The sequence below is a fragment of the Thamnophis sirtalis genome, unplaced genomic scaffold, assembly GCF_051295495.1.
Source record: "Thamnophis sirtalis isolate CommonGarterSnake01/CBP01778 unplaced genomic scaffold, rThaSir2_p1.2 scaffold_1, whole genome shotgun sequence".
Lineage (NCBI taxonomy): Eukaryota > Metazoa > Chordata > Lepidosauria > Squamata > Natricidae > Thamnophis > Thamnophis sirtalis.
In genome coordinates, this window is record NW_028261381.1 from 169272981 (window position 1) to 169416452 (window position 143472).

The window sequence follows — 143472 nt, forward strand, 5'->3', positions numbered from 1 at the left end:
GAAGCATGCGCATGCTGGAGAACTGCCCTTCTGGTTTCCAGTACTCCTGCATCTGTGCACCGGGAAGCTGCTCTTCCGGCTTATGGCACTACCCCCCCTCCCCCCCACAAATGCTCCCGTTTCAGCACTCGGTGCCAAAAAGCTTCGCCAACATTGGTTTATACTATTACTGTAAATTTCAGCCGCAGCAAAGAAACATGGCTATTCTTCAAGGTCATCTCTGTGTTCCTAAACCTAAACTTCAACAATTTACCCACACATAATTCACACGTTAGCCTGGATCCCCAAGAAAAACAGTGACATTATAATGAATAATAATAATACACATTGCCCCCCCCCAAAGAATCAGAGCACAAAATATAAGCCGGGTGGACACAATCTTGTAGACAACCCTCACTCTGTCAAGGACCTTGGAGTACTCATATCTAATGATCTAAGTGCCAGAGCCCACTGTAATAACATTTCCAAAAAGGCATTAAGAGTTGTTAACCTAATAGCAATAGCAATAGCAGTTAGACTTATATACCGCTTCATAGGGCTTTCAGCCCTCTCTAAGCGGTTTACAGAGTCAGCATATCGCCCCCAACAACAATCCGGGTCCTCATTTTACCCACCTCGGAAGGATGGAAGGCTGAGTCAACCCTGAGCCGGTGAGATTTGAACAGCCGAACTGCAGAACTGCAGTCAGCTGAAGTAGCCTGCAGTGCTGCACTCTAACCACTGCGCCACCTCGGCTCTAATCTTGTGTAGCTTCTTCTCTGATATTATAGTACTGCAAACCAGAGCATACAAAACATTTACTAGACCAATTCTCGAATACAGCTCGTCTGTCTGGAACCCACACGGCATATCGGACATTAATACAATTGAACGAGTCCAGAGATATTTCACGAGAAGAGTCCTCCACTCCTCTGCTCACAGGAGAATACCTTATGCCACCAGGTTTGAAATTTTGGTCTAAGACACCTTAGAGCCGCACCACCTTCGGTCTGACCTAAGCATAGTACATGAAATTATCCACGACAATGTTCTACCTGTCATGTATTGTTCTGCCGCAACAATACATGACCTCACAATAGATAGAAACGTAAGGTAAACCGCTCCAAACTTGATTGCAGAAAATACAACTTCAGCAACAAAGTGGTCAATGCCTGGAATCACCCAGCCCTCTTCCAGAAAAATGAAATATCCTAAGAAATATTGAAAGGGCAGAATATTTCTCTGGATGTGAAAAGAAAGAAGCATGTTTTAAAAGACAGAATAGCTGCCTGCAGCTTCCTGCCCATCCCCACTTTGTCAATGAGCCATTAAAGCCTGAGCTAGTCCACTTTACATAATAAAGAGTTCTCCCCTTCAGCTCCAGGGGGATGGGATTAAGGTATGATAATATTGGCCCTTTACCCAACTCCCCATATGGCACCTGAGAACTCAACCAAACCTGGATTCAAAACGCAGCCTAGAGAGTTGCCCCTGCATGGGCCCATGGGAGTCTGACAACCAATCAGAATACAAGCTCCAGATCAAAGGCCAGAGAGGGCATAAAACCAGGGACTCAGCATCTCAGTCCTTCCCTTCTCTTTTTCTCCACCAACATTGAAGCATGTGGTCTCCCTTTTCTGTTCGGGATTCAAGCCATGTGGTCCTGTCCACCATTAAAACCACCTTTCCAAGCAGCCTCCATGTCTCCAGTGTCTTTTTCCCCACTGGAGCCTAACCCAGAAGGACATTTCTTCCAACACTGACTCTGTGATTTCATCCCCAAACCCCCAAAATGTTAACTTTAAACTGTCTAGTGTGGACCTCACCCCTTTCCTAAGAGGTCTGTAAGGGGCGTGCATAAGCGCACCAATGTGCCTACCATCCCTGTCCTACTGTCCCCACTTATTCATATCCATTTCCTGCATTCATAATCATGTTTATACTTACATGTGTTATCTTATACATGCTTGACAAAATGAATTGAATTAAAAATTAAATTAAAATCAAAGTTGTTCCACTGATTAATTGTTCTAACTGTCCAGTCCCCTTGGGTACCATCACAAAACAACTGGAGCATCATTTGGACATCATCGGCGTTGACAAATTCTCCGTGGGTCAATTTCAAAAGGCAGCTTGACTTGGAACAGATGACACTCTGCAACGATGCCTGAATATTATTAAACAACAATGTCCGGTCCTACCATCCCTGTCCTAATATTCCCTTGTATTCGTATCCATTTCATGTATCCAAAATCATGTTTATAGCGTGGCACGACAAAACCGCGGTCCACTAAAGCACGCCCGATTAAAGCGCGTACCTGACGTCATCAGCAGCGCGACAAATACGACCGCGGAGAAAAAAGGGCGCTTTAAAAAGTGCTTTTAAAGCAAGCCGATTCACGTTAAGGTAAGGGTTAGGTTTAGGGTTAGGGTTAGGGTTAGCGTTAGGTTTAGCGTTAGGTTTAGGGTTAGGTTTAGGGTTAAGTTAAGGGTTAGGTTTAGGGTTAGGGTTAGGTTTAGGGTTAGGTTTCGGGGGGTTAGGTTTAGGTTTCAGGGGGTTAGGTTTAGGTTTACGCGTTAATTTTAGCTTTACAGCTCACAGCGTGCTTTTTTCATCGCGCTGTGATGACGTCAGGTACGCGGTTTCGTCGAGCGCGCTTTAGTCGAGCGCAGTTTTGTGGTGGAACCGTTTATAGTACATATATGTGTTGCCTAATACATGCTTGATGAAATAAAATAAATAAAAATAAATAAAATAATAAAATAAAACCCAGTGAAAGGCTCAAGGAGCTGGAGGGAAGCTGTCACGAAGGAGGCTGCTTCTGAATAAATCTTCATTTTGATGGTTTCGGCTTTTTGGTGGAAGAGGAGGAAGTGTTTCTGCTTTAATTTTTTTTTCCCCCAAGGAGGGTGTGACTGAGCCCTCCAGTTATTTCTCCAAGGTCTGCAAAACTAAAGGAATTTCCTCCTGGCAAGTCCCTACTTCAAGTTAAGATTTCTTTGATCCTTTCCTGGAAGGTTGGCATTGACGATGACGGGATCCTTCAACGGCTTCTCACCCAGAAACGGGAGAATGGTTGTTTTTACAAAGCGAATCGCCTGACCTTCCTTCTCTCTGACTCACTGCTCTGACTTAAGCAACTTCCCACCCCAGCTCACCCAGGGATTTCACTCTTTGTCCTGCCACTGGGCCAGCTGTCATCTGATCCCCGATCCCGAACCCCCTCGCCCCCCCTTCCTGAAACCTCCAGCACCATTTCCCGTTCTTTAGCCCTCCCTGAGAACTCCCCTCCTAAGCTGGTTTGGTATCATGGTTAAGCCAGCAGGAGATAGTGAGTTCTGGTCCTGCCTTAGGCATGAAGATAACTTTTCTTACCATAAGAATATAATGTAAGTATAGGGTATGGTGTATGGTATAGGGTTTCCTGCCTAGGCAGGGGGTTGGACTAGAAGACCTCCAAGGTCCCTTCCAACTCTGCTATTGTATTATTCTATTATAATATGATATGATATGATATATGATACGATATGATATGATACGATGCGAGAGGAGAGGAGAAAAGAAAAATAGCATAGCATAGCATAGTATAGCATAGAATAGAATAGAATAGAATAGAATAGAATAGAATAGACCTTGGAGGTCTTCTAGTCCAACCCCCTGCTTAGGCAGGAAACCCTATACCGTTTCAGACAAATGGATATCCAAAATCTTAAAAACTTCCAGTGTTGGAGCAATCGCAACTTCTGGAGGCAAGTTGTTCCACTGATTAATTGTTCTGTCAGAAATTTCTCCTTAGTTCTAAGTTGCTTCTCTCCTTGATTAGTTTCCACCCATTGCTTCTTGTTCTACCCTCAGGTGCCTTGGAGAATAGCTTGACTCCCTCTTCTATGTGGCAACCCCTGAGATATTGGAAGACTGCTATCATGTCTCCCCTAGTCCTTCTTTTCATTAAACTAGACATACCCAGTTCCTGCAACCGTTCTTCATATGTTTTAGTCTCTAGTTCCCTAATCATCTTTCTTGCTCTTCTCTGCACTCTTTCTAGAGTCTCCACATCTTTTTTACATCGTGGTGACCAAAACTGAATGCCGTATTCCAAGTGTGGCCTTACCAAGGCCTTACAAAGTGGTATGATTTTGATTCTATCCCTGTGTTTATGCAGCCTAGAACTGCATAAATAGAGGGATTGAACCAGCCTTCTCTCTCTCAGCCTAGGAAGAAGAGAAGGGAAAATCACTTCTGACAAATTTGCCAACAGAATTGCAGAGATCTGTCCACCAGGCAGTCACCAGATCTGCTTGAAGGAACAACAAAAGAAAAAAAAAAACTATCCATGCACAGCTGAATCCAAACATACAGATAGGTCTTGACTTTTGGTCATAATTGAGCCCCAAATTTCCATTGCTTAAGCAAGGCAGTTGTTAAGTGAGTTTTGCCCCGTTTTATTACCTTTCTTTGCCACAGTTGTTGAGCAAATTGTGTGGCCCTACCAAGGCATTATAAAATGGTATTAACATTTCACATCATGTTGATTCTATCTCTCTGTTTAGCAACCTAGGACTGTGTTGGCTAAGCACCTGGATTTTGATCATGTGACTGTACAGATGCTGGGATGGTTAAGTGCAAGGACCAGTCGGAATCAACTGTTTTCAGTGCTGTCGTAACTTCAGTCACTAAAGGAATAGTTGTAAATCAAAGACGACCTGTAGAAAGACGGTTCAAAAGAATGCAAGCGGAATCGGATCATTGATACAACAAGCATTATCAACATAGCCAGTTAGATGCCTTTAAAAAGTTTGGAAACCAAACAATTTCCCTTCCTGTTTATTGGTCTTGGGAAACCCAGAAGAATGTGTGCCAGACCAGTTACATTCTTTTGGGAAACAGTGACATAGTATTACACATAATAAAACCACAAAAGGTATCTCTGAGGTCATCCAGACCATTCTTATGCAGTACCATACATTGCAAAGACATCGTCATCATTCTCTCACCATGTTCACAGTACACATTGGAGACCCATGTTTGTTAAAAACAAACAAAGGCTGCATTTATCCAATCTGTGAAGTCTGATTCATGTTAAACTTCACTAGTCTGCCCCCCACCTAGTGTCTTGCAACAGAGGGATAGAATCAAGACCATGTGAAGTGTTAATACCACTTTATAATGCCCTGGTAAGACCATACTTGGAATATTGCATTCAGTTTTGGTCGCCATGATGTAAAAAAGATGTGAAGACTATAAAAAGTGCAGAGAAGAGCAGCAAAGATGATTTGGGGATTGGAGGCTAAAACATATAAAGAATGGTTGCTGGGATTGGGTATATCTAGTCTGATGAAAAGAAGGACTAGGGGCGACATGACAGAAGTCTTCCAATATCTCAGGGGTTGCCACAAAGAAGAGGGAGTCAAACTATTTCTCCAAAGCACCTGAAGGCAGGACAAGAAGCAATGGGTGGAAACTAATCGAGAAGAGAAGCAACTTAGAACTAAGGAGAAATTTCCCGACTGTTAAAACAATCAATCCGTGGAACAACTTGCCTCCAGAAGTTGTGTTTGCTGGAACTTTTAAAGAAGAGATTGGACAGTGGGTTGGACTAGAAGACCTCCAAGGTTCCTTCCAACTCTGCTATTCTGTTACTCAATGAGGAAGAATTATGGCTTCCTTCACAATGAATCCTGAAAAAGGATTTATTATTCATTTTTCCCAATGCGTGTCCAGCCTCATTGGCTAATATATAATTTGGTGTAATGCGCAAAGCCAGAAAATGACAATTTGAAATATTCCATTATGACTCAGGAGAGATTACTTTCTGAAGCCTAGATGAATCTTTCGTATATAATCTACTTTCCAATGCAGGAAATCCTGAATTTTGCTCCCTGTACATCAGAGGTGGGTTCCTGCCAGTTCTAACCTCTTCTATAAAAGAGGTTCCACAAATCTACAGTGCCATTTAGAACTGGTTCCAGCTCCCTCCCCCCGTCCGTCCGCACATCATCAAGATGAAGAGTGAGAGGAGGAATTCTGGGAGTTGAAGTCCACAAATCTTAAAGCTGTCAAGTTTGAACACCCCTGGGGTTTTTTTTCTAAAGGGTTAGGGTTGCAAGGGTCTTGTAACTTGACAGCTTTAAGACTTGCACGCTTCAATGCCAGAGTCCCTGAGCCAACATGACTGGAGGAGGAATTCTGGGAGTTGAAGTCCACAAGTCTTAAAGCTGTCAAGTTTGAACACCCCTGAGTTTTTTCTCTAAAAGGTTAGGGGTGCGAGGGTCTTGTAACTTGACAGCTTTAAGACTTGTGTGCTTCAAATGCCAGAATTTCTGAGCCAACATTTTGGTTGCTAAGTAAGAGCGTTGTTAAGCGAGTTTTACCACATTTTACAAGTTGGCCATGCCCACCCAGTCACATGGCCAGAAAGCCACTCCCACAAAGCCGGCCACACCTACAGAAGAGGTTCTAAAAATTTTTGAAACCCACCACTGCTGTACATGTAATCCTTTTGTGTAAGGCGGAGCTGAGATTCTATTTGTTTTTTCCTAGAGAGGTGTGTTTGTGTGTACGTATGAGGAGGGGGTAGTGTAATTGTTCCATAGCTAGCAGAAATTTTCTTTTTCTCCCTAAATGATGGCATCCTTTCAAAAATCCTCTTTTCTGATTTTCTCAGCCAGCAAGAGCCTTTACTTTCCCTCTTAGGAATGGAATGGAGAGAGTAGCGTGGGATCAACAGACAATTAAATTTTGCTTCGAAAAACTGCTTGATGTTAGTTTGAAAAATGCACAATCTGGAGAACTCAATGAATTCCCTGATCTGAATTAGCATTGTTAAAAAAAGGGGGGGGGAGGAAAAGGAAACTGTTCAGAACACTCATAAAGTCTTATACTATACTGTGCATCCAATCAATAATATTTCTTGATAGTTATACTTATTTTCTTTATTGGTATTACTTATTATATTTATTTGCAACCCATCTTGCCACAAGGGGACTCTTGCCGATTTTTCTCCCCTTAGGAAATATCTTTTAGGAAGCTGTGGTTTCCTTATAATAAAGCCATTTAAAAATATTTCTAAGAAGGGATGGGCAATAATGATTGTTACTGGATGAAAGACCACGTGGAAATCCCAAAGCTCTAGACTACCCTGCGCGGTTGAAAATCATTCCAGAAAGAAAACCACTGACTGAAACCACCTAGAAACTAAGGAGAAAGTTCCTGAAAGGGAGAAGAATTAATCAGTGGAACAGCTTTCCTCTAGAAATTGTGGGTGCTTCAATGTTGGATGTTTTTAAGAAGAGATCGGACAATCATTTGTTTGAAATGGTAGGGGGTTGGACTAGAAGACCTCCAAGGTCCCTTCCAACTCTGTTATTCTGACTGCTATATACCTGCGAAACTCCTGACCACGGCAGCTGCCTGCAGAAGCTATGAGTTCAGGAAAAGCCCCAAGTTGCAGTCACATAACGAAGTGTTTCTGACAAACTAACTGTTATCTTGCTAAGATTCAGACTATGCTCTCCCTGCCTATCCCTGGTTTGGTCTAGGTGGCACAGTGCAATTAAATAGATTACTTTCATTTAAGTCAAGCAGGAAACATTCATTTCCTTATTGTTTTGTCAAAGGTGGACCTACCTATATTCATACCAGTATTTCTATTCTACAGATCAGCTACTACTGTAAAAGATGAAAAGTTTAAAGGACGTTGAAAGTGAGAATGAATGAATGAATGAATGAATGAATGAAGGAAGGAAGGAAGGAAGGAAGGAAGGAAGGAAGGAAGGAAGGAAGGAAGATGAATACTATAGAATAACAAGAGTTGGAAGGGACCTTGAAGGTCTTCTAGTCCAATCCTCTGCCTAGGCAGGAAACCTTACCCCACTTCAGACAAATGGTTATCCAACATCTTCTTAAAAAGGTCCAGTGTTGTTCACAATTTCTGGAGGCCAGTTGTTCCATTGATTAATTGTTCTCACTGTCAGGAAATGTCTCCTCAGTTTTAAGTTGCTCCTCTCCTTGATTAATTCCCACCCATTGCTTCTTCTCCTACCCTTGGAGAATAGCTTGACTCCCTCTTCTTTGAGGGAGGGAAGGAGGAAGGAAGGGAGGAAGGAAGGAAGGAAGGGGAGAGGGAGGGAGAGAGGGAAGGAAGGGGCTGGGAGGAAGGAATGAAGAAAGGTAGAACGGGAGGGAGGGAAGGGAGGGAGAGGGGAAGGAGGAGGAAAAAGAAAGGAGGGAGGGAGAAAGGAAGGAAGGAGGGAAAGAAGCAAGAGAGAAAGGAAGGGTAGGGAAAGGAAGGGAAGGAAAAGGGAAGGAAAGAAAAAGACTTTTTATTTACACAGAACTCTTAGGCACTCTTGGCTGTGGCCTCCTGTGTTACCTCAAGCTGGCACCGCTGAATATGCCCGCCAAAGAGTTTACACTTCGCCTGGGGCAACAACATCGCGACCATAAAGTACCTTTGAACTTAAATTAGCTGGGGGAAGCCAGCCGCTCAGATGTCCTGGAACGGGACGGGGCTGGGGCTGGCAGTGGGAGGAGGCGGCGAGACCATTGCGTGACTGGAAGGTCCTTTTCTTTATTGTACCCGCCGTCTTTGTGCCGGGGGAACAGACACGTGTGTGTGTGTGTGTGTGTGTGTTGGGGGGGGATGAAGACCACTTTTTTTGGGGGGGAGGGCAGGCTGAAGAGGAGCATCAGCGGTCCAAACTGCGCAGAGAGAGAGAGGGAGGGCAGGGAGGTGGGGAGGGGCAGGAAAACCCCCGCACCCACGGAAGAAATCGCCCTCCGAGCCAACCGGCGGGGTAAAGGATTCCTTCCACTGACTCAGAAGCGCTCTTTGCAGCTGCCGGTTGAGTAAGAGGCAAAAGGAGGTCAAACCAAAGGGGGGGGGAAGGGGGGGAGAGAATGAGTTGGAAGTTGGTCATTGTTTTGTGCTTGGGGGGTGTGTGTTGGTTCTGGATCCCCGATTCTGGATCTCCCTCCCGCGCCTCTCCTCTTGCAAATCAGAAAAGAGAAAAAAAGGGGGGGGGAGAAGCAGGCTGGTTCTCTATATAGCACGGAATTGGGATGGGGGGGTTTGGTTGGTTTGGTTTTTTTGGGGGGGGAGGCGACGGGGAGGGGCAGGAGATCTTATTTAGCAAAGGGCTTGTTCATTCCAAGTTCATTTCTCTCCTCTCCCCCCCCCCCATAAACTCCACCAAAAGCCCACGGGGCGGGGAAGGGCGGGGTGGGGCGGGGAGTGCAAAAGGCATATTAGAGGACTTGTCAAGTTTGAACTGCTCAGACGAGCTTCGGATAAGCCCTGGTTTGCCTCTCTATAGAGGGCTGGGGGGAAAGGGAGGGACGGACGAGAGGAGAAAGGATAGAAGGAGAAAAAAGAAAAGAAAAAGATTGGGGTAGAAGTTTTTTTAAAAACTGCCCCCCCATTTGGCAAACTTTAAAGAAAACTTTGAAGAGCCTAAAAAACCCTTGGAAAAAAGTGGGGGGGGGGCGGACACTTCCCCCCAAGATATATAGATATATATTTATTTTAAAAACAGAGTTACGGTCCCCAGCCCCGTTTTTTGCGCAAGGATGAAACTTTTCCTCTTCTGCTGCTTCCTCGTCCTGCGAGCGGATTCCCGCAGCTGTAAGTAAGGCGCTCGGCGGGTGCAGCTCGCTCTCTCGGACGGATCTCTGAGTCGAAGCCGTCGCTTTTCGGGAGAGGGGGCGGAGGGGGGATGGGCAGAGGGTGGCGGTAGGTGGGATGGGTGGGAGAAAGAAAGAAAGAAAGAGAAAGAAAGAAAGAACGAAAGAAAGAAAAAGAAAGGAAGAGAAAGAAAGAAAGAAAGAAAGAAAGAAAGAAAGAAAGAAAGAAAGAAAGAAAGAAAGAAAGAAAGAAAGAAAAGGCTTAAAATCGGGGAGGGGGCTTGGAAGAAACAGGCGCGTGGAGGGCCGTGGGGATGGAAGCGGGTCCCATGGGGAGATGCCAAGCCGGGGTGGAGATGGGGGGGGTTTCCCTAGTTTTCATAAATATCTAATAAGCTGAAAATGAAATGCAAATATTTGACTTAATATTGGAATCGATTCCTTTTGCGTGTCTAATCACACTTGGCCCAACTCAAGAATTCTGTTCTGCTCCTTTCTTTCTAAGGCTGCTTTAATTCAGGCTCCAACATTGGCACATGCCATTATAAAGTAATAACCATAATCATCATCATCATCATCATAACACCAGCAGTAACCACTGTAATAATCATATTGGTGAATCTTTTTTTTTTCTTTTTTAAAAAGGAACTGCCGAGGAACCCGTAGATGTTCCATTTTAAAAGCAGAAAAGAAACAAATCCTTTTGCCCGCCATCGAGTTTTCTTTCGTGGGTTTCCCCCCTTTTTCCCCCTCTCAATTATTCTGGCTTCCATTGCTAATTCCTTGGTTATCTTTTTTTTTAAATGCCTCCGGGGATTAATTTAATCCTTCCGCACCCTTCCTCTAGATCCGAGTTCTCCCTTCTCCCCCCACCCCGCCAAATTATAAAATTCCCTCTGTGTGTGTGTGTGTGTGTGTGTGTGCGCGCGCGTGTGTGTGTGTTTTGGGTATATGTTGCAATTGCAAGGGAGGTGTTAAAAATTTGGAAAGCCCCCATAGTTCGTGTGGGTATTTAAAGAAGAGGGTTTTTTTTAGAGAGAGGTAGAAAGAAATAAAACTGTCTAATCAAACACACAAACACACACACACACACACACACACACACACACACACACACACACGAGATTTGTCTGTCCGCTTCGGATTAAGAAAGAGGGGGAGATGAACATTTTAATTTTAGATCTGAAAGTAGTGTGGGGTTTTGTTTTGTTTTATTTTTGTTTAAGGGAAGGTATTCAAATTCTAGACATTCTCTTTTATTTTTCAAGCCAACAACGTTCTGCTAAGTTAGTGAGTCCTAATTGATATATACCTCCATCATCAAGTTTTCTGTAGGAAAAAAAAAATTCTTATTCTGCTGCACTTCTAGAGCAGAACTGGACACGTCTTATAGTTTTGGCTGACAGGTATATTTGGAAAAAAATGGGCATCCAGCAAAACTCAAAATATGTGGGGGTAGGGAGAGGCTTACACACATCTTCTTTTTTAGAAAGTTTGCTCTGAGCTGATAGTGAAAAAACACAGTGTTCTTCTCTGGAATTATTGTTGGTGATATGTGTGTGCCAGGCCAGGAAGGCGGGTGAGAATTGTGAGTATTTAAAAAGCAACTTATTTAAAGAGGTAGGAATGTTTGAAGGCTATCCACCCAAATTATATTTTAGACCATAGGATTTGTGGAATGTGGAAATTGGAGGGAAAATATTCCTATTCCTCCTTTTCAAACTGAGGTTCTGCATTTATTAAATTATAGTAAAAATCTGGGTGCATTGCATTAACTAGAGAGAAATGTTTCAAGCTTCCTTGGGACACTGAATCTTAAACCCCTTCTATTGCATTAAATCCAGGATTTTTGCATAGTTGTTTTAGTTTTAGCTATTAGAATTTTTTCTATCCTTGGTTTTAAGCAACTTTTTTCACTCCAAGTCACTCTTCACTCCAAGTCGATTAGAATAATTAGTTTTCCTTCTTCATCTTTCTCCAGTCTCGAATGTTTATGCCTTGCAATGCTGGTCAACCTTAACCCATGGCAAAAAGGTTGAGCCAGGATTAGGTTAGAGGCTTAACCAAGTCAACCATAAAACCTTGGCTAATTCTTTTAGCATTATGTATGAGACTATCTTGAATTGGGGAACGGGTTGAAGTTAGACACAAAAATGTATCAAAAATAGTCAAACATCAAAACAGAGAGACAATGGTAAATAAATGATGTTTGCCCCCCACACACACACCCCAGAACTGCCCCAAATTGAATGCAAGAAATGTTCTGTAACATGGGTATTTATGTCCAATGCTATGTTTTCTCTCCAAGAAGGGGGAAAATGATCATTTTGGAAAGGAACTGCAGATCTGTTACTCTAAAAAGAGCACTGGTAAAGCTCACCCATCCAATTCCTAGTATTTTAAATCCCACTGCACAGACCTTGTATGTTACCTCTCAAATAATTATCAGGGCCCATTATGGAATAAAAGCTTCAAGTTATGTTTTCCTCTGCCTTAGTGTAGTATCCCCTATTATTTTAAAAAAAGAGTCATATACCCATTTCTGTACTGTAGAGCATTTCATGCAAAACTTGAGTAGAATATTCTTATTCTTTTTCCTCCTCTCTTTTTAAAAATATAAACAGTCCACCACATTATTTTAATTAAAGAAAGTTTATGGACTAACAAAGGGGCATGTACAATTGCTAATTTTCATCTGCCCTGACCAGAAAATTAATGGCACGGGATGATGGGAGATGCAGTCCACAAATATCAGGCAGTGATGTACTTTTGCATAGTTAATAGAGAAATCATCTCTTCTGCTTCTAAGGGAATTTAAGGAATTTATATCTTACTCTGCACAATGGCTTTGCCAGCCTAGAAATTGTCTGGAAACCACACCACGGATGGCATCTTGCAGAGCACACAATTTATACAATTCTCCTCCGTTGCACAGGGATAGGATGACTTCCCCGCCCTTCTGGCTCTCCCTTTTCCCCGATGTGGTGCCTTCCAAACTTTTTTTTCCAGCTTTTGTTATTCCCTGCCTGTAACTGATTTGGAGATGGGGGCTGCAGCCAGGCCTTTGAACGGCCCCCCGGAGGCTGTACTGAAGGGAACAGGAATTTGATTAAACGTCCTGTCACTTAACAAGCAATTAATTAAATGCAGTTAGTGTGTGGTGTTCCCACATTTTAATGCAGGCTGGGCGATGGTTTTTTGCATACATTGCCCGCACAAAATTCTTGGTTACACTGGATGTACGAAAGCAGCACCGGTCTGCAATTCTTTAAAGCCACTGCATCTTTTTCCCAGCATCACGTGGCAGCTGCAGAGGTGTTCTCCGGCACCTTTTCTGAATTATTTCCAAACTGTTGCACAGCTGTAACGGAATTATTTCCTCTCCAGATCCAATACTATGCATAGTGTGTTGGAATCATTTGGAAGGGCTCCGGGAGCTGCACACCCCAAACCAGGAAGCCCATAAAAACACTCAGTTTTGCACCATTTGCCCTGGCATATCAGACTAGAAAAAGTGGCCGTAAATAATCCCGGAGATGATGGGTCGTAAACGTAGACTTAAATCAGTCGAGAGCTTGATTCCCTTTTATTGCACTTAGCTGCCCCTCACTTCCCCACCCATCTATTTATATGGAGTCATCCATTTATAAAGGGGATTTTGATAGGAGTGGAAAGTCTGGAGGAATCTCAGCCCTAAGGAAGGTTGAGCCCACATTTTGCTGTGACTGAAAGTGTGTGTGTGTGTGTGTGTGTGTGTGTGTGTGTGTGTGTGTGAGAGTGAGAGAGAGAGAGACAGACAGACAAGACAGACAGACAGACAGAAAGAGAGAGAGACTGAGAAAGAGGGAGATAAAGGAAAAGCAAGAGAGAGAAAAGAAGTTGAGGGATAGAGAGAGAGAGAGGGGGAGGGAAAGAAAACAAAGAAAGAAAAAAAGAAGGAAGGAAAGAAAGAAAGAAAGAATTGAAATTGTAGCATAATTGCAGACAAAAAAATAACAAATCTTCTCTAGGCTAAGCTAAAATAGAGTTGGGGGGTTGTTTTTATTTGCTGGAGCTGGAGGCAAGAGAAAAATTAATCTCCCCCCCCCCACCTTGCCAGTATTCCTCAGTTGGGACACGTTTTTGTTTGTTTGAGGGATCAGTCAAAAGAGAAGCATGAAACAACAATGCACGGTGATTTTTTTTTAAAAAAAACAAACCCTGAACACATCTGGCATTTCAAAATTTTATGAGAAGGCAATCCTCAAATCTTTCGTAGATGTCCTTGCTTGCAAGTAACCAACCAGAGCAAGTGAATTCCCACCAATTCTTCCCCATTGGCTCCGTAGTTGTTGTTTTTGTTTTACAAATGCAATATTAGGCATTTGTTTCTGGAGCAAATGTTATCGATTCCCTTAGACGGGAGGGAGGGATGCTTGGGGAAGAAAAGGTAGACACACACTCAGACACAAACACACCCCACTGTTTATGTGTGGGACAGGAAGTTTATATTTCCACTTAAAGATGAGAAATTGGTCCAAGAAGTGATATTTTTAGAGAGCACGCTGTGTGCACGACAAAATTCTGGCTATGGTTAGGGCGAATGGATACCCTCAGGCTTAAACGTTTCTCAGTAAAAGATTTCTTTTCCACTTAAGGAATGAAACTTACCGTAATGCCCGAATAGGATAGGCTCAAGAAGAAGAAGAAGAAAATAATCTACTTGTAAGCTAGGTTTTTCACTGTGGGTTTGGGCCCCCATGGTGGGGAATCACAGCTGAAGCCCACCCCCTAAACCTCTGCCTCCTGCGCTCCAATATTTTTCATTTTTATGCTGAGGATTTTGTTCTCTTGAGAGTCGAGGTGGCGCAGTGGTTAAATGCAGCATTGCAAGCTACTTCAGCTGACTGCAGTTCTGCAGTTCGGCTGTTCAAATCTCACCGGCTCAGGGTTGACTCAGCCTTCCATCCTTCCGAGGTGGGTGAAATGAGGACCTGGATTGTTGGGGGCGATATGCTGACCCTGTAAACCGCTTAGAGAGGGCTGAAAGCCCTATGAAGCGGTATATAAGTCTAACTGCTATTGCTATTGCTATTCATCGGCAAGAAAGATAGGAAACTAGTTAAATATTTACCTGGGAATGAATGGCCCTGCCTGAAGTGGTTAGAGTTGCAATCAGACGATGCTTCTCACTTCTCGCAAACTATATTCTGATGGTACCCAAAGCTGAGAAGGGGAAGGATTTATTTTTAGACCTTGGATTCATTTTCAACTATTTTCCAAGTTCTGAAAGGGTCAGTTTTGCACCTTGTTTCATCTTAAATTGGGAATGTCCAACCTTGGCAGCTTTAAGACGTGTGGACTTTAGCTCCCAGAATTCCCCAGCCAGTTGAAATTCCCTACCCCAGGGGAATTCTCCACCCAGGGGAATTCTGGGAATGGGAATCCACAAGTTTTAAAAGTTGCCAAGGTTGGATGCCCTTGGTTGAAATAATATTCTTTAAAGGTGCTTTTTTCAAGAGGCAACCGGCCTGTCTTGTTTTTCCTTGGAAGACTTTTCGCTTCTCATCCGCTACTCAGGTGACCCCGAGGATACAGACAAAGCTCCAGGTAGCCTCAATGGCTCTCTAAAAAGGATGCAAATGACCAGCTGTCTGCAAGGAGTATAAATCCTGGTTCCACCACAAAACCGCGTTCAACTAAAGCGCGATCGACGAAACTGCGTAGCTGACGTCATCACAGGGCGACAACAGCGCGGAGACAGAAGCACACTGTAAACGCTAAACCTAAAATTAACCCCTAAACCTAAACCTAACCCCCCTAAACCTACTCCTAAACCTAACCCTAAACCTAACCCTTAACCTAACCCTAAACCTAACCCTAAACCTAACCCTTAACCTAACCCTAAACCTAATCCTAACCCTTAACCTAACCCTAAACCTAACCCTAACCCTTAACCTAACCCTAACCCTAAACCTAACCCTAACCCTAACCCTAACCCTAAACCTAACCCTAAATCTAACCCTTACCTTAACTTGAATCGGCTTGCTTTCAAAGCGCTATTTAAAGCGCCCTTCTTTCTCCGCGCTCACTGTTGTCGCCCTGTTGATGACATCAGCGATGCACTTTAATCGGGCGCGCTTTAGTCGAGCGCGGTTTTGTCGTGCCACGATAAATCCTTCCATTCCCCACCGTCCAGTCAGAGCTGAAGAAGCTTCTTGGATGAGAAGCGAAAGGCCTTCAAAAGAAAAAACAAGAAAGTCCAGTTGTCTCTTGAAAAAAGCACCTTTGAGACAACCACGACCTGGATGACTGAGAATCTCCATAGATAAATATTCTTTAAAGGTTTATGGAGCTGAGAATAACTGTCCAATGTCAGGTTATATGTTCAAAATGCCACCAAAAATGTCACTTGGGCTTGCGATAGTGAGACAGAGTATAGATAGCCCTCGATTTACAACTATTCATTTAATGACTATTTGAAATTACAAAGGCACTGAAAAAAGTGACGTATGACTGGTCCTCACACCTACAACCATTGCAGCATCCTTGTGGTTGCATGATCAGAATTTGTGCTTGGCAACCGGTGTGTATTTATGACAATTGCATGTGATTTTGCGATCTTCCCAGCCAGCTTCTGACAAGCAAAGTCAATGGGGGAACCTGGTTAATGTCCATGTCATTCACTTAACAACTGCAGTGATTCGTTTTAACAGCCATGGCAAAAAAAAGGTTGTAAAACCAGTCATGACTCTTTTAACAACCATCTGAAGAGCCGAGGTGGCGCAGTGGTTAGGGTGCAGTACTGAAGGCCACTACAGCTGACTGTTATCTGCATTCCAAGTTCTAATCTCACCGGCTCAAGGTTGACTCAGCCTTCCATCCTTCCGAGGTGGGTAAAATGAGGACCCAGATTGTTGTTGGGGGCGATATGCTGACTCTGTAAACCGCTTAGAGAGGGCTGAAAGCCCTATGAAGCGGTATATAAGTCTAACTGCTATTGCTATTGCTATCTGGCTTAGTGCTTAGCCCCCCTCGCAGTCAGAAGTTGAGAACTACCTGTAAGCAGCCTTTCTGAGGTAAAAGCCTAGGAAGAGTTCTCTTTAAATGAGGCCTGCAGGACAAAATGACTAAGTTAAACCAACATTGAAGAAATTTTACTACTCATAGATAGTTTTTTGCCAGATATCTAATTGAACCCTTCCCCTCCTTTTTTCTCTCATTAAAACATGCAAATGCTGTTAACATTAAAACATGTTAAGCTGATCTGGAGCGACAATTTTCTAGATTCAGAATAGCAGCAGGGATATTTTGCTCCAGTGCTCCTGCTTGATTGCCAGAAAAAGCTTCATTCTTGCCCAGACGGAATAGAATAGAATAGTTTAGGAATAGGAATAGGAATGGGATAGAAAATAGAATAGAATAGAATATAGAGTAGAATAGAATATAGAATAGAATAGAATAGCATAGAATAGTTTAGGAATAGGAATGGGATAGAAACTAATATAGAATAGAATAGTTTAGGAATAGGAATGGGAATGGGATAGAAACTAATATAGAATAGAATAGAATATTATAGGAATGGGATAGAAAATAGAATAGAATGCAATTGAATGGAATAGAATATAGAATAGAATAGAATATTATAGGAATAGGAATGGGATAGAAAATAGAATAGAATGCAATGGAATAGAATAGAATATAGAATAGAATAGAATATTATAGGAATAGGAATGGGATAGAAAATGGAATGGAATAGAATAGAATAGAATATAGAATAGAATAGTTTAGTTTAGGAATAGGAATGGGATAGAAAATAATATAGAATAGAGTAGAATAGAATAGTTTAGGAATAGGAATGGGATAGAAAGTAATATAGAATAGAATAGTTTAGGAACAGCAACACGAATGGGATAGAAAATAATGCAGAATAGAATAGAATAAAATAAGGAATGGAACAGAACACAATAGAATAACTTCATTGTAATTTTCCTGTATACACAATGACAAACATTAAAATGAAAAATATTCTAGCACACTGAGAACAAGGGAGATTGAGGGAGATTAATCTGAAAGCTTCTGCGAATACAGGCAGTCCTCAATTTACAACTATTTGTTTATGACCATACAATGCTACTAAAAAAAAAGGGACTGATAAATGTTTTATGCACTTACATCCATTGCAGCGTCCCAGTGGTCTCCCCGGGAATCATATTTTATTCATCGATTTGATTTTTCTCCTGCTGTTGTTGGCATTCAAATATCCATGCCACCACCAGAGGGAGACAAAGAGGAGGGATTTTTGTTTCTATTTCTTTGCTGCAATCTAGTGGTCCCATACAGAATTGCAATCCAGATTGGTTACTTGATTTTTGTGGGCCTGTTCAATTCTCTCTGGCCCTATTGCTAAAAACGGGTTCACTATTTTATGGCAAGCATTGGAAAATTATTGTGGGTAACTTCCACTTCAATTTCCACTGAGCACACTCCAGATCAGAGCAAGTACGCGTACTCCATTCAGATGAGCTAGCAAAAAGTATAGCTTGGGGCTTATTTATCAAATAGCAGCCAACTTCAAAAGTAATTAACTGGCAAAACGAGGATAAAAGGCAAGTAGGGAAGCTGAGAGACATGAACAACAGGCAAGAATTTAAATTATCTGTATAACACCAGGCTTTTCAGCACCACTGTAATAATACTAAGAATAATTAGCGTGGAGTACCTCAAAGGGAGTGGCCTTAATTATTCCAGCCTTAACCTTTTTATGTGCATAACTGCAGTGGAGTAAAAATGGAAAGGCGGACACTAGGTGATCCCTTTTCTAAACCCGGAAGGAAACAACTTGGTGGATGGGGTTATCCAGGAAAAATCTGGAATATGTCCTAAAACAGGTTTAGCTTAACCAAACAAAGAAAAAGCAAATCTCAACCAGTAAAGGCAGGAAAATGTGCTTGGTATTTTCCTGTGCACAATATACCATATCTACTTTTCTGTATTAAGTTTTCTGTGTTCCCAGGGACAGAACCATAAAAGGAGAGTTCCCCTAAAGTAGGGGTGTCAGACTCAAGGCCCGCAGTGTTGTGCCCTGCCAGCGGCCAACAGAGCTGGCAAACAGATTCGGACAGTGAGGAAGTTGGGGAGGAACCTGGGCCAGTCCTGGAGTCTGGGGAAGGCTCTGATGAGGGCTCTGTGTCGGAGGCAGAGAGGGGGCCAGGGCTGTCTAACAGTTATCAGCTGCCTTCAGAATCAGACATCAGTGAGGCAGATGAACAGCTGGAGCCTTTTCCCAGTGTGCGCATGCGCAGGGTTGCCAGATGAAAGGAACAGCTAAGGAACAAGGGTCGACTTGGGAGTAAGGCCACAGGTGGACAGTGAATGGCCCCTCCCATAGGGAATAAAAGAGGAATGAAAGGGGAGGGGTGTTTGCAGGAGACAATTAGCCCATTCCTACATTCTTGCCAAGTATTGCAGCATCTGAAAGATACTGTATTTTCCGGACTATAAGACGCACCGGAGTATAAGATGCACCATGATTTTGAAAAGGTAAATTTTAAAAAAAGCTTTTACACTCTGCAGGCTTCCCAAACCCTCCGCAGACCTCGTTTCTTGCAAAAAAAAAAGCGGGGGGATTGTTTGCAGAGCTTTGGGAGGCTTGTAGATTGCTGGGTGGGGGGGCAAAAACAAGCAAAAAAGGCCTGTTTTTTGCTCGTTTTTGCCATCCCCAGCCCCCAGGAGCACTTTGCAAGCCTCCCAAACCCTCTGCACATCCATTTTGCAAAGGGGGCGGGGTTTCGGGCATGACCTGTCAAAAGCGCGAACGTCATAAGCGCGCCGACAACACCGCGGCGCTAAAACCACGATTTCAAAAGCGCGCCGACAACAGTGCGCCGACAACAGCGCGCTGACAGAAGCGCGATTTCATTTAAGGTAAGATTTACAGTTAGGTTTAGGGTTAGGTTTAGGGTTAGGTTTAGGGTTAGGTTGAGGGTTAGGTTGAGGGTTACGTTACAGCGCGCTTCTGTCGGCGCGCTTTTGTCGGCGCGCTTTAGGGCTAATTAGTCGCTCATTTGTCGTGTGGTTTTGTCACCGCGCTTTAGACACCGCGGTTTAGTCAGGCGCGCTTTTGTTGTGCGCGCATTTGTGGTGGAACCGTTTCGGGAGGCCAAAAATGCTGTATTCAGTGTGTAAGACGCATCCAGGTTTTCACTATCTTTTTTTGGGGGGGGGAAGGTGCGTCTTATACTCCGAAAAATACGGTAGGTCAGAACACACGGGTCAAATCCGGCCTGCGGGGTACTTAGATCTGGTCTGCAGGGCCTCCCTGGAAACAGTGAAGGAACGGCCCGTGGTGCCTCTGCCAGCGAAAATGGAACTTGGGAAGGGCTGCAAGAGGCTGTCGTGGCCATAAATGGAGCTTGTGGGGCTGCACGTGGACCTCTTGAGCTCCATTTTCTCTGACAGAGGATTGCTTAATTGTGGTCGTAAGTCGAGGGCTACCTATAAATGTGGGTTTCTACCAAAACTGTGGTCAATCACAGTCACACGCCTGCCGGGCGTTGCAAACAATTGTAAATCCAGGTTGTGCAAACTTGGAAACAGGGATGTCAGTAGCTTTTAGGAAGGTTCATCATACCTTCAAATGGTTGCTAAGCAACTAGGACTACCTGCATGCTGGACCATCACTGGGATGTCCGCATCAAAAAAGTCACGTTGTGACGACTTGTTTAAGGTTTATTAAAATTTGTATGCCGCACACTCCCATCGGGACTCTGGGCGGCTCACCGCAAGACAGAAAGAGTTTAAATAGAAAAATAGAAAAATACAATATTAAAAATTCACATCATTCGTTACATCTAAGCGGGGGCTGGATATCCATCAACAGCCCCAGGCCTGCCGGAACAACCAGGTCTTAACGGCTTTACGGAAGGCCGGGAGAGTGGAAAGGGTCCGGATCTCTGCGGGTAAATCGTTCCACAGGGCCGGCGCAGCAACAGGGAAGGCCCTCCCTCAACACACTGAAAAACACACCTTGGCCGCCATTTTGACTTTTGTTGCCCTCTTTCCCTTCTTCCATGGAGCGAAGGACCTTGAGAGCACGGCTTGATTTCTCCCACCCAGTCAATGCATCTTTGGGCTCTTTCTGTTTCCCAAAGTTGACTCCTCTTTTATTCTCTTTATTGTGTGAGGGTTTTGAAGCCGGTGAGCAGGAGAGTTGGTGGTTGAAGTTCTGTTTGTGTGGGTTGAATTGTTTGGTGTGATTTTATTCTTCGGGTTTTATTTTTTTGTTTTACACGGTTCAGTCTCAGCCACCGTTTTTGCATTGTTGTAGCAAAGCACTTGCAAACCCAGCAGGGAGCTAGAATAATTATTTTAAAATTTAAATATAAGCTACGCTGGTCACCTGGTACACATTTACAAATAAACCATTCCCAGAATGGATTCTGTTTAATGTGGAATATAACACCAGAATATCATTATAGCCGCTGTCTTTTTTTTATTACGGGGCAGAGGAAACCAGGGGGAAAAGGAATAATAGCTGCAGTTTTTGCTTGAATTCTTGTTGGTGTTTTGCATCGCTACATTTTCCTTTTCCGTGAACAGGTAGTCCTCAACTTAAAGCAAAGTTCATTTAGTGACCGTTCAAAGATAAAACGGCACTGAAAAAAGTGACTTACGACCATTTTTCACGCAACTTTTGCAGCATTCACATAATCCAAATTTGGATGCTTGGCAACTTGGCACATACTTGTAACAGTTGCATGTCCCCGGGTCACGTGATCCTTGTTGCATGTCCCCCGGGTCACGTGATCCTTGTTGCACGTCCCCCGGGTCACGTGATCCTTTTTTGCAACCTTCTCGAAAAGCAAAATCAATGGGATCCACTTAACAACCGTGTTACTGGCTTAACAATTGCAGTGATTCAATTAACAGCTGTACCAAGAAAGGTCGTAAAATGGGGCAAAATTCCCTTCACAAGTGTTTTCACCAAGCAACATAAATTCTGGGGTCAATTGTGGTCGTAAGTCGAGGTCTGCCTGCATTGATTTAAGTTTATGAACTTGAGCCAAAGAATAATAATTCTTTATTTCTGTTTGCCACCAAAAGAATCTTAGGTGGATGGGTGACTATAGAAGTTTGTGAAAAGAAGGAAGGAAGGAAGAAAAGAAAGAAAGAGGGGGAAAGAAATGACTTTCCTATTTATTTTCCTTTCTTTTGTACACAGTTAAGATGCTGTGACAACCAGAAAGTGTACAAATGGTTGGGATGGACACCTTGATTGGCACTGTAAAATAAACCTTAAATGGTATAAAATCAAGGGACAGATAGTCCTTGATTTACAACTGGTTGCTTAGTGACCTTTCAAAGTTATGGCAAACTTCCCCGAGGCTACTTACGTTAGGGTTCGAAGTTTGAACAGCTTCCCTCCTGTGTTCATGTGATTGCATTTTGAATGCTGGGCAGCTTGCATTTTCAGCTGTTTGCAGCAGGGGTGGGTTTCTCGGCCCGTTCCAACCGGTTCGGTTGGAACGGGGCCAGCGGCGTCCTCGTGCACGCGTGCAGTGCACGCATGCGTACTAGCGTCTGTGCGATGCTCCAGCTGCTCCTGGAGGATCGCGCAGGCGCTGTATGCGTCCTGCGCATGCGTGGAAGCGCAGAACTCATCAAAACCGGGTAAGAAACGCGGGCGGGCGGGTGGACCCTTCGGCGTTCCCGGAAGTTACTTACTTCCGGGTTCGCCGACCAACCGGTTCGCGGGGACCGCCGCGAACCGCCTGAAACCCACCCCTGGTTTGCAGCATCCTATGGCCACATTATGAATCAGAATCAGAATAGAGCTGGAAGGGATCTTGGAGGTCTTCTAGTCCAGCCCCCTGCTCAAGCGGGAAACCCTAAATTCAAATTCAAATTTAATAAATTTATATGCCGCCCAATCCCAAAGGACTCCGGGCGGCTTACAGAAATACATCCCTAAAAGGATAAAAAAAATTTAAAAAGAGAAAAGAAAAACAGATTAAAAAAATCACTTCATGCACTCAAATCTAGGCGGGGCTGGACCTCATTCATGAGGTCAACAGCCCCAGGCCTGCCGGAGTAGCCAGGTTTTAGTAGCCTTTCGGAAGGCCGAGAGAGTGGGAAGGGTCCGGATCTCTGGGGGTAGATCGTTCCATAGGGTCGCAGCAGCTACAGAGAAGGCCCTCCCCCGAGGAGTCGCCAGACGACATTGTCTGGTCGACGGCACCTGGAGAAGGCCCATCCTGTGTGATCTTATCAGCCGTTGGGAGGTATGTGGCAGAAGACGGTCTCTCAGATATCTGGGTCCTAGGCCATGTAGGGCTTTAAAGGTAATAACCAGCACCTTGAAGCGCGTTCGGAGACCGATAGGAAGCCAGTGCAGCTCGCGGAGAATAGGTGTAACATGGGTGTATCTCGGTACACCCAATATCGCTTGCGCGGCTGCATTCTGGAGCAATTGTAGTCTCCGAACACTTTTCACGGGCAGCCCCATGTAGAGCGTGTTACAATAGTCGAGTCTCGAGGTGACGAGGGTGTGAGCTTCAAAAATTTCAGCAATGGGTTCTCTGCCCACTTGCTGGGTGGATGTGGCTATGGTTGGTGCGGCCTAGTAGGCCTCCTACACCACGCGGGGGAGGCCGTTTTCATCTTTCCCAGCCTCCGGGATGGTGAAAACTGCCTCCCCTGGGCTCTGGAGGCCTTCCCGTGAGGCCCATTTTTTCCCCTCCCCAAGCCTCTATGCGGCCCCTGCACTTTCCTTGCATCCAAAATGGGCCGCATGGAAACCCTTGGGAGGGGCAGGATGGGGTGGGCAGGGCCAGCCAGGGGCGGGATTTGAAGGTTCTCCGAACCGTCCACAATGTTAGCTATGGATTCTCCTGAATCTGGGCGAACCTCTAGCAGCCCATCCCTGCAAGCGACTGTTCAGTCTATTATGAAATAGGCAGACTCCATCGTGACCCGTCAAAAGCACGAACGTCATAAGTGCGCCGACAACACCGCGGCGCTAAAACCACGATTTCAAAAGCGTGCCGACAACAGCGCGCCGACCGAAGGGCGATTTCATTTAAGGTAAGATTTACAGTTAGGGTTAGGTTGAGGGTTAGGTTGAGGGTTACGTTACAGCGCGCTTCTGTCGGCGCGCTTTTGTCGGCGCGCTTTAGGGCTAATTAGTCGCTAATTCATCGCACGGTTTTGTCACCGCGCTTTAGACACCGCGGTTTAGTCAGGCGCGCTTTTGTTGTGCGCGCATTTGTGGTGGAACCGACTCCATTACAGTGGTAACTCAAGGACTTTCTGCACTCAACAGCTAATCTGCCAGTTGATTGCGGAGTGCTTTGTTTCCCCCAAAGAGGAACCTTGAATGAAAAATCTGCTTTTCCCACGTGTTGGAATACCATGTGTAAAAAAGAGCACAAAGCCATTGTTACAGCAACCTGCCATTTTTCTAGCTCTGTGCAACTTCCCTTGGCCGAGTTACAGTTTGTCGGAAGATGGGAAACCGAGACTTCCAAAGAATTCCCTTTTCCATTCTTCATTCCCATGAACCTCCCAAGCCCTGGGCTCTGAACACCTGGATTAGTTTCAGCGAATTCCTTCTCTTTACTGAGGTCATCAGGCCCCAATTAGCAGACTTGGCCAATTCCCCAGTTCAATCAAGCTGCCTCAGGTATTACAACTCTTTGGGAACTGGAAGAGAAAATAGCGTGGTCCCTCGGGAGCCGTATGCTAAAACTTTGCCGGCGTGCGCACAGATTTCAACCGTACTGGTATGTAATGATCCTCAGCATCCTTGAATCGGCTGGCTAGATTTTATTTTTAAAGTGGGTTGATTTGAACCAAGAAGAAAAGAAGGAAAAAAATATATATGTAGTTTTGTTCCATCAGGGGATCTGTCTGCTATAAAACCCCAACAGTAGCCAGATTTCTCTCAGGAAGTCCACTAGAAATTTATAATAATTAGGGACGAATTTAATATTGCGGAGACTCAGGTTTAAAATCTTACAGGGTGATCTGGGCTCGCCAATACCTGTTAGTATAATCGGCTTGGAGACATGCTGCTTTTTGACCTGTTAATTCACGCAAGAAAAGTTTCCTCTGTTATTGTTATTCTGCTTCCTCGCATAGTCGGCCAGATGTTCAGACTGGATTCGGCATTTTTATCTACCTATCGAGTCCTTCCCAAAGACCTGGAATATTGTTGTTTAATAATAATCAGGTATCGTTGCAGGATGTCAGCTGTTCCAAGTCAAGCTGCCTTTTGCAATTGACCGATGGAGAATTTTGTCAACGCCGATGATGTTCATATGGTGGTCCAGTGGTTTTGTGATTGTACCCAAGGGATCTGGACAGTTAGAGCAATGAATCAGTGGAACACCTTTAATATTAATTTTATTTTTATTGATTTTGTCAAGCATAAAATAAATTTTATTTATTTTGTCATGTATAAAATAACAGATATAAGTATAAACATGATTATGAATACAGGAAATTGATATGAATAAGTAGGGACAGTAGGACAGGGACGGTAGGCACGTTGGTGCGCTTATGCACGCCCCTTACAGACCTCTTGGGAATGGGAGTGAGGTCAACAGTAGACAGTTTAAGGTTAACGTTTTCGGAGTTTGGGGATGAAACCATAGAGTCAGGTAGTGCATTCCAGGCATTGACCACTCTGTTGCTGAAGTCGTATTTTCTGCAATCGAGTTTGGAGCAGTTTACTTTAAGTTAGTATCTCTTGTGAGCTCATGTATTGTTGTGGTTGAAACTGAAGTAGTCACTGACAGGCAGAACATTGTAGTAGATAACTGTATGTACTACGCTTAGGTCAGACTGGAGATGGCATAGTTCTAAGTTGTCTAAGCCCAAAATTTCAAGCTTGGTACTATAAAGTATTCTGTTGTAAGCAGAGGAATGGAGGACTCTTGATTTTTGATTGATTTGATTTTATTATATTTATATGCCACCATTTTCCCCCGAAGGGGACTCAGGGCGGCTCACAATTCAAATCAGGGAAGGGGGGTACAGACAAAAAAAAAAAGATGAAACATAACAATACATAATTTAAATGAATACACTGAATACAGCATATTTGGCCTCCTGAAACCCTGCCCACTTTGCAAAAATGGCCGTGCATAGCCTTTAGGAAGGTTATAGAGTGCTCCTGGGGGCTGGGGAGGGGAAAAATGAGTGAAAAAAAGGCCGTTTCCTGCCCCCACTCAACCCTCAGGAGCACTCTATAAGCCTCCTAAAGGCTATTCATGCCCCCCCTTTTTTTTTACAAAAAATGGGCCCGTTTTCACAAAAAAAACAGGCCCGTTTTTTTGGGAGGTCTGCAGAGTGCAAAAACTTTTTTTCTTTAAATTTGCCTCTTCCAAATCTTGCTCCGTCTTATCCTCCGGTGCGTCTTATACTCCGAAAAATACGGTAGTTAATCAAGCAGAGCCAATTTTTATTGCTAAAGGTTGGCCATCCTTATCAGGCAGTCTGAAAATTGTTTTCTTTTAATAGGGTACGGCAGCCTAGAATACTTTGCATATCTCCTGCTCAGCAGTATCGTTCTGTTTGTAATTGATACAATTACCCTCCAGGTATTTTAATAATTCTTTCTTCTTATCACCTCAAACATGACACTTCCCTTGCGATGGTCTGAGATTCTCCGTCATCCTGGTCGTGGTTGTCCCAAAGGTGCTTTTTCAATAGGCAACTGGACTTCCTGGTTTTTCTTCGAAGACATTTCGCTCCTTATCCAAGGAGCTTCTTCTTTGAAGAAACGTCTTCGAATAGTCACTAAATGAATAAGTTATAAGTAGAGGACCACCTCTAGTAGCCTTATTTTAAGTCTATCGTTAATACAAAATAACTTACAATTTAAGTTATTTTATATATTTTATTAGTAGACTGCGACCCATATGTGTGTACAATACATTATTTTTATCCAAGTTTAGATACAATAAACAAGTTGCATGGTTTTTCACTAACGTATAGCATCAATTGTTCTGATTTTGGCAATAAATCCCATTTTAATTCTTTCCACCCTCCCAGCTTGTTCTTATTTCCCTTCTCCCCCCCCCCCACCTCCAATGTGTCTTTTTCTGCTTTTTCTTGTGCTTTTTAAAGGATAACTCAAGCATAAAAATATATCCAAGAAAAGCTACGGATGTCCATTAGGTTTTTACAGAACTGTAAATGTCCTGGGATTAAGCAACGTTTCCCGTTTAAATAAACACAGAGTTAAATATATATCTATTATGGCTAGCAATTGCACCGTGCGCTTGACCGGTCATTCATCAATGCATTAATCTAAAAAAAAAATCTTGCTCTGTCACCCTTCCAGGGTTTAAGCTTCCGAAAGTTAAAACTATGTGACAAGACAGACTCCCGTTCATTATTATTTTTTTTAACAGAGAGAGGGGAAAAGGAAAGGACTAGTGACTTGTAAATGTTGCAGGTTTGTTCCTGCAAATCATCAAGAGTTGAGTGATGAATTCCCTTCGGCCTTCATTTTGGCAGGCTCTCCTCTCCTCTGCCATAACAGAAGCCACACTCAAGGATGTTGGTCTTTCCGTGACCCGTCAAAACCGCGGTCCACTAAAGCGCGCCCGATCAAAGCACGTATGTGACGTCATCAGCAGCGCGACAAATAAAATTAAAAATAAATTAAATTAAAATTAAAATTAAATTAAAGCAAGCCGATTCACATAAAGGTAAGGGTTAGGGTTAGGGTTAGGTTAGGTTAAGGGTTAGGGTTAGGTTTAGGGTTACGTTAAGCGTTAGGGTTAGGGTTAGGGTTAGGTTAAGGGTTAGCGTTAGGTTTAGCGTTAAGTTAAGGGTTAGGTTTAGGGTTAGGTTTAGGGTTAGGTTAAGGGTTAGGCTTAGGGTTAGGTTTAGGGTTAGGTTTAGGGTTAGGTTTGGGGGGGGTTAGGGTAAGGTTTTCGCGTTAATTTTAAATTTACCGCTCACAGCGTGCTATTTTCATCGCGCTGTGATGATGTCACGGACGCGCTTTCGTCGAGCGCGCTTTAGTCTACCGCGGATTTGTGGTGGAACCAGTCTTTCTGAGGTTACACGATTGAAATTGGCTGCTCTGGGTTCGAGCGATCCTCTAGCGAAGATTCTGCGCGGTTCGGTGAATCCCCAAATCCCACTCCTGTCTGGGCCTGCCCATCCCACACCTCCCCTCCCAGGAGTCTCCACGCCGCCCATTTTGGATGCTAGGTAGGTGCAGGGCCTGTGTGGAGGTTCGGGGAGTGTGAAAAACGGGCCTCCTTGAGGCTCTGGAAGGCCGGAAATTGGCCCGTTACCGGCCTCCAGGGAGCCTCCGGAGCCCGCGGAGAGCAAAAACGCCAACCCCCCGCGATGCAGGAGGCTGATGAGGCCACATCCACCATGGCCACGCCCACCCAGCAACTGGGCAGAGAACCTGTTGCTAAAATTTTTGAAGCCCACCCCTGTACAGGTAGCCCCTGACTTACCGCAGTTATATAGAGCCGAGGTGGCGCAGTGGTTAGGGTGCAGTACTGCAGGCCACTTCAGCTGACTGTTATCTGCAGTTCAGCGGTTCTAATCTCACCGGCTCAAGGTTGACTCAGCCTTCCATCCTTCCGAGGTGGGTGAAATGAGGACCCAGACTGTGGGGGGCGATATGCTGACTCTGTAAACCGCTTAGAGGGGGCTGAAATCCCTATGAAGCGGTATATAAGTCTAACTGCTATTGCTATTGCTATAGTTCATTTTGTGACGGTTCAAAGTCACAACGACGGCACTGAAAAAAAGTGACTTACGACCGTTCTTCAGAGTCACGACCTTTGCAGCCTCACCATGATCATGTGATCAAAATTCAGAGGCTTGGCAACTGCTTCATATTTATGACCGTTGGTGTGTCCTAAGGTCATGGGGTCCCCTTTTGCGACCTCCTCGCAAGCAAAGTCAAGGGGGAAGCCAGATTCTCTTCACAACCGGGGTAAGGAAGTGATACAATGGGGGGACACTCACGTAACAAATGTCTCACTCAACCACAGAAATTTGGGGTTCGATTGTGGTCGTAAGTTGAGGACTACCTGTGGGGGTAGTTCTTGACGTACAACAATTCATTTGATCTTTCTTTACACTTTTCTCAGCATTAAAACCTCCACCAGGTCATTGCTGGGTCATTGCTTAATGCGTCCAAAGTAGGATAATTTAAGCCTAGTGGCTTGAAAACTTTTGGGTTGATTTCTTCAATGATCCAACGGTTTGTTTCCTTAGCCATCCATGACATTCTCAGGGCTCTTCTCTAATCGTGGCACGACAAAACCGCGCTCCACTAAAGTGCGCCCGATTAAACCGCGTCGCTGACGTCATCAGCAGGGCGACAACAGCGAGCGCGGAGAAAAAAGGGCGCTTTAAATAGTGCTTTAAAAGCAAGCCGATTCAAGTTAAGGTAAGGGTTAGGTTTAGGTTTAGGTTTAGGTTTAGGTTTAGGGTTAGGTTAAGGGTTAGGGTTAGGTTTAGGGTTAGGTTAAGGGTTAGGATTAGGTTTAGCGTTAGGTTAAGGGTTAGGGTTAGGATTAGGATTAGGTTTAGGATTAGGATTAGGTTTAGGGGGGTTAGGTTTAGGGGTTAATTTTAGCTTTAGCGTTTATAGCATGCTTTTTTCTCCGCGCTGTTGTCGCGCTGTGATGACGTCAGCTACGCGGTTTCGTCGAGCGCGCTTTAGTCAAACGCGGTTTTGTGGTGGAACCTTCTCTAATACCAAGAGCATCAATCCTCTTCTTATCCTGCTTCTAAGTCCAGTTTTCATTTCCATGGATAGTCACAGGGAAGATTGCAGTTTGCACCATTCTGATCTTTGTAGCTGCAGACCCATCACAGCATCTGAATATAGGGGAGAGGAGAGGAGAGAGTCGGAAGGGGCCTTGGAGGTCTTCTAGTCCAATCCCCTGCTCAAGCAGGAAACCCTACTCTACTTCAGACAAATGGTTATCCAACATCTTCGAAAAACGTCCAGTGTTGGAGCATTCATAACTTCTGGAGGCAAGCTGTTCCACTGATTAATTGTTCTAACTGTCAGGAAATTTCTCCTCAGTTCTCAGTTGCTTCTCTCCTTGATTGGTTTCCACCCATTGCTTCTTGTTCTACCCGCAGGTGCCTTGGAGAATAGTTTGACTCCCTCTTCTTTGTGGCAACCCCTGAGATATTGGAAGACTTCTATCATGTCTCCCCTAGTCTTTCTTTTCATTAAACTAGACCTACTCAGTTCCTGCAACCGTTCTTCATATGTTTTAGCCTCCAGTCCCCTAATTCTCTTTGTTGCTCTTCTCTGCACTCTTTCTAGAGTCTCCACATCTTTTGTAGTCCTTGACTTACAACTACAACTAAGCCCAAAATTTCCATTGCAAAACAAGACAGTTGTTAATTGAAGTTGCCTCACTTTATGACCATTTTGACATAGCTATTAAGTGAATCACAACAGCTGTTAAGTTAGCAATTTGGTCGCTAAATTTCTCTTCACAATCCCAAACAGAATTGAGATTATCGCTGTTATCAGTTGAGAATCTGCAACTGAACTGTGGGCAAAGTTGAGAAAATTCGGTTCTACCACAAAACCGCGGACGACAAAATCGCGGTCGACGAAAGCGCGTATGTGACGTCATCACAGCGCGACGAAAAAGGTCGAAAAAGATCGAAAAATGTAAAAATAAAGCTAAAACCTTCCCCTAACCCCCCCAAACCTAACCCTAAACCTAACCCTAAACCTAACCCTTAACCTAACCCTAAACCTAACCCTAAACCTAACCCTTAACGTAACGAAAAACCTAACGCTAACCCTTAACCTAATGCTAAACGTAACGCTAACGCTCTAACCCTAACCCTAACCCTTAACCTAACCCTTACCTTTATGTGAATCGGCTTGCTGTAATTTAATTTTTATTTCAATTTTTTGATCTTTTTCGTCGCGTTGTGATGACGTCACATACGCGATTTCGTCGACCGCGCTTTTGTGGAACGCGCTTTTGACGGGTCACGGAAAATTCAGCCTAAATATTTAGAATTTTCTAGGAAATCATTATGACTCTTTCATATAAATCCTTAGCAGTGGGTTTTTTTCTTCTTATCTTTCCCCTCTTCCCCTCCACTCCTTTTGTATTTACTTTGTATTTTAAACTATTTTATAACTCAATAAAAACATTAAACATGAGAGTAAGGGAAAAAATAATTTCAATCACTTTTTATCAAATTTTCGTGGCTAACTCCTCCTCCAGCCGCTTAAAGCATCCATAATAAGGAATCTAATAAAATCCAGCCTCTTGAAAACTTTCTGGCAACTTGTTAAGAGTAATTTGGTTTTCCAATGTCACTTAATACCTGGCCATTAAATATTGTTTTTTCTTCTTCTTAAAGCCATAAAATATATTGTCAGGCTTATCTGGAGGCATAAACGTTCAATTTCTCAAGACTTGTTCTTGCTTTCTCCAATTCCGCCGTGTCTCCTTCTTCTTCCTTTTCTCTTCAACGTAAACTCTTTATGTCCTTCCCTTTCAAAATACGTGTTCTGCTCTGTATCTATATGGAATACGAAAAGTCCAGTTGCTTGGAGAGGGGAAGAAATGGCTTTTTTGGAACCCAATCAGCTGATTACAATCAGCTGTCTGTTCGGAAAAACCCAGTTTATGAAGTTTTGAGTGTCTGCTGTAAAGGGATCCTGTCTATACATCCATTTGGTTCTGGAGGGAGGCCAGTGCTAAACCCTGAAATTTGGTCTGCATTCATTACGTACAACCGGCAAACTTCGTGGTCTTTGGAAATCAGACATCAACTTGACCTCCCCTCGATATGGTAATTGTTGGGTTGGATTTCATTATGTAGCAATTCTTCAGCTGGTTCCACCACCCAGAACACCCCTTTTTCCATGAGATGTTTTTGGGCATTTCCCAGGACTGTATATAAAAATGTTTGGCTCCGAAATAAATCATTGTGTTTTAGAGACAATAGCCAGAAAGAGGAGAACTTAATTCTCTTTTGTCTTTTGCCTGGGACTAAATGGGCAGCCGAGTGAGTAATTTAAGAAGGAAATAGCGTATGGAATTTGTCTTCTTCTCTTTCATATTTAACTAATTTCTGGATTTAAAAAATAGAATAGAATAACAGAGTTGGAAGGGACCTTGGAAGTCTTTTAGTCCAACCCCCTGCTTAGGTAGGAAACCCTACACCACTTCCGTGACCCGTCAAAACCGCGGTCCACTAAAGCGCGCCCGATCAAAGCGCGTACGTGATGTCATCAGCAGCGCGACAAATAAAATTAAAAATAAATTAAAATTAAAATTAAATTAAAGCAAGCCGATTCACATAAAGGTAAGGGTTAGGGTTAGGGTTAGGGTTAGGGTTAGGGTTAGGGTTAGGGTTAGGGTTAGGGTTAGGTTAAGGGTTAGGGTTAGGTTTAGGGTTAGGTTAAAGGTTAGCGTTAGGTTTAGCGTTAGGTTAAGGGTTAGGGTTAGGGTTAGGGTTAGGTTAAGGGTTAGGCTTAGGGTTAGGTTTAGGGTTAGGTTTGGGGGGGTTAGGGTAAGATTTTCGCGTTAATTTTAAATTTACCGCTCACAGCGTGCCATTTTCGTCGCGCTGTGATGATGTCACGTACGCGCTTTCGTCGAGCGCGCTTTAGTCTACCGCGGATTTGTGGTGGAACCCACCACTTCAGACAACTGGCTATCCAATCTCTTTTTAAAGACTTCCAGAGTTCGAGCATTCACAACTTCTGGAGGCAAGTTGTTCCACTGATTAATGTCAAGAAATTTCTCCTCAGTTCTAAGTTGCTTCTCTCCTTGATTACTTTCCACCCATTGCTTCTTGTCCTGCCCTCAGGTGCTTTGGAGAATAGCTTGACTCCCTCTTCTTTGTGGCACCCCTTGAGATATTGGAACACCGCAAACGTCTAGCTTCATGAGATTTGCTGAATGTAACCAACTTGTTTCTCAATTTCTGCCACTTTCAGATGTGTAGACTTCAGTTCCCAGAATTCCCTAGCCAGCATGCTTGGGCTTTCCCAGCCATGGTTGGGGGGGGGGGCAGAGGATGATGACTGAAGCCTTCTGGATGTTGAAGTCCACACATTTTCAAGTCGCCATGGTTGAGAAGTAGAAGGCTGGCCTACTTGGCGCTATCTTTTGAGAGATAGCAGAAACTGTTCTCTGGTGAGAGGGGTGGGGGAGTGTTTTTAGTTAGTAGATAGTTCTTTATATTATTTATTGCATTTCTGATTTGATTTAGGAATCATAAATGTGAAAATGGCAGCAACAATGGTGCAGATCCCCTCTTCAGATCCATTCTTCACTTGTTCTTTACTCGCTATGTGGCTTCCCCGCACAGATACACTTAATAATACGAGAACATAAATACAAGTCGTACTTGCCTCTTGCAACGTTAAACTGCCTCGAGGGAAAACTCTATGGAATCAATACTAGATTACATTTCTCGGCTACTTTTAACAGACCAAACAATTAATTTAGCTCCTGTCCTTTGCCTGAGCGAGATCAGATGTTTGGGGTTGGATTCTGATTCTTTTCAATTGAAGGATGGAAGGATGAAGGGAGGGAGGAATGGATGCAGGGATCCATTGCAACAACTCTGAATGTATTTCTACAGCTAGAAGTAAGGAGAAATTTTCTGACAATAAGAGTAATTAATCAACGGAATAGCTTGCGTTGTAGATGCTCCATCCCTGGTGCTTTTCAAAAATAGACTCCACAATCATTTGACTGTGTTGGAAGAAAAATGTCAATCTGGGTTCAGTTCCAAGTGGGGAGAAAGACGCTGAAAACATGGTGGCTGTTTGGAAAGATGGTTTTAATGGTGGACAGGATCACATGCCTTGAAGATATTGGGTGAAGGGGGAAAAAGGGGGAGAGATGCTGAGAGTGCCTCAGTTTTATACCCTCCCTGGGCTTTTGAATTTGAGCTTGCATTCTGATTGGTCGTCGGACTCCCATGGGGCCATGCAGGGGCAACTCTGTAGGCTGTTCTGAGTCCCAGGCCTGGTTGAGTCTTGCTGGGTGATGTAATCTTCCCAGGTGCCATGTGGTGAGATGGGTAGAGTGCTAATCCTACCTTCGTTGGACCTTGGGTGAGGGCATTTGCCTATGAATAGACCTTTTTATCTCCTAAGTGTGGACATCTGCTGTGGGCTACTGAGGATGGTGGGGGCTATTAAGAGTGAGTCTGGTTGCTGCCTAAAAACATGTTTCTCCATTTCTCATCCAGGGAAATATAATATTCTGCCTTTTTAATATTTCCTAGAATATTTCATTTTTTCTAGGTGAGGGCTGGGTGCTACCTTCCTACAACTGTGACGTATAAGACTATCAGATATCCCTTCCAACCCTATAATTTTATGAGGTGGTAGTCAAGGAGATAAACTAGGTCTTGGATCAAGTCCACCTTTAACCATAGAATCTCTCTGTGTAATTCTGAACTACTCATAGTTTTCTAGGGTCATCTGCTTCAACCAGCTGGTTGTTATCACTGAGCTTCATCACTGGAAGCTTTCAAGAAGAGACTGGACTGCCATCTGTCACAAATGGTATATAGGGTCTCCCGCTTGGGCGGGGGTGGGGGATTAGACTAGACTAGACTAGAATAATAGAGCTGGAAGGGACCTTGGAGGTCTTCTAGTCCAACCCCCTGCTTAGGCAGGAATCCCTACACCATTTCAGACAAATGGTTATCCAAAATCTTAAACATTTCCAGTGTTGGAGCATTCACAACTTTTGGAGGGAAGTTGTTCCACCCTATAATTGTTCTAACTGTCAGGAAATTCCTCTTTAGTTCTAGGTTTCTTCTCTCCTTGATTAGTTTCCACCCATTGCTTCTTGTTCTACCCTCAGGTGGCTTGGAGAATAGCTTGACTCCCTCTTCTTTGTGGCAGCCCCTGAGATATTGGAAGACTGCGATCATGTCTCCCCTGGTCCTTCTTTTCATTAAACTAGACATACCCAGTTCCTGCAACCGTTCTTCATATGTTTAAGCCGTCAGTCAACTAGAATCAGTGGTCTCCAACCTTGGCAACTTTAAGACTTGTGGACTTCAACTCCCAGGGTTCCTCAGCCAGCAAAGCAAAGTCCACAAGCAAAGCTGGCTGAGGAACTCTGGGAGTTGAAGTCCACAAGTCTTAAAGTTGCCAAGGTTGGAGACCACTGAACTAGATGACCTACAAGGTCCCTTCAAACTTCTATTCTATTCTATTCTATTCTATTCTATTCTATTCTATTCTATTCTATTCTATTCTATTCTGTTAATCTGTAATCTGTTAGGGTTAGGTTTACTGCCTTTCGAAAACCCTACAATGGAAGTAGTAGAGCCCAAATGACATGGTAATGTCTGAAAGTGCACCCCCCACCCCCACCCCGTGGAAAAAAAGAGTGTTTGGAGTGACACCTAGTGGTGGTTGTCCAAAGAAAACCGGCATCACAGAGAAGTTGTAGAAGTTAATTACTAATTTACAGCCTCCATAAAGCTTGGTTGGAGAAGGAATCTGGATAGATCCATCGCTTGTTCATTTTTAAGGATCCTAAATCCAATGTCACTGGGAAAACGATGAGCTGCATTTGTTTGTTTGTTTGTTTGTTTGTTTGTTTGTTTATTATTTTATTTTATTTTATTATTTTATTTTATTATTTTATTTTATTGTATTTTATTTTATTATTTTATTAATTTATTAATTTATTTTATTTTATTTTATTATTTTATTTTATTATTTTATTTTATTATTTTATTTTATCATTTTATTTTATCATTTTATTTTATCATTTTATTTTATTATTTATTATTTATTATTTATTATTTATTATTTCTTATTTCTTATTTCTTATTTCTTATTTATTATTTATTATTTATTATTTATTATTTATTATTTATTATTTATTATTTATTATTTATTATTTATTATTTATTATTTATTATTTATTATTGCTTTATTATTTTATTATTTTATTATTTTATTTTATTTTATTATTTTATTATTTATTATTCATTATTCATTATTCATTATTCATTATTCATTATTCATTATTCATTATTCATTATTTATTATTTATTATTTATTATTTATTATTTATTATTTATTATTTATTATTTATTATTTATTATTGCTTTATTGCTTTATTGCTTTATTGCTTTATTATTTTATTATTTTATTATTTTATTATTTTATTATTTTATTATTTTATTATTTTATTATTTTATTATTTTATTATTTTATTATTTTATTATTTTATTATTTTATTATTTTATTATTTTATTATTTTATTATTTTATTATTTTATTTTATTTTATTGACACTTTGTTGGTCATCATTTAAGGCAGGGATGACCAACCTTGGCAACTTTAAGAACTTGTGGATTTCATGGCTGGCTGGGGAAATTCAGGGAGCTGAAATCCACAAGTTCTTAAAGTTGCCAAGGTTGGACACCTCTGATTTAAGGGAATGGCAACAGGGTCATGGATTGTTAACCTCCTAAAATAAGAAGCAACCTAGAGCTAAGAAGAGATTTCCTGACAGTGAAAACAATTAACCGGTTGAACAACTAGTGTCCAGAAGTTGTGAATTCTCCAACACTGGACGTTTTTAAGAAGAGATTAGACAAACGTTTGTCTGAAATGGTATAGGGTTTCCTGCCTGAGCAGAGGGTTGGACTAGTGAAGACCTCCAAGGTCCCTTCCAATTCTGCTATTCTCTTCTATTCTATTCCATGATCAAAATTGAGATCTGCTTCATATTATTTATGACAGTTGAAGTATCCTGGAGACATTTTTAGACCTTCTGACAAGCAAAGTCAATGGGGGAGCCAGATTCACTTAACAACCGTGTTACTAACTTAACAACTGCTGTTATTTACTTAATCACCGGAATTGATAGAAGTTGCTGGGGAATTCTGGGAATTGAAGTCCACCCATCATGCTGTCTGGGGAATTCTGGGAATTGAAGTCCACGCATCTTAAAACTTCAAGGTTAAAAAAAATACCGGTTTTCTAGCCCAACATTAAGGCATCTGCGAGCAGGTAGTGAGTCAACAAAATGATTATTTAGCTTTTAAAGACTATATTAGAAGGGGATTTCCCCATGAGATACCTTCAGTCCAAGGCTGGCCAAAAGACATTTGTGCATGATAAACTTGTTAGTTTTTACGGTATGCAAACCTCAAGATCAACTCATGGCCGAGATGATCCAATCTCTTAATGCAAAACTTCATTGAGTATATCATTTCGGCACAGATGGGGGCAAAACCAGATTTAACTAATTCTCGTGCAAACCCATATAATTAAAGTACAGATTCTCCTTCTCCCTGTTAGACCAGGCCACATTGTCCAATTGGGTCTCATTGTATTGTTATGAGAAAAAGTCTTTAGCTCTGACAAACACCTGCCGAAGTGTCCTTGATTCTCACGGCTGTCTTCTTGATGTCTGGAGCCTACATTCCATCTCCCCTTTCTCTCCCCGCTGGTTCGTTGGCAAGCTGAGAAGTGATAATGGTTGCAACAGAAAAAGCGCACTTAGAGTTTGACAGCAATTTTACAATATCTGGGTTTCCAGGATTCTCCACCTAGCCTTGCTCTGTTGATCTGGAGCAGGGCTGTCAAACTCAATTTCATTGAGGGGCCACATCAGGGCTGTGGTTGACCTCGGGGGGGGGGCGTGTGGGTGTGGCCAGCTTGACGCCACTCCAGAAACTGCTGGCATGTTTCCTCTTCTCATTGGGTAGACGGGGCCAAAGAGTAGACCAAGCCAAAGCAACATAGGATGGCCCCTAACATTTTCCACGACGGCCCCGCGGGCCGGATCTGACCACATCGCAGGCCGGATCCGGCCCACGGGCCTTGCATTCGTCACCCATGATCTGGAGCTTAATAGCTGCATGTTTTATTGAGCAACTGCAGAGATTGACTTAACAACCGTGGCAAAAAAAGGTTGTAAAATCAGGCATGATTCATTTCACAACTGCCTTGCTTAGAGCATTAGAAATTCTAGTACCAATTGTGGTTGTAAATTGTGGTTTAACTTGTAATACCAGCCAGCTGAGATTTAGTATGAACCCAGGTTTTTTTTTTGTCGTTTGGCTGCCAAAAAGTAAGTGCGGCGGACCACTGTATATTTCTCATATCAGCTGTATGAACAGTGGCTTCTCTTGAACTTGTATGTGTAATCAGTGTTTTGGGGTGACTTTCCCACATCTGTCCTCTTGCTATCTGTGCCCCCCCTTCTCTTTGAGAATAGAGCAACTTTTCAAGCTGTATTTCCTGGACTAGAATCAGTGATGGGTTTAAAATTTTTTTACAACCTCTTCTGTAGGTGTGGCCTGCTTTATGGGAGTGCTTGCCAGCCACGTGACTGGGTGGGAGTGGCTTGGCAGTCATAGTGATTGGGTGGGCGTGGCCAACTTGTAAAATGTGGTGAAACTCACTTAACAACGCTCTTGCTTAGCAACGAAAACGTTGGCTCAGAAACTCTGGCATTTGAAGCGTGCAAATCTTAAAGCTGTCAAGTTACAAGGCCCTTGCACCCCTAACCCTTTAGGAAAAAAAAACCCAGGGGTGTTCAAACTTGACAGCTTTAAGACTTGTGGACTTCAACTCCCAGAATTCCTCTTTCAGTCATGTTGGCCCAGGAACTCTGGCATTGAAGTGTGCAAGTCTTAAAGCTGTCAAGTTACAAGACCTTTGCACCCCTAATCCTTTAGAAAAAAAAAACCCAGGGGTGTTCAAACTTGACAGCTTTAAGACTTGTGGACTTCAACTCCCAGAATTCCTCCTCCAGTCATGTTGGCCCAGGAACTCTGGCATTGAAGTGTGCAAGTCTTAAAGCTGTCAAGTTACAAGACCCTTGCACCCCTAACCCTTTAGAAAAAAAAACCCAGGGGTGTTCAAACTTGACAGCTTTAAGACTTGTGGACTTCAACTCCCAGAATTCCTCCTCTCGCTCTTCGTCTTGATGATGTGGGGACGGGCGGGGGGAGGGAGCTGGAACCGGTTCTAAACAGCACTATAGATTTGTGGAACCTCTTCTACAGAAGAGGCTAGAACTGGCAGGAACCCACCCCTGACTAGAATCCTCTAAAAATGACACCAATATCACGCTTTGGCTTCTCAGATACCTTTAATTATTACTACATTATTACTACATTTACAAATATGTAAATATGATTTAAAGTAGTTAGTAACTAGAAGATCTCCAAGGTCCCTTCCAACACTGTTATTCTATTCTATTTCTATTCTGTTCTAACTGTCCTAGCATATTGATGTAAAATAGGTGTTTATGAAAAGACAGAACTATAACAAATATACACAAACATGCAGAAAGGTACAGGCAGTCCTCAACCTATGACACATTTGGAACTGGAGCTTCTGTTGCTAAGCACTGTAGTTGTTAAGTGAGCTGCAATGAATTTTACAGTCATTTTTGCCATGGTCATTAAGTGAATTGCAGTGGTTAAGCGAATCCAGCTTCTCCCATTGACTTTGCTTGTTGGAAGCCGGCCTGGAGGTCACAAACGGAAATCGCATGATCCTGCAATCATCATATATGCACATGCTGGTTGACATGCAGCTGAATTGGGATCGGAGCCGAGGTGGCGCAGTGGTTAAATGCAGCACTGCAGGCTACTTCAGCTGATTGCAGTTCTGCAGTTCGGCTGTTCAAATCTCACTGGCTCAGGGTTGACTCAGCCTTCCATCCTTCCGAGGTGGGTAAAATGAGGAGCCGGATTGTTGTTGGGGGCAATAGGCTGACTCTGTAAACCGCTTAGAGAGGGCTGAAAGTCCTATGAAGCGGTATATAAGTCTAACTGCTATTGCTACTGCTATGTGACTGCAGGGTGACTGCAAAGTTCATGTGATGATTGGTTGCATGTTTTCAGTTCTGTTGTAGTTTTGAACGGTTAAATGAACGGTCGTAAATTGGGGACCACCTGTATTCGGAAATAATGTACTCTATGAAGCAAACAAAAGAAATGTACATCTAGGCATGGCTAGAATGGTTGGGATCAGGCTGCATGCAAATTTAATAAGTTGATTGATAGTCCTTAATTGATAAATTTGGTGTAGAGGTTAAGGCACCAAGCTAGAAAGTGTGAGACTGTGAGTTCTAGTCCCGCCATAGGCATGAAAGCCAGCTGGGTGACTTTGGGCCAATCACCAGGAGACTGTGAGTTCTAGTCCCGCCATAGGCATGAAAGCTGCTGGGTGACTGTGGACCAATCACCAGGAGACGTGAGTTCTAGTCCCGCCATAGGCATGAAAGCCAGCTGGGTGACTTTGAGCCAATCGCCAGGAGACTGTGAGTTCTAGTCCCGCCATAGGCATGAAAGCCAGCTGGGTGACTTTGAGCCAATCGCCAGGAGACTGTGAGTTCTAGTCCCGCCATAGGCATGAAAGCCAGGTGGGTGACTTTGAACTAATCACCAGGAGACTGTGAGTTCTAGTCCTGCCATAGGCATGAAAGCCAGCTGGGTGACTTTGGGCCAATCACCAGAAGACTGTGAGTTCTAGTCCCGCCATAGGCATGAAAGCCAACTGGGTGACTTTGAACCAATCACCAGGAGACGTGAGTTCTAGTCCTGCCATAGGCATGAAAGCCAGCTGGGTGACTTTGGGCCAATCACCAGGAGGTAGTGAGTTCTAGTCCCGCCATAGGCATAAAAGCCGGCTCGGTGACTTTGGGCCAGTCCCTCTCCCTTAGCTGAACCTACCTCACAGGGTTGCTGTGGAGAAAATAGGCGGAGAAAGGTGTGTTGGATATATTCATCTCCTTGATTTTATTTGTAAAAATAATAAAGGTGGAATACAAGTAAATAAACACATAATACAAATATATTTCCTATTAACTATTGTAGAAAGAAGGGCTGCTAATGCTATTTCTGATCGCCAAGTGGCATAACCTCTCACCTTCAGGGTTATTTTTGGATGCCCCCCTCAAGGAACCAACCAACCAACAACCAGAGATTGACCTGATCTTTTCTTTTTCCCTTTCGCTGCAGACCCAGCCATCATAGCTCCCCAAGACGCCACCCTCCACATTGGTGCTTCGTTCACGGCCAACTGTTCCGTCACGCCCAATTCAGGCCTGAAGGCCGAGGACCTTTATTGGACCCTGAATGGCCGAAAGCTCCCAGCCGAGACCTACAAGGTCCTGGGGGCCACCGCCCTCAGCGTCACCCTCACCCAGCTGAACGGATCGCGCCAGCAGTCAGGGGATAACCTGGTGTGCCACAGCAAGGAAGGCGGAAGCATCTTGGCTGGGTCGTGTCTCTATGTAGGACGTACGTTGGAGGCTTTGTTGGGTGGATTTCCTACCCCCGCCCCCCATTCTCTGGCTCAGACCATAGGCGGTCCTCAACTTATGACCATGATCCCAAAGGTGCTTTTAAAAACAAAGCAACTGTGGGACAACCATGACCCGGCTGACTGAGAATCTCCATAGACATTCATGACCCCAAATTTCCATTACTAAATGAGACAGTTGTTAAAGTGAATTTTGGCTCATCTTACGACCTTTCCAAGGTGGCTCAGTGGCTACGATGCTGAGTTTGTCGATCAGAAAGTTCGGCGGTTCGAATCCCTAGCGCCGCATAACGGGGTGAGCTCCCGTTGCTTGTCCCAGCTTCTGCCAACCTAGCAGTTCGAAAGCACGTGAAAAATGCAAGTAGAAAAATAGGAACCACCTTTGGTGGGAAGGTAACAGCATTCCATGCACCTTCGGCGTTTAGTCATGCCGGCCACATGACCACGGAGACGTCTTCGGACAGCGCTGGCTCCTTGGGTTTGAAACAGAGATGAACACCGCCCCCTAGAGTCAGGAATGACTAGCACGCATGTGCGAGGGGAATCTTTACCTATGATCTTTCTTGCCACAATTGTTGAATGAATCTCGGCAGTTGTTATGTTAGCCGCACAGTGAATGTGGCTTCCCCATTGATTTTCCCCTGTCAAAAGTTGGCAAAAGATGATCACGTGACTCCGTGGACACTGCAACCGTCATAAGTATGAGCCAGTTGCTGAGTGTCCAAATTTTGATTATGAGGCTACGGGGGTGCTGCAACAACCGTGAATGTGAAAACTGATCACATAAGCTGCTTTTTTTCAGTGCCATTGAAACTTTGAATGGTCGCTGAACGAATGGTTGTAAGTCGAGGACAGTGGTGGGATTCAGCCAGTTCACACCACTTCGGGAGAACCGGTTGAACTGGTTGTTGGAAGAAATAATTAGATCAGAGAACTGGTTGTTAAATTATTTGAATCCCACCACTGGTGGAAGACCAGCTATATGTCAGCTCCTCTTCATTTACTAATTAGGAAAGAATGACCACGAGTCTCCATGTGTGGAAATCAAGTGTACTTTTACTAATTAAAAATGATTAAAGGCGTAGCGAAGCGAAATCTGAACATTTAGGCGTGAAATAGCAGTAGACTTATATACCGCTTCATAGGCCTTTCAGGCCTCTCTAAGCGGTTTACAGAGAGTCAGCATATTGCCCCCAACAATCTGGGTCCTCATTTTACCCACCTCGGAAGGATGGAAGGCTGAGTCAACCCTGAGTCGGTGAGATTTGAACCGCTGACCTGCTGATCTAGCAGTAGCCTGCAGTGCTGCATTTAACCACTGCGCCACCTTGGCGAAAACGATTCACCTCGAAAGCGATTGATATATAGAATAGCCCATTCCCCACCCCTTGGCATCACAGTTAGAGGCCAATCATAATTCTCCCAAGTGTCAGGTGCGAGATAACTTCAAAAGGCATCACGAAGATGGAATGTCGACGCCGTTAATCCTGGCGGGAAACTCCCACGCATGCGTAGTCCGATCAGCCGGTGAACTCCAGAACCTTCCTCCAGCACAAAGAGTAACCCCACCCAAATACCATGCCCTCCCTCCCCGTTTCATGGCAGCCGAAGCAACAGCAAAGCAGAGGCTGACACTATATAAATGCCAAACAGAACGGCAGTGAATATAGACGGGGGGGGGGGGGGATCACAATTCGCTTTCCCTTTAGATGGTGAGCTAGAAGCTTCGAGCAGGTTAAAACTGGCTTTATTTATTTATTCATTCATTCATTCATTCATTTTCATTTATTCATTTATTTATTTGCAGGTAGTCCTCGACTTACAACAGTTCATTTAGTGACCGTTCAAAGTTACAACGGCACTGAAAAAAGTAACTTATGGCCATTTCTCAAACTTACAGCCTTTGCAGCCTCCTTCCAATCCTGTGATCCAAATGTAGATGCTTGGCAACTGGTTCATACTTAGGACCGTGGCAGTGTCCCAAGGTCACGTGATCCCCTTTTGCTATCTTTGGACAAACAGAATCAATGCGGGAAGACAGATTCACTTAACAACCGTGTGACTAACTGACCAACTCCAAATGATTCACTTAACAACTGCAATGCAATGCAATGCAATGCAATGCAATGCAATACAATACAATACAATACAATACAATACAATACAATACAATACAATACAATACAATACAATACAATACAATACAATACAATACAATACAATACAATACAATAGCAGATTTGGAAAGGACCTTGGAGGTCTTCTAGTCCAACCCCCTGCGTAGGCAGGAAACCCTATACCGTTTCAGACAAATGGCTATCCAACATCTTCTTAAAAGACTTCCAGTGTTGGAGCATTCACAACTTCTGAGGGAAGCTGTTCCACTGATTAATTGTTCTAACTGTCAGGAAATTTCTCCTCAGCTCTAAGTTGCTTCTCTCCTTGATTAGTTTCCACCCATTGCTTCTTGTTCTGCCCTCAGGTGCCTTGGAGAATAGTTTGACTCCCTCTTCTTTGTGGCAACCCCTGAGATATTGAAAGGCTGCTATCCTGTCTCCCCTAGTCCTTCTTTTCATTAAACTAGACATACCCAGTTCCTGCAACCGTTCTTCCTATGTTTTAGCCTCCAGTCCCCTGATCCTCTTTGTTGCTCTTCTCTGCACTCTTTCTAGAGTCTCCACATCTTTTCTACATCATGGCGACCAAAACTGAATGCCGTATTCCAAGTGTGGCCTTACCAAGGCATTATAAAGTGGTATTAACACTTCACGTGAACTGTGGCAAGAAAGGTCATAAAATGGGACAAAACAAGGGATGAAATTCAGCAGGTTCTGACAGGTTCCGGAGAACCAGTAGCGGAAATTTTGAGTAGTTTGGAGAACCGGCAAATACCATCTCTAGCTGGCCCCAGAGTGGGGTGGGAATGGAGATTTTGCAGTATCCTTCCCCTGCCATGCCCACCAAGCAACACCCACAGAACTGATAGTAAAAAAATTGAATTTCATCACTGGGCAAAATTCACTTAAATGGTTCATTTAAAAACAGAAATGTTGGACTCAATTGCAGTCATAAGTTGAGGACCACCTCTATCTATCTATCTATCTATCTATCTATCTATCTATCTATCTATCTATCTATCTATCATCTATCTATCATCTATCTGTCTGTCTGTCTGTCTATTATCTATCTATCTATCTATCTATCTATCTATCTATCTATCTATCTATCATCTATCTATGAATGAATGAATGAATGAATGAATGAATGAATGAATGAATGAATGAATGAATGAATGAATGAATGAATGAAAATTTTGTATGGCCGCCCAACTCACTTTTAGTGATTCTGTCATTCTTACAACGATAAAATCCAATAGTCACTCAAATAATCCATCTGCAGTTCTCCATCCCATTCTGGGTTCCTGGGGCCCATTTAGCGTTTTGGGGGTTGTTGTTGTTTTTGTCTTTCCAGCGTCTTCTCTGAAACCTTGAAGCGCGATACAAGAAGGTTTCTGCTCTTGACTGTTGCTCTCGAAGAGAAAAAGATGCCATTTGAACCATGTCTAAATCAGTAGTCTAAATTTTTATCATCACAGGGCTATTTTTAAAGATTTGGTTTCGGAAGGATGGAAACTTCTGCTGGCTTGTTGTCACGCAGAAGGCAACTGCAGGCCATGGTTTAAAATTTCTCACCAGTGCCAAAGGAGAAAGAGGCACTGCTGTTTTAAAAAGCTCTCCTTTTACTATTTCGTATCCGTTGGCCTTTGTGCTTCCCTGTAAGCAGCAGAGTCTGTTTACCAATATAGAAAGGCAGTCCTCAACCTACAACCACCATTGGAACCTGAATCTCCCTGGTGGTTAAGTGAGTTGTGCCAGATTCTATTTAGCTTTTTTGCTATGGTTGTTAAGTGAATCACTGCAGTTCTTTAAGTGAATGTTGTTAAACAAATCCAGCTTCCCGCATTAACTTCACTCGTCAGAAGCCAGCTAGTACACAGAACTACTGCAACCACTGAGTAACCACTGAGTAACCACCAAGTAACCACCGAGTAACCACCGAGTAACCACTGAGTAACCACTGAGCTGCAGGGACACAGTGGTTAGAGTGCAGTACTGCAGGCTACCTCTGCTTGCCAGCTGCTACCAGTTTGGCTGATCGAATCTCACTAGGCTCAAGGTTGACTCAGCCTTCCATCCCTCCAAGGTCGGTAAAATGAGGACCCAGATTGTTGGGGGCAATACACTGACTCTGTAAACTGCTTAGAGAGGGGCTGTAAAGCATTGTAAAGTGGTATATAAGTCTAAGTGCTGTTGCTAAGTGCTAAAAGGTGATCACATGATCCCTGGGATGCTGCAACCACCATAAATAATGCCACTTGCTAAGTGCCCTAATTTTGATCACCTGACCGTGGAGATGCTATGATGGTCATAAGTGTGAGGCACACCTATAAGTCCCTTTTTTCCAAGTGACATTGTAACTTCAAATTGTTGCTAAACTGTTGTGAATCAAAGCCACCTGTATATACCCGAGTATAGAGCCCTATGAATTTATTTATATTTTTCAGTGCCTCCTGAAAAGCCAACCAACATTTCTTGCTGGTCCAAGAATTTGAAAGACCTCACCTGCAGATGGGTACCTGGGTCAGAAGGCGAGACACACCTGCATACCAATTATTCCCTGAAATATAAGCTGAGGTAGGCTGATGGCACGGGCATAGAAGGGGTGATAAGTTGGTGATTTGCCCTTTAAAATGAGCCACAGTGGCGCACTGGTTAGAGTCCAGTACTGCAGGCTACTTCTGCTGGCTGCCTGCAATTTGGCAGTTCAAATCTCATCAGGCTCAAGGTTGACTCAGCCTTCCATCCTTCTGAGGTGGGTAAAACGAGGACCCAGACTGATGGGGGCAATAGGCTGACTCTGTAAAACCGCTTAGAGGGGGCTGTAAAAGCACTGTGAAGCGGTATATAAGTAATTACTATTGCTATTGCTATGACCATGTTTCCCCGAAAATAAGACAGGGCCTTATTTTCTTTTGACCCCCGAAATAAGCACTTGGCCTTATTTTGGGTCTTATTGTTTTTGAGGTGCAGGAGGCAGCGAGCGTGGTCACCTCATGGCTGCTGCTGTGTTGCAATATTTTCGGGGAGGGCTTATTTTTTGGGGGAGGGCTTATTTTAATGCACCGGGGAAGTGTTATTTTTAAGGAAACAGGTTGTAGAAAAGACACAGAATGAGATGGACTTTTGTAGTCTTATTGAATTTCAGACAATTCTTCCTGACCTGGTATCAGTCAAAACAGGATTGTGATCTCTATGCTGGCTGGGGAATTCTGGGAGTTGAAGCCCACATATCTTAGCATTGCCGAGGTTGAGAAGCAGTGATTTAGGGCATGGGTCCCCCAACCCATGGTCCACGGACCGGCATCAGGCGTTGGCATGCCAGCAACCAAACCGTGCAAATAAGCAGTTCGGTATAGTGCTTAAAGTGCTGCCTAGAAACCAGGAGGTTGTGAGTTCTAGTTGCAGCTTAGCCACAAAAGCTGGCTGGGTGACCTTGTGCCAATCATTCTCTCTCAGCCCAACATACCTCACAGGGTTGTTGTGGGTAAAATAGGAGGAGGAAAGAATATTAGAAATGTTTATTGCTTGTCTTACTTATGCAGTAATGAAGGTGGGATTTTAAAAAAATCTAATCCATAAAAGAAAGAACTCCCTTATTTTACAGATGGTATGGCCGGGACAATATCTGCCAAGAGTACCACACCGCTGGCCCATATTCCTGCCACATTCCCAAGGATTTAGCCCTGTTCACGCCTTACGAAATTTGGGTAGAAGCATCCAACCGACTGGGAATGGCTATATCTGATGTGGTGATGCTGGACATTGTCGACGTTGGTAAGAAGGTCCTCGAAGTTGACCAACAATCTTGATGGCAACTGTTCACGTTTCGTTGGCAAAGCTGTTTTAAACTCACTGTGGTCAACTTTGATGCTATCGGGGCTGATTCCGTGAGGCTAATGTTTCCCTTGACAATTTCAAAAGTTGTGCAAAAGTTTCAGCTTCTGTGGCTTTGAATGCTACCAGTTGGTTTCCTCTGGCCAACTCAGCCCTGATTACTACAGATAATCCTCAACGTATGACCCACAAGGAAGCCCAGCATTTATGTTGTCAAGTGAAAAATTTGTTAAGTAAGTTTTGCCCCATATTATGGCTTTTCCTGCCGCATTTGTTCAGTGAATCGCTGCGATTGTTAAAAGTAGTAACATGGTTGTTAAGTGAACCCGGTTTGTCCATTGATTTTGCTGATCAGAAGGTCGCAGAAGGGCGTCATATGTTGTTTGAATGTTTGAATGTTTATTTAATTTGTATGCCGCCCCACTCCCGAGGGACTCAGGGCGGCTAACAACCAAAGGGGGAAAGGGGAAACAAATAGGACAAAAGACAGACAAAGTAAAAACAACAGCAGTCGCAACATTTCAAGTGGGGCTGGAAATTCATCAGCCCCAGGCCTGCAGGAACAACCAGGTCTTCGTGGCTTTGCGGAAAGCCTGGAGGGTGGTGAGGGTCCGGATCTCCACGGGGAGATCGTTCCAGAGAGCCGGAGCAGCCACAGAGAAGGCCCTCCCCCGGGGATTTGCCAGTCGGCACTGGCTGGCAGATGGAATTCGGAGGAGGCCTAATCTGTGGGATCTGATCGGTCGTAGGGAGGTAATTGGCAGGAGGCGGTCTCTCAAGTACCCAGGTCCGATACCATGTAGGGCTTTAAAAGTAACGACTAGCACCTTGAAGCGTGTCCGGAGCGTAATTGGCAGCCAGTGCAGCTCGCGGAGGATAGGTGTCACGTGGGTGTACCGAGGTGCACCCACAATCGCTCGCGCGGCTGCATTCTGGACAAGCTGCAGTCTCCGAACACTCTTCAAGGGCAGCCCCATGACTTCTGAACACTGTAACCGTCATAAATATGAGTCAGTTGCCAAGCATCCGAATTTTGATCCGTGACCAAATACAACAGATATTACAACAGTGTGAAAAAAAGGTCGTGAGTCACTTTTTTTCCAGTGCCGTTGTAAGTTCAAACGGTCACAAAAATGAACTGTTGCAAATTGAGGACTACCTGTACGAGGGAGAGCTAGTTTGGTGGGAAATCTTGGTACCCAACTTTATAAACAAGGAATGAACCTGTCACATGAGCCAATTATTTCCTGGTTTTGTCTCTGGAATGTTTCTACTTTATTTCTAATTTTAAGACAGAAGGTAAGTGAATGGATAGAGTTGAAACAACAGCTGACTTCCCAAAACCCATCATGCTCTGATCCACTTGGGAGATTTGTTCTTCTTGCCATCTACATGTACACACCCAAACTAAACTGTATTGTCAAGGATGTACACAACTGTAAATCATGTGACCATGGGAATGCTGCAACGGTCACAAGTGCGGAAAATGGTCGTAAGCCACTGTTTTCAGTGCCATTATATTTTTGAATGGTCACTAAACGAACTGTTGTAAGTCGAGGATTACCTGTGCCAGAAGTAAAGAATAAATCATAAAGGAATCCTTGGGAATTTTACTCTGCTTCTCGTTGCTGACTCTAGGGGGCGGTGCTCATCTCTGTTTCCACTGAACCATTGAGTCACCACTGTCTGAGGACATTTCTGGGGTCAGCATGATGTCATGGAATGCTGTTATTTTTCCCACCATAGTGGTACTTATTTATCCACTCACATTTGCATGCATTCAGACTGCTAGGTTGGCGGGAGCTGAGGCGAGGACGGGAGCTCTGCCCATCGCATGGCACTCGGGTCTCGAACCTGGGCTGCCTGCTTTCCAGCCGACAAGCCCAATTCCCGAGCTATCATGTATCCTTCTGTGTCACAATGAGGGTGTAAAATCCATCGGGTACCATATTTTCCTGGAAATAAGACCTAACCGGATAATTTTTTCAGGATGCTTGTAATATAAGCCCTACCCCCAAAATATGTCCCAGTTAAGATCATCAGCCAGACTGACACATTTAGTAATATATTCCCCCAAAAATAAGCCCTAACCGGAAAATAAGTCCTAATGCATCTTTTGGAGCAAAAATGAATATAAGATGCAATGTTATTTTTGGGGAAATACGGTAGCAGTTATTATCCTTCACAGCCCCATTGTTAGTGTTAAGCCGCTAATTCTCACAGGTGGGTAGACTTCCCAAGCATGGAGATTCCACTTAAATACAGGTAGTCCTTGACTTATAACCATTGGTTTAGTGACCGCTCAAAGTTACAACGGTGACCTGTGATCATTTTTCACACTTATGACTGTTGCAGCATCCTAACAGAGATGTGATCAAAATTCAAATGCTTGGCAACTGATTCATATTTATGATCATTGATGGGTCCCGGGGTTATACGATCATCTTCAGCGGTGGGTTTCACATTTTGTTATCACCGGTTGGCCGCGCGCCTGCTTGCTTTGTGCATGCCCACTTCGCAGGCGCCCCTTCCGTGCATGCGTCTGGTCTCAAAAAGATGCCTAAATAAGACGGCATAGAGCCAGGGCGGGTGGGACTGGCTGGGGAATTCTGGGAGTTGAAGTCCCCCGGTCTTAAAGTTGTCAAGGTTGAGAAACTGCTAGTGGCAAGAGATAAATTCTAGCCAGTCATTCTCTGTAATGACAATCCTTAACATATGTTGTAACCTCACATGGGATACATTGGACTCCTATGGAGAAGTAGGAAAAGTTCAGACATACCAAGAAACAGATCTTTCACCTCTCAGGAAGGAAGCCGTGAGCAGGAAACAGGTTATATGTGAGTGGAATTGCTCCTAATCTAATTAGGATCTTTCTTCTTCTTTCTTTCTTTTTTTCCTGTGCGGCATTTTGCTCCCTTCCAGACATACATTTGAGGGACGCGATGGCTGAGTGGCTAAGATGTTGAGCTTGTCGACCAGAGGGTCGGCAGTTCAGCGGTTCGAATCCCTAGCGCCGCGTAACGGAGTGAGCTCCCGTTACTTCTCCCAGCTTCTGCCAACCTAGCAGTTCGAAAGCACGTAAAAATGCAAGTAGAAAAATAGGAACCACCTTTGGTGGGAAGGTAACAGTGTTCCGTGAGCCTTCGGCGTTTAGTCATGCCGGCCACATGACCACGGAGACGTCTTCGGACAGAGCTGGCTCTTCGGCTTAGAAACGGAGATGAGCACCGCCCCCTAGAGCTGGGAACGACTAGCACATACGTGCGAGGGAAAGCTTTACCTTTACCTTAGACATACATTTGCTGTTTTTTAACCCTTTCCCTTTCAATTGGGCCCTCCAAACGTTCAAACCTTGTTGGCATCAGCCAGCCACTAATAGGGCTCAGATGGGACAAAGCAATGATATATACTCCTCAACTTACGACCATAAGTTGTGCTAGTTGTTAGGTGGGTTACCATGGAAGTGACCTGACTTCACTAAATTTTTGCAGTGGTCATTAAACAAAACCATTGTATGTAATAGATGGTTATTTTGCTGGAAACTGGAAGTAAATGGGAGTTTCCCAGCAAAAAAAAATATGCCATAAGTTGAAATTATGTGACCACAGGATGCTCTAAATGGCCATAAATGCAGATCGGTTGCCGAACACCCAAAATGTGATCCCGTGACTTTAGGGGTGTGTGTGTGTCAGCTGTTGGAACATTGAACTGTAAATACCTTTTGGGGAGTCTGTTGTATCTTTGAACAGTTCACTAAGCAAACAGTTGTTAAGCAAAGCCTATGTGAATATAGAGTCTGCACTGTTGAAAGGAGGGGGACTGGTGTGGTAGCCTAGAGGTGGAGCTCTCGCCTCACAATCCGGAGGTTGTGAGTTTGATCCTATGTAGAGGCAGATATTTCTCTGCGCACGTTGAGAATATATCTGCTGAATATAACTCCACATTGGCAACTTGGAAAGGCATCCGGCCAGTCAACACTCATCTCCATTCAGTTGTCCAGATTCCACCCCGAAAGAGGTTAATAGAAGATGATGTTGAAAGGAGGGGATACCATCCGCATTAGGCAAGGAAGACCATTCTATTTATGTTTGATTTTACATCAGTCAGGAACTAAGAATCAGGACCGTACCTTAAGTTGCAATTCAGAACATATTTATTGTTGAAGTCTATACACAAGAATCTAGTCAACTAAAGTCCAATGCTAAATCATTAGTGGGAACGTAATGATTCTAGGCTGATGGCTCGTTTAACTCCACCCCACCCAGCTCTGCCTCCTGGTCTCCTACAACATGCAATCAACCCCCTGAGCATGGATTAGAGCTTTGATTTCAGCTCGTCTAAAATTGGGCTGCAACCGCAAGTAAGAAGGGAGGGACAAAGAGGTGAAAGCACCACTGGCGTTAAAGAAGATGCTAAATCCATGGCTCTTTCAACCTCTTGCTCTTCCCTTGTGACTGAGGCCCTGGTGATGCAGCCACTCTGCAAGATTTGACCTTGGCAGGCCTTCTTCTGGTTGGCTTCTGTAGAAAGATGTGTATACAGCAAGCTACAGCTGAGGCACTGAGGCACTTTTTCCAAGACCCACAAATATCAGAGGACAGCGGTTGTCCTAGGAGATGTTGGTCTGGTTTCCCCTCTTTCCCTGCAGCAGCCATTTCCAATGAGTCCTGTCAAAACGCCAGGCCTGGACTCCACTTCACACAGGTGGTGTTGTGGCCCGCCAGTGGCCAGCACAGCTGGCAGCAGAGTCAGACAGTGTTGAGGTTGGAGAGGAACATGAGCCAGTCCTGGAGTCTGGGGAAGGCTCGGACGAGGGCTCTGCATCGGAGGCAGAGATGAGGCCAAGGCCATCTGGCAGTTCTCAGCTGCCTTTGGAGCGATACAGCAGTGGGGCAGAGGAACAACTGGAGCCTGTTCCCAGTGTGTGCATGCACAGAGCTGCCAGAAGAAAAGAACAGCTGAGAAATCTGGGTCAACTTGGGAGTAAAGCCACAGGTGGACGGTGAACGGCCCCTCCCATAGGGAATAAAAGAGGAGCGAAAGGGGAGTGGGCTTTTGCAGGAAACAATTCGTTCGTTCATTCGTTTCAGGAGTGTGAAAATCTGTCCATGAATCTCAGAGACTCTGTGCCCAGTCTTTTCCTTGCACAGCACCTCATTTGGGAAATATTTACATGGCAGCTTTCCAAGATAGATTAGGTCTGTGGTCATCAACATTCCTTTGAAAGACGGTTTATAGAGCCTTGGCTGAATGTGAATGAGAGGAATTCACATTTGTTTAATAAAAGGGGTTTTGTCGGGACCAGGAATCTGCCTCGTGCTTTTTGGGGAAGTCTAGGTTGGAACAGGTGGTTCCCAACTTCCCAATGAAATATTCCACTAGGAACAAGTGGATCCCTGTAAATAAAATGTTGCAGCAAGGAGGGGTTGTCTGCAGTCGGCACTGCTTTGCTACGAACCCATCCTCAGCAGAGCCTTTTCCCTTAATAATGGTGGTCCTCATTTAACGACCAGTTGCTTAGTGACTGTTCAAAGTTACGATGGATCCCCCCAAAAGGGAAAGATAGTCCTCAACTTCACAACAGTTCATTTAGTGGCTGTTCAAAGTTACAACTGCACTGAAAAAAAAGCGACTTAACGACCATTCTCCAGAGTTACAACCTTTGCACCATCTCTATGATGATGTGATTAAAATTCAGAATTTGGCAGCTGGCAACTACTGTATTTATGGCGGCTGCAATGTCCCAGGACCATGTGATCCCCTTTTGCAACCTTCTGGCAAGCAAAATCAATGGGGAAGCCAGATTCATGTTGCTTAACTTAACAACTGTTGTGATTCACTTAACAACTGTGGCAAGGAAAGTTGCAAAATGGGGCAGAATTCACTTCACCGTTTCACTTATTAACAGAAATGTTGGGCTCAACTGTGGTCATAAGTCAAGGACTAGCTGTACTTAGGACCTGAGTTCGAAGCTATGATACACACACACACGATACACACACACACACACATCCTGTAATCATGTGATGACATTTTGGGCGCCTAGCAACTGTCTCACCTTTACATATGTCCACAGAGTCCCAGGGTCATAGGACTACAATTTTCTATGTTTTTATTTTTTATTTTTACTGATTCCTGGAGTTTGCTCTGTTGACAGGAGGCAACCTAAATAGGAGATAACTAGCATACCTGAAAGATGCATTTTGCTGTGCTTGCCTCCAGTCTCTCAGATTTCCTAAAGATGCCCTAATTGGTTCATAACTATCGAGTCAAGTTTTCGATACAAAACCAGTGATTTATTAGGAGCGCCATTAGGGAATATCTGTTGGGAGTCAAACCTGTGCTTTGTTTGATTTACTTCTGAACTTTACCCCTCTTCCTTCCCTCCCCTCAGTTCTGTGTCATAAATCACATTACCCTATAGTTGCACCCCTCCCAAACCGGCCGCAGTAATCTGAGATCCGACTCCAGCCGAACAGTATGCGTGGAATGCACTCCCCCTCATTCTGTCCCCATGACAACACTGAGTGTTGACACAGTCCTTTTTAAGTCTTAATCTTGATTTTAAGTCCTGACTTGTCCCCTGCTTGACAGTCACAACCGATCCACCCTCGGATGTCCACGTGAGCCGAGTGGGAGACCTGGAGGACCAGCTCAGCGTGAGGTGGAGCGCGCCTCCCGCCTTGAAGGATTTTCTCTTCCAAGCCAAATACCAGATCCAGTACCGGGTTGAGGACAGTTCAGAATGGAAGGTGAGCCTCCTTAACAGGGTGCGAAATTTATCCTGCACAGGGCAACCATCAGCCGGAGTCATCGGGAGCTGCAGCGTGGTGCGGCCGCATCCACATGGACACGTGGTCCAAATTTGGGCCCTTGGAGACTCACAGGTAGTCCTCAAGTTAGTACAGGTACTCCTTGACTTAACAACCATTTGTTTAGCCACAGTCTGAAGTTACAACGGTACTGCCAAGTTTCCAAGTAATACATCCCCTTCAATAAGGCATATTCCTCCAAGAACATTTTATTGAAACATATCAAATTGGCACAGACTTGGTGGAAAACCAGCTCTTAAGTTCCCGACGGTTTTACACCCAATTAAAACTTTGTCACTCCCCCTCCAGAGTTTCCAGTCACATGGTCCAATCGGCATGTAGTCCAGTTGCTAGGTGACCTCAGTCTCCACCTTTCGAACACCTGCACCAATGTCCTTGATTCCCAGGGGAAATAATTTTGTTTAGGCTAAAAAAACCCAGCTATCTCTACACCCACCTCCCTCTCTCCTTAGCTCCAGGCTGTGTCAGCCTTGAAGCGATGCAAAGAGAAATCATAGAGGAAAAAAGCTACAAGGAGAAAATGGCCACAGTTTGGTCAGCCTTAGGCAGTGTTGGGTTTCAAAATTTTTTAGAACCTCTTCTGTAGGTGTGTCCTGCTTTGTGGGAGTGGCTTACTGGCCATGTGACCAGGTGGGAGTGGCTTGCTGGCCATGTGACTGGGTGGGTGTGGCTAACTTGTAAAATGTGGTGAAACACTTAGCAACCAAAATGTTGGCTCAGAAACTCTGGCATTGAAGTGTGCAAGTCTTAAAGCTGTCAAGTTACAAGACCCTCGCACCCCTAACCCTTTAGGGGAAAAAAAACCCAGGGGTGTTCAAACTTGAGAGCTTTAAGACTTGTGGACTTCAACTCCCAGAATTCCTCCTCTCGCTCTTCATCTTGATGATGTGCGGACGGACGGGGGGAGGGAGCTGGAACCGGTTGTAAACGGCACGGTAGATTTGTGGAACCTCTTCTAGAAGAAGTTGGAACTGGCAGGAACCCACCCCTGGTTTTGGGGTACTCAAAAAAGTGACTTAACTGTTGTTCACATTTACAGCCGTTACAGCCGTTGCAGGGTCACATGATCAGAATTTGGATGCTTGACAATGGGCTCATATTTATGACAGTTGCCATGTCCTTGGGTCATGTGATCCCCTTTTGCGAACCTCTGACAAGTAAAGTCAATGGGGAAGCCACATTTTATTTTATTTATTTATTTATTTAATTAGTTTGTATGCCGCCCACTCCCAAGAGACTCAGGGCAGCTTACAAGTAAAAAAGGGAAGGGGAAGACATACAAAAACAAAACAACATTAAAAGGTCCACACATTCACAACTTAGGGTGGGGTTGGACAAAGTCAGTGAGCCGCCCTGAGTCCCCTTCGGGGAAAAGGGCGGCATATAAATGCAATAAATTCAATTCAATTCAATTCAACCCTGATGCAGCCCTCAATGAAATTGAGTTTGACGCCCCTGTTCTAACTTATATTTGAAGTTTAAGTAACAAACATTTCAGAGACAACTTGTTTTTCTTCAAACTAAAAGTGCGTGTTTCAACTGACTGATTATCCTGTCCTTAGGCCATGTACTACCTTGGTACATTTTATGAGTTGAGCGCCTGCTGTTAAAAGTAAGCGTGACTGGATTTAATGCAGCTTATTGGAAAGAAATGAGACTAAAGACTGCAGGCTTATCCTCTAAAATGGCTGATGGATTTTTAGTTTTTAATATGAGTATGAGGAAAATAATCAACAGAGTGTGCCTTAACCGCAGAGAGCAAGATAGTGCCAAAGCAACATAGTTTATAGAATTTATTTTATTTTACTTAAGTACATTTATAACGCCACCTAACCCACTACATACATACATACATACATACATACATACATACATACATACATACATACATACATACATACATATATATATATATATATATATATATATATATATATATATATATGTTTGTGTGTGAGAGAGAGAGTGAGTGTGTGTGTGTGTGTTGTATTTGTGCTGATAAATAAATAAAGGGAGACTAGTATAGATCTATTTCAAGCTATTTAGCTCTCATCAGCTAGCCATACCCTTACTGGGATTTTAACCTGTGCTGTATTACATATTAGGCAGTTCTGTTAACCACTAAGCCACAAGGTTCATACAATACAATAATACAATAGCAGAGTTGGAAGGGACCTTGGAGGTCTTCTAGTCCAACCCCCTGCCTAGGCAGGAAACCCTATACCGTTTCAGACAAATGGCTATCCAACATCTTCTTAAAGACTTCCAGTGTTGGGGCATTCACAACTTCTGGAGGCAATTTGTTCCACTGATTAATTGTTCTAACTGTCAGGAAATTTCTCCTCAGTTCTAAGTTGCTTCTCCTTGATTAGTTTCCACCCACAGCTTCTTATTCTTCCACCCATTGCTTCTTATTCTACCCACAGATGCCTTGGAGAATAGTTTGACTCCCTCTTCTTTGTGGCAACCCCTGAGATATTGGAACACTGCTATCATGTCACCCTGAGTCCTTCCTTTCATTAAACTAGACGTACCCAGTTCCTGCAACCGTTCTTCATCTGTTTTAGCCTCCAGTCCCCTAATCATCTTTGTTGCTCTTCTCTGCACTCTTTCTAGAGTCTCCACATCTTTTCTACATCGTGGTGACCAAAACTGAATGCCGTATTCCAAGTGTGGCCTTACCAAGGCCTTATAAAGTGGTATTAACACTTCACGTGATCTTGATTCTATCCCTCTGTTTATGCAGCCTAGAACTGTGTTGGCTTTTTTGGCAACTGCTGCACGTGGCTGGCTCATATTTAAATGGTTTTCCACTAGGACTCCAAGATCCCTCTCACAGTTACTACTATTGAGCAAGGAATCACCTATACTGTACCTGTGCATTCCGCCAAGCTGCTACCAGTTCAGCTGTACTGGTCCGAACTGGTAGGAACCCACCTTTGGTTAATACCACTTTATAATGCCTTGGTAAGGTCACACTTGGAATACGGCATTCAGTTTTGGTCGCCATGATGTAGAAAAGATGTAGAGACTCTAGAAAGAGTGCAGAGAAGAGCAATTGTCAGCCTCTGCTTTGCTGCTGCTTTGGCTGCCATTTAAACGGGGAGGGGGGCATGGGATTTGGGAGGGGAATACTAATTGTGCTGGAGGAAGATTCTGGAGTTTCTGCTGCCTGTCTTACTGCGCATGCGGAGGAGGTTTCCCGCCAAGGCCAACGGCACCGACATTCCATCTTGGTGATGCCTTTCGAAGTTATCTCACACCTGACACTTGGGAGAATTATGATTGGACTGTAACTGGGATGCCAAGGAGTGGGGAATGGGTTATTCTATATATCATTTGCTTTCGCGCCTAAATAATCAGTCTTCGCTTTGCTACGCTTCTGATCATTTATAATTAGTAAAAGTACACTTGATTTCTATCAATGGAGTCTCGTGGTTTTCCTTTCCTAATTATCTAATGGAGGAGTGCTGACAGCAACAAAGATGATTAGGGGACTGGAGACTAAAACATACGAAGAACGGTTGCGGGAACTGGGTATGTCTAGTTTAATGAAGAGAAAGACTAGGGGAGACGTGATAGCAGTCTTCCAATATCTCAGGGGCTGCCACAAAGAAGAGGGAGTCAAACTATTCTTCAAAGGACATGAGTGTAGAACAAGAAGCAATGGGTGAAAACTAATCAAGGAGAAAAGCAACTTAGAACTGAGGAGGAATTTCCTGACAGTTAGAACAATTAATCAGTGGAACAAATTGCCTCCTGAAGTTGTGAATGCTCCAACACTGGAAGTTTTAAAAAAGATGCTGGATAACCATTTTCTGCCTAAGCAGGGGGTTGGACTAGAAGACCTCCAAGGTCCCTTCCAATTCTGTTATTCTATGATTCTATGATTCTTGGACCTCTTGAAGAGAATGGGCATGAATTCCTTAAATCACAGCAAAAACAGGAATTGGATTTGGGAGATAGGCGCTTGATAAGGTGTCTGGGGGTGGGTATCAAAAAGTTGAAGCTGGAGAGTGACTGGTTGAGGTTCCATCTCTTTTTTACATGTCTCAGAAGTGTGTAAGTCATCTTTATCGGTATAATCTACCTGTCCAATATAGTCTTCCTTGTTTTAAACTCCCGTCCTGTACAGAATCTGATTGCCCATTTTTATTTTTAAAATGTTGGTTTAAAATAATTTTGTTTTGCTAGAGATTTGAAAGATAACAATGTTAAAAGAGCCCAGGTTTGGGCTATTGATTCGTTTCATTTACATGAAGTATTTATTTCCTAGCATTTAGAAAATACGAGACATGCATTTGTTAATTATATATTTTTAAAATCTTGCCAAGAGTCCGAAGTCTTGAGATAGGGGCAGGATAAAAATGTAATAAACAAATAGTCGAAGAAAAATAAAAGCACATTGCAAAAAAGAGAGCTAATTGGAAACATACAATGGAAACCATACAGTAACTACAAGAAAAATGTAGAACTGGGATTAATGCATAAACTGCTTTTGAAAACAGTAAAATGTTTTATAATACACACACAAAAAAGCTGAAGTTAGAGTGGATAAAGTCATATATTGGCTTCTAATCTTCCACCAGAACTTCAGTTAAAGTTTCTATGTTCCCCAGCTGTATAGCAATTTGGCCTAAAGATTAAGGAAAGTGGGAGGAGGCCTGGGAAGGAAAATTATGGCTGATCTGAGCAGATGTGACAAATTCACTTGTACTCAGATTAAAATTGAGGAAGAGCATCCCAAAGTCTGTGAAAATCGAGAAGATAACAAGGAGGGGTGGTGGTGGAGGAGAATTTCTGGTGAAATGTCAGCTGCACAAGGAAATAAACAAAAATAAAATGTGGTTTTGTAAAAAAAAGAAGAAAATAATCCATAAAAACCAGATCTTTAAAAAATTGCTTATGAGCCAAACATCCTGCCCTAAGGGGATAATTTTAAAAAAAAAAAACAAAAATCTGGGATCCGCTTCAAAACTGGAAGGAGAGACATTAAAAGCAATATATATATATATAAAATTTGGTCAAACCGATCGCAATGCTGTAACCACGAGGGATCAAAAAATCTTCAAATGGTTTTTTTTAACATTTAAAATCCCAGTGAAGTTATCAAATGGGCTCTGGGATTTAAATCAAATCCCCATCAAATTCAGTTAGGGCTCTAAAATTGTATGCCTAAATTACTTTTAGGGGATAATAAGTAAGCACTGGAAACCAGTTTCCCATTGTTCTTAAAAACTGGCATTTTTCAAGTCCCAGAATATATATCCCGTCAACCCAAGTAGACTGAATGTATTCTTTCCACTAAATCATCATGCAGGTAATCCTTGACTTACGACCAAAAGTGAGTCCGCAATTTTGGTCGCACGTTGTGACGCTTCTAAAATGAGTCACCACATAACCAGACCTGATTTTACAATCTTTTTTTGCTGCAGTTGTTAGGTGAATACTGCGGTCATTAAGTGAAGCAATAGTTCATGAGGGGCTGCTTGTACCAAAAATTGGAAGTAAATGCCAGTTTTTGATAAAAACATCATAAATCATGATAACGTTGACTGCAGACTATTGCAAATGACCCTGAATGCAGGTGCCCAAAATACAGTTATGTGACTACTAGAAGTGGTGTGGATGTTGGAACTTCAAATCTGGGTCATAAATAGCTTTTTCAGGATCTGTCATAACTTCAAACAGTTGCTAAGCAACTGGTTGTAACTTGAGGCCTACCTGACTTGGCCTTATTGTACAAACTCTCCATTGTGATTTGTCAAAGCTGGCTAAAACAAATTCCGTCTCAATGCAGTTTTTCTCCGCCTTGACAGTTTTAAGATGCCTGGTCTTGAGTAATTCCCAGAGTTCCCAGTCAGCCATGCTAAGCTGGGGAATTCTTGGAGTTGAAGTCAGGGGTGGGTTTCTCGCCCCTTTCCAACCGGTTCGGTTGGAACGGGGCCAGCGGCGTCCTCGTGCACGCGCGCAGTGCACGCATGCATACTAGCGTCTGTGCGATGCTCCAGCTGCTCCTGGAGGATCGCGCAGGCGCTGTTTGCGTCCTGCGCATGCGTGGAAGCGCAGAACTCGTCAAAACCGGGTAAGGAGCGCGGGCGGGCCCTTCGTCGTTCCCGGAAGCTACTTACTTCCGGGTTCGCCGACCAACCGGTTCGCGGGGACCGCCGCGAACCGGTTGAAACCCACCCCTGGTTGAAGTCCACATGCCTTAAAGTTGCCTAGGTAGAGAAACACTCTCTTTCTGACCTAGGCTTCCCCAAAAAGTACGAAGCAGATTCCTGGTGCCGACAAAACCTCTTTTATTAAACAAATGTGAATTCCTCTCATTCACATTCAGCAAAGGCCTGTCAAACAGTCTTCCAAAGGTGAATTTATGACCACAGATTTTATCTATTTTGGAAAGCTGCCATGTAAATATTTTCCAAACGCAGTGCTGTGCAAGGAAAGACTGGGCACAGAGTCTCTGAGATTCACGGACAGATCTTCACACTCCTGAAATGAACTAACAAATGAACAAATTGTTTCCCACTCGCCTTTCACTCCTTTTTTATTTTCTATGGGAGGGGCCATTCACCGTCCACCTGTGGCTTTACTCCCAAGTCGACCCTGATTTCTTTGCTGTTGTTGTCTTCTGGCAGCTCTGCGCATGCGCACACTGAGAACAGGCTCCAGCTGTTCCTCTGCCTCACTGCTGTCAACTCCGAAGGCAGCTGAGAACAGCCAGACGGCCCTGGCCCCCTCTCTGCCTCCGACGCAGAGCCCTCATCAGAGACTTCCCCAGCCTCCAGGCCTGGCCCATGTTCCTCCCCAACCTCCTCACTGTCCGCCTCTGCCGTCACCTTCGCTGGCTGCTGGTGTGCTAGAACACTTAGTTACGTTCTGTGTATTCTTTCTTTCATCTTGTATATTTCTTTCATCTCTTTTTACAGCTGGACTTTTTACAGTTTTAGTCATGTCCGTATTTTAGACTTTTGACAGATGTCGGTGCTCGAGAAAAACAGAGCCCTTTTACAAGCCACGTTGTGACAGCTTCCGCCTGATCAAAGTTTTCTCCTCCCTTCAGATTCAATCCACCTTTATGTGCAAAAAGGTTAAGAAATCATAAAATTCGTTTGGTGTTTCTAGGCGCCCTAAAAACTCTCAAAACGTTTGGTACAATTTTTCAAAAATCTGAGTCCCTATATTTATATTATAGGCACGAGAGAACATACTCTGTTCTGCATCAGTGAAAGTTTCCCGTTTATAATTTAATTAATTAATTAATTATATAATAAAATTATATAAAAACTATTAAACAAGAGATAAGAAAAAATAAGATTTTCTTACGGAAAATATTTTCTTAAAATAAGGGAAAAAAACCAGAAAAAGTAGTAAAATATTGGGACTTGCACCCTTTCTATCCAATAACCAACTTATTGTTTCCTCTTTTTTTCTTCTCTTACTTTGTATTTCCCTTTCCCTTCCTTTTTAACCCTTTTGTAACTCCCAAATCCATAAATCATCAGTTCAGCCTTTTCTCCTTTCAACAAAAAATCCTTAGAAGATTTCATATAGATATGTGTGTGTGTGTGTGTTTGTGTGTGTGTGTGTTTGTGTGTGTATGTATGTATCTATGTATATGTGTGTGTGCATATATATATATGTTATATTTGTGCTGATAAATAAATAAAGGGAGACTAGTATAGATCTATTTCAAGCTATTTAGCTCTCATCAGCTAGCCATACCCTTACTGGGAATCGAGCCTGTGCTGTATTGCCTCTAAGGCAGATGTGTTAACCATTGAGCCACAGAGCTCGACTCCCATATATATATATATATCTCCGTGTGTCTGTGTACACGTTCCAACATAACTCTCGAACGCCTCAAGCAATATCAACCAAACTTGGTACATGGATGATTTACTCTCTGGAAACAAATATTGTGGGGATAAGACACCCCTAAAACCCCTCAGTGTGTATATTCTGTTAAGATACATGCTGCTGTGCCTTAAAATGGCTTCTACTGTACTACTGTAAAATGGCTTCTACTGTGCAGCGCAGTGGAGTTGCCATGGTTATGGCTTCACAGTACTCCACAAGGGGGCTCCCTCTGGTAAGGGGGAAAATCCAACATTAGAAATTACATTTGGTCTGAACATTTTCCCCCTATAAACAAATACCCAGGCAATGCCGGGTTTTTGGCTAGTCTTTTTTTTAAAGCATTTATCATTTTTCTCCTAACCTCCAGAATTTTCTATTTCTCTTCAACTACATCCAAAGTTTGCATTTCGATGGATGGAAGGACCAGACCTCTCTTAAAAACTAAACTTCCCTTTCTCTTGATAGGTGGTCGATAACGTTAGCAACCAGACATCGTGCCGGCTGGCAGGCCTAAGGCCCGGGACCGTGTATTTCGTCCAAATCCGCTGCAATCCTGTCGGTATCTATGGTTCAAAGAAAGCCGGCATTTGGAGTGATTGGAGCAACCCAACGGCGGCCTCCACCCCTCGGAATGGTGAATAGGACCAATTTTCCATCCTTACCTTTGGCAAAGGGGGGATGGTGGTGTTTTCTAAGCAGCCTAGAACCCAAAGGTGCTTTTCCAAGAGGAAGCTGTTTTTTCTTCTTCTTTTCTTTGAAGACATTTCGCTTCTCACCCAAGAAGCTTCTTCAGTTCTGACTGGATGGTGGGGAATGGAAGGATTTATACTCCTTGCAGACAGCTTGGTCATTTGCATCCTTTTAACGAGTTCTCGAGGCTACCAGAAGGCTTACCTGAGTAGTGCAAATGAGTGTGGAGCCTTCTGGGAACTGTTGAAAGGATCGTGTTGTAGGCTGGAGATAGAAGATGATGTCGTATCCCTCACCCTCTGTTGAGGGAGGACTGTTCAATTGTGACATAGGTGGCCTCTTTGACTCCTCTTCCAAACTAGAGGTCCTCTCTGTCCAAAATGGGGACTTTGCTGTCTTCAAAAAAATGCCCGTTGTCTTTTAAATGCAGATAGACTGCAATCCTGATGGGTTTGTTCTCCTATGTTGTGCCAGGCGTTTATGAAAGAAAAACCAGAAAATCCAGCTGCCTCTTGAAAAAGCATCTTTGGGTGAACCATGACCTGGGTGACTCGAGAATATCCATAGGCACCTTCTTAGCCTAGAACGAAGAAGAAATTTCTTGAGAGTGAGGACAATTAATCAGTGGAATGGCTTTCCTTCAGAAGTTGTGGTTGCTCCATCAATGGAAGCACTTAATAGCAATAGCAGTTAGACTTATATACCGCTTCATAGGGCCTTCAGCCCTCTCTAAGCGGTTTACAGAGTCAGCATATCGCCCCCAACAACAATCCGGGTCCTCATTTTACCAACCTCGGAAGGATGTAAGGCTGAGTCAACCTTGAGCCGGTGAGATTTGAACCACTGAACTGCAGATAACAGTCAGCTGAAGTGGCCTGCAGTACTGCACCCTAACCACTGCGCCACCTCGGCTTAAGAAGAGATTGGACAGCTATTTCCCTGAGATGATATAGAGCAGTGATGGCGAACCTTTTTTGGCTCCCGTGCCAAAAGTGGGGGGAGCGCAGGGGGGGATCGTGCATGGGCGTGCCACACCCATAATGCTATGCATGCGACACTGCCCTCCCCTCATGCTTTTGGCGCAGTTTTTTCACCCTCCCCAAGCTCCAGAAGCTTTCTAAGAGCCTTGGGAGGGCGAAAACAGCCTCCCCCCCCCTCCGGATGCCCTCTGGAGGCCTCAGGAATCACTTCTGGTTTGCTCGTAGGGCCAGTGTTTTGCTCTCCAGAGCCTCCAGGGAAGCCTCTTGAAGGCTCCGGTGATGAAAAACAGTCCTACGAGCAAACTGGAAGTAGGTTACTGAATTTCCAGTTTGCCCGTAGGGCCGATTTTTCGCGCTCCAGAGGCTTCAAGGAAGCCTCCGGAGGGCGAAAAATGGGCTCCAAAGAAGGCCGAAGTCAGCTGGCCAGCGTGCACATGTGTGCTGGCCAGCTGACAGGGCAGCACCTCGCGTGCCCTAACCAATGGCTCCGCGTAGTGTGTGATAGGGTCGTCATCACGGATATAGAGTCTCCTGCTTGAATAGTGGGCTGAACTAGAAGACCTCCAAGGTCCCTTCCAACTCTATTCTGACAAAAGTACAATGGAATAATATGTTCCTCCAGCTAAAGAACAATGATGATGATTTAACCCCAACTGTTTACTGCAAGTTATAAACCACAACCTAGCACAGTTTTCTCTTCGCGTGCCCCATAAGGCAATGTGCCCCGCTTGCTTCCCTGCGCATGTATGACCCCCAGCGCCCCGCTGCCCCACCATGTGCATGACCTCCCACACCTGGGCGTCCCCCGAGCTCCATTTTGGGCCTAGCAGGCCTCCCTGAAGCCTCCTGGGACCAATAACGGGCTGTGGGAGGGGAGAAAGGTAAACGATAAAAGTAAAGGGAGGAAGGACCTGTCCCAAAATCACTCAGCTGGATTCTGTGACTGAGAGGCGACCTGTTTTAATTCAGCACCTTCATGTCTGAGCCAAGGTGGCGCAGTGGTTAAATGCAGCACTGCAGGCTACTGCTAGATCAGCAGTTCAGCGGTTCAAATCTCACCGGCTCAGGGTTGACTCAGCCTTCCATCCTTCCGAGGTGGGTAAAATGAGGACCCAGATTGTTGGGGGCAATATGCTGACACTCTGTAAACCGCTTAGAGAGGGCTGAAAGCCCTATGAAGCGGTATATAAGTCTACTGCTATATGTCTGAACTGTAATGGATCTTGGGCCAGTGGTTCAAAGTTGCAGGGCGAGCTTCTATGGCTGAAGAAGGATGGAGACTAGGTCTTCCTATTCTGTTATTCCAGAGGTCCCCAAACGTGGCACCTTTAAGACTTGTGGAGTTTAACTCGCAGAAATCCCAGAGTTGAAGTCCAAAAGGCTTAAAGTTGCCAAGTTTGAAGACCTCTGTGTTATTCTGTTTTACTGCCTAGCGGTCCGGTCACCACAGGGAGCACCGGAAATCCCCTAAGTGGAACTCCTGCTCCTTCGCCAGGTGTTTGTTTTCTTGGCTTTCTCTTGGTGGCCTCCTTCCAGCTTGAAGCTCAGAGCTCCTGTCGCGTTCCACTTCCCAGAAACCTGAGTAGACATCCTCTAGCATCTGATTCTGTGTCAGGAGTAGATTTGGGCTTCCAAGCCAAGAGACGCGGAAGAAATCTGGGTCTTCCTGTTGCCCTGCACCTGTCTTTTCTTGTCCCAAAGCCAGCTGAGACCCTTGGACCTCAAATGCTGCCCTAACTCCTCCATTCTTCCCAAGCCTTCACGCATAACATTCATCCCCTCCTGGCTTTTTTTAGGATACCTGATGGCGGGGGAGGGCAGGAAGGAAGGAGCGAGGGAGGATCGGCCAGTTTTCCTGAAGAGAAGATATACTTAATTCCCCACGTTCATTAAATTTATCTCTGTCTGGAAGACTTAGATACTAAGGATGGGCTGAGGATAAATTGTGTGTGTGTTGAAGAATAATTGGGATGATTTCAGGAGGATGTTGGGGGGGGGGGCGGATAAAAGAAAGCGTGCAATCTTTTTTTTAAAAAAAAAATATGGGAATGACATAGGCAAAACACAGGTGGATTTCGCCTCCTGAAAAAGATAGTTGAGTTTCTAAGGTTGCCTATAAAATCTTTTATTCTTCTTCTTGTGCCATATCCATCATCGGACGTGGCGATCATGCTTGCCCATCCTATTTTTGTCAACAGCCACATGAAAAAATGCTGCTGAATTTTATCCAAACCGGTCCCTTAGATTTTATTATTATTATTATTATTATTATTCGCAACAACATTGTATCACAGCGGCCAGTTGTTTTGACGGATTTGGCATCGGTTATTAGTTGGGCCCCACCCAGGGGCCTAGGACGTCGTAACGTATTTTTGTAATATGCGTGCAGATCCAAGCAGTGCGGCTTTTTGCATTTGACTGATGGTGATTTTGTCAATTTTTAACTGTTTTAAATGTAATTCCAGTGCTTTTGGGATAGCACCCAGTCTGCCAATTACCACTGGAATTACCACTGCTGGTTTGTGCCATAGTCGTTGGATTTCGATTTTTAAGTCCTGGTATTTTGCGATTTTTTTCATATTCCTTCTCGTCGACCCTGCTATCACCTGGTATTGCGATGTCTATGATTGTAACCTTATTTTTCTCAACCAGTGTGATGTCTGGTGTATTATGCGCCAGTATTTTGTCGGTTTGTATACGGAAATCCCACAAGATCTTGACCATCTGATTTTCGGTGATTTTTTCAGGATTATGTTCCCACCAGTTTGTTGCTGTTTTAATATTATAATTTTTGCACAATTTCCAATGGATCATTTGTGCCAATGAATTGTGCCGCAATTTATAATCAGTCTGCGCGATTTTTTTACAGCAGCTGAGAATAGCTTTATTGGAACTATCATATTGGCACAGATCTGGTGAAAACCGACTCTGAAGGTTCCCACGGTTATCACCTAATTAAAAGAGAAAGTTTCCTCACAACCCCAAACAATCAGTCACATGGCCCAATCAAGGGGCTGTCTGGCGACCTCAGTCTGCCTTCCATGAACCAGGTGTGAGAACGTCCTTGGTTCCCAAGAGAAAGTATTTTGTTTTGGCTAAACAACCCCAGCTTTCTGTAATCCTCCCCACTCTATCCCTCAGCTCCACGGTGGCGACACTGAAGCTCCAAGATGGCTTCGGCCAGGCCAGCTTCAGGGTTGACACCACACACTAGATCCGTTTCTCAACTTTGGTGACTTGAAGATGTGTGGACTTCAACTCCCAGAATTTCCCAGCCAGCACTGCTGGCTGGGGAATTCTGGGAGTTGAAGTCCACACATCTTCAAGTCACCAAGGTTGAGAAACACTGTTTTACATGGATATAGTATGCTCCACATATACAGGGGTGGGCTTAATTTTTTTTAGCAAGGGGTTCTCTGCCCAGTTGCTGGGTGGCCGTGGCCATAGTGGGCATGGCCTTGTTGGCCTCCTGCAGCACGGCAGGGGGGATGACTTGAAGAAAGCCTCCGGGAGGGCGAAAATGGCCTCCCCAGGCTCCCCTGGCCCGTTTCCGGCCTTCCTGAACTTCCGGTAGGCCCGTTTTTCGATTCACCGACAAATGTGCGCTCGACAAAACCGCGCCAACAAAACCGTGGGAAGAAAAGCGTGAGTTTGAAATCGCGCTGACGAATGAGCACAGAAGCGTGCCGACAAAAGAGCGCCAACGGAAGCGCGCTCTAAACCTAACCCTAAAGGTAACCCTAAACCTAACCCTGAACCTAACCCTAACCCTAGACCTAAACGTAATCCTAACCCTTACCCTTACCCTAACCCTTACCTTAACCGTAATGGCGCTTCTGTCTGCGCTCTTGTCGGCGCGCTTCTGTGCTCATTCGTCGGCGTGCTGTCAACGTCACGGTTTTATCACCACGGTTTTGTCGGCGCACTGTTGTCGGGCGCGCATTTGTCGGGTCACACGTTTTTCACCCTCCCCCAGCCTCCGTGCGCATCTTGCACTTACCTGCATCCAAAACGGGCCGCATGGGGACTCCTGGGAGGGGTGGGGTGGAGCAGGCGGGGCCAGCCAGGAGTGGGATTTGGGGGGGTTCTCCGAACTGCACAGAATCTTAGCTAGAGGTTCTAACGAAGCCCTGCGAGCCCCCAGCAGCCCACCCCTACACATACAAAGAACATTTAGTTGTGTCGTCACCTTGACCCTCTCTGTGGTCCCTCCTGCAGATTTTAATAATTTGGGGGAGCTTGCATCTAAATACCAGTAGCTAGTTCATAGCCCCAAAAGAGACAGTATTATTGCCTCTAGACTACAGGCTGGTAGGCCTGGCATCTTTGAAAGATACTTGGGTAGCATCTGTACAGTTGGATGTTTAGATCCAGCTGGTCTGCTCTTCTGGGGTTTATTTAGTTATTTTTTAAATGTGTGCAGTTTAGTATATCAATTTACTCCTAGTAACTCTGCTATTCTTCCTGCATAGCAGCAAATTGATTGCAATTGATTGATACTGCTGGGGCAGAGAACGTGAGTAGGTTGGGAAGCTGGTTTATACCCTTTCCGCAGGCTTCATAGAGGCCTCTGATTGGTTGTTGCAGGAAATGGAAAGGAAGCTGGGTTAAATAAATCTTTTGTGCTAAATAAATCTTTTTTGATCCAGCAGAACCCTCTCCTTCTCCTCCACCTCTCCTTCTTCTTTCTCTCCTCTTCCTCTTCTCCTTCTCTGCTTCCCCTTTTTCTTTGCTTCATTTTCTTTTCTCTTCTTCCTTTCCCCTCTTCTTCCCATCCTCTCATTTTTCTTCCTCTCCTCCTCTTCTCTGCTTCCACTCACCCTCATCTTCTCCTTCTCTGCTTCTCCTTTTTCTTTGCTTGACTTTCTTTTTTCTTCTTCCTTTCCCCTCTTCTTCCCATCCTCTCATTTTTTTCCTGTTCTTGCTCTCCTCTTCTTCCTCTTTTTTCTTCTTTCTCTCATCCTCTCCACCTTCTTCATGTCGTCTACTTCCTCTCCTCCTCTTCCTCTAGCATTCAAGGGTTAAGAGTTTTGTGATTCCCCTCCCTCCCCCCGGCGGAATATATTCCTTGTCAGCCTTCGCTTCCTCTCTTTCAGGACGGACTCCGGGAGTTTGCGAACCCAAGAACGGAGAACATAACAACACGCTACGCCGAGAGCTCAAGCAGTTCTTTGGATGGATGCGCAAACATGGGACTTGTGCCAATTTGAGCATCAAAATGTACGATCAGTGGCGGGTGGCACTGCAGAAGTCCCACAAAACACGCAACCAGGTAGAAAAGGACACCTGAGTTTTCAATGAAAAGCAAGGGGAATCATCTGGTCGGTACAAGGATGGGTGTAAAGCAGTGGTGGGTTTCAAATTTTTCTAGAACCTCTTCTGTAGGTGTGGCCTGCTTTGTGGGAGCAGCTTGCTGGCCATGTGACAGGGTGGGAGTGGCTTGCTGGCTATGTGACCGGGTAGGAGTGGTTTGCCAGCCATGTGACTGGGTGGGCATGGCTAACTTGTAAAATGTGGTGAAACTCACTTAACAACGCTCTTGCTTAGCAACCAAAATGTTAGCTCAGAAACTCTGGCATTTGAAGCACACAAGTCTTAAAGTTGTCAAGTTACAAGACCCTCGCACCCCTAACCCTTTAGAAAAAAAAACCCCAGGGGTGTTCAAACTTGACAGCCTTAAGACTGGTGGACTTCAACTCCCAGAATTCCTCCTCCAGTCATGTTGGCTCAGGAACTCTGGCATTTGAAGCACGCAAGTCTTAAAGTTGTCAAGTTACAAGACCCTCGCACCCCTAACCCCTTAGAAAAAAAAACCCAGGGGTGTTCAAACTTGACAGCCTTAAGACTTGTGGACTTCAACTCCCAGAATTCCTCCTCTCGCTCTTCATCTTGATGATGTGCGGACGGGCGGGGGGAGGGAGCTGGAACCGGTTCTAAACAGTACTGTAGATTTGTGGAACCTCTTCTATAGAAGAGGTTAGAACCGGCAGGAACCCACCCCTAGTGTAGAGCCACTCACTGACTCCAAATGTTGACTTACCTAAAGGCTAGACTAGACAATGGAGAATAGAGAATGGAATGGAGTAGAGTGGCGTGGAATAGAGTAGAACAGAACATAATCAAATGGAGAATATAGAATAGAATATAAAACAGCGTGACCCATCAAAAGCGCGGACGACAAAAGCGCGATCGACAAAATCGCGCCTTTGACGTCATCACAGCGCGACGAAAAAGATAGAAAAATTCAAATAAAAATTAATAAAAATTAAATTAAAGCAAGCCGATTCACATAAAGGTAAGGGTTAGGTTTAGGTTTAGGGTTAGGGTTAGGTTAAGGGTTAGGGTTAGCTTTATAGCGTTAGCGTTAGCGTTAGGGTTAGGTTAAGGGTTAGCGTTAGGTTTTTCGTTACTTTAACGGTTAGGTTTAGGGTTAGGTTTAGGGTTAGGTTAAGAGTTAGGTTTAGGGTTAGGTTTAGGGTTAGGTTTGGGGGGCTTAGGGTAAGGTTTTCGCTTTATTTTTACATTTTTCGAACTTTTTCGTCGCGCTGTGATGATGTCACAGTGCGCTTTTGTTGAGCGTGATTTTGTCCTACGCGATTTTGTGGTGGAACCATAAAACAGAACAGAGCAGAATAGAATCCGGAAGGTACCTTGGAGGTCTTCTAGTCCATCCCCCTGCTCAGGCAGGAGAACCCATACCGTTTCAGATAAGTGACCGTCTAGTCCAGTGATGGACAGTCCCCCCGCGCCCTATCCCCTGAGCATGCGTGCATGACAGTCCCCTCCACATGTGCGCGCAACACCTCCTGCCCTGTTTTCGGCTTAGTAGGCCTCCCTGCAACCAAAAACAGGCTGTGGTAGAGGTGCGTCGTGCATGTACGGTGGAGCTGAGCTGGGACGTCGGCTCGCATGCCCACAGAGAGGGCTCTGCGTGCCACCAGTGGCATGTGTGCCATAGGTTTGCCATCACTGTTCTAGTCTCTCATAGAAGTGGGTGGTCTACAAATAATTGTGCAAGTAAATAGGGATGAAGATCCGTCAATTGGGGAAGGGGGGGGAAGTGCTAGGAAGCCACTGCAGGCCGTATCTGGTTTTAACCCTCTTTTTTTCTCACCAGGTCCTGTCCAGTGACAAATTGTAGCTTTGATGGATGGTGGGACCAGGACTTCCGCTTAAGCGCCATTCCGGTTGCTGGGTTCAGGCTTGCCAAGAATACACCCAAAGGAACTCAAGAGCAGCCATAATCCGGGTGCCCGGAGCGGCATTGCCAAGGTGGTTTCACCACCACTAACGCCCTTGCTATAAACTAGCTAGAAGCTGGGCAGAAGTCAGCACCTTTTCTTCCCCCAGAGCAACTCTAAACCAGCTTCTCGCATACGATGTTTTTCAGCTGAGTTGAACTGACACGTTTTCTAATTAGCATATAGAGGAGCTGCCCCTAGTTGAAGGACGTCTTCGTGCCAGCTTTCTTTTTTAACAGTGCCAAGATAAAAGAAACGGGAAATCTACCCAGGTTTTTCCCCTCTTGGCACACCCATAAAGAGGTTTCGTTGCTTCGTTGTTTTCGTCTCGTGCTCCTTCATTAGGAAATTGGAATCAGCAGTCGATCGAAAAGCAGAAGTGGCTAAACGGAACGAGCTCTTTTAATCAGGAAAAAAGAAACAGGCTTACATTGAACCTCCAAATTCTCCCAAAGGGAAGGACGGCAAACATTGGTTGTGAAATTGCAACAGATTTTTTAAAAATTCTTTGTGTGTGTGTGTGTGCTCTGTTGTTAAAAATATCAAGTGTTCAATACTTGTTTTATGTCCAAAGGTGTGATTTAGACTGTTTCCCGCCCGCCCCCTCTCGCTGCAAATCTGGGAGGTTTTGCACCCAGAGCTGAACTCACGTTTTGAACTGGTGTCACCTGCCTCTCCTTTTAATTGGGCTAAACAGCCTCTTTGTTTAGTGATGTGTGGGCCTAGAGGTGGCGCTCTAGCCTCACCATCAGGAGGCTGGGAATTTGATCCTAGGTAGAGGCAGATATTTCTCTCCTTGGGAACGATGAGAATATATCTGCTGAATATAACTCCGCATTGGCAACAGGAAGGGTGTCCGGCCAGTAAACGTTCAGCTCCATTCAGTTGCCCAGATTCCACCCTGCAAGGGATTATGAGGGTCGTTAAAAAAGATGAACTAAGAAAGGCAAGCTACGGCATCTGGTAGTACCAGAAAACCGTGGTATACAAAACCGCGGTCGACGAAAGCGCGTATGTGACGTCATCACAGCGCGACGAAAAAGATCGAAAAATGTAAAAATAAAGCGAAAACCTTACCCTAAACCCCCCCAAACCTAACCCTAACCCTAACCCTAAACCTAACCCTTAACCTAACCCTAAACCTAACCCTTAACCTAACGAAAAACCTAACACTAACCCTTAACCTAACGCTAAACGTAACGCTAACGCTCTAAACCTAACCCTACCCCTTAACCTAACCCTACCCCTACCCCTACCCCTTACCTTTATGTGAATCAGCTTGCTGTAATTTAATTTTTATTTCAATTTTTCGATCTTTTTCATCGCGCTGTGATGACGTCACATACGCGCTTTCGTCGACCGCGCTTTTGTGGAACGCGGTTTTGATGGGTCACGACGGCCTCTCTCGTTTTTATGGCATTTACTAGCTGATAATCCGGTGTTGCCCAGGTATTTATTTATAGGGGGGAAATGTCCAGACGAAACATAATTTCTAATGTTGGATTTTCCCCCTTACCAGAGGGAGCCCCCTTGTGGAGTACTGTGAAGCCGTTACCAGGGCAACTCCACTGCGCTGTACAGTAGAAGCCAGTATGGCAGTACAGCACAACAGGCTGTATCTTAACAGAACAACACCACCCCATGAGGGGTTTTAGGAGTGTCTTACACCCACAGTATTTTTCTCCAGAGAGTAAGTAATCTGTGAACTAAGTTTGGTTGAAATTGCTTGAGGCGTTCCAGAGTTATGCTGCAACACACACACACACACACACACACACACACACACACACACCGCATATGTATGTATGTATGTCTCTCATATCTAGATATCTAGATAGATAGATAGATAGATAGATAGATAGATAGATAGATAGATAGATCTATCTAACATTATCTCTCTCTCTCTCTCTCATCTTTCTATCATTTTTCTCTCTATCTCTATCTATCTATCATCTATCTATCATCTATCTATCATCTATCTATCTATATCTATCTATCTCTATCTATCTATCTTTCTCTATCTATCATCTATCTATCTATCTATCTATCTATCTATCTATCTATCTATCTATCTATCATCTATCTATCATCTATCATCTATCTATCATCTATCTATCTATCTATCATCTATCTATCTATCTATCTATCATCTATCTATCATCTATCTATCTATCTATCATCTATCTATCTATCTATCTATCATCTATCTATCTATCATCTATCTATCATCTATCTATCTATCTATCTATCATCTATCTATCATCTATCTATCTATCATCTATCTATCTATCATCTATCTATCTATCTATCTATCTATCATCTATCTATCTATCATCTATCTATCTATCATCTATCTATCTATCTATCTATCTATCTATCTATCTATCTATCATCTATCTATCTATCATCTATCTATCTATCATCTATCTATCTATCATCTATCTATCTATCTATCTATCTATCATCTATCTATCTATCTATCATCTATCTATCTATCTATCTATCTATCTATCTATCTATCATCTATCTATCTATCTATCATCTATCTATCTATCTATCTATCTATCTATCTATCTATCTATCTATCTATCTATCTATCATCTATCTAATCTATCTAAGATAGATAAAAGACCAGCCTCCCCAATTTCTCTTGTTGTTTACAAATACTGCCATTTTCAACCAACATGGTCCTGGTGGTGGAGGATGGAGTTTGTACAAGTAGTCCTTGACTTATAACAGTTCACTTAATGACATTTCAAAGTTATAACGGCACTGGAAAAAAGTGACTTATGACTGTTTTTCACGCTTACCACCATTGCAGCCTCCCAGTGGTCATTTGATCGAAATTCAGATGCTTGGCAACTGGCATGTATGTATGGCGTGTATGCAGTGTCCTGGGGTCGTGATTCCCATTTGCAAACTTCTGACAAGCAAAGTCAATAGGAAGCCAGATTCATTTAACAACTGTATTACTAACGAGTGATTCACTTAAGAATTGTGGCCAGGAAGGCCATAAAATGGGGTAAAACTCGCTTAACAACTGTCTCATTCGCAACAGAAACTTTGGGTTCAATCATGGTCGTAAGTCAAGTATACAGGCAGTCCTCTTCTTACAAAAGATCATTTAGTGACCGTTCAACTGGGAAAAAAAGGACTTATGACCATTTTTCACCGTTCAACTGGGAAAAAAAGGACTTATGACCATTTTACGACCTTTGCAGCATCCCCATGCTCGTGTGATCCAAATTCAGATGCTTGGCAACTGGCTCATACTTAACAACCGTTGCAGTGTCCCGGGGTCACGTAATCCCCTTTTGCGACCCTTTTGACAAGCAAAATCAACACTTAACAACCAAGCTACTAATTTATAAACTGCAGTGATTCACTTAACAACTGGGGCAAGAAAGGCCGTAAATCGGGGAGGGGAAACTCACAAGAAATGTCTCCCGTAGCAGCAGAAAGTTTGGGCTCAATTGTGGTTATAAGTCAGTAACTTAGGAAGCCCTGTGCTGGGAACGTATCTGGGAGTAGCCCTGACAGTTTAGGGTTACAATCCCGAATTGGGGAGCCCCCCCACCCCACCCCCAATCGTAATACCCTTGTCAGGCAGGGTGAGCATCCAAATAAATGCTAAATTTGTAAAATGCCCCCAGTGCTTCTTTCCCTCCTCCGAACGCAATTTTCTTAATCCCTTGTAAGAGAGATTCGGATTTCGGTCCAGGGTGAAAAGTAGCAGGATGAAAGATGAGGTTTGCCAAAATAGACCCTGGGGATGCCATGTTGACTTTTTTGAGAGAGAGAGAAGTAAAAAAAAAGAGAGAGAGAGTCTGTTTTCTTTAATTGAAAAAAAAAACACCGCTTTATTTCAGAACATAAACAAGCAATTCCCCCCCATCTTGTCCCATAAAGGCCGTCGAGACCAAGTGCCAAGAAACCTTCCAGAGAATCAGCTTTGTTGGGGCAGGTGGCCAAGCCACCACCGAGCGGGGGCGCCTCCTGTGGCATCTCGCCTGTGGGCATCGGCCTGGCACGATGAAAGAAGGAAGCTGGGGTGGGCGAGCTGCAGGCGAGCGAGGATCAACCTTAGCCCGGGGGGGTGGCGTGGGGTGAGCTCTTACGTCCCTGGCTCTCCCCCCGCCCTCTTCTCCATCCCCAGCCTTTCTTCATCCTTCTCCCACGGGACAGCCTGTCAACTGCTTTCTTCCGAATCGTACTTGAAATCCTGAAGAATTTCGCTGATTGCTTCGATGGTTTGAATTAGCCTGCATGAGCCGGATGGAAACGATAAATAAAGCGCCAGATGGAGCCGATTAGCCGCGCTCACCCGCGCCCCTCGCAGCCCGGCCTTGTTTATGAAAGCCTACGAGAGGGGCAACCCCAAGGGCCGGGATGGGCCGGCTGGGAGGAGGGGGGATGCTGGGAGGAAGGTTAGGCTTCAAAGAGCCAACGTGGAACAATCTGCAAAAATGGGGGCTCAGCAGAGAGTGGGGGGTAGAATATGGCCCTTTGAAGACCCTTGCTGAGGGCTTTTTGAGACCCCCCCAAAAAAACAGGGGGGGGGAATATTCCCACATCCTCGCTTCAAATTGGCTTGGGTTTACCCCTGCCCTGATTTGCGAAAAGACAGGACTCGTTTTGGGGGCAAAATCATGACTCTGGCGTTCCCATAAGAGATGGGTTTCCCACGACGCCGTGCGGCGCTAAGCATTGTGGGAAATTCAGCTGGGATGCTTTGAAAGTCCCAACGATGGGAATTGGTTTGCTTTCTCCCAAGTATGGAAGCGGGAGCAAGAGGCATGAACGGTTGTTACTCTGCGTGGGGAAAGATGAGAGGGGGGTGGGAGGGCTCGGGGACTGGGGTGGGAGGGAGTGGGAAGGACATGAAAATGGCCTTAATGCAAAAGGGACACGGACCGTATGGCCAATCAGATTGTGCATTTTGGAACCGTTGCTCGGTTTACCAATTCTCCCTAAAGCCAAACTGCATCTAATGCAGAGCTTCCTCCGTGCATCACAGTGCAGGCATTGTGTTCACACAACCGGCTTACCCTATTCAAGGAAAGCTCAAGGCAGCTGATTGATAATGAGCCAAGCTTGATTTATTTTTGCCTTAGAGGCAAGTAGGCGTGTGTGTATGTGTGTGTGTATGTGCGTAGGTATATATGTGTGTGTAGATAGATAGATGATAGATAGATAGATAGATAGATAGATAGATAGATAGACAGACAGACAGACACAAAAGGAAGATACAGATAGATAGATAGATAGATAGATAGATAGATAGATAGATAGATAGATAGATAGATAGATAGACAGACAGACAGACAGATACAAAAGGAAGATATAGATAGATATAGATAGACAGACAGACAGACAGATGAGAGAGATATATATGATATAGATTGATAGATGATAGACAGACAGACAGATAGATACAGAAGGAAGGTAGATAGATAGATAGATGATAGACAGACAGATGTGAGAGATATGATAGAGATAGATAGATGATAGATAGACAGACACACATGTATGTATGTATGTAGCATGTGTATATATGTGTTATGTATGTGTATGAGTAGATATATAGTTTCTTTTGAGTGCCGGCAACAGAATTTCATTTTTAATGTGGGACTAGTGCCAACTGAGCCACGCCCACCCAGCCTGTCATTAGGCAGATCGTATTAGTTGGCTGCAGGATTTAAAATTATGAATTTAGTGGTCCCTGAAGTCTGAACGGTTGGGGACCACTGTATTAGGCAATATAGCTAAAACTTTATAGCGGGGGTGTCAAACTCTTGGCCCGCAGGCCGGATGCATTGCGCCCTGACCGCGCCCACACCTGGTTTAGCAAAGAGGGGGAAAGTCGCAATACATCGCGCGGCGACTCCGCAACGACACGAGTTTGACGCCCCTTCTTTATAAAGTTGAAAGAGTAAACTTCAGTAAACCTGTATTTGCAACGCCAGCTTCAGTGACTCACTTGTGCTTCAATTCTTGCACCTCTTGCGTGTGGGCTTCTACTCCGGGCTGGTCCTGGGCGTTTTGTTTAGCAAGTTGCAGTTGTGCTGTCTGGGGAGGAAAAGGTGGATGTGAGACCCTCCCCAAGAAACAGGGACAAAGCTATAAAGTTGATTATCCCCCATCTTCCTAGAGCATCAGATGCATTCGTGGAAGATGCTTAAACCAGCTTGTTGAATGAATGCAGACTCTGCTTTTATGCAATATCCTGAACGATAACCTACAGGTAGTCCTTGACTTATGACCACAATTGGGACCACAATTATCAACATTAAGCAAAGCACCTGTTAAGTCAGTCACATCCAATTTCACCCCCATTTTTGCCATGACGGTTAATAGCAATAGCAGTTAGACGTATATACCGCTTCATAGGGCTTTCAGCCCTCTCTAAGCAGTTTACAGAGTCAGCATATCGCCCCCACAATCCGGGTCCTCATTTTACCCACCTCGGAAGGATTGAAGGCTGAGTCAACCCTGAGCCGGTGAGATTTGAACCGCTGAACTGCTGATAGCAGTCAGCTGAAGTGGCCTGCAGTACTGCACTCTAACCACTGTGCCACCTCGGCTCTTGATAGTTAAGCGAAGCACCATGGCTGTTAAGTAAATCATGCAGTCATTAAGCGGATCTACTTTCTCCGTTGACTTTGCTTGTGGGAAGCAATTAGGAAAGTCGCAAACTGTGACCCTGTGATCCCCTGTAAATTATCCTATGTCCATGCTGGTTGATGGGCGCTTGACTTTAAATGCCACAATGGTCATTAAGTGTAAGGACTGTTTGTAATTTTCTTTTCAGCGTTGGTGTAAATTTGTACAGTCACTAACACTACAGACGCTGGTCATAAGTCCAGGACTGGCTGCTTGAATTTACCTGCTACAGTGGTCATCGGTGTGTGTGCTGTTTGCAATTCATTTTTTTTCAGTGTTGGTGTAACCTTGTGCACAGTCACTAACAATTGGTCCTAAATCCAGGACTAGCTGCAATCAAATAAACTGGGTTTGGACATTACACCAAGGAGTAAAACCGCAAAGCCAAGTGTTGTCTAAGTAGAGAAAACGAGTCTCTTTAATCTGGCTAAGCTCCGTGTGTGTGAAGACAGCTGAAAACAGTCAATTTCCCCAAACTGATGTCCTCCAGGTGTGCCTGGCTGTGAACTGGGGGAGCTGAAATCCCCCACATCTGGAGGATATCATCATGAGGTTAAAATACTAATCTAGAACTGAACAGATCCGCTGTAATGCTCAGTTCTTCTTTTCTTCAGCATCACCTTTGCCATCACCGGCTTCTGGCTGAACCTTCCTAACAGAGCATAAAATGGGGGGCAGAAGGAACCAAGTGCTCCTTAAGGGGGAACAGAGAGATAATGGCAGTGATGGTATTCAGCCGGTTCGGATTGGTTTTGTGCAAACTTTAGTGGCGACCCGCCCCGGCTCTATGTCGTCGTATTTAGCCATGTGTTTCTAAGCCACATGCTCGCATGCAAGCCACACATGCAGGCAAAGCGCATGCGCAGAAGACCATGCACATATGCAAGCATGCTCACAGTTTTGGTGCGTGGCAAACCAATGGCAAAATTATATGAAACCCTCCTCTGAATAATGGTGCAACATTTGGAAGATGCCCCCACATGCCAAAAATTGAAATCCTGCCCCTAAAAAAATACTAATGAGGAAACTTAAATCTTGTTATGCGTTTCCCTCTGTGTTCGAAGGCTGGTTGGTGAGTGTATATCAACTCCAGGAAACACCCAAAATTTACAGACCAATAACAACAACAACAAAAACCCACTAAAAAGGAGATAATAAAGGTGAGGTTTCTACTAAGTAGAGCAAAACCTCAGGTGAATTCGTTGCAAAGACCCACATAGTTTTTTTGGCATTGTTATAAGATCCGATTGCCATTTTATTTATTATATTTCTATGTTGCCCATCTCCCCTACAATGCGATTCTGGGCGCTTACAAATAATAAGAGGTGGGAAAAATGGTGAAAAGATGAAAACAAGCCAACATTAAAATATTATTTAAAAACTGCACACCTACAAGAGGGACAGATGTGGGAGATGGGGGATGATACCTTCTTACCCCTCCTGCAGTAAGCCCTTTATCTATTGCTTCAGGAACTCCTAGTGGTCTCCCATCCTGGACCTAACCAGGTGTGATCCTGTTAAATTTTTTTAGCTCAGCGTAGCAATAGCAACTACATTATTTATTTATTAAGTTTATATCACACCCACCTCCTGTGATAATGCTATATGTGTGGTATTATAGCCCGTATTATAGAATAGAATAGAATAGAATAGAATAGAATAGAATAGAATAGAATAGAATAGAATAATTATTGGCCAAGTATGGCTGGACACATAAGGAATTTGTCTTCGGTGCATATGCTCTCAGTGTACATAGAGAAAAATAAAATACATTCATCAAGAATCATAAGATACCACACTTAATGATAGTTGTGGGTTACTAATAAGTAATAAAATCGTACTAGGAACACATCAAAAAATATAAATTGTAAAGATACAAACAACATGGTTAGAGTCTCCACATCTTTTCTAGATTTTGGTCGCCATGATGTAGAAAAGATGTGGAGACTCTAGAAAGAGTGCAGAAAAGAGCAACAAAGATGATTAGGGGCCTGGAGACTAAAACATATGAAGAATGGTTGCAGGAACTGGGTATGTCTAGTTTAATAGAAAGAAGGACTAGGGGAGACATGATAGCAGTCTTCCAATATCTCAAGGGATGCCACAAAGAAGAGGGAGTCAAACTATTCTCCAAGGCACCTGAGGGTAGAACAAGAAGCAATGGGTGGAAACCAATCAAGGAGAGAAGCAACTTAGGAAGCAACTTAGAACTGAGGAGAAATTTCCTGACAGTTAGAACAATTAATCAGTGGAACAGCTTGCCTCCAGAAGTTGTGAATGCCCCAACGCTCGAAGTCTTTAAGAAGATGTTGGATAGCCATTTGTCTGGAACGGTATAGGGTTTCCTGCCTAGGCAGAGGGTTGGACTAGAAGACCTCCAAGGTCCCTTCCAACTCTGCTATTATATTGTATTGTAGTGTTGTACAAGCAAAATAGTATAGTGTTGTATTATATATTTCAGCCAGTTTGGTCTAGTGGTTACGGCACTAGACTAGAAATCAGGAAAAGCTGAGTTCTAATCCCACAGAGACAAACGCCGCCTGAGTGACTTTGGCCCAATCACTAGAAGACTGGGAGTTCTAGTCCCACATTCGGAGACTGGAAATTCTAGTTGCACCTTAGACATGAAAAGTGGCTTGGGGACTTTGGGCTATGTCCTATCTCTCTCTTTCTTTCAGCCAAACCTACCTCACAGGGTTGTTGTGGGAAAAATAAGAAGAGGAAAGAGTATTAAGGATGTTGGCCACTTTTGAGTTATTTCTAAAAATAATAAAAGGGGGATTTAAAAAAAAATCTAAAATGAAATAAAATAAAAATATTTCAATGAACATGTTGCATTTCCGAATCATATAATGTCCCGTTTGAGCACATCCATCCGGGTTGAAATCAAGGTAATAATAAATCTCCACCTAATTGGCAACCCTAACTTACAAAGATTAGATCTCTAAAGTAGGGATTTCTCCGAGATTCCTCACCATGGATTCTGTTACGACAAACAGGATCAAGACAACAGGTCTTAAAATTCGCCGAGCCCTGCGGGATGGGCTCAGGTGGCAAGGAAGGGCTGCTCACCAGTTCGAGTTTCTCCTGCTCCTTCTCCTGAATCCGTCCCAGGTGATCCGCGAGGTCCCTCCGGCCGTGGGAGCCCTCCAGGTTCTCCTTGATCTGCAAGATCTCCTGGGAAATGCCGTTGAACGCCAGCGTGATCTCGTGCACCAGCTGGCGATAGCGGAGGAAGTCGTAATCGGGGCCGCTTCGCAGGTAGGCCTGGTGACCCCTGTTTTGGGGAGGGGGATATTTTAGTAGAGGCAGCGAGAAAGAGATTTTCCTACAGGTACGGAGAACAGAGGGCCACCTGCAAAGATCCGAGGGAGGCCGATGGGGGGGGGGGGGGAATTTAATTTTAAAGTCAGCCACTTGAACCTGTGAGCCACAAGCCCCCCCATCCCCACCCCCTGACAGCATCCTAACTGAAATTGGGGATGGAAAATGATCCATTTTCCAAACAACCAAGATTTTTGGAAGCAAAACACGTCCGTTTCTACTGTGAAAGTCTCCCCCACATCACCTACAGCAGAGGTCTCCAACCTGGGCAACTTTAAGCCTGGCGGACTTCAACTCCCAGAATTCCCCAGCCAGCTGCTTCTTCTTCTTCTTCTTCTTCTTCTTCTTCTTCTTCTTCTTCTTCTTCTTCTTCTTCTTCTTCTTCTTCTTCTTCTTCTTCTTCTTCTTCTTCTTCTTCTTCCTTGGCTTGGGTCTTGTAAACAAAGATGATGAGGGGATTGGAAGCTAAAACATATGAAGAACGGCTGCAGCAACTGGGTATGTCTAGTTTGATGAAAAGAAGGACTAGGGGAGACATGATAGCAGTGTTCCAATATCTCAGGGGTTGCCACAAAGAAGAGAGAGTCAACCTATTCTCCAAGGCACCTAAAGACAGGTCAAGAAGCAATGGGTGGAAACTAATCAAGGAGAGAAGTAACCTAGAACTGAGGAGAAATTTCCCGACAGTTAGAACAATTAATCCGTGGAACAACTTGCCTCCAGAAGTTGTGGATGCTCCAACACTGGAAGTCTTTAAGAAGATGTTGGATAGCCATTTGTCTGTAGTAGTGTAGGGTTTCCTGCCTAGGCAGAGGGTTGGACTAGAAGACCTCCAAGGTTCCTTCCAACTCTGTTATTCTATTCTATTCTATTCTATTCTATTCTATTCTATTCTACTCTATTCTACTCTATTCTAACTCCTGATAAAATACACAGATTAACAGGCTCTGCTTCCCATTAAAGATGCTGGACATTCATTCAAACCAAGACCCTCCATCCCTTGTGTTAACCATGGGATAAGCCAGGACTGTTTTATAACAGCATTATGGGCCGTGGGGCAAAGCAGTGTACTGGAGCCCCTATGACAGCCACTCACAGGAATAAAAATGTAAAATGGTTGATAAAATTAAACATATTTATTTTATTGACACTTCCAACCAAATCGATGTTGAAACATTAAAAACATGCTGTGCAGCAACAACTAATCAATATGATGAACATTTGAACATTATGTGAGGCTTGAAAAAACACAATAATACAGTTGCTACATTTAGAATAGAACAGAATAACAAGAGTTGGAAGGGACCTTGGAGGTCTTCTAGTCCAACCTCTGGCACAGGCAGGAAACTCTACACCACTTCAGACAAATGGCCATCCAACATCTTCTTAAAAACTTCCAGTGTTGGAGCATTCACAAAGGCAAGTGGTTCCACGGATTAATTGTTCTAACTGTCAGGAAATCTCTCCTCAGTTCTAAGTTGCTTCTCTCCTTGATTAGTTTCCACCCATTGCTTCTTGTCCTGCCCTCAGGTCCTTTGGAGAGTAGATTGACTCCCTCTTCTTTGTGGCAGCCCCTGAGATATTGGGACACGGCTATCATGTCTCCCCTAGTCCTTCTTTTCATTAAACTAGATTTACCCAGTTCCTGCAACCGTTCTTCATATGTTTTAGCCTCCAGTCCCCTAATCATCTTTATACATTCATATATTTGTATTGTGTTACAACCCCTGGTATGCCCAAATATGGGAGGAAGCCCACTGCTTCCACTCTCTGTCCATCGGCTCATCACAAGAGACCATCCAGACAGAAACCCAATATTTTTACTGTTGCCTTTGTTCCATTTGTGTTGTATTTATTTATTTTATTTATCTATTTATCTATTTATCTATTTATCTATTTATCTATTTATCTATCTATCTATCTATCTATCTATCTATCATCTATCTATCTATCTATCTATCTATCTATCTATCTATCTATCTATCTATCTATCTATCTATCTATCAGCACAAATACAACATTCATATATTTATTTATACGATACAAGGTGCATGGAAGGGTTAACATACACAGATTAGTATGGGGTCCCTATGTTTGTGGGCCCACGGGCAAGTGCCCATCAGGCCCATGCATTAAGACAGCGGGGTTATTTTCGCCCCTGCTGGGTTTTCGGGAAGGCTTCATTGATTTGTCAATGGCGGCCCTCCCGGAGACAGACATCCTTGCCTAGAGAGGGATATCACCCCATCTCCTGGGACACCCGAAAGCCTGCGTGTGGGGGGTTTTCTGTGTTGGGGATCGGATTCCCCATCCGCAGGAGTAAATTATCTGCACACCAGGCTCCCCACAAGTAGCCCACAAGGAGTTTCCCCTCCGCAAATAGATCACAGGTGCTGGGTGGGTGCTGCCCCCTTGATCATCTGGTTTCCATCAGGAGCCTGGGGGGGGGGGGCAGAGAGAAAAGGGGGGAGGTCGAGAGGAGGCCTCCTGCAGGGCCCCCCTTGAATCGAGTGGTGTGCAAATAAAAGGGGTGTATGGGGGGTGGTGGAGAGGAAGAGACTGGAACAGCCCAGCCCGTTTGATGCCTGCAAAGCAATTGGTAAGACCAGGCGTTTTGCAAAGAAAGCTCAGGCTTTTGAAACGCTTTCTGTTTGGAAAATAGAATCCTGGGATTGGAAGGGAACTTGGAGGTCTTCTAGTCCAACCCCCTCTTCTCAAACAGGAGACCCTTTACTCAGGGGTGGGATTCAGCCGGTTCGGGCCAGTTCGGACAAACCGGATGTTAATTTTAATCTGTTTGCCAAACTGATCGTTCCAAGGACTGACTGGCCCCACCCACCCCTCCCCTCCCAGGAGTCCCCACGCGGCTCATTTTGGATGCGAGGTCAGGGCCCGCGCCGCGGCTCTGGGAGGGCGAAAAACAGGCCTACTGGAAGTACCATAAGTCTGGAAACGGGCCCGTTTCTGGCCTCTGGAGGGCCTCCCGAGCATGGGAGAGACTATTTTCACCCTCTCGGAGGGTGAAGTCGTCCCCCTCCTTCCCCAGCCGCGGTGCAGGAAGGCAACTAGGCCACACCCATCATGGCCACGCCCACCCAGAAACCAGGCATGATATATATATCATTATCATTATCATTATCATTTTATTAACTTGTATGCCGCCCACTCTCGGAAGACTCAGGGCGGCTTACAAATAAAAAAGGGAAAGGGGAATATAAAAAATAAAAAACAACAGTTAAAAATACAACAACATTCATAACACAAGATGGGGCTGGATAATTCAGCAGCCCCAGGCCTGCCGGAACAGCCAGGTCTTAGTCGCTTTGCGGAAGGCCGGAAGGGTAGTGAGAGTCCGGATCTCAACGGGGAGAGCGTTCCATAGGGCCGGAGCAGCAACAGAAAAGGCCCTCGCCCAGGGAGTCGCCAGCCGACATTGGCCAGCAGATGGAAACATTCTGGATGGATACATACATACATACATACATACACACACATAATAGCTGTGTGTGAGTGTGTGTATGTTCCAGCATAACTCTGAAACACCTCGAACAATTTCAACCAAACTTGGTACACAAATGGCTTACCCTCTGGAAACAAATACTCTGAGGGTAAGTTCTGTTAAGAGCCTGTTGTGCCTTAAAATGGCTTCTACTGTACTGCCTTAAAATGGCTTCTACTGTACAGCACTGTGGAGTTGCCATGGTAACGGCTTCACTGTACTCCACAAGGGGGCTCCCTCTGCTAAGGGGAAAAATCCAACATTAGAAATTGCGGCAATGTTCATGGAAGGAGGGTTGGGATAAAAAAAATGCCTGGGCAGCGCAGGATTATCAGCTTGTTAGAAATAAAGTAGAAAATTCCAGAAACCACAAGAAGAAATAATTGGTTCATGTGATGACTGGTTCATTCCTTGTTTATAAAGTTGAGTACCGAGATTTTCCACCAAACTGTCTCTCTCTCATACAGGTAGTCCTCAACTTACAACAGTTCGTTTTGTGGCTGTTCAAACTTGAAACGGCACCGAAAAAAGCGACTTGTGACCGTTTTTCACACTTACAACTGTTGTAATATCCCCATGATCACTGATCAAAATTCGGATGCTTGGCAACTGACTCATATTTATGATGGTTGCAGTGTCCTGGAGCCACAGTATCCCTTTTCGTGACCTTTTGATCAGCAAAGTCAACGGGGAAGCAAGATTCACTTAACAATCGTGTTACTAACTTGACAACTGGGGTGATTCACTTAACAACGGCAGCAAGAAAGATTGTAAAATGGGGCAAAAGTCACCAACGGTTTCACTTAGCGGTGGAAATTTTGGACTGAACTGCGATCTCAGGCCGACGACTACCATATTTTTTGGAGTATAAGATGCACCAAGGTTTTGAAAAGGCAAATTAAAAAAAAGGTTTTGCAATCTGCAGACTTCCAAAAAACAGTCAGTTTTTCGTGAAAAAGGCCATTAAAAAAAAAAAAAGAGCATGGAATTGCCTTTAGGAGATTTGTAGAGTGCTCCTGGGGAATGGGGGGGGGGGGCAAAAAATCCCCAGCCCCCAGGGGCGCTCTGCAAGGCTCCTAAAGGCTATGCATGGCCATTTTGGTGAAGGTGGCGGGATTTCAGGAGGCAAAAAATGCTGTATTCAGTGTATAAGACGCACCCAGATTTTCAGCCTCTTTTTTGAGGGAAAAAGGTACGTTTTATACTCCGAAAAATATGCTACCTGTATTTGAAATGACGGAAGCCCCCCCCCCCAATCAAAATGCAAAGAGGAGAGAGAGCTGGCAAAGGTTTTAGAGAAAAAAACGTGTTCAAATACTTACTCCTCGAAGAGGTGGTAAGCTTCCACCCGCTCTGCTTGCAGGGCGTAAAAACGGCGCACCAAACTTTGCACATCCATCCTGCAGCGGAAAAGGGGAGATTTCTTGTCAGAAGAAATAAAAGACATACAGGTAGTCCTCGACTTACGACCACAATTGCGCCCCAAATGTATGTCGCTAAGTGAGAAATCTGTTGAGTTTTGCTCCACTTTACGACTTTTTCTCGCCACGTTCCTTAAGTGAATCCCTGCAATTGTTAAATTAGTAACCTGGTTGTTAAGTGAATCTGACTTCCCCATTGATTTTGCTTGTCACAAGGTCGCAAAAGGGGATCACGTGACTCCAGGACAGTGCAATTGTCATAAATGTGAGTCAGTTGTCAACATCCAAATGTAAATCATGTCACCCTGGGGATGCTGCCATGCTCATAAGTGTTGGAAACAGTCATACGTCAACGTTTTAAGTGCCGTTGTAACTTTGAATGGTCACTAAATGAACTATTATAAGTTGAGGACTACCCATAATGCCTTTTGTTCAATGTTGCGGTTACCAGAACAACTTCTTCGAGGGGAACAGAGTGGGGCGAATATCACCCTAAATTAGCATCAATCCCTCAAAGTTTATTCTTACCTGTTTGCTCATATAGGTAGTCCTCAACTTACAACCATTCATTTATCTATAGTATAGCCTTTATTGTCATTGTACAAAATAAATACAACGAAATTGGTTTTAGCCTCACTGGTGCAACCTATGTCGACAAATAGAAACAACATCAATAGTATAAAGAATAACCGTTAAAACTTTCAACGGCACTGAAAAAGCGACTTATGATGGTTTTTCACACTTACGACCGTTGCAGCTTCCCCATGGTCATGTGATCAATCTTTTGACAAACAAAAGATTCGCCTAATGATCCTGTTACTAACTTAACAACTGCAGTGATTCACTTAACAGCTGTGGCCAAGAAAGGTCGTAAAATGGGGGAGAAAATTCACTTAACAAATGTTTCCCTTAGCAACAGAAATTTTGTAGACTACCTGTACTTGATAAAAGAGTCATTTCCTGAAGCGAGGTGGGCGGCAAGCAAGTTTTAATAATAAATAAAATAAATGTCTATTTAATTGACCCTTAAAAAAAAAAAAAAAAAGGAAGGAGGAACTAGCCAACTTTTAGGGAGGAAAAAAAAAAAAGAGATTTAAAGAGGTTTATTCAAGGTAGGAAAGAGAGCCCCCAGGTCTCAGGGCAATCTACCTTAAACCGCCCCAAGAGTGGGAATAAAAGAGGGGAGTTAAGCACGGACTATAAATCACCTTGCATGCATGCAGCCCTGTGGACTTTGAACCCCCAGCAAGAGAATTTGTACGTGCTTTTCTTTCCATTTTTCCGTTTTCGGGAAATGAAAAGCAGCGTGTTTTTTTTCAGCCTGCCAGATTTGCCTGTCCTCCCAAATCCCTGAAGCTGCTTTGATCAAAACAACAGTTTGCAATTAGAAAAGGGCTCTTTGGTGTGTGTCCACCCTGCATCAAAAAGGGGGGGGACACTAATGAGTGTGACATTGATCGGGGTTGGGGGGGTGGACCCTTTAAAGTTGGTAATCCCGCAATCTTCCCCCCCCCCCCCCACTGCCTCAAAAGTGTGCTTGGAGAGACCCTGTCTGGTTTGGCTGCTTCGCCTAAAGTCCTCCTTTGCCAAAATCCAATTTCTCGCCCTCCATACGCAACGTCCATTCAACCCTTGATCCTTAACGGCAAATCCTGGCAACACAACGGTGTTGTGTCAAGCTGGGGCCTCCCAATTGGAGCCAACTTTTGAGGGTCTTGAGGGATGACACAAGTGATGCTGACGAGTTTCAGCTTCTCTTTGCACACTCCCTCTCCAAAATGCACACCCTCCTTATTCACTCTCTCAGACTCCTGTGCGCGCACACACACACACACACACGCAGTATATATACAGTACACAACAGCTGCATCTTTTAACTTGGCACTTGAGGGGGAGGAGAAAGCGCCCTTCCCCTCAACAGACTGTACAGCAGCACGGGGGCCAAAGTGCAGCAATCTTGCGGGCTTGCAGGGGCCCCTACCCTGGCCATGCCCCCCAACTCCGTCACACCGGCCAGCTGCTCCATCGCTCATCTTCATTGTCCAGAAATATTCTGATTGACTGATTGATTGCTTACCTTTATATGCCATCCATCTCACTATTGAGGCTACTCTGGGCAATTACAATACAGCTGGTTCTCTACTTATGACCGGTTGCAGGATAGGGGTAGGGATAAGGGTAGGTGTAGGGATAAGGGTAGGAGTAGGGAAAGGGATAAGGGTAGGGGTAGGGATAAGGGTAGGGGTAGGGATAAGGGTAGATGTAGGGATAAGGGTAGGGGTAGGGATAAGGGTAGGGGTAGGGATAAGAGTAGGGATAGAGATAAGGGTGGGGTAGGGATAGGGATAAAGGTAGGGGTAAGGGTAGGGGTAGGGATAAGGGTAGGTGTAGGGATAAGGGTAGGTGTAGGGATAAGGGTAGGTGTAGGGATAAGGGTAGGGGTAGGGATAAGAGTAGGGATAGAGATAAGGGTGGGGTAGGGATAGGGATAAAGGTAGGGGTAAGGATAAGGGTAGGGGTAGGGATAGGCATAAGGGTAGAGGTAGGGATAGCAATAAGGGTAGGGGTAGGAATAGGGATAGGGATAAGGGTTGGGGTAGGGATAGGGATAAGAGTAGGGGTATTTATTTATTTATTTTATTTATTAAATTTTGTATGCCACCCACTCTCAAAAGAGACTCAGGGCGGCTTACAATAAAAGGGAGGGGGGATATATAAAAAATAAACAACAGTTTAAAATTACACAACAGTCACAAACCTGAAGTGGGGCTGGACAACTCAACAGCCCCAGGCCTGCCGGAACAGCCAGGTCTTAGTAGCTTTGCGGAAGGCCGGAAGGGTAGTGAGGGTCCGGATCTCAACGGGGAGCTCGTTCGGGTAGGGGTAGGGATAGGGATAAGGGTAGGGGTAGGGATAAGGGTAGGGGTAGGGATAATGGTAGGGGTAGGGATAAGGGTAGGGGTAGGAATAGGGATAGGGATGGGGTAGGTGGAGGGATAAGGGTAGGGATAAGGGTAGGGGTTGGGGTAGGGATAAGGGTAGGGGTTGGGGTAGGGATAAGGATAAGGGTAGAGATAGGAATAAGGGTAGGGATAGGGATAAGGGTACAGGTAGGGGTTGGGATAGGGATAAGAGTAGGGGTAGGGGTAGAAATAGGAATAAGGGTAGGGATAAGGGTAAGGGTAGGGATAAGGGTAGAGGTAGGGGTTAGGGTAAGGATAGGGATAAGGGTAGGGGTAGGGATAAGGATAAGGGTAGGGGTAGAGATAGGAATAAGGGTAGGGATAGGGATAAGGGTACAGGTAGGGGTTGAGATAGGGATAGGGATAAGAGTAGGGGTAGGGGTAGAAATAGGAATAAGGGTAGGGGTAGGGATAAGGGCAGAGGTAGGGGTTAGGGTAAGGATAGGGATAAGGGTAGGGGTAGGAGTATGGGTAGAGATAGAAATATAGATAGAAATAGAGAATAGAATGGAAAGGAATGAAACAGAACAATACTGTGTTGACTTTTTTGGAAGCTGCTGCACATGGCTGGTTCATATTTAACTGGTTATCCACTAGGACTCCAAGATCCCCCTCACAGTTACTACTATTAAGCGAGGTATCACCTAGGCCAGGGGTGTCAAACTCAAGGCCTGCGGCCTGCATTAGGCCCATAGGGTGCTTAAATCTGGCCAATGTGGCTGGTCTGGAAATAGCAAAGGGCTGGCCAAGGTGCTTCTGGCAGCCAAAACAGGCAGTGAAACGTGCCCCGTTTTCGGCCTGGATGGCCTCCTGCAGCCTGCTGGGCAAAACGGGGACTTGGGCGGCTGCACAGCCTCCTGCACCCCATTTTGACCAGCTAAATCCTGCAGGAGGCCGTCCAGGTGATCAAACTTCAGACACTCGGCAACTGATTCATATTTAGGATGGTTGCAGTGTCCTGGGGTCAGGTCATCATCTTTTGCGAACTTCCAACCAGCAAGGTCAATGGGTGAGCCGGATTCATTTAACAACAGCGTTACTAATTTCACAAGCGCGGTGATTCACTTAACAACTGTGGCAAGAAAGGTCGTAAAATAGGCCCAAGCTCACTTAACTAATGTCTCGCTGGGCTCAGTTTTGGTCGTTAAGTCGAGGACCACCTGTATCCAGGTCTAAATCCTTCAATACTCTTCAGAGTATTTGGTGGGGGGGACGGTCTGTGTTGGCTGTGAATGATGGGGCATGTAGTCCCTAACATCTTTAGATGGGAAACCCACCCACCCCTACAAAAAATTCTGCCCTGCAGAATTTCTCCGCTGCTCTTTCTCGACTCCCTCAAGGCTTCACTTCTAGTCCTCCTGCGCCCCCTTGTGGGCATTGGCAGGTTAGCCGAGCGCTGCTGCCTTCTCTCGCTTTTCCCATTGTTTCCTGTTTTTCTCCTCCACCTGTTTTCTTGTTTTATTTACTTATTTATTTTGCAGCAGTCGTCATCCAGCTGCTGGAACCTTCTGGTTCTAATGAAGGGGCCTCCATTGCAAATTGCAAATCACACACACACACAAAAACCAAATTTCAGATTAACAGAGTTGGAAGTGACCTTGTAGGTCATCTAGTCCAAAAGCAGGAGACCCTACACCATTTCTGACAAATGGCAGTCCAATCTCTTCTTGAAAGCCTCCAGTGATGAAGTTCCCACAACATCCGAAGGCAACTTCTGTTCCATGGTTTGATTGTTCTCACTGTCAGAAAATTTCTCCTTATTTCTAGGTTGAATCTCTCCTTGGTCAGTTTCCATCCATTATTCTTTTTCTGGCCTTCAGGTGCTTTGGAAAATAGCTTGACCCCCCTCCTCTCTGTAACAGCCCCTCAAATATTGGAACACTGCTATGATGTCTCCCCTGGTCCTTCTCTTCACTTCACAAGCCATGCCCAGTTCCTATAACCGTTCATCGTATGTTTTAGTCTCCAGTGCCCTAATCCCCTCCTTTCGAGCCGCTGCTGCAACAACTTACATTTGTTCACCATTGAAGCAAAAGGATCAAACCACTCTAGTTAAACCAGAGGCACAAATAATTATAGAGTGGTGTTTCGCAAACTTGGCAATTTTAAGACATGTGGACTTCAACTCCCAGAATTCCCCAGCCGGCTGACCATCATGCAGAATTCTGGGAGTTGAAGGCCACATGTCTAAAAGTTGCCGAATTGTGGCTAGAAGCATGGAATAGCTGGGGTCTCTTTCCTGCTTTGTCAATCAGGAAACACCCCATAAAATGATTTTTTTTTAAAGGGAAAAAACTCTGCAATCAAATCAAATCGATCAAGGGTTTTTTTTAGGAGATATAAACCTGGCTACAAACAATTCAACCCACCCTCGGCATCCCTTCCAAAAACAGGAGGATCTGACTATGTGCAAGTGTCTTTTTTTAACACATTGTGTGCTGTTTTATATAAATAGCATTATCCTAGTTCGGGTGAACCCCATTTCACAGGATTAGGAAGCCAAGATAAAATGCTCTGTGTTTCCCCCAAAATAAGTCAGGGTCTTATTTATTTTTTACCCTCAAAGTAAGCGCTTGGCCTTATTTTCAGAGAAGTCTTATTATTTTTGAGGTGCAGGAGGTGGCGAGCGTGGTCACCTCATAGTTGCCGCTGTGTTGCAATATTTTTGGGAAAGGCTTATTTTCAGGGGAGGGCTTATTTTAGTGCATGCGCTCAAAAGCCCGATTGGGCTTATTATCTGGGGAGGTCTTATTTTGGGGAAAACAGGGTATATACGAATGCCTGCAATTTTTATGCCAATCCTTCTCCCCGTTCAATGGACAAGATCGAAGAGACTTTTAAAACCATTCTTTAAAACCACATTTAGATGTGGATCATACGGCTGATGTGCAATGAGTATTTTCACCTAAGCATATGCTCTAATAAATGGAAAGGGGTGTGTGTGTAAATTATGCAATGCCCATTCTTTCTCTAGTCTTCAGGAAAGAGTTTTTTCATGTCATGAAATTCTGGGAGTTGAAGTCCTCCAGGCTTTAAGTTGCCAAGGTTGGAGACCCCTGATCTAGTTGACTGGGGGCTAAAACATATGAAGAACAGTTGCAGGAACTGGGCATGTCTAGTTTAATGAAAAGAGGGACTGGGGAGACATGATAGCAGTCCTCCAATATCTCAGGGGATCCCACAAAGACGAGGGGGTCAAGCTATTCTCCAAGCAATGGATGGAAACTAATCAAGGAGAGAAGCAACCTAGAACTAAGGAGAAATTTCCTGACAGTTAGAACAATTAATCCGTGGAACAACTTGCCTCCAGAAGCTGTGAATGCCCCAACACTGGAAGTTTTAAAGAAGAGATTGGATAGCCATTTTGTCTGAAGTTGTGTAGGGTTTCCTGCCTAGGCAAGGGGGTTGGACTAGAAGACCTCCAGGGTCCCTTCCAACTCTGCTATTCTATAATTCTATAACCCAACTTTGCAATACGATCGAAGCATATATTGCTCTGATTCTAGCTTGGAAATCGTGTCACTCACATCTCTGCAGCGTCACCGTGCGGTTATTCTCTCTAAATATTAAAAATCGGAGGTACTTACTTAACCCAGCTCTGCAGGGAAGTCCAGCTAACGATTTTGCAAGCCGAAGAGGCTGACAAGGCTATTTTGAATTCTCTAGATCAGTGGTCTTCAACCTTGGCAACTTTAAGACTTGTGGACTTCAACTCCCAGAGTTCCTCAGCCAGCAAAGCTGGCTGAGGAACTCTGGGAGTTGGAGTCCACAGGTCTTAAAATTGCCAAGGTTGAAGACCACTGCTCTAGATCGTCTCTTTCTCCTTAAGGAACTCTTTGAGCATCTGCGTTAACTGCTTAACGCCCACAACGGCGGCCAACGGTGTGCAGATGCGAAACTTATTGGAATGCCCATGTGGCTTTTTAAAGGGATGTTTGCTAAAAACAAAAAAATGAGAATGGCGCTCAAAAGGTTGTTTCAATGTCGCGGCTTTAAATCTTTAATTCCTTGCAGGGCTTCCTGAACGAAGTTGTCTTCTCTGGGAATGAAGGAATAAACGATCTTGAAAGTGAATTAAGCAAACAAGTGATGGGCTCTTCTACACTTAAAAGTCTGCCTTCTTTTTAAGACAACCTGCTCTTACTTCCGGGTAACCCGTATGAGCTCGAATCTTTGCAACAGGATCTTGTGCTGCCCCCTGCCGGCCAGGCGGACTCATGACAAACCATTGTCTTGGCAGTCGAACAGGCTGGCTGGAGAATGGCTAGCAAAAGTTGAAATATGGCTAATTGGCACTTTAGCTCTTCAGCCCAATGAATAAAAACATCCCGATTTTCATTTTATTAAATTGTTACTGCTATTATTTGTATAACTAGCCAGAAGTTTGGTATTTTGGCATTTTTATCTACCCTCAGGTAGTCCTTGACTAACCATCACAATTGGGACTGGAATCTGTCATTGAATGAAAATCTCCCTTCCAAAATCTAAGGATTTTCAGCCTTTGAGGGAGGAAACACTCACCCAAAACCTGTGTCAGGCTCCCAGGGCCTCCCCCACCCTGGTGAGGCTCCCGACACTCCTCACTTTGCCCCCCTCCCCGATTCTGCTTGAGTATCAGTTTCCTGTGGGGCTTAGTGCTCTCTGGTGGTTTTCTTGCAGACGTTTCATTACCAAACTAGGTAACATTATCAGTGTGATGGAAATAATGTTCTAAATTGCAACCATCAAATGCTGCAGATTATCAATGAGGGCTAGTTGCCAACTGCCCAAAATGTGATCATGCGAGGGGGGGGGGAGGCGAGTGAAGGAGGCGAGAGCCACTGTAACCTTGAATCTGAGTCACAAGTAACTTCAAGGAGGTATGTTGTAGCTTAAACTGTTGCTAAGTAACTGGTCATAAGGAAAGGACTCCCTGTATCCCTTTTTTTTTTAACCCTCTGGAGGCCTTGCAGGTAACATATAGCTGAAATTCAGGCATAAAACGAAGAGACACAAATTTGGTGCACTGAATGTTTTATTCCAAGTGGCAGGGGAAAATGGCCTCTGGTGAGAGGAGGTGAAGATGAATCACGTTGGTGGGACACCACAGCCAGGTCCTAGAAGAAGGGATGGGGGCAGTTCCTGCCATGCTCTTTACTTGACCTTCTTCTTTGGGCGCAGGTTGTTGGTGTGGCCACATTTCTTCTTACGACAATTCACAGCACGGGGGTGCAGGCGGGCATAGCACCTAGAAAGGAGGGGAGACAAGAGGAAGCCTTGTTACTGGTCTCCCTGGCACAAGCTGAAGCACCTGAGCATTCCAGTTTTGCACCTGGAGATGAACTGTGGTTGCAAAAACCGCTCCTGCCTTGATGTGACACAGATGAACCAATGAAAGCAAAGTCAATGGGGAAAGCCAAATTCACTTTACAACTGTGTTAGTAGTAACTTAAAGGTAAAGGTTCCCCTCGCACATATGTGCAAGTCATTCCCAACTCGTGTGTGTGTGTGTATGCTCATCTCCCTTTCAAAGCCGAAGAGCCAGCGCTGTCCGAAGACATCTCTGTGGTCATGTGGCCGGCATGACTAAACATCAAAGGCGCATGGAACGCTGTTACCTTCCCACCAAAGGTCCCTATTTTTCTACTTGCATTTTGTATGTGTTTTCAAACTGCTAGGTTGGCAGAAGCTGGGACAAGTAACGGGAGCTCACTCCGTTACATGGTGCTAGAGATTCGAACCGCTGAACTGCCAACCTTTCAGATCGACAAGCTGAGCATCTTAGCCACTGACACACCGCGTCCCTATACCATCTCTATTTACTGCATGACAATACAAACACAACATAATGTAAGGTTTGTGTTTAAAAGTAACCTGCCAGTAGTTCTTTTTTGAATTAAACTCTGAAATGGCTTATCTGGACCTCGCTGGAAATATTCCAGCATTGTACCAATCCTCCTGGAACTGCCCAAACTCCAAAGGTCTTTATTTCAAACTTGAAACATCACCATTTTAACTTCAGACCATTTCTGGAAGTGAGGAGGAGGAGGAGGAAGAGATTTATATGCTGCGATAGAACTCCCAGCTTTTCTAAAGAAAAGGTTCTACAATGGGGCATTTTGAATTTGAAATGTTTGGTGCAACCCCTACAATCTACCACCAAGAATCAAATGCTGGAAATAAACAATAGGACACCTGATTGTTCACACACCCCAGTAGAATCTCCCAGAGAGCAACTTCTGCCCACTATCAGAGAGCAGGACATGAAGCTTGGATTGTGTAATGTTATGGGTTTACAAGATCAAAAGATACATAGGTAGGAAAAACATAGCCTGACAAGACGATTATTTTATTGACTTGGTGTTGCTCTGTGACCTTAATAAAGATTGAAATTGAATTATTTTACTGCAGATGTTGTCCAGAACCTAAAACAAAATGCAATAAAACAACTGCCTTTCAGTCTTTTAGTCACAGCTATTGCAATTACGCTGCGACCAGCCAGTCATGTTGAATCTCCCCAAAAAGCTACTCAATATCTGATTTTGAAGTTATGATAGCCACAGCACCTCCCCAAGTCATGTGATTGTATTTTTCAGCAAAGAACACCCATTGAGTAAAATGGCTTTGCTTAATGACTGCTGCAAAAAAAAATGTAAGATTGGGTTGTAAGTGGAAGTTTGTATATAAGAATATATTTTCCATCCCCGTTGATGTTACTGAAGTTCTCTATCGTGAGCCAAGTACTTCCCAAGTCCCCTAGATGTGTGGGATGATCACATTCCCTAAACTGAGGCGGCCAAATGTCCTACTGTTCAGCCTTAAAAGCCTGCACCCACCCCCATCTTCCTGGAATCACCCTCTCCCCATGGGACATACTTGCGGCAGATCATCTTGTCGCAGTTATACTTCTGGGCCAGCTGGCGGAGCGAAGGCTCAATGATTCCTCCACGGAGACGCAGCACCAAGTGAAGGGTGGACTCTTTGGTGGGGAGAAAGACAGAAACAAGATTAGCAGCACGGACCAGAGTTTGCAGAAGCTCTGGCAAAGGGGAGAGTTGGGATCTGCCATTCTTCTTTTTAAAAAAGTATTTTTATTAAACAAGTTTTTTACAAATATTTTTTTTACAATTTCCTTCTGTACATTTCCACATCAGTACACATCCATTATGTACTGTATATACTCAAGTATAAGCCTAGTTTTTCAGCCCACTTTTTGAGCTGAAAAAAGCCGCCTCGGCTTATACTCGAGTCAGTGAAAAATTTGCCCGAAATGGAGGAGAAAAAGGGGCGGGGCCATGCCGCTGGGTGACGCTCGTGAATGGCCTGGCGCCCCTGTGAGTTTCCCCTCCCTCTGTGTCAGTTTGCCGCGCAGCGCGCACCGCACCATCCCCCCTCCTCACGTTCTAATGTAATGCAGGGCTATCTTACGATTCCCCTTCCTCCCCCTCCTGCCGCTCTGCAACGATGTCCCACCTCCTCCTTGTTATGGCAAGCAGCCACATAGCGATGTCCCACCTCCTCTGGTACAGTGATCCAATGATAGGAATCACTGTGCCGTGTGTCATAGGAGGCGGGACATCATCATCACAGCGGGACATCAGCATCATGAGGTGAGTGAAGTATTTCATTGAATACACCGGTATTGTGTGATAATAATTTGTTATGCAGAGCAAATTTTTACAATGGCTACTGTATATTTAATGGGCACAGGCAGGCTGTATATGTTATTCAATGGGCAATGGCATTATTGGTATCTATTTTTATTTTTGAAATTTATCGGTAGCTGCTGCATTTCCCACCCTAGGCTTATACTCGAGTCAATAACTTTTCCAGTTTTTTGTGGTAAAATTAGGTGCCTCGGCTTATATTCGGGTCGGCCTATACTCGAGTATATACAGTATGTATTCCCCCCTTATTTTAATTTCTTTGTCCACACATGATACTAATATATACATTCCTTAAATTACAATCCTTTATTGTGTATCGTTTCCATTTGTACATGTTTCATCTCTACATATACATTGCTAATTCCTAATTCTTCATGTGTCTTCATTTAGTCTTTCCTTAAGCTTTACACCTATCCTCTAACCATTTATACCACTCATTCCATACCATGTAATATTCTGTTTCCTCCTTATCTATTTCTTTTGTGAGCCTGTCCATCTCCACACACTTTAAATCTTCCCTTATCACATTTTCCTCTGTTAGGAAGTTATTGTTCTTCCAGCTTTGTGCACATATTATCCTAACTGCCGTTATGATGTGTAGAATTAAATACTGTATTTTAAAAATCACATTTCCTTGAGAAGCTGGAATCTCCAGGAGCATGGAACACAAAATGATCTTCAATTGTTCCATGTTCCATATTAAGCTCTGCAAAGTATCTGGGGCCAGAGAGGATCTGTTTCTGGCAGTGATCTTGGGAGATTGACAGTGAATCATCACCAGTTGGATAAACAGAAATATGGCAGTTGCTACCCAAGCTCCCTGCCAGAGCAGGATGTTCTCAGTCATCCTTCAGTCTTGCCCGTTACCCTCGCACTATGTTGGCATTAATGAGTACCATGTGGAAAACAGGAAGTAAGTGGAAGGTATCCATTTATCCTGCCTGTGATCTAACTCAAAATTGTCATCCCTAAGCAACATTGCTCTTTAATGTTAGTCAACTCGGTGGAAAATTCAGCCCATTTCAATAGCTGACTGCATCTTGGACTCTACATGGTCAGATGTCACAATAGCAAATTCATTTTTTGGAAACAATCAGAATTGTAATCGCCTCAAAATATTTAAATTAAAAACAAAAGCCCCTTCTTTTCTACTAGTTGCAAATGGCTCTTTCTAGAGGGAAGAGGCACTGAAACTGTCTTGAACCCACTTGATGTGTATGTGTGTTTCTGGCAAATATGAAGCCCCATGTAACAAAACGAGGCCAAACCCCTCCCCAAAATTGAGGAGAGTAAGAGATGGGTGATCAGTGCCATACCTTTCTGGATATTGTAGTCTGAGAGTGTCCGTCCATCTTCCAGCTGCTTTCCCGCAAAGATCAGACGCTGCTGATCAGGAGGAATACCTTACAAAACAAAAGATTTTTGTATGAAAGTCAATTATCGAAAGCAGACATGGGGGAGAATTTTTTTTTAGAAAAAACCAAGAGGTTTCACACAGGTTCTTCTCTCAAGTAAAGCCATGGACACAATTAACAATTGTGCAAGACAAGTTTAGAATTATTTTTCTCCATGCGATGGAAGAGAAAGCATAGCTTGCAAAAGTCTCTTAGTTTCAACAATGCTGTACCTCTCAAGGGAATATTTACATTTTAGCAGCATATCAAAAACGTATGTTTAAAAGTGACACTCCCATATCCTCACACAATGAGACAGGAGGAATCTGAAAGCTACTCATAGTGAAGATGGAAGAACGCCAAAATTTTGAGGACACAAAAGACTTGGCTGTGTCCCTGAGGACAGAGATAAACCTCCAAGTGCTTCAACGACCCTCTAAAAAGGGGTTCCACCACAAATGTGCGAACAACAAAACCGTGCCTGACAAAACCGCGCCGACGAATGAGCGCTGAAGCACCGACAACAGCGCGCCGACAGAAGCGCGCTGTAACCCTAAACCAAACCCTAAACCTAACCCTAAACCTTAACTTAAATCGCGCTTGTCGGCGCGCTGTTGTCGGCGCGCTTTTGACATCGCGATTTTAGCGCCGCGCTTTTGACGTACGCGCATTTGTCGGGTCACGCTAAAAAGGATGCAAATGACCAGCAGTCTGCAAGGAATATAAATCCTTCTACTATCCAGTCAGAGCTGAGGAAGCTTCTTGGATGAGAAGCGAAACCTCTTCAAAGAAAAAAAACCAGAAAGTCCAGTTGCCTCCTGAAAAAACACCCTTGGGACAACCATCACCTGGATGACAGATAATCTCTACAGACTAAAGTCTCGGCTATTATATTAGCAATCTCTCTCCAATTCTAAATTCCATCTTGCTTCTCACTGTATACAGAAGGATGTAAACATATGAATCAGTGAGTCTGCTTCTTAAGTTCTTTATCCCAAGATCTTGTTGAGAAGTTGTTTGCAATACTTTAAAGTCAAGATGATATTCTGGGCCTGGGCTTATGTATGGAAGCTCTGGATTAAAGAGTATTCTTTTGCCCAAATATTTGTCTTGGCACCTATTCTTTCCATCCTTCCGGATCCTTGTTTGAGTCTTTCCCTCTCATTTAAAGTAGAACTTAAAAAAAATTTCAATTCATTGTTTTCTTTCTGGTTTCTTTTTGAATAAGTTTTCTTTCTTATGGATTTTATCATATATATATACTATATGATAATATAATATACATAATTTTATATTATTATATTACATTACTATATTACTCTTCTATTACTATACTAACTATACTATAGTATTCTTTCCATCCATCCATCAAAAGGCTGTATGTATGTGTATATGTTCCAGCATAACTCTGGAGCATCTCGAGCAATTTCAACCAAACTTGGTACACAGATGACTTACCCTCTAGAAACAAATAGAGGGTGGTGGTGGTGATGTTTAAGAGGACTGCATGAGAGGGGGAAGGGCAGGGATGATGGGCATGGGAGTAGGGGGACGAAAGGCCCCTTTCAATGGCTCCCTGTCCCTGCCACACTAACGCTTCGACGGCTATACATACTCGCCCAACGCCGGGTTATCACCTAGTCTATTATAAAGGTCACATTCTAGGAAAATAATTGCTTCTGTCTAATCCTTTCTAGAACAGAGACTGTGCAGATCAGAAGGAATAGGTCCAAGTGGAAGTCAATCTTTTTTAAGCACTAGCAGTCATTACTCTTTCCAGTCTTCTCCAACAGGTTGTATCCCTGACAATGTTTGGGAAAACAATCCCAAACATGTGGCCATGGATGAGTAACCATTTTTTTGGTCAAAGAAATCTGAAAAGTAACAGCTCTGTTTCAGTTGGCAATGCTCTGCTTTGATCGCACAGTTCACCAGATGTCAGCTCTGGAATGTCCCCAGCCCAGGAGATCCACCTGTTTCCTAGAGACAGACTAGCTGTTCTATCAGGCTGCTATGTAAAGAGTCAATGCTTACCTTCCTTGTCCTGAATTTTTGCCTTGACATTTTCAATTGTGTCACTTGGCTCCACCTCAAGGGTGATGGTTTTGCCGGTGAGGGTTTTCACAAAAATCTGCATTGTGGCAGCTGAAGTTACCTGGAGAACGTAGAGAAGTGACAAGTGAATCAAGACTTTAGAAGAACCCGATTCTGACATCACTGTATGCACCACAACCCACATACAGTTCTATGTTTATGTAGTAATTCCTCCTTATCTACAATATTTACATTTGCGCCTTTTTATCTATATTTAGATCTACAAATATTCCTCTAGCGTTTCTCAACCTTTGCAACCTGTGTGGATTTCATCTCCCACAATTCCTCCCCAGTATGCTGGTGGGGGAACTGTGGTCATTTGAAGTCCAGGTATTTTAAACTTGCCATGGCCAAAAAACTTTAGGCATTACATACACATCCATAGAAACCCTAGATATATGCCCGTATTTTTAGAATAGAATTCTTTATTGGCCAAGCGTGATTAGATACACAAGGGATTTATTTCCAGTGCGTAAGCTGTCAATGAACATGGTGGTATCTGCTTAACAAATTGCCCATTCTCTTTTTATGTGTTATTTTGTGAGAATGGACTTACATGCTCTTATTTCTTGTTCTATCTTCTGTATTATACCTATATCTCTGCATATTTATCTATAACCCTAAAACTGCACCTCTCCTTTCTTGTTAATATAGACTACAAGAGTTGGAAGGGACCTTGGAGGTCTAGTCCAACCCCCTGTTTAGGCAGGAACCCCTACATACCACTTCGGACAAATGGCTATCCAACATCTTAAAGACTTCCAGTGTTGGGGCATTCACAACTTCTGGAGGCAAGTTGTTCCACTGATTTAATTGTTCTAACTGCCAGGAAATTTCTTAGTTCTAAGTTGCTTCTCTCCTTGATTAGTTTCCACCCATTGCTTCTTATCCTTCCCTCAGGTGCTTTGGAGAATAGCTTGACTCCCTCTTCTTTGTGGCAACCCCTGAGATAGTGGAACCCTGCTATCATGTCTCCTCTAGTCTTTTTTTTTTCATTAAACTAGACATACCCATGATATAACTTTACCCCAACCTTCTTAGGTACAATTTAAGCATCCCTCGTCTCTATGTCTATATAAATGCTACCCATATAATGGTAGCTACAACTCTGGCTGAGCCCAACCAACATTGGAAGGGAGACCACCAGGAAGCCCCAGGAAAGGAGGGGGAGCAAGAGGGAGTGGCTAAAGCTTCCCAGAAGGCAGTAATGGCCAGCCACCCCTACTGTTGCCAGGGGAACCACATGGTTGCGTCCACGAACTCCCCAGAAATCGAGCTCCACTTCATCTAACCTAGTTAAAAAGTATCTGTTGATAATCAGACGCGTGTTCAAGTTGTCTTGCTGTCCCCGGATCGAGAGTCACGCAAGGACGCTTTGTAAAGCGGGCCGAGAAAGAAGCGGGTCTCCCCCACCCGACACAAGGCCTGGCCCGACCACCCTCCACGCGCCTCCAGCAGCCTCTCCTTACCGAACGGAAAAGAGCGAGCCCCGGGCGGAAGCGGAAACCAGGCCCGCTTCCGCCAAAGCGCTCCTCCCTCTAAACCCCACCGCTCGCCCGCGGCCTACGTCACAGTCGTTGCCCGGGTTACCACGGCAACGCCTAGGCCTCAACCCTTCCCCCCCCGGAAGCAACGCGCTTCCTAGAGTTATGAAAATGTGTAGAAGAGCCCTGCACCTTTTTTTTTGCGCGGGGGGGAGGCGGGAGGGGATTGTGAGTTTCTCGTTTCTGAAGATCAAGTCTGATGCCTTCAGAAGTTGTGGGAATCCCATCAAGAGATGTTTGCAAAAAGGGACTGGAAAACTATTAGTCTGAAATGGTATAAGGCAAGAGTGGGGAACTATGGCCCTTTTATGACTTGTGGACTTCAACTCCCAGAATTCCTGAGTTGAAGTCCTCAAGTCATAAAAGTTCCCCACCTGTGTATAGCGTCTCCTGTTCTTGCATGGGATTGGACTAGATGACCTCCAGTGTGCTTTCCAACTCTAACATTCTATGTTCTCTCTCTCTGTCTCAGAATATTTGTAAAAGAAGCAAGATTTATTGGGTGGTGGGTGAAATGGAAATTTAAAATATCTAAAAGTGCAATGCTATTCTAAGCTGCCAGATCTAAATGCCAATAGATGCCATTTTTCTGCCTTCCTTTGCTATCATCCATTGGTCCCCTGGAGACTGGCAAGCCGGGCTGTCTCCGAGATTTTGGTCCTGATGTATCAGTACATGTTTGACATCACCAAGTGGTCTTCCCTCCAAAGACTAACCATGTCTCCTTAGCTTTTCAAGAGCAACCAGAGTTGGTTAGAGGCTGCCACCCACTAAGCATAAAGAAAGAGGGGTTGTAAATCTAGAGCAATTCTGGGAGTTAAAGTCCACATAGGTTGAGAATCATTGATCTAGCCTAGAACAAAAGAAAATTCTGGCTGGATTAATTTAGGCAATAATATGCTGATCACAAAGCCTTGTTTACCAACAACCTTATGCCTCAATATCATCATAAACCCTGCTACTGACTCCTTCAGCAACCTGCAGTCTGTCAGGTTTCCAAGCGTTGAAACCCATTCAAAAAAGAAATATGCAAAATCCATCTTCTAAAACAAAATTCTTTTATTTAGGTAGCCGTCAAATTGGCAAAGTCTGTTGTAATTCCGGATCTGACACAAACTGGGATTACACCATATAATATTGTGATTTAGAAACATCCCACAAAAGTCCCATTCTCCAATAAACACTCAATTCACATTGCCCAGTGTCTTCAAACTACACCTTTGTTCTCACCAGCAGCAGACTCTGTTCCCACCGGAAAGAAGCCAAAATAATCCTCACTATCTATTTGCTCCTCCGGCCCCCAACCTTAAGAATGTCATGAGCCCCAAAAAACACCCTTACATAGTAAAGAGAAAGAAAAGGAATAAACGAGTATAATAGAGAGCTAAATAAAATGGCTACACATATGTCAATTTTGGCCTTGACACAGTGGCCACAATGGCAACGCCACTGATCTGTACAGTAGAAGCCATTTTACAGCAGTACTTTAAAAGCCATTTTAAGGCACAACAGGCTGTATCTTAACAGAACACACACCCCGAGGGGTGTTAGAGGGTGTCTTACTCCCACAATATTTGTTTCCAGAGAGTAAGTCATCTTACTATAGTATATGAGTAAGTCATATACATTTGATATATGTGATATGTCAGAAAGCAAGCGATCAAACAATAAAAGACATTGAGGCTTGTGCAGTGAAAAACAAGTAATTCTAGATAACATTCCAGAAGTGGCAAATGTATTAGTTATGCTACTCTTTCCCAGCTGGGTTTGTATCTTTCTTAAAACTTGGGAGTGCATTCAAGGACTTTCAGAATAAGTTCTCTTTTGTTTAGTGCTGAAAAGATAAGTTCTCACATACCAAAATAAATGGCCTTGGCTAAGAAGCAAAAATGTTCTCCTGAGGTCGTTTTTTTTAAAGGCCTAGAATGCTGTGTTAAAAGTGGAGAAAAAAATAAGGCAGGAAAGAACAGAGCAGAATAACAGATTTGGAAGGAACCTTGGACGTCTTCTAGTCCAACCCCCTGCTCAGGTAGGAAACCCTTCACCATTTCATACAAATGTTTGCCCAATCTTTTCTTAAAAACTTCCAGTGTTGGAGCACCCACAACGTCTAGAGGCAAGCTGTTCCATTGATTAATTGTTCTGACTGTCAGGAAATTTTTCCTTAGTTCTAAATTGCTTCTCTCCTTCATTAGTTTCCACCCATTGCTTCGTATCCTACCCTCAGGTGCCTTGGAGAATAGCTTGACTCTCTCTTCTTTGTAGCAGCCCCTGAGATATTGGAAGACTGCTATCATGTCTCCCCTAGTCCTTCTTTCTATTAAACTAAACATCCCCAGTTCCTGCAACCATTCTTCATGTTTTAGCCTAAGGTGACCAGATTTTCAGATTGGTAAAGAGGGACACCTTTGACCGGGGGGGGGGGGTGTTTGATAAAAAATTTTATACAGAGCAACAAAAATTTTCATACAACGCAAAAATAGTATTGTAATATTTTTTTATTTCAACATAACTACAATTTACAAATATAAATTGTAACTGTTGCCAAACATCAAAATTTTGATCACGTGACCATGAGGATGCTGCAATGGTCGCTAAGTGTGAAAATGGTCGCTAAGTGTGAAAAATTTCATCAGTCACTTTTTTCAATGCCATTGTAACTTTGGTCACTATACCACATTTCTGGCCACAGTTCTTAAGTGAATAACTGCAGCTGATAAGTTAGTAACAAAAGTGAATCTGGTTTCCCCATTTGACTTTGTCAAAAGGTGATTATATGACCCCAGGACACTGAAACCATCATAAATACGAATCTGTTGCCAAACATCAAAATTTTGATCGCGTGACCATGAGGATGCTGCAACGGTCGCTAAGTGTGAAAATGGTCGCTAAATGTGAAAAATGGTCATCAGTCACTTTTTTCAATGCCATTGTAACTTTGGTCACTAAGCCCATTATGCCACCTTTCTTGCCACAGTTCTTAAGTGAATAACTGCAGCTGATATTTTGTATTTTGGATAGAATCTTTTTTTAAATAGCCTAAGACAATTTAAAAAAAGAATCCACGCAGAATAAATTGAAGTAAAACATTTCAAACTATTCTTTCTATGCACAATATATTTCAAAGTATTATGCATAGAATTTTTAAACATGGTTCCACTTCAATTTATTTTGGATAGAATCTTTTTTTAAATAGTCTAAGACAATTAAAAAAAAAGAACCCACACAGAATTTTAAAAAATCCTATGCACAATAAATAAAATATTATTTTAAAATACATTAAAAAAATAAAAGAAAAAAACCCAGCTCACTTACCAGCAGGCTTGCACTCCAGGTAAACCCAGAATGATGTAGATGTTAATACAAAGAACTGAGCAAATTGAAATGGTGAAATTAGTCAGGGAAATATTTTTCAAAGAAACTTTGCCACCATTTTGGAGCAGACCTCCAACCTCCGTGCCCCTCCCCTCCAGAAAATCCAGGAAGTAACAGTCGCTTCCCTCTCTAGCCACGTGTTTCCTGGAACTCTATGGTACTTGGTCATTTTTTCTTATAAAAGTGAGTAAAAGGGGCGCGGGGTGTGTGTGTCCGTTTTGTTGCTTTAACGTTTTAATATCTTCAATGAAAGTACTGAGACAGAGACAGAGAGGGATTAGACAGGGTGTCTTTTGTCTTGCCCCGGTTAGGATTTCTTAAGCAAATCCACTGGGCTTTCAACATGAAGCCAGAAAATCGGGACTTTTTAAAAATGGCCCAGGACACGGGAAAAATTGTTATAAAGCGTGATTATCCCGCTGAAACCGGGACGTCTGGCCACCTTATTTTAGCCTCTGCTATCATGTCTCCTCTAGTCCTTCTTTCTATTAAACTAGACATCCCCAGTTCCTGCAACCATTCTTCATATGTTTTAGCCTCCAGTCCCCTAATCGTCTTTGTTGCTCTTCTCTGCACTCTTTCTAGAGTCTCCACATCTTTTCTACATCGTGGCGACCAAAACTGAACGCAGCATTCCAAGTGTGGCCTTACCAAGGCCTTATAAAGTGGTATTAACACTTCACGTGATCTTGATTCTATCCCTCTGTTTATGCAGCCTAGAACTGTGTTGGCTTTTCCTGTGCATTTCGTTTTTATTGCCTAAATGTAGAACCTTACTCTTTTCACCACTAAATTTCATTTTATTAGATAGTGCCCAATGTTCAAGTTTGTCAAGATCCTTCTGTATCTTAAGCCTGTCTTCTGGAGTGTTGGCTATTCCTGCCAGCTTGGTGTCATCTCCAAATTTGATGAGTTCCCCATTTATTCCCTTATCTAAATCATTGATGAAGATGTTGAAAAGTACTGGGCCCAAAACAGAGCCTTGGGGTACTCCACTGCATACTTCCCTCCATGAAGATGCAGTTCCATTGAGGACTACACGTTGAGTGCGGTTGATCAGCCAGTTACAAATCCATCTGGTGGTGATGCTGTCCAACCCACATTCTTCTACTTTATCTAGTAGTAGGTTATGGTCTACCTTATCAAATGCTTTACTCAAGTCCAAGTAAACTATGTCGACGGCATTCCTCTGGTCCACTAATTTTGTCACTTTGTCAAAGAATACAATAAGATTAGTCTGGCATGATCTGTTTTTGACAAAGCCATGTTGGCTTTTGGCTATTACTTTGTTTACTTCTATTAAATGCAAAAGAAAGTAGGTGAACAATGCTTTGGATATCAAATAGCTAATCATTTTCTCTTTTAGTAAAGTAATTTTTTTTATCTGCCATCTACTAACTTTTTTCCTGTACCATTTAATTCATGAAAAGGGAGGGGGGGAAAGGGGGAGAGCATGAAAAAGTAAGATAGCAGTGACACACGAGATATTGGAAGACTGCTATCATGTCTCCCCTAGTCCTTCTTTTCATTAAACTAGACATACCCAATTCCTGCAACCGTTCTTCATATGTTCATAAGAACAAAGAAAGGAAATGGAACTAAATCGAATGTAATTGATGACAAATTGGCTGTTGACTTTAACAAAATACTGAAAACCATCAAGATCTATGCTGTGTACTACTGAGTAATTGTTTAATACATCTTCCAGGTCAGAAGCTGTCTATCTCTTTGAATATCACTTGTTAGTGTGGGTAGAAATATCCATCTGGTTCAGTTCCAACCTGGGAGAAAGGCACTGGAGACAAAATGGAGGCTGATTGGAAAGAAGGCCCATTTATTGATGAAGCAGAATCACCAAATACGTTTGATTCTAAGCAGATGACCACATGCAGTTGAGAGTGGGAGGTATTTATACCTTTTCTTGGGCTTTGCACTTGAACTTCCTGTTCCTGTGCATGAACATGTAATTTATTGGCTGTTGTCAGATTCCCATGGGGCCATGTACAAATCCTAGGAATTTGTCTGAGCTAAGTTTGATTGAAGTTTGGTCCGCTGGGGGTGGTGCGACTGAAATAATGCAATAGGAATTGCATTGGGCAATTGCTATTGTGGCTGAGGGCTAATCCTACTTTTGTTGGATCTTGAGTGAGGATATTTGCTTATGAATAGAGCTAGCGATCTCTTTATCTCTTAAGTGCTGACATCTGCTGAGGGCTATTAAGAATGATGGGGCCTGCTTTCCAAGAACATGTGTCCCCATTATTCATCCAGGGAAATATAATATTCTGCCTTTTTTAATATTTCTCAAAATATTTCATTCTTCTAGGAGAGGGGTGGGTGCTAACATTTTGCACTAGGGATGGGGTGGGACAACACAGCCAACAGGGCTAATATGAGGCAAACCCCTAGTTGCATTGATTGTCAATTAGCATCTCATTGCAGAGCTCTTATCATATTGTCCAAGAGAGGGCGCTGTAACTCCCAGAATGGTATTTTTTGTCAACAAACATCCAATGAAGATAATTGAAATGGGTGTTTTTCCGCTATTCTTTTTTGAGAGCAAACATGTTTGTAAGTTGGGGTGGGTGGGTGGGTGGGTGGGTGGGTGGGTGGTGGGAGGGAATCTGGCCATTGCAGCTGTTGTCCCCAGCCTGCCACCAATATAATTACAATCCCTTTTCCTCCAAACAACAGAACTGTTTCTAATTTCTGTCATTTCTATTATTTAATGTTCTACAGACTGAAAAATATGGTAATCAACTGCAGATTGAAAACAGAAATAAATTATGCTCCTGTATGCCCACACATTGAGTCCTTCCTTAGTTTAGTAACCCCAGATAAGTTGGACTCCCAACACCTACAGAGTTTTTCATCATGGGAATGATTGAAGTTGAAATTTGGTGCCGTATTTTTCGCACTATAAGATGGAAATGTCTGTGCATCTTATTTATTTATGTATTTATTTTTAATTTTTTTTATTAATTTCATATATACATTCACAATTATATGATCTCATAGCTGTTATTAATAATATGTATTTATAACAATTTCCCCCCCTACAGTTGACAATGTACTTGAAATTGCTTTCTTACCATCCCATAACTCCATCTTATCTTACAACATTCCTACTTCTTCTTCCTTCCTTCCCTCCTTCCTTCCCTCATTTCTTCTCTCTTACTCTCCTTCCTTCCTTCCCTCCTTCCTTCCCTCCCTCCTTCCCCCTTCCCTCCCCCTTTCTTCTCTGCTTCCCTCCTCCTTCCCTGCTTCCTTCCCTCCTTCCTTCCCTCCTTTCTTCCCTCCTCCTCTCCTTCCTTTCCCCCTTCCTTTCCTCCTTCCTTCCCCCCTTCCTTCTCTCCTACATTCCCTCCTTCCTTCCCTCCTTTCTTCTCTCCTTCTCTCCTGTGCATCTTATAGAGCGAATATTGCAGCGAAGGGAGAGGGGTTGGTGCGTTTGTCACCGCCACCTGTCACTGCTGCCGCTGTTTGCCGCCACCAGGGAATGCTGAAGCCTTTGCTGCCGAGCAGCTGATTGACGGTTAGATCGGCCTCCCGGAATACTGCGGATCAGCTGTTCTAGGCGGTGGGGATCGCCGCCGCCACCGTTCGCTGCTGCCAATCACCTCCACTGCTGCCCATCGGTACCAATCTCTGCCATAGCCGCTGATCAACATTGCCAAACGGCACCGATCGGCAGCACCGATCGGCCTCAGCAAATGGTGGCAAATGGTAGCGGCGGAGGCACTCCCCACACGCTCACATTTGCAAACCGGTAGGGAAGGTAAAATGTATACCACCCCTGAGTCCAACCCCAGGCCCAAGCAAATGTCACCATTTCTGACAGATGGGAATCCAGTCCCTTCTTGAAAGATTCCAGTGCTGAAGCTCCCACAACTTCCGAAGGCAACTTCTGTTCCATGGGTTGATTGTTCTCCCTATCAAAAAATTTCTCCTTATTTCCAGGTTGAATCTCTCCCTCATCAGTTTCATTCCATTATTCCTTGTCTGGCCTGCTTTGGAAAATAGCTCAACCCCCTTCCTCCTCTCTGTGGCAGCCCCTCAAATATTGGAAGACTGTTCTCATGTCTCCCTTGGTCCTTCTCTTCCCTAGACTAGCCCTGCCCAGTTCCTGCAACTGTTCATCGTATGTTTTAGTCTCCAGTCCCCTGATTATCCTGGCTGCTCTTCTCTGCATTTTTTTCTAGAGTCTCAACATCTTTTTTTATCGTGTGGTGACGAAAACTGGATGCAGTACTATAGGTGTGGTCTTACTAAGGTTTTATAGAGTGGTATTAGTACCTCCTTTGATCTTGATTGTACCCCTCTGTTAATGCAACTTAGGGTTGTATTGGCTTTTTTGGCTGCCACTGCACACTCTTAGCTCATATTTAATTGGTTGTTAGCAATAGCAATAGCAGATAGACTTATATACCGCTTCATAGGGCTTTCAGCCTTCTCTAAGCGGTTTACAGAGTCAGCATATCGCCCCCAACAACAATCCGGGTCCTCATTTTACCCACCTCGGAAGGATGGAAGGCTGAGTCAACCCTGAGCTGGTGAGATTTGAACAGCCGAACTGCAGAACTGCAGTCAGCTGAAGTAGCCTGCAGTGCTGCATTTAACCACTGCGCCACCTCGGCTCTCAATCTTGTTCATTAAGACTCCAAGATCTCTCTCACAATGACTGCTATTAAGCCTGATTTCATCCAGTCTATATGCGTACTTTTGATTTTTCTTGCCTAAGTGTAAGACTTTACTTTTCTCTACACTGAACTTCATTTTTTTCCGATAGGGCCTAGTGTTCAAGTCTGTCAAGATCCACCTGGAGCTTGAGCCTATCATCTAGGGCCGTGGTAGTGAACCTATGGCACGCATGTCAGAAGTGGCATGCAAAGCCATCTCTCAGGGCACGCGAGGCATCGCCTGTTGTCCTTCCGGGTTCCAGCGCATTGACCGACTGGTCTTCGTGCACATGGGAACGGCGGAAACTGGAAGTGCAGTTACCCAGTGTGCATATGCATGCCGGGCAGCTGCTCTTCCGGGTTCTAGCGCATGCACGCATAACAGGCAGCTGGCCTTCGCATATGCGTGCACGCCACAAACCAAAAGGCCAGGTGGCCAGTGGACATGCACACACCCGAAACTGGAAGAGCAGCTGCTTGGTGTGCATGAAGACGCCGGGAAGATAATCTTCTGGTTTCTGGCGTGCTCATGTGCCACCTGGTCTTCCTGTTTCTGGCATGTGTGCATGTGTGCAAAGACCACCTGGCCGGGCGCGTGCTCACGTGCATTGGAAACTGGAAGAGCAGCTGCTCGGTTTCCAGCACTTGTACATGCTCCTGTTTCAGCACTCGTTGCCGAAAAGATCCACCAACACTGAATCTAGGGTATTGGCTATTCCTGCCAGCTTAGTATTAGATGGATGCCTTGGAATATTGCATCCAGTTTTGGTTGTCACAAAACTCCGGAAAGACTCTGGAAAGGGTGCAGACAAGAGCAACGAAAATGATTAGGGGAATGGAGATTAAAACGTACGAGGAACAGTTGCGTGAATTGGGCAGGTCTCATCTAGTGAAAAGAAGGACTGGGGGAGTCATGATAGCAGAGTTCCGAGTCAAACTATTCTCCAAAGCACCGGAGGCTAAGACAAGAAACAATGGGTGGAAATTAAATCAAGGAGAAAAGCAGCTTAGAACTAAGGAGAAATTTCCTGACAGTGAGGACCATTAATTAGTGGAGCAGCTTGCCTTCAAAAGTTGTGGGTACTCCAACATTGGAGGTTTTTAAGAGGAGATGGGACAGCCACTTTTCTGAAATGCTATATACAGGGTTTCCTGCTTGAGCAAGGGGTGGACGAGAAGACCTCCAAAGTCCCTTCCAACTCTGTTATTTTGTTATTCTGATCTTTGCTTCCCATTATGATGTTGGTACACATGCTAGATCCTCATGGCTCTACCAGAAAGAGATCCTTTGCAGCTGTAGGGTGCTCCAAAAATCACTTTTTAAAAAGTGCCAGGAAAGAGCAGATGTATAGAACTGTTTGGAGTGAAATTGGAGAGATTTACTTGGACAGAGTTCAGAGGGAGGAAGAAACAGAGCAGGAAAAAACAAGACCTAATCATTCCAATCTCTCTGAAACTTCTCAAAGAACGTTTCCATGGCTGTGTTTCACACAAAATCTTAATCTAGTTATGGCAAGGGCAACATTTTCTAGATTCACATAGTATATTCAACCATGGAAGGGAGGGAGGGAAAAGAAAAAGAAAGAGAGAAAAAAAGAAAAAAAAGAAAGAAAGAGAAAGAAAGAAAGAAAGAGAAAGAAAGAAAGAAAGAAAGAAAGATTTAAAACTATTAGGCTTAACTTGTGTGAATGCAGATGGTAGGGCTTTGCCCAATCCGGTTAAATTTAGTCCACTCCATCCCCATAATCGTAAACTAAAAATCTGTTTTATAATGTGCTTAATATTTTAGAGTGAAATGGAATTTTTGGTTTAAAATAGGTTAAGCTACTTCATCCAGGGCCATGCACTCTTGCCCGGTGGCCTCCAACAAGTCGAAATATTGATTTGTTTATTCTGAATGCAGAAAATAACATATGAAACTGCTTTTTTTCCTTAGATTAAATTATTCAATCTTGCTTTCTCCGCTGCCGTGATTTTGTGCAGTGGTTTGCCCAGCCCCCTCCCTTGTAACCTGACAAAAATGAAGCATTCTCAGTTCACATCACTTTCTTCTAGCAATGCCAAGGGTAAACATTAGATTAGGCTCCCTGGGTATCACCTGGCCCAGCATTGACCAAAATTATGATTTAAAGTTATCTGGTTTTTATAAGCCTACTTCTCTTCTGAAGCTGCCTTTGGAAGTCTGCTGAAATGAAAGCAGCCTAAAGATGAAACACTTCTGCTGGTTTGAAAACTGAAGAAAGAATTCCTCTCAAGTGTCCAGACATCAGCGGGCCAAATATTTTGGTCCTGGGATAGTAAGGTGTTGTGGCCCAGCAGGAGCCGTTGGAGCTGCCACCAGACTCCGACAGCGAGGGGCCCTATGAGTCGGCTCTGGAGGATGTGGAGGACCCTGGACAGGGTTCCAACTCCGAGCAGGGCGCAGAGAGACTGGTTGGCCACTAGGTGGCGCCTGAGCCTTGGACCAGTGGGGAGGAGACGAGGGAGAGTGATCCAGAAGCCAGCAGTGAGTTGTTCCTGGATGCACGCCATCGAAGAGCTACTCGGCGTCAGGAACAATTACGCAATTACAGGAGGTAATTGCGCTCAGCTGATGGTCATTAGGCTCCTCTCCAGACTATAAAAAAGACTGCTTGTGACACGCCCTTCTTGCTGAAGTCAACGCATTGACTAAAGAGAACGTAACTAACTTGGCAGGCTGGATTGCTGCCAAGGTTTCTCTGAATTGCTGCCAAGGTTTGTCGGACTTGCTGCCAAGGTCCTTACCTGTTTGTTTGCTTGGCTTTCAGCCACCGAGATTCTGGTCTTGTTATTAAAGGACATTCTAATTAAGCTTGACTCGGCTTTCGTTACTGGACGGAGGAGGGGGTCAGAACAGTAAGGTGTTTTGATTTGCGACTCGTTTGAAAAGATTATTGATTGATCAAAACTTTTTGACAGTTTATTATTAGCTGTATCCACTCATACAATCACCAGCTGTGAGTTTTAAGCGCTTTACAGGCCATAGAGCAAAAATAAAGCAGCTCCTGCAAATTGAAAGAACAACTCAACTTCCCCTGTCCCTCCTCATTGCTAATGTGGTACAAGCGAGTACAATGCACATACAAGAAGTAACAAAGGGCTAATAAAAACTATGATGGTGATGCATCATTCTTGAAGACGTCTTGAAGATGCTTCGTTCTTGAAGAGCTTTAATGAAAAGAAGGACTAGGGGAGACATGATAGAAGTCTTCCAATATCTCAGGGGCTGCCACAAAGAAGAGGGAGGGTCAACCTATTTTCCAAAGCACCTGAGGGCAGAACAAGAAACAATGGATGGAAACTAACCAAGGAGACAACCAACCTAGAATTAAGAAGAAATTTCCTGTCAGTGAGGACAATTAACCAGAGGAATGTCTTGCCTCCAGAAGTTGTGAATGCTCCAACACTGGAGGTCTTTAAAAAGAGATTGGACAACCATTTATCTGAAATGGAATAGGCCCAGGGTTTCCTGCTGCAGCTAGGAGACCTACAAGGTCCCTTCCAAGTCTGTCATTCTGTCTTGATGAGAGTTTTATGTAACGTCTAAATTTTAATACTTATTTCATATTTTTTCTCAATGTGCTGGACTACACAATGTATACACAATGAGGGAAATAATACCCTCACCACTGTCAAACTATTCACTAAGGCTGCATTACTATTACTATTAGTTTTTTCATCATTCCTATCACCTGTCTCCTCCCACTTATGACTGCAGGACAGTAATTTTGTTGCTTGTATCCTTACGATTTATATTGATTGTTTCCTAGTATTTGATTGCTTATTTGTATCTTATGACTGTCATTAAGTGTTGTACCTTATGATTCTTGACAAATGTATCTTGTCTTTTTATGTACAGAGAGCATATGCACCAAAGACAAATTCCTTACGTTTCCAATCACACTTGGCCAATAAAGAATTCTGTTCTGTTCTGTTCTGTTCTGTTCTGTTCTATTCTATTCTATTCTATTCTATTCTATTCTATTCTATTCTATTCTATGTGTTTTCATAGAATTGTGCCTCTTGCTCTCCAGGAGCCAAAATGAATCAACACCTTTAGGCATATGCACCAAAGACAAATTCCTTGTGTGTCCAATCACACTTGGCCAATAAAGAATTCTGTTCTGTTCTGTTCTGTTCTGTTCTGTTCTGTTCTATTCTATTCTATTCTATTCTATTCTATTCTATTCTATTCTATTCTAATGTTTTCATAGAATTGTGCCTCTTGCTCTCCAGGAGCCAAAATGAATCAACACCTTCAAGCAGAAAGTTGCAACCTCCCACAAGAGAAGTTACTTAACTTTAGTAAGTTCCTTGGAGGGTGGTGGGGAAATGATGTTTCCTGACCCTCTGTTTTCTGCCTCCTGTTTGTGGTGTAACTACTGCTGGACCACCGCAAGTTCCCTGCCTCGTCCATTTGGCCTGAATGAACCCTGTTTTCCCCTTTGAAAAATCAGAGCCATTCCCATCTGGAGTAATTTGACAATTGCTTCAGAAACAAATTACGGCAGCCATAAATCTTTGCCTGCTGGATGATTTGTTAAGCTGGAAGTGGTAGAAGACACATCTGTTCCTGTTTTTGAGAAAAATTAAATATAGGGGCCCACCAAAATTCTTTAGTAGAAGAGTTGTCGCTCCTGGTACACTTGATTCAAAACAATCCCAAACCACAACGACTGCCGTTTACGCATTTGAGCAAGAAACTTGCCCTGGCTTCCCATTAATTGAATTGTGCAACCGTCAGGATTTTACAGGTGAAAAGAGGGAGGCAATTTACTAAAAACGTGGGAGGGTTGCTCCCCCCAAAACACAAGAGAAAGCTCCCATGAAGTCAGGTAGATTGCAATGACGGGGCAACATCCAAGTCCCCCTTAAAATAATTTTGCACAAACAAGACATTCAGAGGAAGGAAAAGAACAAATTTATTAGGGCTCCTTCAGACTTTTCAATTGTTTTGCCCTGAATGTTATAAAACAATCTCATTTGGGGTTTGGGGAAAAATGGAGATTGCCAGTCAACCATTCTTGTTTGCAGACCACCTCAGTTTTTTCCCCTTCAGCCCAAAAAAGGAGAAAGAAATAAAGAGAACAAAAAGACAAGGCAAGGCCTCCCCCCCCCCATTTCTTCAGTCCCCTCAGATTGTTCAAATTCAGCCAAAAAACTTATTCTTTGATGTAGCCAAGAGAGTGTCCTATTGTTAAAGAAAAATGCAGAGGGGGAGGGGGAGCTGCTACAGGTTCGCCCGGGTTCGGGAGAACCTGAGCTAGCATTCGGAAAACCTCCAAATCCTATCCCTGGCTGGCCACTCCCATCCCGCCTCTCCCCTCCCAGGAGTCTCCATGTGGCCTGTTTTGGATGCAAGGAAGTGCCGGACCTGGGTGGAGGCTCGCGGAGGCGGAAAAACGGGCCTCCTGGAAGTTCTGGAAAGCTGGAACTGGGCCCGTTCCCGGGTTCCGGAGCACCTCCGGAGCCCAGGGGAGGCAGTTTTCAACTTCCCAGAGGCTCAAGGAAAGCCTCCGAAGCCTGGGGATGGCGAAAACACCCCCACTCCCACAGTGATGTAGGAGGCCAACTAGGCCACGCCCGCCATGGCCACGCCCACCCAGCAACTGGGCAGAGAAGCCGTTGCTGAAATTGTTGAAGCCCACCCCTGCGAGAGGGGTGTGTGTGTTAGTTTAAGTTCTGTATAGTAAACACTATACCGTAAACTATACTACACAGTAAACACTTCAAATGGAACCTGCTCATTATGGTCGCAATTGGCAATTTGTAATTGTTACCAACTGGATTTTATGAACTTTTTGTGCGGGGGTCGTTAAACTGGCTGGGGAATTCTGGGGGTTGAAGTCCACAGGTCTTAAATTTGTTAAAGGTGGACACCAGGGGTGAAATCCAGCAGGTTCTCTGACAGGTTCTGGAGAAGCGGTAGTGGCAATTTGGAGAAGTTCGGAGAACCGGCAAATGTCACCTCCGGCTGGCCCCAGAGGTGGGGAAGGGAAGGGAGATTTTGCAGTATCCTTCCCCTGCCACGCCCACCAAGCAACGCCACGCCTGCCACGCCACGGCCATAGAATCAGTAGTAAAAAAAAATTGAATTTCACCACTGTTGGAGACCCTGGAGCTACATCCGATAAATGAAGATTTGTAAAAAATATCAGATAGCCGGTTAAGGTACCAGGCTAGGAACAAGAGACACGGAGTTCTATTCTTGCCTTAGGCACAAAACTAGCTGGGTGACTTGGGCCAGTCATTCTGACTCAGCCCTATGAAGGAGACAATGGCAAACCACTTTGGAAATCTTTCCAAGGAAAATGTAGAGATTTGTCTAGGCATCGGCAAGAATCAAGACTGACTTGAAGGAACCCAAAAATAAAATAAAAAAAATCAGGGACTCAAGCATACAAAAATAGAGAAATAAACACATAAAGAAAAAGTGTAATACTTCTGGAAGATCGTGGTGTCAATGAAAGGAGTCTATGTACACATTTTACAACACTTACAAGGGAAGCAGATAACAAATTTAAAATGGATATATAGATAAGATGGATTGAAAACTGGCTATCATCATCACCGTGATACCTCCCAATTCCACACACATACACACACACACCTATTTACATGACGAAGTCCTGTTACCGTGATCCCCTGGAATAAGCGCTTGGCCTTATTTTGGGGGAGGTCTTATTATTTTTGAGGTGCAGAAGGCAGAGAGCGTGGTCACCTCACGGCTGCTGCTGTGTGGCAATATTTTATTTTCAGTGGAGAGCTTATTTTCTTACATGGACTCCAAAGCCTGATTGGGTTTATTATCCGGGGAGGTCTTATTTTCGGGGAAACAGAGTAATTGGAATATTTATCAGCTTTCCAATTTTCTGAGTGGAGACGTGTAAGAATATAGAGGTAGTCCTCGACTTACGACCACAATGGGACCACGTTTCCACTGCTATGCAAGACGGTCATTATGCGAGACACACTTGATTTTTGCCACAGTTGTTATTGGAAATTGTTAAGTGACTCATGCAGTTGTTAAGCAAATCCAGATCCCCCCACTGTCAGAAGCTGGGTTGGAAGGTCACAAATGGCATTCCCATGACCCCAGGATGCTGCAATTATCATAAATAACTCGTGCCCTTGTGACCTCTAGGCTGGAATACTGCAACGTGCTCTACATGGGGCTGCCCTTGAAGAGCATCCGGCGGCTTCAGCTAGTCCAGAATGCGGCCGCGCGAGTGATTGTGGGTGCACCTCGGTTCGCCCACATAACACCTATCCTCCGCGAGCTGCGCTGGCTACCTGTTGATCTCCGTGTGCGCTTCAAGGTGCTTCTTACCACCCACAAAGCCCTTCATGGTAGTGGATCTGGGTACTTGAGAGACCGCCTCCTGCCAATTACCTCCTCGAGACCCATTCGATCTCATAGATTAGGCCTCCTCCGAGTGCCATCTGCCAGCCAGTGCCGGCTGGCAACTACGCGGAGGAGAGCCTTTTCAGTAGCAGCTCCGACCCTTTGGAACGATCTCCCCGTGGAGATTCGTACCCTCACCACCCTCCGGACCTTCCGCACAGCCCTCAAGATCTGGCTATCCCGTCAGGCCTGGGGGTAAAGATTATAATCCGCCCCCACCCGAATGCTGAATGAATGTTGCTTATTTTTAATTACATGTTATGCTATTTGTCATTGTATGTATCCCCTCCCATATAAGTTGTTAGCCGCCCTGAGTCCCCTCAGGGAAAAGAGCGGCCTATAAATAAACTTATTCTATTCTATTCTATTCTATTCTATTCTATTCTATTCTAAATACTACATGATAGCTGCCAAACCCCTGAATTTTGATCGTATGACCCTGGGGATGCTGCAATGGTTGTAAGAGTGAGAATTGGTCATAAATCACTTTTTTTTCAGGGCTGTCATAACTTTGGTCACTAAATGAATGGTTGTAAGTCAAGGACTACCTGAAATGTTCATCTCCAAAGAGGCAGAGGAAATAAAAAAGGAATATTTCATTAAATCAGAAGAAAACTATTATTGAAATCTTGTTGAAGCAGAAAGTTTGGATAGAGGAGGGTTGAATGAGGCAGTGAGGGAGGCTGGGGTTTTGGGGAGCGAAGCTATATGCAATAATAAACAGCAAGACTATATATACACAGACAAAATAAAGGTAAAGAAAATGGACAAGTAAAATATTTTAGGGAGTTCTAGACAGAAGATTGGCCTGATTTTGAATGAAGCAAACTTGCAGTCTTTTGAAAGGATAAAAATGGGTTTTCCTTAGAACAATGGAAGAAAACCTTTGGAGGAAAATCTTTGTGAAAGGGGTTTGGGGATCTGCTAGAAGCAGGACTAAAAAATTCAAAATGGTGGCAGCAACGGAGAGATAAAAGCCCCACCTCTTTTTAAATGGGCGGAGCTATGATTGTTTGGTCCTTGCCACCATCTTGACTCTTTTGACCTTCTTTCCTGATACCCTTGGTACAAACTATGACTCAAGAATCGAATTGCGTATATGTCTAGGTTACATCGATTTCTATTTATATAAATAATATTTTTTCCCTTTTGGTTTTAATAAATACCAGGTATATAATGTACAGTCTGCACATTATTACAGATAATGCCCCTGAACGTTAGGAATTGGAGAAATCACCCCAAAATAGATTTTCAGATGTAGTTCTCTTCAGCATCATCTGTGTCCAAGGCATTTTTATTCAGAGCTGTGGAAGGAAAGAACAAATTAGTCCTTTTTAGTCATTTTTTTTATGCCTGGCATCGTTACAGATAGTCCTCAACATAATGACTGCAATTGGGACAAGGATATCCATTGCTAAGCAAGGCAGTTGTTAATTGAGTCGCATCTGACTTTAGAAAGGTTTTGTTTTGTTGTTAAGCGAATCACTGCCATTTTAAAAAGTGAAGCCCACAGATGTTGTATGTATTTTTGCTCCTGTATTGCAGTTTCCATTTTAATTTTTCTACACCCCTCTCCATAGTCTTCCCTGAAGGGAATGAATTAAATTCAGTGCTACCTATTCCTTTTGCTTTTCTTCCCATCAAACCAATGCAATGCGGATTGGGGAATTCTGGGAGTTGTCCCAGTCCAACTAAAGCTGCAACTTTAATTGGACTGGGACTTCAACTCCCAGAATTCCCCAATCTGCACTGCTGGCTGGAGAATTCTGGGAGTTGAAGTCCATATATCTTACAGGCGTGGAGGTTGAGAATCACAATATTAAACTGAACATTTTTAGATGGTAACTATACAAAAGTTACCTCTTGAAGGCCTCAGACTGAACCCCTTGTTTTAAAAAGCGGGTGTCTTATTTTGTCCTTAAACTAGGCCAGCTAATGCTTCTTTGTTGGAGGCCCATTGCTGTCGAGAGCAATGAACCTTTTCCCTTAAAACTTGCCTGGGAAACATGTTTGTTTCCCATAATTGCTCCCTCTAAATTTAAAATTCAAAGGGAGAATGCTCCCCCTTCCAGTTTTGAGTAAAATAAGACTGTCCAGATTTGGGACAATCATAGTGTTTGACATTGGGGTGCAAACCCGGAAGGAATTGTGAATTGCTGAAGGAGTTTCTCCTGGGAGCCCCCCCCCCTTGCAAAAATCAAGATGGTAATCACCACCAAGCAATCAAAATCATAACACATGTTTAAAAATGGGCGGGGTTTCTATTAGACCGCGGTGGCTGCCATCTTGACATTTTTGACCCCTCTCCAGTGAGTACCCCTGAAACGACAAGATCTCCGGCTCTTTGGTGCAAACTCACTCATGCCATGCTGGAGTAGGAAGATAGGACCCACCCGTCTCCTAGAGAAATGAAATACCTTAGGAAATGTTTAAAAGCAGAATATTTCCCCCAAAAGGGAGGCAGAAACTCAGCTCCCACAACCTTTGTCAATGGGCCATTAAGGCCTGAGCCAGGATGTCAGCCTCTGCTTCGCTTGCTTGCTATCGGCTGCCATAGAAACGGGGAGGGTGGGGGCATGGTACTGGGAAAGGGAGTTTTGTTCTCACCATCATCCTCTGCGCATGCGGATGGCTGATTATTTGGACTTGGTCAAGGCCAACCGTCTCGCATACCAACCTGATGAGGCCCTTAGAAGATCCACCCCACATGACACCTTAGGGAGTTGCAGATTGGACACTGGGCTGGGGTAACTGGAGGGAGAGGGCTGGGCAATCATTGGATATATACGTGTTTGTGCCTTTCTGGCTCAGATCTTGCTTTCCTTTTCGCTGCTTTCAATTCCTATCTAGTAAAAGTACTTTATCTCTATTCAAATGGAGTTGAGGTTTTTCTTTCTTATATATTGAAGGAGGCATGGCTGACACAGTCTATTCTACATAACAAAGATCTGCCTCCTTCAGGCAGAGCCATAATAGGAATCCCAAAGCCCTTTCATTACATCAACAGCTCAACCAAGCTTGGGACTCAAAAGACAGACAGCCTACAAAGATAGCCAAGACCCCCGCCCCCTGAGAGCCTGACCACCAATCAGAATACATTTCTTACACAGGAACAGGAAGCTCCAAGGTGGGTCCCAAGAGAGGGTATAAAACTCAGGCTCTCTAAGCATCTCTTCCCTTTCCCCCCAGCATCTCAAGCCATGTGATCCTATCCACCATTAAAACCATCTTTCTAAACAGCCACCATGTTTCCAGTGTCTTTCTCCCCTCTTGGAACTGAACCCAGAAGGACCAACACTTCCAACACTAAGTTTCCCCCTAGCAAAACCAGACTTACATGTACACCTTCCATAATGCCGGATCCCTATGGATTGACCGAAGTAGCAGGTGGCTCGCCGTAGGTGGCAGGTAGAAGGGTAGGTCACATTGTTATTCCCACAGATTGTGTGGTCCAGGCTGGTGGGATCTGGACAGGGTTCAACGCGACACATCACACAGTGGGCACTCCCGGTCTGGTCCACCACGCAGGTGTGGGTTCCGGGGCAGACCACACTGGAGCAAGATTCTGTTGCAAAGAAAGACATTGAGATCAACCTTGGGAGGTAGACTGTCTCTTGACATGGAGGTTCCTTCCATTCCTATGGAACACAATAAAAGGATGCCCAGAGTCATGGTATCGGGATGAGTGGCCATATAAATTGAAATAAATCAATAAAATAATAAAATGTCCGAGGAGGCCGACATTCCAGTAGTGGGATTCAGCCAGTTCGCACCTATTCGGGAGAACCGGTTGTTAACTTTCTAAGCAGTTCAGAGAACTGGTTGTTGGAAGAAATCTCCTTTTGTTTTTTTCCACTTTATAGGGCTAATCCTGTAAGGAAGGCAGGAAGGAAACATTCTGGTGTTGTTTCTAGCCTAATCTTTGTTGCCCTGCTTACAGAAACTGCCTCTCCGGTTAACCCTTGTGACATTATAACAGCTAAGGCGAAGTGCCCATTGACCTGAGTGACATTGAGTTGGCCATGCCCAACCAGTCATATGACCACCGAGCCATGCCTACCCAGCTGGTCATTAGGACAGAGAACCAGGTGTTAAATTATTTGAATCCCACCACTGCAGCATTCCCTATATGGCCATCCGTCTGGTAAACTTGAAAGATTTTTGTTTTTCTCGGCATGTACATCCAAACTAGATTAGTTGCTTCTCTGTGTCATATAATATATGCAGGTATATGCTTAATTTTGTATTTGTTTGTTTGTTTGTTTATTCTGTCATGGATTTGTAGTGTATATTGGAGGTGAGAGCTGTATGCAGGAAAATCTCATTTCATAATGTATGCCGATTCTATTCTATTCTATTCTATTCTATTCTATTCTATTATCATGAAAAATAGCATGAGGGCAATATCCTCTTTCCCATTGTTGATCCCATTATGTGATATTAAGACACATCTTAATCTGAAGTTTTTCTCAACCTTGACAACTTTAAGGTGGGTGGACTTCAACTCCCAGCATGCTGGCTGGGGAATTCTGGGAGCTGAAGTCCATCTATCTTAAAACTTACTAAGGTTGAGAATCACTGATCTGGAGACTTCATCTTTTAATATCCCTTTCAAAGACATCTGGTTCAAGGCAGCATCTTTGAATGTCATAAACTTAGGAATTTATCCCATCTAATAATATGACCATTCATTCTCCCGTCCACTTTTTATAATAGAATTTCCAGCAGAGAAGACTTAAGACACTGTCGCTTTAATTTAGTGTACAGACAAAAATCTCAGGCATTTTCCATTGTCTGACAAACCTCGTTTTTTTTAATAAAAAAAAACCTATGTGTCAAGGAAAAAAATATTAAACCACACACCAGGAACCTATTCATTTTATAGTGGTTTTTGCCCAAGTGAAAAGTATTGTGAAGCATTGTGTGATGCTCCCCAAAACAAAAATTGCAGGAAATAAAATTAATATCCTTCTTTTTACACACCAAGTCTTATTTTGGGGTATTTATTTTGTGCAAAATTAACTGGAAGCAAACTCTCCACATTGCTCAACACACAGGATATTATTCAGAAGTTTTGACTCTTATGTGGATGCCATAGTAGATAAATGGGTACCAATGGGTACACAGAAGCTCCAAGGGGCCAGTGTTTAATCAGGTCAGGCCAAACTCTAGATATGATGAATCATGGTTAGATATTTATGGATCAGTCTGTTCTGCAGACCTAATTCGTCAGGTTGGCTTAGGGCAGTGATGGCAAAGCTTTTTTGGCTGCCGTGCCAAAAGCTGGGGGAGCATAGGGGGGCAATGCTATGCATGCAACCCCCCCCCCCCGCGCAGGCACATGCGTACGATCAGAAACCCACCCACCCCACTTTTGCCGCAGTTTTTTTAGCTTTCCCCAGGCTCCATAGGCTTTCTAAGAGCCTGGGGAGGGTGAAAAAGACCTCTACAGCCCCCCTGGACACCCTCCGGAGGCCTCAGGAGCTTCCCTCAAGCCTTCGGAAGGCAAAAAAATGGACCTACGGGGAACCCAGAAGTTCAGGAATGGTGATTTCCGGTTTGTCAGAAGGGCCGATGTTCGACCTCCGGAGCGTTCAGAAAGTTTACCTGAAGGCTCCGGCAGGCGAAAAACATAGGGTGGTTTTTTGCCCTCCGGAGCCTTCAGGGAAGCCTCCTGAGGGCCCTTGAAGGCTCCAGAGGTCGAAAATCGGCCCTACCGACAAACTGGAAGTCACCATTTCTGAATTTCCGGGTTCCCCATAAGTCCATTTTTCGCCCTCTGGACTCTTCGGGGGCCTTCAGGAGACTTCCCTGAAGGTTCTGGAGGGCAAAAAACACCCCTACGAGCAAACCGGAAGTGTGTTCCTGAACTTCCAATTTTCCCCTAGGGCCAGTTTTTCACACTTTGGAAGCTTCAGGGAAATCTCTGGAGGGCGAAAAACAGCCTCAAAAGAAAGCCAAAGTCAGTTGGCCAGCGCGTGCATGCACGCTGGCCAGCTGACAGGGCAACGCCTTGCTTGCCCTGAGAAATGGCTCCGTGTGCCCTCTGTGGCACGCATGCCATGGGTTCGCTATCACGGGCTTAGGGGTCAGAGCCAAGGTGGCGCAGTGGTTAAATGCAGCACTGCAGGCTACTTCAGCCGACTGTAGTTCTACAGTTCGGCTGTTCAAATCTCACCGGCTCAGGGTTGACTCAGCCTTCCATCCTGAGGACCCGGATTGTTGTTGGGGGCAATATGCTGACTCTGTAAACCGCTTAGAGAGGGCTGAAAGGCCTATGAAGCGGTATATAAGTCTAACTGCTATTGCTATTGCTATTGTTTAAGCTCTGTGAACTTAGAAAACTGAGTTGTTTTCAGAAACCAGGTTTGAATGCGGCCAATATATTAAGAGGCAGTTTGATTAGAATAGAATAGAATAGAATAGAATAGAATAGAATAGAATAGAATAGAATAGAATAGAATAGAATAGAATAGAATAGAATAGAATAGAATAGAATAGTTGGATGGGACCTTGGAGGTCTTCTACTCCAACCCTCGCCTGGAAACCGTATACATTTCAGACAAATGGTTAACCAACATCTTCTTAAAAACTTCCGGTGTTGGAGCACTCAAAGCTTCTGGAGGCAGGTTGTTCTACTGATTAATTGTTCTAACTGTCAGGAAATTTCTCTTCAGTTCTAAGTTCCTTCTCTCCTTGATTAGTTTCCACCCATTGCTTCTTGTTCTACTCTCAGGTGCCTTGGAGAATAGCTGGACTCCCTCTTCTTTGTGGCAACCCCTGAGATATTGGAAGACTGCTATCATGTCTCCCCTAGTCCTTCTTTCTATTAAACTAGACATCCCCAGTTCCTGCAACCGTTCTTCATATGTTTTGGCCTCCAGTCCCCTAATCCTCTTTGTTGCTCTTCTCTGCCTTCTTCTTTCTAGAGTCTCCACATCTTTTTTACAATCATGGTGACCATTAGTGGCCATAAGTCTACAACCAGGAGAGGGTGAGTTCTAGTCCCGCCTGAGGTATAAAAGCTGGCTGGGTGATCTTGGATCAGTCACTGTTCCTCAGCCCAACTCACCTCACAGGGTTGTTGTGAGGAAATTGGAATAGGAATAGGAATGAACGTTACAGGTAAATCTCAACTTATGACCACAGTGGAGCTCAAAATTTCTATCGTGTATTTTGATGATCGTAAATCGAGGTCCTCTCGTAACCAGTCTGATTTTATGACATTTTTGTGTGTGTCAGTTGTTAAGTGAACAACATGATCGCTAAGCGAATACACTGTCCTCAGTGGATGCTTTTGGCTACGACTGTGGGGTGGGGGTCGAGGCGTCAGAACTTAGAATCTGGGACATAAGTACTTTTCGGGGGTCCATGGAACAGTCACTGAGCGACCGGTGGTAAATTGAAGACTACGTGTATATTGGCCGCCTTGAATTATTTATAAAAATAACAAAGCCAGGATCAAATCTACCTATCTCCTTATCTTCTTTTGACTATAACTTTGTCGCTTGTATCTTACGATTTTCATTGTTTTATTTAGCAGCCTAATGTGATTTATGTTGATTGCTTATTTAGTATCCTGTGACTATCACTAAGTGTAATCTTTACTGTCATTGTACTTCAATACAACAAAAGTGTTGTAACTTGTGATTTATGAGCCGAGGTGGCGCAGTGGTTAGAGTGCTGTACTGCAGGCCACTTCAGCTGACTGTTATCTGCAGTTCGGCTGTTCAAATCTCACCGGCTCAGGGTTGACTCAGCCTTCCATCCTTCCGAGGTGGGTGAAATGAGGACCCAGACTGTGGGGGCGATATGCTGACTCTGTAAACTGCTTAGAGAGAGCTGAAAGCCCTATGAAGCGGTATATAAGTCTAACTGCTATTGCTATTGCTATTATGATGAATGTATATTTATGATATGATCATGATGTATCACTTGTTGTTTGTATGGACACTGAGAACTTATGCGCAGGAGAAAAAAAAATCCTTGTGTGTCCACACTTGGCCAATAAAGAATTATGTTCTGTTCTTGTTCTTGTTCTTGTTCTTGTTGTTCTTGTTATTGTTCCGTTCCGCTCCGCTCCATTCTACTCCACTCCACTCCACTCCTATTCTATTCTATTCTATTCTATTCTATTCTATTCTATTCTATTCTATTCTTATTCTTATTCTTATTCTTATTCTTATTCTTATTCTTATTCTTATTCTTATTCTTATTCTTATTCTTATTCTTATTCTTATTCTTATTCTTATTCTTATTCTTATTCTTATTCCTTATTCTATTCTGTGATCAAAATTCAGATCTGCTTCATATTTATGACAGTTGAAGTGTCCTGGAGTCATTTTTAGACTGTCTGACTAGCAAAGTCAATGGGGGAGCCAGATTCATTTAACAACCGTGTTAATAACTTAACAAATTGCAGTGATTCACTTAATCACGGAGGCAAGGAAGGTTGTAAAAGCGGGCAAAATTCACTTAACAACTGTCTCACTTAGCAAACAGAGACTTTGGGCTCAGTTGTGGTCGTAAGCCGAGGAATACCTGTAGTCATTTTATTACCCAACTAGGTAACGTCATCAGTGATGCTCTGCAAGGCAACCACCAGGCTCAGAGACCTCACCAAGGACTCCACAGTGCGAGATTCTCTGCCTGGAGATCAGAAACAGCCATGGAAGAGAGACAACACTCACTTTTGCATTGTCCTTGATACATGACCTCCACGTCAGGCTGCCCTTTGCATTTGGCCATGAGAAGCTCACATTCATCTTGGTAGGTGAAACCGTTGGAGCCGCACACTTGAAGCTTCCTGGGAAGGTTGGTGCAATCGGGAGCACAGACGCACTGCGGGCGTCCATGCTTCATTTTGCAAACCTTGCCTGCTCCACAGTCCACCCCTTCGCAGGACTCTGGGTGAAGAAAGAAAAACAAAGTGCCAACCACTGTTAGAAGAAGTGTACATCAGGGTGCATCTCAAGAAGTGGAGAAGGACAAATCGTTTATAAATGGCTTTCTTTATAAATGATATTCCTTTATAAATTATAATATAATAATGTTTAATATTCTATTATAAATAATATTACTTGGGTGCCAAATCACATTTGACCAATAAAGAATTCTATGCTGTTCTGTTCTATATTCTATATTCTATATTCTATATTCTATATTCTATATTCTATATTCTATATTCTATATTCTATATTCTATATTCTATATTCTATATTCTATATTCTATATTCTATATTCTATATTCTATATTCTATATTATATATTATATATTATATATTATATATTATATATTATATATTCTATATTATATATTATATATTATATATTATATATTACATTCTATTTTCTATTCTACATTCTGTATTCTGTATTCTATATTCTATTCTATGCTGTTCTATTTTGTATTGCATTGTATTGTATTGTATTGTACTGTATTGTATCCTATCCTATCCTATCCTACCCTACTCTACTCTACCCTATTCTGACACCCTATTCTGTATTCTGTATTGTATTGTATTGTATTGTATTGTATTCTACAAAGTGTGTGTGTGTGTGTGTGTGTGTGTGCGCGCGCGCGCGCAATAGTGGCAAGTATCTATAGTTCAGGTGTAGGATGAGGGTGAAGGTTCGTTCTCTGAGTTTGTGGGTTGATTTCCGAACATTTCATTAGCAGGCTAGGTAACACCTTCAGCAGAATTTAGGGGATGGGTATGTGGTGTGTGTGTGTGTGTGTGTGTGTGTGTGTATCAAAATAACTGAATCCCGCCTCTTGAGCTTAATATTAAAATCATAAAAACATTCCGTTGATAATAGCACGAACAATGAAAAGAATCACCCCAACGGATAGGAATGTATAGTTAGTCCTTTATTTGTGAACACAACTGAGAGCAGAATTTTAGTCGCTATGCAAAGTGGTTGTTAAGTGAGTTGTGTTCGATTCTGCAACTTTTTTTGTCCACGTTTGTTAATTTTATCCCTGCAGTTGTTAAGTGAACCACATAGCTGTTAAGGGAATCAGGTTTCTCCCACTGGTGTTGTTTATCAGAAGCTGTTTGGGGAAGTTTCAAATGGTGAACTCATGAATATATATCTCTCCCACCCTCCCTTCCCCTCTCCCTCCCTCTCCCTCCCTCTTTCTGTCTGTAGGAATTCAGAAGGGAACAGCTGATGTTTTCCACATTCTCATAAGGATCTGCACCTGGGATTTCCTGGTCCAGGTTCAAGGCCATCATACTTGACAAATATGCACTACTGACCAGCCACCGATGGGCTGACCCTTGTCCACTGGACCAGTTCTGTCTCCTCTGGTACCTGCACCAAGGCCATTCTCAGGCCCACAATGTGCTTTCCAACACGTCTGAATCAGTGGTGGCTTCTTACCGGCTCGGACCGGTTCGGCTGAACCGGTTTGGTGGCCTGGGTCGCAACCCAGGCCTGCCACACCCCCAAACTGGTTCTCCCGATGGCGCTGTGGGCACCGCCATCTTGTTTTCCGCTTCTGCGCATGCGCAGAACAAGTTTTATTGCACTGTGCATGCACGCACAGCGCAACCACGAATGAACTGGCAGTAGTGTCTGCCGGAACCCACCCCTGGTCTGAATGCAGGCAAAACCCTCCATTCCAACCCAGCTGTGTCAAAGGAAGAACTCCCCCAAATTGCAAAGACGCGTCTGCATGATCAGACAATCGCTGGGAAAGTGTATTGCCGAGGATCCAAAAGAAGGAGAGTCACGTCGGCTGGAAAGGATCCTAGAGAAAGCTTTTTATCAGACAATGGGCTTCCCTGTTTCACACCGAGCTTCCGTGACATAAAAAACAAGAACAAACAACAAATCAGAAGAAAAACTGTCTGGGGGGGAACAGGAGAGGTGGGGAACGAGGGAAATATATGCCTTGTTGGACTACAGGCGAGGAGGGAGACAAACGGGTGCATTGTGTGACTGGGGGACCCCCCCGGGCAAAAACTGTCTGGCGGGGTTCAAAGCAGGCGGGCGAGGTGTGCGAAAACTCATTTCCCCAAAGCACAGGAGTCTGGAGGAGACGTGTGTGGGCCTTTCTGGAAGTCTGGGAGAAGGCTGGCTGACAACCAAGTTGAGGGCTGTCCCGTTTTTGTTTTTAATTATTATTATTATTATTTCTTTTTTGAAGGACATTTTGTCTGATGCTTACGGGGACGAAGTCGAAGGGAGAATCTTTGAAGTCCAAAGGTGTCTTTCTGATGTTAGCCAGACAAATGAAGTGGGGGAGCAAAAAGTGAGGAGGAAAAGAAGGACTAGGGGAGACATGATAGCAGTCTTCCAATATCTCAGGGGTTGCCACAAAGAAGAGGGAGTCAAGCTATTCTCCAAGGCACCTGAGGACAAGAAGCAATGGGTAGAAACTAATCAAGGAGAGAAGCAACTTAGAACTGAGGAGAAATTTCCTGACAGAACAATTAATCAGTGGAACAGAAGTTGCCTCCAGAAGTTGTGAATGCCCCAACACTGGAAATCTTTAAGAAGATGTTGGAGATGTTGGATGTCTGGAACGATATAGGGTTTCCTTCCTAGGCAGGGGGGTGGACTAGAAGACCTCCAAGGTCCCTTCCAACTCTGCTATTGTATTGTATTCTATTGTATTGAGGGTGGGACTCAGAAACTAGGCAGGGGGTTGGACTAGAAGACCTCCAAGGTCCCTTCCAACTCTGCTATTGTATTGTATTCTATTGTATTGAGGGTGGGACTCAGAAAGAGGAAGGGTAGACTGCACCCCTCCATGGAAGTTCTACTGGTAATCCTCAATTTATGATCACAATTGAGCCCCCTGCCAGTGTTTCCCCAATTTATGACCTTTCTGGCCACAGTTGTCAAGTGAATCCCGGCAAGTGTTAAAATCAGTAACATAGTTGTTAAGGGAATCTGGGTTTCCCCACTGACTTTGCTCGTCAGAAGGTGGATCACATGACCTCAGGGTACTGCAACAATCAACAAACATAATTGCCAAGTCCCTGAATTTGGATCAGTTGACCCTGGAGATGCTGCAATGGTCGTAAGTGTGAAAAATGGTCATACTGTAAGTCATTTTTTTCCAGTGCTGTTTTAACTTCGAACAGTCGCTAAACGAACTGTTGTAAGTTGAGGACCACCTAAATTAAGCTCCTTGCAGGGAACAGCAAGTGATACCCCATCCCTGTGATAGCGAACCCATACATGCTGAAAACCCGGAAGTTCGGCACACGTGGATGCACAGCGGAGCTGGGTTGGGGCAACGGCTGGCATGCCCACAGAGAGGGCTCTGTGTGCCACCCGTGGCATGCGTGCCATCGGTTCACCATCATAGCTATAGGGCGTATCATGTTAGAGCAACAAGACACAAGGACGGTTTCCCCCCCTTGCCATCACTCTGCTAAAAAATAACTAATTCCCACAACAGTGTCAAACTATCTAGTAAAGCTGTATTACTATTATTCTTCTCATCCTTCCTATTACCTATCTCCTTGTCTTCTTTTGATTATAACTTTGTTGCCTGTATCTTACGATTTTCATTGTTTTATTTAGCATCCTAGTGTGATTTATATTGATTGCTTATTTAGTATCCTGTGACTAGCACTAAGTATAATCTTTACTTTTATTTTTGAATAAACACAAACAAGACACAACAAACACCATTAAAATCATCTTCCATTACAAATTGTAAAAAGTGTGTCAATTGGTTACAAATAACTTTCGTGCATCCCTTCCACCGTCATCCCCTATGATTCATATCAAGTATAATAATTTACATCAGGTATATTTATCTATATTACTACCGTCATACCTCATCCTTCATATGACTATAGTTGTTTTAACGTCCCTTTATATCAAATATTCCAAAGTTTAAGCGTAATCTTTGTTGTCATTGTACTTAAATACAACGAAATTGGTTAACGCTAAGTGTTGTGTCTTTTGATTTAGGATGAATGTATATTTATGATATGATCACGATTTATCACTTGTTGTTTGTATGTACAGTGAGAACTTGTGCACAGGAGAAAAAGAAATCCCTGTGTGTCCACATTTGTGGGTCCAATAAAGAATTGAGAGACCGCCTGCTGCCAATTACCTCCCACAGACCCATTAGATCTCACCTCCTCCGGGTGCCATCTACCAGCCAATTCCACCTGGCTATTACCCGGGGGAGGGCCTTCTCTGTGGCAGCTCCGGCCCTCTGGAATGAACTCCCCGCAGGGATTCGGACCCTCACCTCTCTCCAGGCCTTCCGAAAAGCCGTCAAAACCTGACTTTGCCGACAGGCCTGGGGGTGATGAGTTCCCTCCCCTCTCGACATGTATGGTTGTGCGACTGTTGTTTACTTTTATTATTTGTATTTTGTTTTTTATGTTCCCCTTTTTCCCCCTTGAATTGTTCGCCGTCCTGAGTCCTCCCGGAGAAGGGCGGCATACAAATAATAAAATTCTATTCTATTCTATTCTAATTCTGTTCTCTTCCAGAGCGTGATCCCTTTGCACGCATGGCACTGCCAAAAACCGGCCTGCGCATGCCCCCCTGGCCAGCTGATTGTCGGGTGCATATGCATGCTAGAACCCAGAAGTTGTCGGGCGCATATGCATGCTAGAACCCAGACGGTGACCCTGATGAGGGCGCGCATGCGCGACATTTCCACCCGGCCTTTTCAGCACTCAGTGTCAAAAAGTTTCGCATTACTGCACTATCCGTAACCCTGAGCCTTTTGTGAAATAGGACATTGAGAACAGTCAGAAAAGGGAAGAGAAATCAGGAGGTTTTTACCTGTAGCGTTCACATTATAAGTAGTTCTCGACTTACAACCATGTGTTTTTGAAGATGGCCCCGAGAAAAGTGACTTATGACCATTTTTCACCCTTATGACCATTGTAGCATCTCCATGGTCATGTGATCAAAATTCAGGTGTTTGGCAACTGGCATGTGTTTATGACGGTTGCAGTGTCCCAGGGTCATGTGATCAACATGTGCAACCAGGAGTTGGGCTTCAAAAAATTCAGCAGCGGGTTCTCTGCCTGGTTGCTGGGTGGGTGTGCGCCAGTGGTGGCTTTGCAGGCGGTACGCCCCGGTATGGGTGTACCGGCGCCTACCCAAAGCACCGGGTACCCTTCCGGTACAGTGCTCCAGAGGGCACCACCCACCCGCCTGAGCTCCTTACCTGTCCTTTAAGCCTTTGGCACTTCCATGCACGTGCATGGTGAGTACGGCGCCTGTGCAACGCTCTGCCGAGCAGCTGGAGCGTCACAGAGGCTTGCGGAAACGTCACAGGCAAGTACAACGCTTGCGCGGGCCACGCACATCCATTTGGGTGATGCCGGAGCCGTTCCAACTGTACCAGTTGAAACAGAATCCGGAACCCACCACTGGTGTGGGCATGGTGGGCCTGGCCTAGTCAGTCTCCTGCACCATGGTGTTGGGGGGGGGAGCATTTTCACCTTCCCCAGGCTCCGGAAGCTTTCCTTGAGTTTCTGGAAGGGCAAAAATTGCTTCCCCCGGCAGGGGTGGGTTGCTAATCCCGTTCCAACCGGTTCGGTTGGAACAGGGCCGGCATCGTCCTCGTGCACACGCGCAGTTTATGCATGCGTCTTAGCGCCTGCGCGATGCTCCAGCTGCTCGCGGAGACTCGCGCAGGCGCTGTATGTGCCATGCACCTGCGTGGAAGCGCAGAAGCCTTCAAAGACCGGTAAGGAGCGCTGGCGGGCGGGTGGGCCCTTCACCGTTCCCGGAAGTTACTTACTTCCGGGTTTGCCGACCAACTGGTTCGCAGGGACCACCGTGAACCGGTTGAAACCCACCCCTCTCCCCCGGGCTCTGAAGGCCTTCCCGGGTGCCCTGTTTCTCCTTCCATGCAGGCCCTGCATTTACCTCGCATCAAAAACGGGCCACATGGAGACTCCTGGGAGGGGAGGAGTGGGCGGGCCCAGCTAGGGGTGGGATTTGGAGGTTCTCTGAACCGGCCATAATGTTAGCCACAGGTTCTCCTGAACCAGGGTGAACCCGTAGCAGCCCACTCCTGTGTTCAACCTTCCCAGCTAGCTTCCAACAAGCAATGTCAATGGGGGAAGCCAGGTTCATGTAACGCCCGCACAGTTTCCTTAACAACTGGATTGATTTCCTTAACAGCCACGGCGAAAAAGATCGTAAAATGGGGCAAAGCTCATTTAACAACTGCCCTCGCTTAGGAATGGAAATTTTGCCCTCAATTGTGGTCATAAGTCAAGGGTTACCTGTATTGTCTTTTTGATCAGGGGACCATGCTGCCATGGTCACATCAGAGGTGGGTTGCTCCCACGGTTCGGCACAGTAGTGGAATTCAGGCCTGGGTCACAGAACCAGCAGCGACCCAGGCTTGGCACGTCCCCGAACTGGTTCCCTCGCCACCGCTGGGCCGCCGCCATTTTGGTCTTATCTTAAGTGACTGCGTGTGTGCAGTTCACTGCAAATTGTTATGGGCATGCATGAAGAACAAATGACATTGAACATCACACCAGTGGTGGGTTCTGGATCCCGTTCCAGTCGGTAAAATTGGAACGGGCCCAGCATCTCCCACATGGACGTGCGGCGCACACATGCGTCATACCTCCCTGCGACGCCTCTGCAAGCCTCTGCAACACCCCAGCTGCTCAGCGGAGCATCGCGCAGGGGCCATATGTGCGTGCGCCGAAGCGCCAAAGACTTAAAGGACAGGTAAGGAGCTGGGGCGGGCGGGCGGGTGGGCCCTTCTGAGCACCATACCAGAACGGTACCCGGTGCTCCAGGCAGGCTCCAATACATCCGTACCGCGGCGTACCCCCTGCAACCCACCATTGCATCCCACGCATGCGGGGGTTGCGAACCGGTAGTAAAACCGGCAGCAACCCACTGCTGGTCACATGTCTGAAAAAGGGTCATAACTCAGCTTTTTCAGTGTCGTTGTAACCTTAAACAGTCACTAAATGAACTGTTGTAAGTCAGCAGTTCTGTATTATGTTGTGTATTGTGCTTTTATTATGTTGCCCAATAAATCTTCACTAACCTGAACTGTAGGAATAGTCCCAGTGCCTTTGCACGTTTAAGGGAAGGGTCATCCCATGATGTACCTCTGTTTATTAATTAAATTTATTTACTTCCCATCTCACTGTCAAGGGACTCTCGGTGGCTTACAAGATTATAACATTGTTTTATAATGACAATTAGAACGTTAAAAGTACAAAAGAGGTTGTGCATTAAAAGTTTAATCATTAAAATTAAAACATTATATTAAACATAAAGTTGAATGAGTTTAGAAGTGAATCGCTGCTAAGTGGGGATTGGCTGGTGATAAAAAAATATGAGAAATAAAAATAAAGAAAGTTGGCTGCTTCTTGATTAGGATTGAAAGTGGGGGAATGGTATAATAAATAGAGTAAATGTGCTAATGATGAGCCATTTTAAAAGATCAGTAACGAGGTAGCTTCTAATTATAGAAGGGGTCCTCAAGGGTCATCTAGCCGAACCCTCTGCTGATGCAGGAAATCTGCTCCGTTATAGGTGGCTGTCTAGCCTGTTTTTACAAGCCACTAATTGAGGACCAGCTGTCTTTCCCTGTGGCTTATGCAGCTAATTAGCCAAAATCCAGAGCCAACCCTCATTCAAATTTTATAACCTATAAAGGAGAATATTTGTACAGTAGCGCAGGGTTGAAATAAGGTTTATAACGTGTCTGTGTAACCCGATAGGAATATGATAACTTACAACAGTAATTGAGCCCAGAATTATACCTGGCAGTTGTTAAGCAGGAGGCCAATTTTATTACTGTTTTTCTGGCAATCATTAAATGTATACCGCGGTTGTTAAATGAATGCCACGGTCTTAAGCAAATGCGGTGGTTGTTAAATGAATCCATCAGGCCCAATGGGCATTGTTTTTGCTGGAAACGGGAAGTAAGCACTGGGAACCCAGTAAAAAATGCCAAAAAATGTGGTCTTGTGACTCCGGGATGCTGCAAACAGCCGTAAATGTAATTCGGTTGCCAAGCAGCCAAAATGTGATCACATGTGTGTCTGTGACCATCAGGATTTCAAAATTTGGGCTTTAAATACAGGGTTGGTCGTAACTTCAAATGTTCACTAATTGAGCAATCATTAAGCAAGCATTATTTGTAGAGATTACTAATTGTTGGCTGGGGATTATGGAAGTGGAAGTGTACATGTTTCAATAGCAATAGCAATAGCAGTTAGACTTATATACCGCTTCATAGGGCTTTCAGCCCTCTCTAAGCGGTTTACAGAGTCAGCATATCGCCCCCACAGTCTGGGTCCTCATTTCACCCACCTCGGAAGGATGGAAGGCTGAGTCAACCTTGAGCCGGTGAGATTAGAACCGTTGAACTGCAGATAACAGTCAGCTGAAGTGGCCTGCAGTACTGCACCCTAACCACTGCACCACCTCGGCTTTCAAAGTCGTTGAGGTTGAGAAACACTGTTCTACCCCAAAATTCTGGGATATTCGTCATTTAAAGGAAGAGCCTAGAGCTGGGATGGCGGACCTATGGCACACGTGCCACAGGTGGCACACGGAGCCATTTGTCAGGGCACACAAAGTGCTGCCCTGTCAGCTGGCCTGCGCCCATGTGTGTGCGGGCCAGCTGTTCACCCTTTTTTTAAAGCCATTTTTCGCCCTCCCTAGGCTCCAGAGGCCCTCTGGAGGCTTCATGAGCTTCCCTGAAGCCTCTGGGGTGCAAAGAACCAGCCCTATGGGCAAACCGGAAGTTCAGGAACGGACTTCCGGTTTGCTCGGAGGGTTGTTTTAAGTGCTCCGGAGGCTTCAGAGAAGCCTCTTGAAGGTCCCTGAAGCCTCCGGAGCACTCAAAATGACCCTCCAAGCAAATGGGAAGTCACTTCTGGTTTGTTCGTAGGGTCTTTTTTTGCCCTCTGGAGGCTTCAGGGAAGCCTCCTGAAGGTCCCTGAAGCCTCCGGGGGGGCTCCGGTGGGAGTGAAGGCTTTTTTCGCCCTCCCCAGGCTCCTATAAAGCCTCTGGAGCCTGGGGAGGGCGAAAAAGGATGCAAAAAGTGGGGGGGTCGCGCCTGTAGTGCGCACATGCTCGCTGGAGGGTCGTGCATTGCATTATGGGTGCGGCATGCCCACCCACGACCCCTCTGCGCTCCCCACATTTATGGCACGTGAGCTAAAAAAGGTTCGTCATCATCGCTGGCCTAGAGACCCTGAAGCCAAGTCAAGAATACTGTAATCAATGGTAGTATTCAGCCGGTTTGGATCGGTTTGGGCGAATTGGTAGTGGCAACCTGCAGGTCCCCACCCACCCCGGCGCTATGCCATCCTATTTAGCCACGTTTTCTAAATCATGTGCATGCGTGCAAGCCGTGTGCACGAGTAAAGCACCTGCGCAGAAGGTGCACGCTCACATTTTCAGTGCACGGCGAACTGGTGGTAAAATTATATGGAACCCACCTCTAATTGTAATGGGTAAATCTGGGACTTTTCAGTTTCGGAGAGATCACTCTTGGCTTCATAGGACGAGTTAGGATCCAGCGCTTAAAACAAGTTACAAAAGATTTTACCTTTGCAGGGGTGGCAGCTCACAAGGCCCAAGATCCTAAGAAGGCCGATCTTGTTGTCCGGGTGTGAGTAATTTGACCAGGCCATGTCTGTATTTCCATTGCCACAACACTCTTCCCAAGTGACCCCCATTTGGAGAATCATCGTGCACTTGGCTTCCCATCCTTGCTGTAACCAGCAGATCCCACCTGTAAGGAGACAGGGAGACAACTGAGAGTTCTCTCTTTTTTTTATTACGGTTTTTTATGTAAATAAAAAAAACAAATTATTTCAGAAGTTTAAAAGTTAGAAATGAAAGAAAAGAAGGAAGGAAGGAGGGAGGGAAGGAAGGAAGGAAGGAAGGAAGGAAGGAAGGAAATGGGCGGCTATATTAATGTTTTAAACAAATAAAGAAATTAGGACTGAGAAAAGGATCTGCAACAAAGCAGAAGCGTGGAGAACTACACAAAACTCAATGTAGCTGTATCACAAGGAGGTAGCATATCAACATGCTTGCTTTGCATTTAACATCTCTACCCAACTTGTACTTCCTATATTCATCTGCCGATTAGAATGAAATTAATCTTCATTTTCCACAGTTCTCCAAACATTGTAAAGTAGTTCTGAATACGACAAAAAGGATCTAAAAATGACTACAGAAAATACGCTTACTCTGTGTACAACAGACACACAGATTGCATCGAAAATTCTTGCTTATATTTGGGTAAGCTACTGGCAGTGCTGTTTGTATGAAATCCAGTTTTGACCTAGTAAAATATTGCTTCTGTAACTCCTGAGACCAGTTTTCTATCAATAGTATTGATTTCTGCAATCTTAGGATTATCTCTAGATAGCAAATATTTCCATGACAGCTAGATGACACCTTCAAATTAGAAGAGTCCAGATATTTGCCATCCAGACATGGTAATTCTAGTTTATTTTCAGTGAAAGGATCTATAGCAGAGGTGGAATTCAGCCGATTCGGATTGGTTTAGGCGAACCAGTCGTGCCGACGATCAGTTAACCCCAGTGGTGGGTACCAAAGGCTTAAAGGACAGGTAAGGAGCTCAGGCGGGCGGGCGGGCCCTCCGGAGCACAGTACTGGAACGGTACTCGATGCTCCGGGCAGGCTCCGGTACACCCGTACCAGGGCGTACTGCCTGCAACCCACCACTAGTTGGCCCTGCCTACCCATCCCTGCCCTATCCTGTCCTTTATTTCCTCTTTCTAACTCATCTCAATTGTGTGGCACATCTGATTCCCCCACACACACCTCGTTGTTCTACTTACCGTTGCTGACTTGGAAGGTAATCAGCTGAGCCTCTAAATGCTCCATTTTCAGTACTGCGCGCAAGCACTTTAGCCGCGTGTGCGCAGAAAGTGCACATTTCAACGAACCGGTTGTAAAACCAGTAGCATCCCATCACTGATATATAGGCATAAAAATGCTTGATATAAGTCAGTCTCCAGATAGAACGGAGAAATGATGGAAGTTCAGGTGTTGAACTTCTGAATATTGTAAGGCAGAAGCATTCTTATATCTGTATTCCAACGTTACTCACCCGTGGGGCAACTTTACATGTAAGTTTACAATTGTGGGAGTTGAAGTCGACACCGGTACATCTTAAAATGGCTAAAGTTGAGAAAAGCTGAGCCAGTCACCTGTAGATAATTGGTACAGGGGAAGGATACTGCAGAATCTCCATTCCCACCCCATTCTGGGGCTAGCCGGAGGTGGTATTGGCTGGTTCTCCAAACTACTCAAAATTTCCGCTACTGGTTCTCCAGAACCTGTCAGAACCTGCTGGATTTCACCCCTGCCCGGGACACTGCAATCACTATAAATTAAATATGAACCAGTTGCCTAACTTCCCGGTTTTGATCACGTGACCACAGGGATGCTGCAATGATTGTAAGTGCGAAAAACAGTCATAAGTCATTTTTTCAGTGCTGTTATTACACATACCCAGCCGGTATGTAACTACAGGTTTTCCATGGCTTGTAACTGGTCATTAGTAACTGTTTAAACCAGGTTTTGTCAAACTCAATTTAATTGAGGGTCACATCAAGATTGTGTTTGATCTTCGGCGGCCCCAAGTGGTCGTGCCTGGGGTGGGTGTGGCCAGGGTGGGTGTGGCCAGCTCAACGTTCTGCAGCCCGCGCGCAGCCCTCCCTAGCTCCATTTTTGCTGGCAGAAGCACCATGGGCCAGTCCTTCACTGTTTCATCCAAGCACTCCACGGACTGGATCCGGCCCGCGGGTCTTGAGTTTGACACCCCTGGTTTAAACTAATGAAGGACCTGCCCAGAGCTACTCATTACCCAGATTCTAATTTCTGACACATGATCATGTTTTGGGTGCTAAGCAACCAGATGTTTGCAGCATCCTGCAGTCATAGGACTACAATTTATGATTTTTTTTTTGTTGGAAACCAGTATTTACTCCCAGTTTCCAGCAAAAAATACCCAATGGTGAAAATGGACTTGCTTGTCATCCATAACATTCACTAAATCACCATCACGTTTGTTTAATGACCGCTATAAAAAAGTCATAAAATCAGAATAATCACATAGATGCCTTGACTTATGATCATCATGACATAACAGAAATTCCAGGTTCCATTATGGTTGTAAGTTAAAGACTACCTATCTTTCCAAGCCTATGTTTTGCCCTTGCTGGATCATAATCTGAATAGAATTTTCAATCCCAGGTTTCCTCTGATGATGCGACTTCATAGCAAATGATCACAAGATTGTTATTCGTGAAATTTAACTGAAAAATGTGTCCCATTCGCTTACTGAAGAATTTAGTGAAAGGGATTTACCCTTCTGTAAATATTTCAGGGACAACGGTGGCTCAGTGGCTAAGATTCTGTCGATCAGAAAGGTCGGCAGTTCAGTGGTTCGAATCCCTAGCGCCACGTAACGGAGTGAGTTCCTGTTACTTGTCCCGGCTTCTGCCGACCTAGCAGTTGAAAAGCACATAAAAAATGCAAGTAGAAAAATAGGGACCACTTTGGTGGGAAGGTAACAGCGTTCCATGCGCCTTTGGTGTTTAGTCATGCCAGCCACATGACCACGGAGACGTCTTTGGACAGCGCTGGCTCTTCAGCTTTGAAACGGAGATGAGCACTGCCCCCTAGAGTAGGGGAACGACTAGCACATATGTACGAGAGGAACATTTACTTTTACTTTTAAATATTTCAGAGTATTTCCATTGCTGAATTGTAGAATTCGCTTTTTGGGTGGGGGGAGCAAGCTACAGTTGTTTGATTTCATCTGTTGGATATTGCACATATAAAATTTTAGTCTGCCTTGTTAGCTGACCCTTCTGCCAAAGGGAGAGAGAATTGAATTTCTCTCAATTTTTCCCCCCATCAGGATTATCTGCAATTTCCTCTGGGTTACAAAATAGAGTTTTGCAGCTATGTCTTTATCCTTTGCATTTTCAGATGAAAGCATCTCAAGATAACATTGGAGCTAGAAGACGTAAAAAATTATTACCCCAAAGACTTAAGATGGATTATAGCCTGATTTAGCAGAAAGTCACTTAGCATACTCGCACCAGTGGTAGGATTCAATTTTTTTTACTACCGGTTCTGTAGGTGTGGCTTGTTGGGCGAGGCATGGCTTGATGGCCGGGGCTTGGTGGGCGTGGCAGGGGAAGGATACTGTAAAATCCCCATTCCTTCCCCACTCCAGGGGAAGGATACTGTAAAATCTCCATTCCCTCCCCACTCCAGAGGAAGGATACTATAAAATCCCCATTCCTTCCCCACTCCAGAGGAAGGATACTGTAAAATCCCCATTCCTTCCCCACTCCAGAGGAAGGATACTGTAAAATCCCCATTCCTTCCCCACTCCAGAGGAAGGATACTGTAAAATCCCCATTCCTTCCCCACTCCAGAGGAAGGATACTGTAAAATCCCCATTCCTTCCCCACTCCAGAGGAAGGATACTGTAAAATCCCCATTCCTTCCCCACTCCAGAGGAAGGATACTGTAAAATCCCCATTCCCTCCCCACTCCAGAGGAAGGATACTGTAAAATCCCCATTCCTTCCCCACTCCAGAGGAAGGATACTGTAAAATCCCCATTCCCTCCCCACTCCAGGGGAAGGATACTGTAAAATCCCCATTCCCTCCCCACTCAAGGCAGGATACTGTAAAATCCCCATTCCCTCCCCACTCCAGAGGAAGGATACTGTAAAATCCCCATTCCCTCCCCACTCCAGGGGAAGGATACTGTAAAATCCCCATTTCTTCCCCACTCCAGGGAAAGGATACTGTAAAATTCCCATTCCCTCCCCACTCCAGGGGAAGGATACTATAAAATCCCCATTCCCTCCCCACTCCAGAGGAAGGATACTGTAAAATCCCCATTCCTTCCCCACTCCAGGGGAAGGATACTGTAAAATCCCCATTCCTTCCCCACTCCAGGGGAAGGATACTGTAAAATCCCCATTCCCTCCCCACTCCAGAGGAAGGATACTGTAAAATCCCCATTCCCTCCCCACTCCAGGGGAAGGATACTGTAAAATCCCCATTCCCTCCCCACTCCAGGGGAAGGATACTGTAAAATCCCCATTCCCTCCCCACTCCAGGGGAAGGATACTGTAAAATCCCCATTCCCTCCCCACTCCAGGGGAAGGATACTGTAAAATCCCCATTCCCTCCCCTCTCCAGGGGAAGGATGCTGTAAAATCCCCATTCCCTCCCCACTCCAGGGGAAGGATGCTGTAAAATCCCCATTCCCTCCCCACTCCAGGGGAAGGATACTGTAAAATCCCCATTCCCTCCCCACTCCAGGGGAAGGATACTGTAAAATCCCCATTCCCTCCCCACTCCAGGGGAAGGATACTGTAAAATCCCCATTCCCTCCCCACTCCAGGGGAAGGATACTGTAAAATCCCCATTCCCTCCCCACTCCAGGGGAAGGATACTGTAAAATCCCCATTCCCTCCCCACTCCAGGGGAAGGATACTGTAAAATCCCCATTCCCTCCCCACTCCAGGGAAAGGATACTGCAAAATCCCCATTTCCCCCCAATCATCTGGGACTCGGGAGGCAGAGAATAGATGGAGGCGGGGCCACTCAGAGGTGGCATTTACCAGTTCTCCGAACTAATCAAAATTTCTGCTACCGTTTCTCCAGAATTGGTCAGAACCTGCTGAATACCACCTTTGGTTCGTACATATTGCAACAGTTGCCACCTTAGAAAAGGCATCATTTTTGGCATTTTAGAGAATGGAAAGATCAACTTCCACGTTGGCTGTAAGACGGACATTTCTCAGAATCTGCAGAAACATGGCACCATCTTAGAACAGGGCCTCCATTCTGCAAGGAAGGGAATTGGGAAGGCCTCTTCTAAAGTTCATGCACGACTTACGTTCAAAACTACCTCATCCAGCTTATTGCAACTGGGCTTTCAAAGATACAAGGTATTTTGAGCTGACTAATTTCATGGATCCAGGGTTGGAAGACTCCAGTGATACAAGATGAAACACAGATATCTGTCACTTTAAAAAAAAATCCTGCCTATTATTTTTATAAAATAACTCAAGGTGGCAAACATACCTCATATTCCTTCCATCTGCTATTTTCTCCACAACAGCCTGTGAAGTGGACTAGGCTGAGAGAGAAATTGGAGCAAAGTCACCCAGCACGCTTTCGTGCCTAATGTGGGACTAGAACTCCCAGTCTCCTGGTGATTGTCCCAAAGTCATCCATTAGCTTTCGTGCCTAATGTGGGACTAGAACTCCCAGTCTCCTGGTGATTGACCCAAAGTCATCCATTAGCTTTCGTGCCTAATGTGGGACTAGAATTCCCAGTCTCCTGGTGATTGACCCAAAGTCATCCATTAGCTTTCGTGCCTAATGTGGGACTAGAATTCCCAGTCTCCTGGTGATTGACCCAAAGTCATCCATTAGCTTTCGTGCCTAATGTGGGACTAGAATTCCCAGTCTCCTGGTGATTGACCCAAAGTCATCCATTAGCTTTCGTGCCTAATGTGGGACTAGAATTCCCAGTCTCCTGGTGATTGACCCAAAGTCATCCATTAGCTTTCGTGCCTAATGTGGGACTAGAATTCCCAGTCTCCTGGTGATTGACCCAAAGTCATCCATTAGCTTTCGTGCCTAATGTGGGACTAGAATTCCCAGTCTCCTGGTGATTGACCCAAAGTCATCCATTAGCTTTCGTGCCTAATGTGGGACTAGAATTCCCAGTCTCCTGGTGATTGACCCAAAGTCATCCATTAGCTTTCGTGCCTAATGTGGGACTAGAATTCCCAGTCTCCTGGTGATTGACCCAAAGTCATCCATTAGCTTTCGTGCCTAATGTGGGACTAGAATTCCCAGTCTCCTGGTGATTGACCCAAAGTCATCCATTAGCTTTCGTGCCTAATATGGGACTAGAACTCCCAGTCTCCTGGTGATTGTCCCAAAGTCATCCATTAGCTTTTGTGCCTAATGTAGGACTAGAATTCCCAGTCTCCTGGTGATTGTCCCAAAGTCATCCATTAGCTTTCATGTCTACTGTGGGACTAGAACTCCCAGTCTCCTGTTGATTGACCCAGAGTCATCCTTTAGCTTTCATGCCTAATGTGGGACTAGAACTCCCAGTCTCCTGGTGATTGACCCAAAGTCATCCATTAGCTTTCATGCCTAATGTGGGACTAGAAATCCCAGTCTCCTGGTGACTGACTCAAAGCCATCCATTAGCTTTCATGCCTAATGTGAAACTAGAACTCCCAGTCTCCTGGTGATTGACCCGAAGTCATCCGTTAGCTTTTGTGCCTAATGTGGGACTAGAACTCCCAGTCTCCTGGTGATTGACCCAAAGTCATCCTTTAGCTTTCATGCCTAATGTGGGACTAGAACTCCCAGTCTCCTGGTGATTGACCTGAAGTCATCCGTTAGCTTTCATGCCTAATGTGGAACTACAACTCCCAGTCTCCTGGTGATTGACCCAAAGTCATCCTTTAGCTTTCATGCCTAATGTGGAACTAGAACTCCCAGTCTCCTGGTGATTGACCCAAAGTCATCCTTTAGCTTTCATGCCTAATGTGGGACTAGAACTCCCAGTCTCCTGGTGATTGACCCAAAGTTGGCTTTCATGCCTAAATTGGGATCAGAACTCACTGGTTCCAGGTGATTGGCCTAAGCCAGGACTAGAATTCATAAGTGTCCCTGTGATTGGCCCTAAATCACCCAGCCAGCTTTCATGCCTAAGGCAAGACTAGAACTCACTGTCACTTGGTTTCTAGCCTGGCATCTTAACCACTAGACCAAATCGGCTCTTAGCTTCTACTCCATTCAACTTAACATGGACACAAACCACATATCATAGCCAGAGGTGGTATTCAGCCGGTTCGGACTAGTTCACCCAAACCGGTAGTGGAAATTGAGGGTGGGCCAAAACGTGCTAATTAGGCACGTTTTTTGATCCAGATGCATGTGTGGAAGGCGTGCGCACAAGCCAAGCTAATGTGCGGAAGGCGTGCATGTGCCTGTGAAGCACGTGTGCACGGGGAGGGGAGGGGGCAAACCAGCGGTAACAAAATGTGAAACCCACTGCTGATCTTATAGCCCAGTGTTTCCCAAACTTGGCAACTTGAAGATGTCCGGACTTCAACTCCCAGAATTCCCCAGCCAGCGAATGCTGGCTGGGGAATTCTGGGAGTTGAAGTCCGGACATCTTCAAGTTGCCAAGTTTGGGAAACACTGATGTAGCCCAATATGGCTAGACCCCAAAACTGAGAACGGGAGGTTTGCGCCTGATGGCCTCATTGACCTTTCCAAACCATCTATTCCAGCCTCAGGACCTCAACACAAGCTCCTAGGTTGAACCTTGGTCATTCCAAGGTCAGCCCTGTTCTCCTCGGGGCTGAGTATCCTGGTTTAAACAGGGCATCCAAGCAGACCAGCTTTGTTTAGCTCCCAAAAGGGAGACGCTTTGACGAACTGGGAAAGGAGTAGATGGGTGGCTTAGGCGAGGGAAGAGCAAGGAAGGAACCGTGGGAGGTCTGTGTGGGACTCTGGATCAGCTGCTTCTTCCCACTCTGGAGGGAAACACAATTTCTTCCACCACCACCACCCGCCCGAAAGCTACTCGACCCAGCCACAGCCAGCCAGCTGGCAGCTAACTCAAAAGGCTGTTTGTTCCTTAATCTCGTGAACTAATCACTCATTTCTTACAAGAGAGTTCTCTGCAATTTCCGTCTCCCTGCACCAGACGCTCCCATGTTCTTCAGCTTTCCCCAAATATAGTCGACCCTGGTATGGCCGGGAGGCAAGATGGTGCAGCCCCCATCATAGCAAAGGTGGATTCCTTCAACTTCACCCCATAACCTTTTGCATTCAACCGTGGCTGGTTGTTAATCGTTCACAGAGCAAACTTGCGTGACTTGGGACCCAGAGCCAAATGTGCCAGCCAGATGGATGGACTTACCTGGCAGGCTGGG

At 44.3% G+C, this 143472-nt stretch overlaps 4 protein-coding genes across 5 annotated transcripts; 1 reads left to right on the forward strand and 3 right to left on the reverse strand.

Moving 5' to 3' along the window:
- Positions 1-9324: 9324 nt before the first annotated feature.
- On the forward strand, positions 9325-70965 carry CRLF1 (cytokine receptor like factor 1). Its single transcript, XM_087703269.1, has 8 exons — positions 9325-9602; positions 40597-40878; positions 45465-45594; positions 46625-46794; positions 53449-53606; positions 62016-62184; positions 68317-68492; positions 70338-70965. The coding sequence occupies exons 1-8, from the start codon at positions 9548-9550 to the stop codon at positions 70359-70361; spliced, it is 1164 nt and encodes a 387-aa protein (XP_087559395.1). The 5' UTR covers positions 9325-9547; the 3' UTR covers positions 70362-70965.
- A 3347-nt stretch (positions 70966-74312) lies between these two features.
- Positions 74313-92048, reverse strand: REX1BD (required for excision 1-B domain containing). Its single transcript, XM_087702971.1, has 5 exons — positions 91919-92048; positions 85270-85347; positions 80197-80401; positions 76442-76530; positions 74313-74723 (listed from the first exon to the last, which is right to left on the reverse strand). Exons 2-5 carry the CDS (start codon positions 85344-85346, stop codon positions 74651-74653), a joined length of 444 nt encoding a protein of 147 aa, XP_087559097.1. The 5' UTR covers position 85347; positions 91919-92048; the 3' UTR covers positions 74313-74650.
- Positions 92049-93327: 1279 nt separating this feature from the next.
- On the reverse strand, positions 93328-101045 carry UBA52 (ubiquitin A-52 residue ribosomal protein fusion product 1). 2 transcript variants are annotated; one of them, XM_014074156.2, is made up of 5 exons: positions 100935-101045; positions 99406-99526; positions 97294-97380; positions 95187-95289; positions 93328-93558 (listed from the first exon to the last, which is right to left on the reverse strand). In XM_014074156.2, the coding sequence occupies exons 2-5, from the start codon at positions 99506-99508 to the stop codon at positions 93465-93467; spliced, it is 387 nt and encodes a 128-aa protein (XP_013929631.2). In that variant the 5' UTR covers positions 99509-99526; positions 100935-101045; the 3' UTR covers positions 93328-93464. The 2 variants fall into 2 exon arrangements, with proteins under 2 accessions (XP_013929631.2, XP_013929630.2); XM_014074155.2 differs by lacking the exon at positions 100935-101045 and adding an exon at positions 100758-100928.
- Positions 101046-112024: 10979 nt separating this feature from the next.
- On the reverse strand, positions 112025-135180 carry FSTL3 (follistatin like 3). The gene is made up of 5 exons (XM_087703066.1): positions 135034-135180; positions 125180-125395; positions 119827-120054; positions 117727-117793; positions 112025-112406 (listed from the first exon to the last, which is right to left on the reverse strand). The coding sequence occupies exons 1-4, from the start codon at positions 135173-135175 to the stop codon at positions 117741-117743; spliced, it is 639 nt and encodes a 212-aa protein (XP_087559192.1). The 5' UTR covers positions 135176-135180; the 3' UTR covers positions 112025-112406; positions 117727-117740.
- Positions 135181-143472: the final 8292 nt, after the last annotated feature.

Bases quoted from the DNA above. Each gene is read 5' to 3' on its own strand.
- UBA52 (XM_014074156.2), bottom strand. From the start codon at position 99,508: ATGCAGATTTTTGTGAAAACCCTCACCGGCAAAACCATCACCCTTGAG. The intron at 97,381-99,405 runs GTAAGCATTGAC...TTGTTTTGTAAG, and splicing joins AAAAATTCAGGACAAGGAAG to GTATTCCTCCTGATCAGCAG. The intron at 93,559-95,186 runs GTATGTCCCATG...CCTCCTTTCTAG, and splicing joins GACAAGATGATCTGCCGCAA to GTGCTATGCCCGCCTGCACC.
- REX1BD (XM_087702971.1), bottom strand. From the start codon at position 85,346: ATGGATGTGCAAAGTTTGGTGCGCCGTTTTTACGCCCTGCAAGCAGAG. The intron at 76,531-80,196 runs GTGAGCAGCCCT...TTTCCTCCCCAG, and splicing joins AGCAGGAGAAACTCGAACTG to ACAGCACAACTGCAACTTGC. The intron at 74,724-76,441 runs GTGAGTCACTGA...CGGCTCATGCAG, and splicing joins GTGCAAGAATTGAAGCACAA to GCTAATTCAAACCATCGAAG.
- FSTL3 (XM_087703066.1), bottom strand. From the start codon at position 135,175: ATGATTCTCCAAATGGGGGTCACTTGGGAAGAGTGTTGTGGCAATGGA. The intron at 120,055-125,179 runs GTGAGTGTTGTC...TCTTTGCAACAG, and splicing joins GTATCAAGGACAATGCAAAA to AATCTTGCTCCAGTGTGGTC. The intron at 117,794-119,826 runs GTAAGTCTGGTT...TTCCTTCCACAG, and splicing joins GCATTATGGAAGGTGTACAT to CTCTGAATAAAAATGCCTTG.
- CRLF1 (XM_087703269.1), top strand. From the start codon at position 9,548: ATGAAACTTTTCCTCTTCTGCTGCTTCCTCGTCCTGCGAGCGGATTCC. The intron at 9,603-40,596 runs GTAAGTAAGGCG...CTTTCGCTGCAG, and splicing joins GCGAGCGGATTCCCGCAGCT to ACCCAGCCATCATAGCTCCC. The intron at 53,607-62,015 runs GTGAGCCTCCTT...TTCTCTTGATAG, and splicing joins AGGACAGTTCAGAATGGAAG to GTGGTCGATAACGTTAGCAA.